The 144,179-nt window shown below is 34.1% G+C and overlaps 1 protein-coding gene across 1 annotated transcript; it reads right to left on the bottom strand.

Moving 5' to 3' along the window:
• Positions 1-26,431: 26,431 nt before the first annotated feature.
• Positions 26,432-127,445, bottom strand: gli2b (GLI family zinc finger 2b). Its single transcript, XM_058791927.1, is given in 15 exon segments — positions 26,432-27,259; positions 27,262-29,328; positions 30,026-30,350; positions 31,933-32,214; positions 33,939-34,103; positions 35,163-35,312; positions 37,868-38,002; positions 41,819-41,929; positions 44,070-44,256; positions 45,445-45,646; positions 51,582-51,758; positions 55,313-55,509; positions 69,304-69,409; positions 108,089-108,214; positions 127,132-127,445. Coding segments are annotated over 14 exon segments (4,323 nt in total). The 5' UTR covers positions 108,204-108,214; positions 127,132-127,445; the 3' UTR covers positions 26,432-27,155.
• Between the last annotated feature and the right edge of the window lie 16,734 nt (positions 127,446-144,179).

Genomic DNA, 144,179 nt, shown 5'->3' with positions numbered 1-144,179 from the left:
CAAGTTAACAATTAAAAACATTATAAATGCATCTGAAATATTTACTGAAGCATTGATGTTTCAGTGTGTATTTGCGCATTGGTTTGGTCCTCCACTAGGGGGCGTGTTACGCTGATAATTCATGTGCTCTCATGTGTTTATGACTCAGACTTGTTGCATTTTTGCAATATTTCTTACATGCGCTAATATTGTTCCACTGTAAGTAGGTTTACCATAGTAAACTGGGACAGGGCCGCATATTACAGACTCACTTGGGGACAAAACACGTTTTTATATCTCAAGTTCATTTGACTGATTTGTGATATAATTCAACATGATAAATTGCAAAGTTTTATCAATTTAAACTCAACTTTAGTTGATTTGAATGCAAGATAATGTTGGATGTGTATGAAAATGCATATATTTTCTATCAGTATAGTTTTGGCAATGTTTAGTATCTTTTTCAAAATGTATTTTAAAAATATTAATATATTTTTTAAAAAACATTTAAAAATATGTTTTCCACTCCATATATTTGAATCCAAGAAAATACATTCACATTTGAAGAACACGTTATTTGCTGTCTATAACATGTGATCATAAAACACATCTGAATAAAAACAAACTTTACGATGTTTAAAAGCATACATTATTACCTTATATAAAAAATAAGCAATATTAAATTATTATAAATTTAGTTTTTTTCTCTAGTAGGCTATTCCATTCACATTTGCATTAGCCTAAATGTAGGATATAAGTTTGCAAATGTGTTTTTTTGCCCCGTAATACATTGTGAAATATATTTGGTGAACAAAGTTTTTTTTTTTTTAATTAAAAAAAAATATTTTATTGAACTTCACCATTTACAACACACATTTAAAATATATATTGGGCAAATAAATAAATAAATGTATATGCAATATACTGAATTATGGATTGTTTATGTGCATTTTGCAACAACTTCAAGTGCAGGTCATGCAAACAATTTCGAGAACTATTAGTATTAAAATGATATAATCGATGCTTATATGCATAAAAAGTGAACATAACATTTCAGTGTAATGCAGAAGACGCGTGTGATTGTTGGTAAAGGATGGCTTCCTCTGAGCCGCTGGATTTATGACGGTGTCCGGGCTCCAGGCCCTCGGCCCCTCTGATCTGCTTTAGCTCCAGTGACCTTTGACCCCCGGGGCCGTCGGGGACACACGCTCCTCCCTGATTGGCTGAGAGCTGGTTTTGGAGCGCTCGCCGTCAATCGCTCTCTGTGTTTAACCGCGACTGGGCTTCAGCCAGAGCTCACATCTGTTTGAAATTGCCACCTCTGCTAATTACGTGCGATTGCTTTTGTTTGTTATTGTTTGTTTTGTGATCCATAAACAGGGTTTAATGGTCAGAGCCTGTTCGGGATCACCGGGGGGCTGCTGCTGCTCGCTTTCATGTCTCACAGTAAATCATCTGTGTTTTGTAATATGAAAAAACAGAAATAAACCATGCTCAGATCAGCATGCATTAACTCCTTCAGTGCAGACGCAAAACACATTTCATCATTAAGTGTCATTAAGATACTATTATGAATATTTTGAATCAGTTTTTATTTACCGCTTTTATTTTCTGCTTTCATTTTAATTTTAGTTATAGAAATTTTGTTGTTGTTTTTGGTCATTTTTATTTTTTATATATTATTTTTGTGTTATATCTAATCTCTCTCTCTCTCTCTGTCACTGTATATGTCTATGTCATTTTTATGAATTTGTATTAGTGTTAATTTCAGTTTTAGTTATTTTAGTGCATCAAGTTAAACTAAATTAAATGTTGCTTTGGCAACTAGCAGGAATAAAAAAGTATTTTTATTTAATTAAATATTTTCAGTTAACATTTAAAAAAAAAATTCCAAGTAAGTAAAATGTTCTTTTTTTAAAAAGTTATTTTAGTTTCAGTTTTACTTAACTGTAATAACCAATGTCAATGTCTTTTAACTTAATAAAGAAATAAAATGAATACATATTTCAATAATAAATGTAAAATCAAAACCAAATCTACGAATAATTATCCAGCTCTTTATATAAATTTGGACATACATCTGGACATTAACATCATATTTTCTGTAAAGCTGCTTTAAAATAATGTGTATTTTGAAAAGCACTATAGAAATAAATTTGGCCCCCTTTGCTTTACGACATACTTCATTCTTTTAACAGACTATAACCCTGGCCGATTCCTCTCAAGATAAAGTGTTTGTACTGTATGTTTCAGTGTCTTTAAGAAGGTTTCTTTCGTTTTCTAGTCAAACAGAAGAGCAGAAGTGCAACAGCAGAGCTCTCACATGCATCAATTCCTCTGGTAGATCACACTTTAAAGAGGAGCAGCCCCATTAGCCTCTTCTCTCTTTTCCCTTCCCTCTTTTTTTCTCCTCTCGTTCCTCGTTCTTGTCCAGCTGGCGGCTCACCAGGGCTTCTCCTTCCCCGGCGAGACCCTTCAAACACTTCGTTAAAAAAGGACAACTGAGGCAAATGTTTCAGCGTGAGTCCTTGGCTGAATAGTAAACTCAGTTCTGCTCGCGGACAGAAGAAAACGAGGCGCTCGTGAGATTCTGGACGCTGGATCTGTGTAGAACTGCATCTGAACTTTACACCCAGAAGAAGTGATCGTGTTGAATCATCTGCAACAGCGCTTCCTGCAGTTACTGTGCACACTACATACTGTACACTACTAGTATGCAGTTTTAAGCTCTTTTAGAGTGATTGTAGAAACGTCCAGCTTCAGCTGGTGCTTCATGTGTCTTTTTTTGATCAAGTAAAGGTCAGAATAACTGCAGTCATGTCTCCAGATGAACACTTACTGGACTGAAGCAGCTCAGCTTTACTTGATTCTCCATCAATCATTTTTTAGTAAAATCAGTGCGTCTCAAATCTGATCATCAGGATCTTTCCAGAAGCTTTACTTTCACTGTTCCTCAGCGGAGGAATGATCTTCATCTCACATCTTCTGAGGAGCGTTTATTTCTTCATCTCTCCATCAGCATTGCATTATATGTTTGGATCATTTACATCTCATCTTACTGAGACATGTTAGGACAAAATATTCTTAAAGTAATGTCTATGGAACTTTGATATTTGATATACATTTGAGAAAACGTTCTTTGTACAACATTCTCGGAACGTGCTCATGATATTATTTGTACTTGATGAAAGTTCTCATAATGTTGAGAGAAAATGTTCTTAGAATATTAAACAAACATTCTAATAATATTGGGTAAAATTAAAATTAGTAGAATGGTGTAAGAAACGTCTTAGGAACCTTTAAAACACATTCTAATTACGATAAGACATTTTAATGTTCTTAGAATATTAAAAATAAATGTTCAAATAATGTTATATTTTGGCCGAACAAAGTTGGTAGAACATTGTAAGAAACATTTTATTTAACCTTTAAATAGCCAAGAAAAACACGTTTTACAAACAATGTTCCAACAACGTTTTATAACTTAAATTTGTTACCTGGAAACTGATATTTATATCATTTTATGTAAGTATCTGCTACACTGTTATAAACATCTCATTGATTTACATTAGAAACATCAGAATTTCATAACTTGTTTTCTATATAAATATCAGCATTTGCACCAAATTGCATATTTTTGCTCAGTTTGAGTCTCTGAATCAAACTGAGCTGCTTTTTTCCTCTATATATTCTCACTATATCAGACTATATGAGCCATAAAAGCCTGGTGGATCAAATATGATACTAAAAAAAAATAAAAAATAAGGAAACACATATGCAAACTTTTGAAAAACATATTTTCTCTAAAGGTTCAAAGAACTGTTCCATTCCAAAAACTTTTTGATTTTTATCTATTATTTCATTTGTCAGGCTTTACAGGGTTAAATTATATTCCCAAGCTTTTTGACATCCAGAATGCAACGTATTCCCAAGTGAAAAAAAGGAGCAGGGCTTTATTGCATAAATGAATTGATTTGATGTTAAAAATTGTCTCGTGCATAACATGCACTGATGAGATCAGGAACATACATTAGGAACGTAAATAGAGTGATGTTGATTTCATGTTGACTATAAGGTCATTTGATAATTCTGAACATGTCTGTTTGCGCATTAAAGCAAAACTCTGCAGGCCGGTCGATCTTAAAATCCTGGGTGTGTTCTGTGTTTTCTCTTTCATCTGGCTCTGAGGAGTGAACGCTGCTCCTGTCACTGAATTTCTCTTGTTTAGGTTTCTGTTTCCGCTCTTTTTGCATGCTCCCTCGAAGTGACGTGTCGATTCTGGCACAGCGTGCGAGATGAATTTCGAGACGTTTGCATGTGTGCAACTGCATTTTGCAGATAGAGCCGCTTCGGTTATCTGAGTGGGATCCTATGAGGAAGAGGAAGGTGTTAGAGGTCAAGGGCAGCAGCTGTGAAGGTGGAACGGTTTCTCCCGCATCCTCGTGCAGTCGGCTGTCAGGAAGCCCCCAAAACGCTGACATTAATGCAAATTATAGTTTGATAATTTAATAACTCGGCCGGCTTGATCTGTCCATTTTATTGTAATTATCATCAGCCAGGGGGTTGCGTTCCATCATGGTAAAATAAACATCATCTATCATCCTTGCTGATGATTAGCCCGTGACAGGCTGGTTTGCATAAATCAGGCCTGATGCCGTCTGCAGGAGTCCGGCTCTATTTTTCACAGGCCCAGATTAGATGGCGTCCGCTGGGCTCGGTATAAGGTCATTGGCGTGGCAGTAATCAGAGCTGGATCACCAGTGTGTTACTGCCATACATCCAACTAGTTAGTTAATGGAGTCTAAAGCACAGCATCTGCTGGTTGACTGCAGGCTGGATGTGTTTCAATGCTGCAGGATGACGGTGAATATCTGTTTGAAGCTTTGGAAAATAACTTTCTTTTTCTTTCTTTCTTGCTTTCTTGCTTGATAGAAGATATTTTGAAACGAAGAGTTCACCCAAAAATGTCAGGCCATCCAAGATGTGGATGAGTTTGTTTCTTCATCAGGTTTGTAGAAATGTGTCGCTGCATCAGTGTCTCAGCAATGGATGCTCTGCAGTGAATGGGTGCCGTCAGAATGAGAGTCCAAACAGCTGATAAAAACATCACAACCACTCCAATCCATCAGTTAACATCTGGAGAAGACAAAAGCTGAAACTAATCCATCAAGACATTTTTAACTTTAAACCATTGCTTCCAGCTAAAATAAGTCCATAATCGATAAGAACGCTTCCTTCAATGAAAAAGTGCATCTCCTGTTGTCTCTTACATCAAAATCCAGCCACATATTGGTTTACAGCTGTTTTGGCTTGTAAGCGGTGCTTGATCTGCAGATTTCTCTCCTGATTCAGACCAGAACACTTTTCACTGGAGGAAGCTTATTATGGATTATGGACTCATATTTTAGTTAAAAACATTTCAGTGATGGATTTGTTTCTTACAAACACACAGCTTTTGTCTTCTCCAGATGTTAACTGATGGATTGGAGTGGTTGTGATGTTTTTATCAGCTGTTTGGACTCTCATTCTGACGGCACCCATTCACTGCAGAGCATCCATTGCTGAGACACTGATGCAGCGACACATTTCTACAAACCTGATGAAGAAACAAACTCATCTACATCTCGGAGGACCTGAGGGTGAGCACATTTTCAGCAAATTTTCAGTTTGGGGTGAACTATTCCTTTTAGTTAAGTTCCAGAAAATTATTGTAGGTCAAGAAGAACAGACCTAAATTTAAAGGAGTGATGTCATACATGTTTTTATTCATTTTTCTCCCCCATGCAGTGCACTCATAATGTTAGTAAAGTGTTTCTGTGTGTCAAAAATGAGTTTAGTTTTAATGGCAATTTTTCATCTGTGATTTAAAAATGCATGTGAAATTAAAATCAAAATTAGTTTTGCATCGTCAGTTAATATTTTATAAAACAATAAGCGCTAAATATGCTGCAAATCTCACTCATACTTCTTTAAATTCACTGTGCAATTTGTCCTAAAATATATCTGTTGTTTTTCACAAAACAAAGAAAATCTTATGGTTTGAAGCAACGTGAATGTGAGTAAATCATTACAGAATTTGCATATTTGCATGAACTATTAAGGCAAGATGTTAACTAGATTAACCAGTTAATAAATCATGGTACATTAAGATAATTGTTTTGTATTACAAATTTTCTGAAATGTTATGTTTGAAAATGCAGATAAGGCATTGGATGATGCCAAGTTCAAAATATGTGTTTTATTTTGTTAGAGTTAAAGGTTTTTACTGAGGGGATTTTGGTTTTCTCCTTTTATCACTCCATAAGTCAGAAAATACTGTCAACAGCCAGAAAGAAGTACATTTTGATCATATTTTTAGGAATAAAATGTTAATAAACAAACAAACCCCTCAGTAGAAACCTTCAGGTTATAGATGGGAATAAAACTGTAAATGTTGGTGTATGCAAGTGCTGCTGAATTGGAGAAACAAACTCATTTTGAGAAAACGCCTTTTAAAGATATGTATTGTAATTTAAATCTATAGACGTAAGTAGATAAAGTGCAATAATAAAATCATGTGAATTATAAATGAACAAACCCCTCAGTAAAAACCTTCAGAATATACATAGGAATAAAACTGTAAAGTCTGGTGTATGTAAGTGCTGCTAAAGTGGAGAAAAAACGTTTGAAGATATGTATTGCAACTGAAATCTACAGACACAAAGAGATAAAGTGCAATAAAATAAACACTTAAATGTATATATTTTTTAATATTTTCTGTCCACTAATGTGAAAGAATTTATGTTATTGAAGCAAAATAGGCCAAAATCATAAAACCTGATTAGTTCATTGAAAAAATAATAAATGAATACAATACAATGAAATCTTGGAAAGGCACTCTTGCTAACTTTGAGGAAACCATTACAATACATTATGTACGTGTTGGTTTTATTCTAAATGGTTTAATTATTTGTCTTGATGTATGGTTCATAGTAGAAAGCGACATATTTCATGCAGTCAAACATGTTCATTGAATGACAGAGACAGCATGCGTGTTTGAACTCTTGCATGAGGGAAGAGCTCTGAACCTGAAGCCTTTCTCTCTGTTACCACAACAGAAGACGCTCGCACCGCCAGTCTTTGTGAAGATGTAAGCTGCATTATTTATGTTCAAACCGCCGTTACGTTGCTGACCCGTGTGGCATTGAGATGAAAGCGCGGTGGCCGCTGTGTTTTGGGTTTGGTGGGGTGAGTTTTAGCTCTGGAGGCCTCCGGCTGTTTGGGTAAGAGGGTTTGTCCTGGGACCGATGTTTTTTCCTTTAGTTGAACTCATTTTCATCAAGCTCTTTTAGTGCAAACACTTTTATTTCTTTATAATATTTCTAATATGAAAGCTCTCACAGCTTTACATCTTTTATGGCATATTAATACTTTCAGAATGACAGTGCCTAGTATTTTTAAATAAATATTATGAAGTGTGTACACTGTGTGAAGTATGTGAATGCAGTATACAAACAGAATACACTTTGTATGATATTGTATCAACATTACTTTCCTTTTCCAGTGCACTGTAAAGAATAATTTTTCAAAGTTGTAAATACAACAAAAATTACTGGAGTACGTTTGCATACAAGAAAATACTGTTTCAGTCTTTCTGCTTCAAAATTTCGTGCTTAATTGAATGTGTTATTTGCCTTTTTTTGTGATTATTTGGAAAATGTACTAGCAATTTCTGCACCAATTTTTCAATGTAAATATGTAATATAAATTATTTTATAATATGTTTTTGTACTGAATTTATATATTATTTTAAAATGAATATTGTTAATATAAATATAAATATACATATTATTAATTATAATGTATTATTTCTGTAATATTTTTAAAAATCTCTCTTGACATTATACATTAAAAATCACTGCATACTGTTTACTGTTATTGCATACTGTCACTTTTAATTATTTACTTAAATATAGCAGGAAGCAGTGTTATTTAGTATTATTACAGTTATTACAGCTTTTTTACTAACATTTTGAATGTTTTATTCTTATATTTTCCTTTTTCTTTTAAAATTAAGTAAAATGTTTAGTAATTTGTAAAATGTTTTTGTTATTTTTATAAATGTCTGTATAGTTTTTATACATTTTTATTTTAGTTTTAGTTATTTTAGTACTTCATTTTAAACAAAAACTTTAGAAATGTTTCCTTGACAACTAGCTGAAATGAGTTAATTTTTTTAATGTTTTATTTTATTTCTGTTAATTTTTATTTTATTTCCAATTACAATTTTTTAATGGTTTTAGTTTTATTAAAATTTAGTTTTATTTTAAAGTTTTATTTTATTATTATAATAATTTAATAATAATAAATATTTTTAACTTTAAATATAGTAAGCAGCAGTCTTATTTTAGCATCATATGGTTATTGTAGTTTTTATTAATATTTTGAATTCACTTTTTATATTTTCACTTTAATTTTAATTACATTTTTAAGCAAATGTTTATGTAGTTTTAATTAATTGTATTTCATTATATTTTATTTCAGTTTTAGTTATTTAGGTACATCAAGTTAAAGTAAACAAAAATGGGAAATGTTTGGTAACTTGCTGAAATAAAATAAGTTTAAGTGTATTTATATTTTATTTTATTTTATTTCAGTTAACAAATATTTTATTTCAAGTGAGAATTGTTTTTTAATTTTTTTTTTTTAGTGGTTTTAGTTTTAGTTAATGATAGGCAATATAAAGTAGTGTGTGGTATGCATCAGTTTGACATTTTTACTTTTTGTTTTAATTCTAGTTAAAGTATTAGTAATTTTGTTATTTGTAATTATATTATTATTATTATTTTAATCTGCATATCCTGTGTTTAACAGTAGTGTGCAGTATGCAGTGTGCTCCTCTCCTGCTGCAGGTTCATTGAAGCGTCTTTGGGCTTATCAGCACCGCTCATGATGTCCAGCTCAAGGTCTGGACTTGATCTCTGACCTCTTCGTGTCTTTTTCTTTGCGTTGATGCTGACCTGCATGCCAAGGGGATGCTGGGAATGTTTTCCCACCTATAATGTGTGTGTTCAACACCTCGGGTGCTAAAAGCCGCCGGCGTTTCGTGAAGTGAAAATCTGCTCTAAATTTAACTGGAGGACACGCTCTCATTTCCCTCCTTCATAGACAGATGGAGGGAGAGATGAAGAGACAGAGGGATGATAGACGAGAGTTTGTCCGTCCAACATGAAGAAATAGTCCAGGCCAATAAAATTGATCAAAAATAAATAATAATTCATAATTAAATAAACAAAAAATAGATAGATGGATATTTATATGTATATATAAGTACACACGCATACATGTATATTTCTTAAATATATAAATATAAATATATATTACATATATTTCTTAAATATATACATATATATATATACATCGTACACACACATATATTATGTAATCATCAACTTTTATTTTGGTTGTGATTAATCGTGACTAATCGATCTGACAGCACTACAATGAAAAATATATATTAATAAATAAGTAAAATGAATAAGTAATTTCAATAATGAATACAAATTTAAGAATACAATATTTACTATATATATATATATATATATACAGTAGTCAACATTTGAAGTGGATCAAAAAAGTTCATCAAAGTTGTCCTAAAACAAGAACAAGTATTGTTTTGGTTTTAGGACGACTTTGATGAAAGGTTTTGATCCACTTCAAATGTTGACTATATACTGTATATATATATATATATATATGGGTAGTTGACAAATAGCCAGTAAAAAATGCTTTTTTTTTTAAAAGACCATTTTTGAAGAAGAAATGCATAAATTTATGTAGTGTGAAGTCTGATCTTTGAGAAAATATAAAGGGTCACTAATTTCGTCAATTCTTTCATTGTTTTCTTTAAACGTTTTTACTGAACAGTACCATAAATTTGTCTTATGGTGTGACATAGCAAAAATTAAGAAAAAAAAACTCTTAATAATATACAAATAGCATGAGAGAGATTTATCTTCATTGTTAGACACTTCTTTTAATATAGTGCTATTTATTTAAAATGAAATTATAATTAACATCATTTTTTCCATTTCAAGGCAAACTTTGACAACAAGATCAACTTTGCTGTCATTTGTTCAAAACTGCTAAAAATCACACCATTTTAAGTTGAGTGATATTTGTATCTCCCCTACTGCAATACTCAACTGTTTTTTAAAGATATTTTGAGATAAAAACAAATCTGTGGTTCTTTTATGTGTGTCACACCATATGACATCACGTCACACTAAAGGACAGAAATGGTTTTATTATTCATTAAGATGTGAATAATTTTTTTTTATAGCATATGGCTACTCTTTTTAAGGCATCATTTTGGTTCTATTTACTTTCTTCATCGTTCTCTTAGGATCTCCTCCCTTCTGCGTGGATCCCCGGCTTTCCTGTAGCTCAAATAGTAGAGCATGGCGCTAGCAACGCCAAGATCATGGGTTCGATTCCCAGGGAAAGCAAGAGCTGATCAAATGTAAAAACTGTAACTTGAATGCAATGTAAGTCGCTTTGGATAAAAGCGTCTGCTAAATGCATAAATGTAAATGTAAATCCCTGTTAATATTCTGTCTATATTTCCATGTCCTCTCTCTTCCACTAATTTCTCTCCCTTAATTCTCTCTGTTTCAAAAACAAAGTCACATTTTATAATTATTTTCGTGACACTTTATAACAGTACAAGCTTTCTGTAAAAACATCAGAAAATAGTTTAATTAATGTAATTATTGCATTTAATAATTAATTTAATAAATAAAAAAATAAATAAAAATGAGTTAAACAAATCTTATTTAATTATTTAAAATGCTTTTTAAAGACACTTTGTCCTGTGGTGTGACGTCTTTGTCCTGTGGTGTTACAGTACAGGCGTCACACCGGAGGACGCTTCAGCCTTTTTCTGTCAATTAATGACCTTGCTATTCTGAGCTAACCTGTCATTAGCGGTAAGCAAGACACATCTGCATCATTTTCCATGATTATGTAGTTTAACATACAGTTTTTAATTAAAAAATATAATTTAGGGTTGTCACACCAAAGGATAACAAAGCGTAACACTTTTGTAGTGGTTCCAAAAAAGTTAAATATTTGAACAATTCTGAGACATATTTTGACCATGTGCTCGTGTCACGGGCTTCACAGGGGGCTTCAGTAACACGAGCATGAATGGGGTACTACAACTAATTAAAGTTTTCTCTGGAATTGTTGATTTAAAACTATATGGTGTCACACCAGAGGACATGGTTTTCAGAGACAAAATGTATGAAGTTACTACACTTTCAGAAATATACGGATGAAAAAAATGATTGCTATTTACTAAAATAGACACTTGTACGATTATGCCGGGTGTATTTATTAACATTTTTATGCTTTTCTTTTTCATTTATAAAAATTTTAATTTATTGAACCATGCTTGAGACAGTCGCACCATAGGACAATTTTGACATTTGACTCAAAAATGTAAAAAGTAGAATAACACTGCAGCTTTTTTAACAACAGTTCCATGTAGGATGAAGAAATGTTTAACAATTTACAGCATTTTAAATAACGACAATATTAATTATATTCATTTTTATCTTGTGGGACAGTGAAAATGCCATGTCACGTCAACAACCCATATATATATATATATATATATACACACACAATATGTAAATAAGAATATATATTTACATTTACATTTATTCATTTTGCAGACGCTTTTATCCAAAGCGACTTACAGTTTTATTTATATATATATATATGCCTTAAAAAATAATATATTTATATGTATTTAAACCCCAGAGTTTGTTTTGTTCGGCTGTGCTGAAATAGTAAAATTAAGGCATAAATGAAGAAAAGCATTGGAAAGTGAATATCTCCACTTGTTTGATGAGGATTTCATGGCATGATTAGGATGATCTATTACTGAAACACGCCTCGATGTCCAACAGTGCAACCAAAACATCCGTCTCTTCAGATCAAAATGGATAATGCGTATCACAAGAGCTCTTTATCACAATTGTCCCTAAAAGTCCCCAAAACAGATGGTATGTTATTTCAAAAACAGATGCTATTTTGCATAGAAACATGGCATGAATATTTATGTGTAATTATTTCATGACACTGACAGACCTGGAGTCCAGGAATCGTCTCGCGGGCCGCGGTGAAAATCACTGGCAGAATAAGAAATATAGTTTTAGGGGCAGAAAAACTGTCCCACTTATGGATGAGGAGAACTGACTCCTTTGTCCTGTTTAAAATCTAATTGAATTAGATATATACATAAGAAATGATCCTTGTTCATTTTTGTTTTGTGCCATACTTTTTAATTTGGTTTTGTGCTGTTTATTTTTATAAACATTTGAAACATTTTATAAATGTTTTTATTAACATTTATAAACTATTGAAGTAGTTATTTATTTATTTATTTTTATTTTTTTAAGTATAATCGATATTGTAGTTTTTGTTTATTGAATTAGTTTTTATTTTTATATTTTCTGTTTTTATTTTAATTTTAGTTAAACTTCTAATAATTTTGTTGTGTGCATTTTTATTGTTTTTTTTAAATGTAATATAGTTTTTACTCATTTTTATTTTAGTTTAAGTTACTTTAGTGCCTCATGTTGAACTAAATGAAAATGAGAAATATTTCATTGCAACTAGCTGAATTAAAGGTTATGATAATAAATAAATAAATAAATAAATAAACAAAATAAGTTTGTTTATGTTTTGTTTTATTTCAGTTAATGTTTATTTTAATTTTAATTTTAATTTTAATTTTAATTTTAATTTTAATTTTAATTTTAATTTTAATTTTAATTTTAATTTTAATTTTAATTTTAATTTTAATTTTAATTTTAAGTAACACAAATAGCTTTAGGTTTTATGGTTTTAGTTTTAGTTAACTGTAATAAGCCTTTTCCTTTTTGATATTTTTCAGTATTTAATTAAATTTATTTATAATACATTTTAATAAATAATACATTATTTATAGAGTGATTTTCAAGGTACTCAAAAACGTTTTACAAGAAATAAAAATATCAAAAGCAATATTTTTGTAGGCCAACACAGAGGTTAGCATCAAAAATATGTTCTAAGAATTTTATTTTTTTTTGCCAACGATTCCTTTAAGTTATGAAAATGTTATTTCTGTATGTTCAGGTTTTATGTTACATTTTTTTTTTTCTTTTGAACCGTTTGAAACTAAAAAGTATTAATGTTTTAAAAAAAGCAAATGATGCAATAATGGTTTTGTGCTATTTTTTTTTTTTTTTTCTGAAGGACACATATGATGTTTGACCTTTTAAAAAATATTTATAATTAAGATTATTTTTTATTTTTTAATTTATATATTTAGTCGTCAGTGAATATTTTTACAGAAGCGCTGTCTTTTGACTCATTGTTTTGGTGTTCATGCAGGTCTACATGCATCTGAAGGACTTTCTTTGCACCTCTGTTCTGTGATTGATCTGGTCTTGCGTCCGGCTCCAGAGCGGATCTCAGTCCGGGCCGCTGCATGAGGGCTGTCAGCGCCGCGGGGTTGAGACAGGGTTATGGCGGCCAGATGGAGCTTGTTTGTGGTAAATCTAGACCAGCCTATAACACTTGAGTTAGCATTCCTGCTAAAGCTGTGCCAGATGCACTGGCAAACATACACAAAATTACATTTATGATGCTCCTGAAGTCTCTAGACCTGTCAGGAAAGCTATACTTGAGTACTGTTGTGTTACTATCATTGATATAATATCAGCGTTTTTGTCAATATTTTGAATTAATTTTTATATTTTCTGTTTTCACTTTAATTTTAGTTAAAGTTTTAGTAATTTTATTGTGTGGTTTGGACATTTTTATCATTTATTATTATCATTTTAAAATATGACTACATACATTTTATGATTTTTTTTTTAATTAGTTTTTATTTTTATATTTTTTCTTCTCTTTTCAGTCTTAGTAATTTTGTTGTTTTTTTGTAATTTTTAATGTCTATATAGTTTATATGAATTTTTATTAATTAGTTTTAGTTATTTTAGCACTTCACTTAAATATTAAATAGTTAATACTAAATATTTCTAAAATCTTTTAAATATATTTATTCATTTGTCAGTAAATGTTTACTTACTAATGTTTACATTGTGCAATGCATTCTTAGATTTTTGGTAAAGGATACGTATGATGTCTTCCTTTATGTTTATTATTTAATGTAATTTTTTTAAACATTTTTATTATAATTATATATGTATATATGTATATGTATATATATATTTAATATAATTTTTACGTTTTTTTCAATATTTTGATTTTTTTTCAATATTATAATTTTTATATTTAATATTTTTATTTTTGTTAAATGTTTTTTAAAAATATATTTCTAAGTATATTTAGAACTTTATGGATACATGTGATGCCTTCCTTTACATTAATAAAAAAAAAAAAACATTTAAATTTTTGAAAATATTTTTGAAATATCTATTTAAAATATAGTTATTATATATATATATATGTATATATATATATATATATATATATATATATATATTTATGTATTTATTATTATTTGTTTTTCATATTTTTAAATATATTTCTAAACACATTTATAACTTTATGGATACATGTGATACCTTCCTTTACATTTTTGTATTTTTGAATTTTTAAAAAGTTTTTTTAAATACATTTTGTAAAATATTTGTAAAATATTTGTATTAATTATATATATATATATATATATATATATATATATATATTTTTTTTTAAACTGTTTTTACAATATATTTTTAGATATATTTATCTACTTGTTATCAAATATGTAGCTTTGTTCAGAGCATTCTGAGATTTTTGATGAAATAAACGTGATGCCTGACTGACTAAAAGAAGGTATTAGAAGGACACTTTGTCAGGCCTATGATACCTTAAAATGCTGTCTAGGTAGGGAGTTCACTAGGGTTTCATAATGAAAACACACACAGCTTCCTGGTGTTGGTGCTCGTCTCTGAAGTGGGTTAGACGATCTGCCGCAGGGTCCGTCCCCCCCGTCGCTGACCTCTGGGCACTACAGAATTATGCAGTTAGAAATATTAATATTCACCAGACCCGCCCTCCTGACCCCCGGCATCAGCCACACGCTCTGATTGGCTGCTGCTGTCGTATTATAATGAGGAGGGCAGAAGTCAGTGGGACAGAGCCATGAGATATTAATAAGTCTTAAAATCGGCCCCTGAGGGCCGCCGCTCCGCTCATAGCACCTTTAAATTTGCAGGATCTCCGTCATTCTTATGAGCCTTTGCCACGACTCTCTTTTGCCTCTTGCTCGTGTTTCTGACTCGACGGAGCTTCAGACGCACAGGAACCAGAAATCACTAATCAGCTCTTTAATATCTCAATTGCGTCTCCTACACTGGAAAAAATCTACTGCTGGAAACAATATTTTCATTTTCCAGTAATCATTATTACTGTAACAACTTTGAAAAAAAATGCTTTTTTGTTTTGCAACATAGAAATGTAGAGAACATACAACATTAATCACACATTAAAACATATATATATATATATATATATATTTTATTATTATTTTTATTATATATATATATATATATATATATATATATATATATTTTTTTTTTTTTAATACAATTTTAATATATTTACTGTAGTTATTTTTTGCTGAGCTTTGTGCAGTTAATTCTGGGATTTTTGGTGAATGATACATTTGATGCCTGACTTACTTAAATATTTTTAAACATATTCTTAAAATATCTTTTATTTTGTTTATTTCAACAATCTATTTTTAAATATATGTATTTACTTCTCAGTTAATATTTTTACTGAACTTTGTGCAATGTATTCTGGAATTTTTTGTGGAGGATTCATGCAATGCCTGACTTTAAAAACAAATGTATTTTTAAAATATTTTAAATATACATATTTTTTTTTTAATATTTAACAATATATTTTTACATATTTAAAAATATTTTTAAATTTTTTAAAATATTTAAAAAATATTTATTCACTTGTCAGTGAATATTTAAGCTGCTCCACATTCATTTTATAGCACTGTACTCTTAATGTATGACAACTAGTGACTCCTTTGAATCATTTTTATTTATTGAGGAATTTTAGTAAAATATTTGAGATTTAACTGATCTCTTTAATATTTCAGTTGTGTCCTGCACTGAAAAATACTCCAGTAACCTTCATTGAATTATTCATAATTGCACATTACAAACTAATATATAAATATATAAAATTTGTATTTATATATTTTATGTTATTTAAAAAAATGTTTATTCATTTGTAAGGGAATATTTTTACTGAGCTTTGTGTAATGCATTGTTGGATTTTTCTTTTCTTTCATTTTCACTTCTCAGTGAATATTTAAGCTGCTCCACATTCATTTTATAGCTCTATTCTCTTACTGGATGACAACTAGTGACCCATTTGACTCATTTTTACTTTTTATGTGAGGAATTTTAGTAAAATGTTTGCGATTTAACTGAAATGTCACGAGATGAACTATAAAAACCTCTCTAAAGACAGTCTGTGTGAAACTGAGTATTTCATCAGTTTCAGGACAAGGTTAGACATGAATCTTGTTTTGTCCGCCCGTCTGTCCTGGTGCTTCGCTGTCTGCTGTTTGACGTGTCTTTACTGGCCTTGTCAGGGTTTGAGTTTCAAGTTTCTGCTCATGACAGGAAGGAAGACGCTTCAGTAGAGATACAGTCAACATCACACTGCATGAGTCTGTTTGGAAAGACCAGGTAACATCTTCTATTACTGGAGGATATAATTACTCTATATATGCAGAATCTACACAATGATTATTATTTAAAAAAAATACAATAAGATGATCAGAAATACTGCAGTTTGTTTCTGTGATTCTTTGCACATTCTTGTGGTTTTCCAGCATCTTCCGCTCATTTGAACCCTTTCCAGCAGTGATTGTGTGACGCTGAGATCCATCATCAGACTGAAGACACATGAGGGACTATTACAACACTGGAAGAATCTTCACCTGCTTCCACTTCAAAACTTGCCTTCAGTTGTTACGTATAATCAAATTGGATGTACATTTCACCTTAAATTATGCTAAACTGACTTAAAAAAAAAAAATTGAATGTCTTGCAGGTAACTTAAAAATTTGTTAATCTGGTGCATTATAAAAAAAAAAAAAAATAAAAAGTCATTTTTTTAAACAGTGAAAAGATGCAAATATTAAGGGAAAATTATATATATAATATATATATATATATATATATATATATATATATATATATATATATACACACATATACATACATACATATATGTATATGTGTGTGGAGAATATGTAAATAAATAAATAAGATATTTTGCATAGTGATTAATGCTGAACTAACTAAATAAATAAAGCATATCCCTGCAATTCTCATTACTGTAATTCAACAACAACAACAAAAAAACATAAAATAATACATATAAATATAAAAAAATAAAAATAAAGAATATAATAAAAATAAGAAATTATTATTTCAGCTATTAAGATATTTTGCTTAGTGATTAATTCAAAAATAAACAAACAAATAAATAAAAATTAGCACATCCCTCAACAATTCTCATTACAGTAGTGCATAAATAAATAAATACAAATAAGAAATGACTATTCCTGCCTATTTTAGAACTATTAAGATATTCTGCATTGTGATTAATGCTGAATAAATAAATATGCACATTCCTCCACAATTCCCATTACTAAAAACACGCTTTAGTGTCTAATTGCTTTATTTTAAACCAGCTTTGAATGCGGCTCGTTCAGTCAGATTTTGTACATATAGCATCCGGAATATCGTAATAGTTTAATGTGCCACACGCAGAATGTGTTTTCATTTAATAGCAGGTGAAGAGACATGACTCTATAAGGTCCTAACAGTGTCATGATGCCACCGGGGCGGACGGAGCCGAACACCCAGCTCTCCGTGTGATAGATTAAAGACTCCGCAATAATAAAACACGGGGCTCGCCGTCTCCGTTCAGATCTCAACCGGAGTTTGATGAGGAACCTCAGAGGGGTTCAGCTGCTTTAAAGGCGTCTTTCCCTTTCATCAGCGGTCTTTCAGTCAAGACGTCACAGTTAATGCAGATCAGGAGCCACGGTTCTCCGGGGCTTTGCCCGCAGGCGTCTCTCTGAGACCGGGAGAGAGATCTGAGAGCAGGCCACCAGTTCACTCCGTCAGCGCTAAAGAAGCTGGAGAGTGCTTGAGGAGTCTCTCTCTCTCTCATTATTAATTAGCTCTCACAATAGCTCGTCAGGGTTCGAGTGCTGTCAGGCGTCCGCTCGTGATTAGACTCCAGAGACGTGCGAGACGAGAGCGTTTCTGAAGCCTGTTGAGCTCCACACCAGCAAATGCTGCTTTTACACGCATCTGCCTTGAGCATCTTGTTTCAGTGAGTGGAACAATTCAGTTTGTCTCGCTGCATGGGTGAATCTCATAAAGAACACGTGCAGCTCATATTTAAAAAATAAAATAAAACATAAAAAAATTATGATTGTTTCAGCCTATTTTAGAACTATTAGGATGTTTGCATGCACCGTAAAAAAAAAAGAAAAGTTGAGCCAACTTAAAATTTTAAGGGAACCAGCTTCAGCAGATTTTTTTTGTGGGAGATTCTCAAATTTTTGTTGTAGGAACTTAAAACGACAAGTTGAGAAAACTCAAAAATCTGCTGAAGCTGGTTGCCTTAAAATTTTAAGTTGGCTCAACTTTTTTTTTTTTTTACAGTGTAGGCAGCATTCCTCCTCCTCCAAACACGGCGAGTTGAGTTGATGCCAAAGAGCTGGATTTTGGTCTCATCTGACCACAACACTTTCACCCAGTTCTCCTCTGAATCATTGGCAAACTTCAGACGGGCTGGACATGTGTTTACGTGAGCAGGCGGAGCTTGCGGGTGCTGCAGGATTACCAATTGTTTTTTTAGTGACTATGTTCCCAGCTGCCTTGAGATGATTGACGAGATCCTCCCGTGTAGTTCTGGGCTGATTCCACACCGTTCTCATGATCATTGAAACTCCACGAGATGAGATCTTGCATGGAGCCCCAATCCGAGGGAGACTGACAGTTATTCTGTGTTTCTTCCATTTGTGAATAACTGTTGTTGGCGATGGTCTTGTAGCCCATTCCAGCCTTGTGTAGGTCTACAATCTTGTCCCTGACATCCTTGGACAGCTCTTTGGTCTCAGCCACGGTGGAGAGTTTGGAATCTGATTGATTGATTGCTTCTGTGGACAGGTGTCTTTTATACAGGTAACAAGCTGAGATTAGGAGCACTCGTTACCTGTATAAAAGACACCTGGAAGCCAGAAATCTTGCTGATTGATAGGGGATCAAATACTTATTTGACTCATTAAAATGCAAATCAATTTATAACTTTTTTGAAATGCGTTTTTCTGGATTCTTTTGTTGTTATTTTGTCTCTCACTGTTCACCTACCATTAAAATTATAGACTGATCGTTTCTTTGTCAGTGGGCAAACGTACAAAATCAGCAGGGGATCAAATAATTTTTTCCCCCACTGTACATATTGACTTTTGGGGTGTAATGTAATGTGGAAGGTTTTTCTGAGATTCAACAGTCAGACTGTAATTCATAACACAAGTGAAGTATGCAGTGTTATGATATACTTTATACTCTTGCATACGGTATGTTTCTGGACTTATAATGACTCAAAAATGAATTTAGATTTTCCTCAAACCCAAGCTGGAGTCCAGAGGAGAAATTTACATGTTATTATTATAGTAAAATGAATGACCTATCAAGGATTCCAGCACATGATCCATCAAAGAAGAATAAAACAGGCCGTATGAATGTCGTCTTACAGTAATAATGACGTAGACTGTAGAAGTGGGACAGAAGATTCACAAACCCTCAAAGTCCTGAATGTTAACTGGACCACAGGCTAAAAAACTCTGATTCTTGATCATAATAAATAAATAAATAAAATAAAATAAAATAAAAAACTAAAAATTTAACTTAAACTAATGAATAAATAAATAAATGATTGATTATTTCAGCCTATTTTAAAGCTATTAAAATATTTTGCATAATGGTTAATGAAAAAAAAAAAAATATATATATAATTTATATATTTAAGCACTTAAGTTCACACTGATCCAATCAAAGAGTTCTGAATCCTGTGAATTTGTAAATGAATTTACGAATTTAGGCATCACAAAATTACAATGTACAATATAAAAAAGGATAAATAATGTATAATAAATATCAACTGGTATGTCAATAAAATTTAATTAAATTATATTTTATACTTAATATATTCTAAATAATTTCTAATATGTAGAAAAAAAAGAAAGTTTAATCTCCAGAATTTTGTAGCCTCATAACGACATCAGCAGTAACCTGGACATGTCGTCAGATGAAAGGGGAATCTGATCCGTCTTTGAAGTTTTCTGAGTTTCAGAAGCCAGTTTGTGTGCGAGTGGTTACCGCAGACCCGTGTTTGATTTAATCCCACCGCTCACAATAGTGACTGCAAAGAAGGTTTTCATTTATAAAGTTCTACAAATATTACTGACTGGTGTTTTAGTGCATTTTCTGCAAATATGGAAAGTCTATAAAGAGTCTCAATTAAATATGTGCAGTGTCACATTGTCACATGACCAAAGCAGTTTAATTCCTGTATGACAAAGATTTTTGGTCCACATTATCTTTAAGGTGTCTAGTATTAATATATGAATTCATAATTATTCCGTTTGGTTGAGTGTGGTCACAGAATGAGTAAATATGTTGATGGCAACAATACCGGTGTGATAATACAGTGCATATTTAGGTATATACAGTACATACACATCCACATCATACACATAAAATGTTGCAATGACAAAGTTACAGTGAATACTGCACAAATGTTACAAATAAGTTACTGGTATATACTGGTAGCACTAATATAAAAAAAAATTTATGATATATATTACAATAAAGTAACAATTTTGAAATATGTTGATGGTTGTATTTTTTTGTCTTTTATCTAAGTAATGCTGTATAAGGGTTTTTATGCATAATAGTAACCATAGAATGTGATCAAACAGTTTAAAATAGCTGAGCTGAGATATATAGGCCTAACAATTTTGATAACTGCAGAAATTATGCACATACTGTATGTACATATGAATTTACATGAAATTATGTACATACTGACTTAAATACAGTATGTTAATTCAGTATAGTACACATTATCCCACCGGTCACAATTGTGACCAACCATAAAACACAATTTTTCACACACTAGCCCAAATTTCTTTGATTATTTTAAAGGGTTACTAATGACACATTATTTGGATATTTTCATGTCTGGGAAAATTTTGGGATTAAATGGGTTAAGTGCGGATGGGAAGGCCCAGTAAAAGCCACTAGAAGGCAAGCTTGCAACCTTTAACTAACAAAAAAGTAATGGCTAACGCAAACGGAAAGGAGACCAGAGGTCGTTTTTTTTAATGGATGTCAATGGAGGAGAGGCTTCACTATGCTGAATAAACAGCTTTTTAGAGGAAACAGCTCATCATTTAATGAATCGACAGCCTATCTGCTAATCTTCAACATGTTTTACACTAAACAATACCTTTGGATGGAACTATTTTTAGAGTTTACACCGAAATAAAAGTCTTATAAGAGAAGTCACTGACTTTTTGCGACACATGGGATTCAGTTTATGGCACTTCTCATTCATTCCTATGGGATCCGTAAACAGTGATTGAGTGTTGCGCACAACTCAATGACATCAAGGCTCTAATGTGATTGGTTATTAAGGCACACGTGATCCAAGTTAGCCGTTAAGCTTTGTCCAATAGTAAGTAACACAGACCCTCTCATCTCCCAATAATAAGACAATTGCCTTGTCCAAATACCCACACTTGTGGGCTCGACCACTTGAGAACGTGCACGACAGGAAGTAAGTGTGCAAGACTGTCCTAGGTCTTAAAAATGCCAACGTGCATGCCCTTAAAGCACACTAAATCCACACTATCTTGAATACCGCTCCGGAGCGGTATATATTCCATGCATAGTGTATCCCATCATGCATCATGTTCTGGAAATAAATCGTGAGATTTTTGCCGAGATCTTGCGAGAGGTCACGGAAACCTTTCCAATGTAAGTTATATAGTAATATAATAATTAGATATTATTACATATAATTTGGTAAAAAAACAAAGTGTTGCACGTTTTATTAGTGCACTGCAAAAAATGACTGTGATTTTAACAGTAAAAAACTGTGAAAATGCTACAGTAAAAACCTGTTAAATGGTTAATGGTAAGTTCCCCTAATATATATGGTGAAAAACAGTAATAGACATTTACGGTGAAATACCATTTTTAGAAGTGAAAAAGAATTTACGGGGAAAAACCGTAAATTAACGTTCCCAGAATTCCCTGCGTTGCATTTCAAATTTTGTTTGAATTTGAGTTTAATTTTTCTTTGAAATAACTATGTTTCTTAGTTTTTTCTTATCAGTTATGTTTATTAGGGTTGTATGTTACATCTAATGTTGTTAAATTAATGTTTATAGCATATTTCAGCTTAATGAGTCTCACCATGATGGTGTTTAGTGTTTGTGTGAATGACACTGTGCACCTTCTATATATGTTATTATTTAAAAGCTGCTTGTGATGGGCTTTGGTTCATCATGTGACTTTCTCGTCACTACCTGCATTTGGTGGTTATCCGTGTATTTCAAAGGTACAAAACAGATTTCAGTACTTCGATAGATTGGTATATTAACATTATATGAGTTAATGAAATTACGGTATTTACCTGTAAATTGAAGTTAAAATCTAAAATGTTGCTACTGTATTTTTTACGGTAGAATTCCAGCAACCACAGCTGCAGTTTTTTTACCGTACATTTTACAGAATTTTTTTTAACAGTGTAGGCTAAGTGTGTCCCATCAGGTATTGAAAAGTGACACACACTTGTGGTCTTCATCCTCACTTGGACACTTGGGCCAAATACAGGAAATACGTCATATAAGTAGTCAAGTTTTTCTGGTGACAACAGCAGCTGTATGTAACACGAACGAGTTTGAGAAGTGTTTTTTTAACAAATTAAATATTATGAAAATGCTTGAACTGCCGGTACTTTACAAAGCACAAACATTTTACAATTAACTTTTTGCATCAGCTCAGGGCATCAAATACAAGTTTGTTTAATTCTAAATGGTGGCAGTTATAATTCAGTTAGTTTTGCCGTTCTGTCTGTTTGGTGCTGGCTATGCATTATGACTCTTCATGTGAACTGTTTTTCACTATAATAATAATAATAATAATAATAATTGTGTATAATGTGCCCTGGGAAATACATATTAAACAAGACATGACTCGGATTCATGACTTTATTCCTATTGTATCAGATTACGTTGTTGAGTTGAGTTTAATATGCTTCAACTGGACTCAGAATTGTTTAATGTATTTTTGGAAAAATGTGCATATGGACATAAATGTTGACATTTTTAAGTAATTTATAATGATGTGGTGATTCGAGGGAAATGACTGAGTAAATTGAGATAATAAGCTCAAATGTACTAAAGACTATAGGCTATAAATAGGGATTTGCTGGAGCATTAACCCCTGGTTTCCCAGACGAGGCTTAGGCTAGTCCCAGACTAAAATGCATGCCTCAACTGAAAATATCTTGCTCTGACATGTCTTAAAATATGTCAGTATCATTGTTCTGTGTACACCTGTAATGTTTTCTTCTAAGGCATTTTTGTAAAAGTTGCGTAATTGAACTAAGGCCTAGTCCTGGCTTAAGCTAAGCCTCGTTTGTGAAACCGGGCATTATGTGTATTATCTCATGAGTCAGCGGTCTGAGTGGCTATATAAATTGCAAACAAGTAAAATGTTATTTCTTTGTAGATTATATAACAACAACAGACAGGTAAGAAGCATTATTTGAGAAAAGGGCATACTAATATAATAGGCGCAGAGCTGTAACAGAACTAACTTTACCCTGCGCTGACGTAATTTCCGATTTTTGTGGAAAAGGCTAATCTCTGGCCCAGTGCACTGACTAGCGGTAGTCTGCGTCTCGGCCTGCAGTGTGTTAATTAGCGTCTCTTTGTGCCCATGTCTTTAATTGATTGATCGGCCGGTGTGTGTGTGGAGTTCTCCGGTCTGCTCTCGCTGCTCACCCAATCCGTCACGCCGCTGCTCACGCGGACAGCAGCACTACATTACAGCATCGTTAGCTCAGCGATCTCCTGAGCCCCGCTCTCAACACACACCATTACCAAATCCCACAAGCCCGCGCTCTCCTTCTCCTATTATACCTGTCTGTCTTTCTCCGTGGCTCTCGTTGGACTCTGAGGGGAAGTTAATGGATGCTCTTTTCCTGTCCCATATAAAGTTTCAGGTGGCACTGTTTTGGATACTTTCAAGAGAAACGGTCAATATTTACGTTCACGTCATCTTCATACTTAATCAGGTCAGTCAGACGCCATTTTGAATTTAATGCTACGAGACTGACGGCCTTTACAACTTAACCTTACAGCTTTCAAAACTTTTTGTCCACTGAAAGATTTATTTTTCTGTCAGAAAGACATTTCGTCAGCTTAATGTTGTTAAACAGTACAATCCATCCCTCACGAAAATGAAAAAATAAATAGATTAAAACATGGTTACAGTTAAACTATGGTAAACACAAATGAAACATGCTTTTGCTACACTAACCATAGTTCAATCATGGTATTTGTAGTAAAACTGTGAATTGATTACTACACTCTTACTTTAATGCATGGTTCATTTTCGTAAGGAATCGAACACAAGGGATTGAGTGCATGTAGGCTATTCTTTCCCTCACAGCCTCGTTTTCATTCCTGTCAAAATTTAAATATGGTGCGACCCTCACTTAAGTTTAAGTTTGTTAAGTTGTATTGACAGTGTTTTTGGCTAGAAGCGTTTTCGAAATTAAAAAGTATGTGTACGCTAATGCATTGCACTTACAATGGACAGCTGTATGGCAGACGTTGGATTTGGATAAATAAAGACGTTTGTATATATATGCCTCATATTTCATAGCCTCATTACATTTCACTTTTATCCAGATGAGGAATAATGCCACAAAAACAGTTCATGCTTGGAGTTTAGTAACATGAGAAGTGCCACAAAGTTCTCAGAAAAGTACAAGCTAGTAAAGATGACATGGATTTCAGCTCTCGTCATGTAAAACCAATAAACCTGGTAACTTTAAGGTAGACGTAAGGATAAGATGTAAGTGATGTAACAACTCTTACATAGAGACAATCCATCTATGGGAATTACGTCAGAAATACAACCAAAAGTTCACCGATACAGAAAAACACTTCCACTGCTTTAAAATCCTCTGGTACTCTTGCCCCATAGACCTCCACTGTAACTGAGGGACAAGTCAAAAATTTTGTCACTGGCAATCAATAGTATCTCAGAAATGCCTGTGATAATCAAAAACCATGCAAATACGAAATGAGTAAAATTAGTATCATCTTTATAAACAAATTGCTCTAGATAGCATGCACACTTTAATTGTCTTATATCATTAAGGCAGATGCAGTTCTCTCAGAAGGTCACTAGGGTCGTGTCTTTACAATGCCTTTCAACCCACTGCACGTGCTCTGGCAATTTCCCTTTTGTCCGCTCTCAAACTTCAACGCTTTTTCCCTGATTTTTTCTTTCTTTTTCATCCTCAGGCTATTCCTCCTAAGGCTATTTTCCCTGCTCTTTCATTTCTCAGAGAGAATACGAAATTCCAGCTATCAGAAACGGGAGATCAAACGAGGCCTCGGCTGAATTCACTGTCAGAATAAAACCATTTGTTCCTGAGGCTTTTACTCCGAAGACCTCGTCCCTGGACCGTTTCTTTCTTCAAGTGTGTGTTTTATGAGGTTTAGGCAGCCACTCCTCTGGGTCAGTCTGCCACTGTTCATTTGAGAAAACATGGTGGTTTACTCCAGAACCTGCTCAGTATGCACAAGACGCACGTTCAGTTCTCTTAAAGTAGCCTGCTCTCAAACGAAATGAAAAGAAAAACTATTTCTAAAGTCATGTGACTGCCTGTTGCCTGACTTGTCTTCAAGTGACCGACATGTGACACACAAGCAAGAGAAATGTATTACCAGCACAGGATAAGAGCAGATTGCATTTACGTTCTACATCCATTAACACTCTAACACCATGACAAAAACAAGAAAGATCCAAAGACTCAATTCCTGTAGCTCAATCAGTGAAGCATGGTGCTAACAACAGCAAGGTTATGGGTTCGATTCCCAGGGAAAGCAAGAACTGATGTGTACACTGAATGCAATGCATCAAACCAAAGGCATTAAACTCTTGGTCAAATATTCTTCACAAACGCCTTGAGTGTAAAATGAAGCAAACAACACTGTAGTAGAAAAACAACAATATTGTATTTCATTAAAAATGTACAAAAGATATCTACATGATCCAGCCTTGTAAAAGGAATCTGTGTACAACAGGACAGTTTAAACGTGTTTCTGTATATTGAGTTCAACAGTCTGTGATAACCAGTTGTGCGGTTTGCTCAGAGTTTGGTTCAGACTTGAGGGTTGCAGTCTCTTTAGAGCGATGTTACGTTCCTGTGATTCCATTCAGGTGTTCAGTAAATCGAAACAAAATGAGGGATTTCTGATTCTGAACCACACTTTCAAGTGTCAAGTTTTACATGTCATAATATTTTATCTGCATATTCATTTGGAACCTCTCTCCTGTCTAGTACAAACAAGGATAGGAAGCATAATATTACATTTAATTTACAGAATATACAAAACCTCTTCATATCCTTTGAAGAGGACAGAAAAGATACAGTCCCATACTGCTAGAGTAATGTAATTCCTGCATATGCTTGTGCACAGCGAGGCACTTGTTCCTGTGTTCATGTCATCAATTCAGAAGTCGTATAAAAATACAGGACTGTCGCTTATCAAATTCTCTGTCTGTTCATATGTGCTGTACATACACTGGTCTAAGGCAAAGTATGGCTTCTTGAACAAAACAAAAAGATGCTACTAAAGTTTCAACTAATACTATACATAATACACTTTTAAAAAGCATGTAAAAATGTTTACGCAATATCATGTCCTTGTTCAAAGTCATACACCTTAAAAGCTGTCTCTTTAAATCTTGTGCTTGTACTTCCTGTTTTTCCTATGACATCATATTGAGGAACTTGCTCTCCTCTGCGAGCGCAGTCAGCATGGAGCTCATGTCTGCGATGGCCATATTGCCGATTCCCGCAGGGACCGGGGCAACGTCACTGAGTTCCTGGGCGTGGTGAGGCGGGAGGAATTCTGGGATAGGCTGCGGAGGAGGGTGGGGCTTAAAGTTCCGGACACGAGGCTGGAGTGGTCGCCGTCATCCAGCATGGCATCAAAGTCGATCTGCGGATGCTCGGCTCCATTTGAATCCACTGTGCTGGAGACCTGATTTGTTTCAGGGGAGCCCACGGAGGCCATGGCTGCGCTCTCTGCATCCGCCATTCCCAGACTGCTGGAATTGAACATGTGAATCTGCCCAGTGTAGAACATGCCGTTGGTATTTGTGCTGTTAACACCCACATCAGCCGATTTTTTGGGACTGGCCTCGGAGGTGTCATATGTGGGGCTAAAGTTGGATTGTGGGTAACCAAGTTGCTGTGCTGCAGTTGTCGTTGGCCCTGAGAGCTGCCGGCTGTAGGGTTTGGGTTCTGTGGGCGGCCTTGGCTGTAGCAGTCCGTGGTTTCCGTTCAGTGTGGGATTCTGGGCCGGAATGGCATAGCCTTGCTGGTTGATGTTCATCTGGGAATAATTTCCCTGATTATTTGGAAAAGTGGCATTGCTTTGACTAGCCACCGGCTGAGCTCGTACCCTGTTATTCTGGACGCTGCCAGGCTGTGCCGTCAGCGTTTTACCAGAAGGACTCAGCAAACCTACACTGATGTCATTCGAAGCAGAACCCTGATGGTAACCATGCAGAAAGTTAGCCTGCTCTGTGTTAGCCGGGTGTAGTGGTTGCCTCTGGTTGATCCTCTGGGAATTAAACTCGCTATTCCGTTGCACGTGACTCTGCTGGGCAGCGTGAGCGAGGTTGTGACTCATCAGCCCAACTTGTTGGTTGGAGTTGATATTCTGAAAGGGGGTGAGGTTTTGTTTTTGTTGGAGTGCGGTGAGGTTTCCCCGCCCTGATCCCTGCTTGGTTTGGCCGTGAGATGAATCCACTGTCCCCGAACTGACCTCATTCCACTGCACCGGCATCTGGCTCTTTTTGTCATTAGGGGAACCTGGAAACGTCTGCTGGGAGCTTGGAGCTGCAATTTGTCGCGTTACGGCATTCATGTTGCCTTCCACCAAGGCTAGTCGTCTCTGGTAATGGGACTGTTGTGGGGAGCCAAAGCTGTGGATGGTCTGTCCAGAGTGGTGGCGGTACGCTGTCCCTGCATGTTGGACAGAATCTCCATTTTGAGATGTAAGGTACTGAACGACATCATCAGGCAACATCACTGCATCATCAAGACCATTGTTTTGATTGTCCATGTCACTCACCATGGTTTCCATCGCAACATTCTCAGAAATGCTAGGAGGTCGGGGTGGATATGGGTGGCGGTTTACATTACCCTCGGACTGGCTGTTGGTTTGTGAAAAGTGTCGACTAGATGCAGGAGGGTGTAATGACTGATAGGGGTTCACATTGGACATGCTGTTGTAACGTTGCTGGAGGGAATGCTGCTCTGTGCCCACTCTTCTAACTGGGTCGCTTGCTCTTCGAGTGATGTTTCCCATCACCTCATGGGGCAAGACGCTACGGTGAGAATAGCTGGTGTCACTACACCTTCTGGGAACTGAAGGGGGATGGATAGGGAGCGTGGCCATTTCATGGGAATCCCCTAACAGGGCCATCCGAGTCCTTAGGCTCATGCAGTCCATATTAGGAAGAGGGGTGGGTGGAGCGCCTCCTGTGGCAGCAGCATACTTGGCTTTGAGTCTGTAGTGTTGGGCAGGAGTCAGACTGAGTAAACTGGGGAGTCCTCCATATTGGCTGGCCTCGCTGGACCTTCTAGACAAATCGGTGGAAATGGGGTCATAGGAGCCGGCCGAGCTGATGTTGTTAAGACGGCCTCCAGGTTGCGAGGTTTGGCTGGACCGGCGGCTGGAATAGCAAGGCGAGATTCCAGATGAACGACGGCTGAGGGTGTAAGCTGAGCTCACGGTGCTGGCTAGGCTGTCACGACGCTCCACCAGCTGACTCAGAACCGTAGTCTCTCCAGGACAAAGGTCGCCCAAGCGTGGGCTGGAGATGGAAAGCCCTGGATCACACAGACCGCCAGAACCTTCCAATAAAGAACCTGCAACAGAGAATAGCTGAATTTAGAGAAATAAAAACTGGATTTGGGGTAGGGTTTGTGTGTTTTGCTTTGTGTATGTGAGTGTGTATGTGTACAGGGATTGGCTCTTCATCAAGGAACGTGACTGGTGGATCTTGAGGCGGAAGACTTTAAAAGGGCGGCGCTACCAAAACATGGGGAGCGCACTTTGGCGTTTGCTGTTGTGGCGTGAAGAGCTCCGGATTCCGCCTCCGCCAACAGATCACCAACGGCTTAGTGGTTATTGTTTGTGGTTGTTTTAATTTGTGGTTTATTCTGTTTATACTAAGAAAATTATCTGGAGTGTAGGAGAGGTCTGCTATTTGTTTTTGATCTGGTTTTGCACTGTGTTTTTGTTTAGGGAGTTAGGGAAGATCATTTGTATTTTCTTTTCTTTGTACTTAGGTTATTTATATACCTTTATTTTATTTAGTTCTTTTTGTTTGTTATTTTGGCCTTGGGCCTCTCTGAAGCTAATGCTCCTTGTATTCTTTATATTGTTCTTTAATAAATTAATGTGTTGGATTTTTAAATTTATGTGTTGTTTTGGTGATCTGTTGGCTGTGGCCGGAATCCCGTTAACATCATCCGTTTGCGTCTCACCCTATTAATATGGGTCGTAACAATCAGTGGTGGAAAAGTATATCAAATCTATCTTCTTTTCAGTTTGTTTACTCACTGATATTGATGGGTGGAAGCTTTGTGCTGGGGGCAGGAGGAGTTGGGTTTGCCCAGGAGCACGAGTTCCTCACTGACTTCAGCCTTTCCTGCTTCAGGTGCGTGAGTCTGTAAGCAGGGCTAGCGTTCTTCCGAAGATGGAGGCCCAACATCCCTGTGGAGACGGTGGAATCCACAAGGGGCAAGTCGTCCAGGGCGCTCAGATCTCCCATGCTGCCCCCGCTGAGTCCTATCGGCTCTACTCCACCGTCATGGTGGGAGGCACTGCCAAGTGGTGACGGCTCGCTGCTACATGATGACTGACCACCAGGGCTGGACTGATACATCTGAGGGGGACAGATGGAAAGTTTGATTACCCAAGAAGCTCAATGGAGAGAATGACCTAAAAGCGACAGAATGCAAACACAGCAACATGCAAACATGACCCTTACAATCACTTTCCCAAGTGTAAATTGCAAATAATGAGCATACTGAGTCGAGGTTTGGGAAAACACCCTTCCTCTAGACACATCTCACGTCTTTTTCATCCCCCTCACGATCTTCTCAGAAAGCTAGGTTAAGTGCCTGACAAATCGTTATTTCCTATGGCAACCTCTTTGTGCATTATGCATGAGGCCTGGCATGAATACACAAAGGGGAATGCTCTCAACATAAATAAGGTACGCACGTCTTTGTAGTCACGTCATTTGACAGTGCATCCCTTGAATGAAGCAAATGTATTCTGTCCCCACGTGAACGGGGGAGCCGTTCTTGATCACAGCTTGATCACTGGCACTATTTGTTCAGGACACAAAAACAGTCCCACTGATATAATATTAATCCACTAATGGCTTTTATCCTTGAGTGCCGGGTGGGAGCGTTAGATCTCGGGACTGTGGGGGGATTGGGTTGGATTTTTGGGGTGGAAGCCCATGGGAAATTAAAAGCCCTCTGTGCGCCAACAGATCTCAGGCAATTACACAATGAAGGGGTCCAAATTTTTGATGGAGTGATGAATTCAACACCAAAATATCTTTGACAGAAAGAGGTGTCCTATCATACTGTATCCTGAATTTGATGTTACAGCTCTGAGCTTTTCATGATACAACCCCATGGAAAAAAAGAAAAAATTAAACATAAAAAAGAGAGAATTATGTACAAGACATACTGTAAATGGGCAGCTGACATACACAGAAACGTTGAAATTAAAAAATGTGCATAGAAATTCAGTTTAAATATGCTGGTAAACTGGAGACTATTTTAAAAATGGACTGGTCATGAATTTACATATTTCCCTTAAAAAATCAATTAGCGTCTTGTTGAGTGACTCAAAAAATCAAGTTCTAAATGGCCAATCTCTTGGGGATCAGGACACCAACAGGAATTTTCAAACTTGTTAGTTTGAAAAGAAGATGATACATTTGTAATGTATGTGCAGTTACTTTCATATTCATTTTCTTTACACAAATATATTTTGATGTTGGAAAAGAGTTCAAAATCCTGTCATTTGTCAACTGCCCAATAAAAATAACTGTGGAAACCGACCGATATTAAGACATTAAAACAAGATCCGCGCTCACCTCAGTAAAGTCTGTCCTTACGGAAAGTGTATGGGAGAGAAACAGGAAAGAGATAGCAGGAAGCACATGTAGAGAGAGCGGTTAAAGATGGACAGATCACTGCAGCATGCTTTGTTAGTATGCCTGGATTAGCATAACCTCTGATGGACAAAAACATTTTAATGTATATTTAATCAGCAATGAATAATATATTTGGGAGTACAGATTACAGGCATGCAAAACACGACTCTTGTTATTCAAATTACATACATTTTGTTATGCATCCATAAAGATCAAACACAATAGTTTTTTGGGCCATAAACATACTTGTGTAGAGTTTGTTTTGGGCCTCATTCACACCATATCTTACCATAGAGTTCTCTGTTTTTATGGACTTGACCTGCAGATAGTCCTCGACACCTCTAGTCGTGCTGTTGGCTTCGAGTTTTTCCTCCGCCGTTCGGACCGAAAGCTTGGTTCCCGCTTCGTTCTCTCCATTCTCCTTGGGCGGATGAGGTCGGGACGGCAGGTCGCCTCGTTGTTTCTTAGTGACGTGAGCTTCGGGGCCGTGGACGGTTTTGACGTGTTTCCGGAGCGAGCTGGGATCGGTGTAGCGCTTCGTGCAGCCCGGGATCTTACACACGTAGGGTTTCTGCGGAGATAAATATCACTCAGTTTCACACGACCCTCTAACAGTCAAATGTACGACTTTGAATTAGAGTTTTATCTCTTCCTGTTAAGTCAGATTATCTTCAAATGGAGCGGTAGATGAATGCACAATTAGAGGAATAAATTACGACGCGTGCGCTGACATACTGATTGTGCGAATGCTAAGCGTTGGTGATGCATGGCTGTTTACTAATAAAGTTGAGACGAAATGATCTTTCTCCCTCCTTAAGCTCGTGATGGATCAACCCAGAAGGGAAATGGCGCCAGGTTTCATTTTCTATGCGCGGTCTGCAGGTGGTCTGTTTCTCCGTTGGGGACGTGCTTGATTCTCACTAATGCATTGTGGGTTGCCGTACTCATTAGCTTCACAGCTCATTATTCACGCGCACACATTGCACACACGTTGCCGGTTAATGGGACAGCGTTGGGCGTCCAGGAGCAATCACTACACATGATGAGGGAATGCGTAAACAAATCTAATTCTGGCCTAAATTTGTTAGCGTATGCTGAAAATGGCACATTTACATAGCATTAGGCAGTTAGCAGATCCTTAATGCCACAGTGAAGTAGATTATCTGATCCTTCCTCTGAAGAACGACTATGGGGTGGCATGCACCCGAAACTCCCGCGTGGATGACGTTAACTGATCTAATGGAGTCGACCCACGTCTTTGCTCAGAGTTTATAGGAATATTTTGTCATAAGCTGCTCACCCTCATGTCGCTAGTTGATTGATAGCGCTTTGTGACGAACAAACTGAAATGTACGTTTTTTTTTCGAAGTAAAGCTCATCTACTCCCACTGTATGTAAAAGAGCAGGTTAAATGCCACATAATTTGTCAAGATGAAGTCTAGGTCACCCCGATATTAAAAAATAAATTATAAAGAAAATTAAGCCTATAGGACCATTAAGATTGTTTGCATTTTCACAGTATTTTCATGATTCACCTACCTAATTCTAATTACTATTTTTATTATTACCATGAAAATGTCATTCTCATTACTGTAATGCAGAAATATTTAGAATATTATTTATTAATGTACTTTACACAATATTTATACATCATGATAGCATCTGTTGTACTGCTGTTTTATTTTTTTCAATTAACAATTTATGCTTATTTAAATAAAAACATTTACAGTATTTTGATTGGCTGTAATACAGTAAATTACGAAAAAATCAGAAGTAATATATTTTTATTAGTAAAATAGTAGTTATTTATTATATTTATTATTAGTTAATTAATATTGTGTATATTATTAGTAAAATATTTATACTACTTATTACTTTATTAAATTACATATACATCATGGTAGCTTTTGTTGTACTGCTGTTTTATTTATTTTCACTTAACATGTTATACTGCGGTTGTATTTATTTATGTTTATTGAAATTAAGTATTTTGATTGGTTGTAATACAATAAATTATGCCAAACTCAAAAGTTAAAAAGAAAATAATGTGCAAAATATCTTAAAGGTCCAATTATATATAAATATTTTAATATATTTGAAGTTTTAGTATATTTGAAGGTTTAGTACCGTGTGTGTATATATATATATATATACACATAATTTTTTTACATTATGGTTTCAAATATGACCTGGATTTGTTCATATTTGAGTCATGTATGAATGACAAGAAAGTGAATGTTTGTGTGAACACTTTGATCGCAGAGTTGTGCCAGATGAAGGTGAGTGTGTGTTTACCTCATTGGAGTGTGTGCGGTTCTGGTGTTTGGCTCGGTCCGAGGCGTTGGAGAAGGCCTTGTTGCAGCCCTCGTGCTCACACACATAGGGTTTCTCTCCGGTGTGTGAGCGCAGGTGTGTTTTCAGATTCTCCAGACGTGAGTATGCCTTAGAGCAGCCCTCGAACTGAAACACACACACACGCACATTCATAAAGCTCATCTGACAGATGCTTTTATCCACTTGCTTTGCAATTTAAGTAATTTTTACTTAATTTTTTTTTAATATATATATTAGTTCATGCACCTTGGTGTTGCTAGTGCCATGATGTATTGTTTGGAATTCACACTGAATTATGCTTGATATAATACACTTTAACATGTTTAATATATATGTTAAACATATATGTTAATATATATGTATCTTGGCCATAGTTTGGGGACACAAACACAAGTTTTCTTAGCTGTTGCTTTTGGACATTTCTAAATAATAATAATAATAATAATAATAATAATAATAATAACAATAATAATAATAATTATTATTATTATTATTGATCATTTCTAAAGTATAAAAATCCAAGTTTTCTTAGCTGTAGTTTGAGGACATTGCATTTTAATTATTATTATTATTATTATTATTATTTTGGCTGTAGTATTGGGACATTTTAAGTCTGATCTATTTATTTATTTATTTTTAAATGCATTTTAAAGTATAAAAATCCAAGTTTTCTTAGCTGTAGTTTGAGGACATTGCATGTTTTGGGTTTTTGGCTGTAGTTTTGGGACATTATGCATTTATTTATGCATTTTGCAAACATTAAAAAAGTTTCATTATTGCTATTATTATTATTATCTGTTTATATATATATATATATATATATATATATATATATATATATATATTTATAACATTTTTAAGTATAAAAATGCAATTTTCCTTAGCTTGTAGTTTTGGGACATTTAAAGTTATTTAAAAAAAAAAATCCAAATATTTTTTATCCATTTTTAAAATATAACAATGTATTTAAAATATTTGCATTATTAATTTTTTATATTTTATTTTGTATACATTTTTTAAAGTATGTAAAAACGCATTCTTAGCTGTAGTTTGGGGACATTTATGCTTTTTTAAAGAATAAAAATGCAACTGTTATTTGATGGTTAGAGTTAATCTGTACTAGCTCTACGGTACGCCCTCATTCAGACAGCTAGTTAACTGAAGGTGTGTGTGCGACTGACTCACAGTGCACTTGTGTGGTTTCTCCCCGGTGTGTCTGCGCATATGAACCACCAGCATGTACTGCGCTTTAAAGGGCTTCTGCTCGCGCGAACACTCCTCCCAGCGGCACACGAACTCCTTCTTCTCCCCGTGGATGTGTTCGTTATTGATGTGCTGCGAACACACAAACACAACAGCTCACTTTCACTCTGTGTCTCGGACGTCTCGCCTCCCTTTGTAATGTCAGCGTTGTGTTTAAGGTCTAATTGGCCGTGCCGTTTTCACGTGTCGTGCAAAAAAACAGCACAATTGGTGTCGTTTGGACGCAAGACTTAGGAAAATAAAGCAATTTGAGCTTCTGAGGAGCCTATTTGCCTATTGGCCAGTTGAAGAGCAACGCCATCCATCACGAGCGTCTGCGTTCTCTGCGTCTGTCAGATAGGAATAAGAACTTCAGATCTGAGAGAGACACGAATTTGCAATTACTAACACACTCTCTGTGTACTTACGGCTTTTAAGGGATTCTTGGTAATGTACACAAACGCTGTGGGATTGTTTCTCTTCACTTTTCTTAATCATTTTTGAAGCCTCAGTGTCTTTGAATCAACTGGTGTTTTGGTGAACATTCAAGTCTAAATAAATCACTCAGAGAAGTAGCCTGAACTTTATTGAAATTATATGCGTATATATTAGTGCTGTCAAACGATTAATCGCATACAAAATAAAAGTTTTTGTTTGCATAATATGAGTGTGTGTTCTGTGTATATTTATTATGTATATATAAATACACACACATGCATGTATATATTTTGAAAATATTTACATGTATTTACATATCTATATTTATATAATTTATATTAGAAATAAATATGAAATAAATATATTTAATATATAAACAGAACATATTTTTCTGAAATATATACATGCATGTGTGTGTATTTATATATACATAATAAATAAATAAATATACGCAGCACAATGATACATATATTATGTAAACAAACACTTTTATTTTGGATGCGATTAATCACGATTAATCATTTGACAGCACTAGTATGTATAATATATATATATATATATACAGTATATACTTACATAAAACATAATGCACCCTGGAATCCATTGTCTCCTTTTTGTAGAAGATTAAATCTCAACTGAGTCACTAAAAATAATTGGTTAAAAAGTTTTTCTTATATATATAACATTCTATATATATATATATATATATATATAACACATTATATATATATATATATATATATATATATATATATATATATATATATATATAAATTAAATAAATTAAATGAATGAAAGATATACTTGTTTTTATGTATATATTATATACACAATATACATATATAATATACATAATTAAATACATAATTTAGAATTTGTGTGTGTGTGAGATATATATATATATATATATATATATATGATTTCTTTTAAGCTTGCTAATAAAGTTTGAATAGGGTCAAAAGAGTTTGTCTGGAGTGTGTTCACGACTGACTGCTTTCTGTGCGATGGTTTGATGTGCTTTCCTGATCTATCCCAGCATGCACTTGTCCTGTGGCGTTTCTGTGGCATTCCAGCCGATCAGTGAAGCAGAAAGAGAGACGGAGAGAAAGAGCCATTCGTCCCACTGAAACACACTGACTCACTCTCACTGTTCCTTCAGTCACTCAGTGAGATCTTCACTAGATCACACACTCATGATCGTCTGTTTACACAAGTGATACACACTGATAACGGCTTAAAGAGGAACACAGCGCCTGTGTGTGTGTGTGTGTGTGAGTGTGAGTGTGTGTGTGTGTGGATTGTTTCCAGCTCAGGAATGATTCTGAATATTGAATATACAGATAGTTAAAACAAATTAATCTAAGCAATTAAATTATTATAAATAAGATTAAGATTTTTAATTATAATTAATATGATATATTTTCAAATACTGGAGGTTAATGTGTACCTGATTTTCATTTCAAGCTAAAATGTGATGTTTGTTCAATGTTAGAAGTTGATGTAAATCCATATATATATATATTTTAAATATTATATATAGTTAATAAATAAATAAAATTAATTATAATTAAAAATCTTAATCTATTTATAATAATTTAATTGCTTAGATTTTTTTTTTTTAATTATCTGTATATATATATATATATATACTGTATGTAAATTGTTTCAGTGTTGACCAACTTTTATTGAACCAAATCTTGAACCAAGTCCTTCAAGAATTTCTATCATGTATTTATTTTCTTGGATTGTTAACCTGTGGTATTCTAAAACTGCTCAGTTCCACATGGACAGTTCAGATCATCTGCTGAGACAGATTTACGCTGTGGCCTTTGAGTCACAGGTCAAGAGGTCAGAGGTCAGTGACACCTTGTGCCACTCAGCTGCCTCGGTCAAAACTGAGTCTGTAAATTTAGGTAAAAGACGGGACACCTGTGGACCACATTGTACACAAAAACAGTAAACGCTTTGTCATAATGTCACGCCTAATCTGATTGGGCTATTCCTCACTATAAATGCAGGTGAGGCGGGCTAAGTGTCTAAGTGGACGGTTCATGGCTATAATAAGTCGCATACAAATTGGAATTGTTTAGAACTTAATAAATGTTGATTCTGCTGGTATTCAGTGTCAGCCGTCTGTCAGACTATCCCATAACCACACACACACGCACACATGCAAACACACACACACACACACACACACACACACTTACATGCACCAGCTGTTCCTGTGTGTCGTACTCTTTGCTGCAGCCCTCCCAGTGGCAGTTGGTCTCGTACACCACCTCAGCCTCCTGCTTGCAGTCGTCCAAGTCTTCCTTCAGGTCCACTGCGCCGCCCAGATGGTCCTGAGGGGGAACAGCAGCATTACAGCATAAACGCTCTTTAGCGGACTGCTTTGTTAGCAAGAGAAACTGGGTCTCATTTGGTATTAATTGCGTAAATTACTTGCAACTGGATTATTTCACAAGAGATCTTCTGATGAAAAATTTCTGCCTATTGTTAATGAATTTGAAGTATTCTAAATAAGTTAATGAATTTGCATAAAACACCATCTCCATATAAGGGTTTTTGAGTACAGCATTAACTGTCTTACTCTTTATATATAAAATAGAATATACAGTATTTAACATTCAGTGTCTATGTATAAAATTTCATCTTAACTAATTTATAATGACACCCAGACTATCTGATTTTTGCGTACACATGGTTTTAGTTTCCCTGTTTTTGTAAATTTATAATCATGTTTAGTAGAGAATTATTGGTGAATCATATGTTTGTGAAAACATTTGTGCACAGATTTCATGACCTAATGTTTTAGAAAATTTGAGTCGGACCGCATAATTTTTTCATAAGTTTACTCAATATTTAAGCCTAATTTAATCAAATAATTTTTTGTAGTAGAATAAAAAAAAAAACCCAAATGGAGCCAAAGCATCAAGCCAAACATATTGCCAACAACGGACAGACTAAAAACGCAACACACCCATCTGGCATTTGACATTAATTTAATGCCAGAAAGACGTTAACACCAGCAATGGACAGACATCTACCTCCAACGTAGGACAGATGTGGAATTTTGGTTGGAAACGAAAATTGGTTTGACATCAAAACCCAGCGTTGAAATTTGGTTGGAAATAAAAATTGGGTCAGCGTTAAAACCCAATGTAAGGCAAGGCAAGGCAAGTTTATTTATATAGCACATTTCATACACAGTGGTAATTCAAAATGTAGGTTGATGTCAACCTCAACTTTGGCATTACATCAACTTCTTACAATGAACACATAGAATTTCAGTTGGATAGGAAAATTGGGTTGATGTCAAAAGCTAGCGTTGGTTTTAAATTCAATCTCCAACATAGGACAGACGTTGAATTATGGTTGTAAAAACTGGGTTGATGTTAAAACCCAATATTGGCTTGATGTCCTCCTCCAACACTGAACAAACATTACATTTTGGTTAGAAATGAAAATCAGGTTGCAGTCAAAACTCAGTGTTGACGGTAAAATTTCCAACAATGAACACATTGAATTTTGGTTAGAAATGACAATTGGGTTGATGTCAAAACCCAGTGTACATTTGACGTCAACCTCCAACACTGAACAAACGTTGAAATTTGGTTGGAAACAAAAAGATTGACATCAAATCCCAGAGTTGGCTTGAAGTTTCTTCAAATTTTGGTTGGAAGTGAAATTAGATTGACGTCAAAACCCAGTGTTGGCCTGACGCCAGCTTCCAACATTGTACAGATGTTGAATTTTGGTTGTAAAAATCGTAGTGATGTTAAATCCCAACACTGGCTTGATGTCAACCTCCAACGTTGAACAAAGAGTAAACTTGAGTTCAAAATGAAAATCGGATTGCAGTCAAATGTCAGTGTTGACCTGACGTTAAGTCCAACATTGGACAGATGTTTAATTTTGTTTGGAAATGAAAATCACGTTGACGGTTTGCTTGACGTCAACCTACAACACTGAGCAAACATTGAATTTTGTTTGGAAACGAAAATTGAATTGACATCAAAACCCAAACATTGGACAGATGTTGAATTTTGATTGGAAATGAAAATCGCGTTGACAAAAAACCCCCCCAAAAAAGACTACTTTGGTTTTTTTGGTTACAAAATTGAACAGATGTTGAATTTTGGTTGGAAACGAAAATCAGGTTGATGTCAAAACCCAAACACTGGACAGATGTTGAATTTTGTTTGCAAACGAAAATCATATTGACATCAAATTTGACATAAAAAAACGTTGAATCTTGCTTAATACCATGACTTAAAACCAACAAAATATCAATGTCATCAGTCGTCACTTTTCTACATGAAAGTGACGTTATATATTCACCCTATTTTCAACCAAATATCAACACCTTGTGACATTAGTGGCTACTAGGTAGTGTGAAACGTGCCGTTGTGCTCAATATCGGCACTCCTTGAACGCTGATATATTATTTACTCGGCCAGAATCGTAGTACGAAGATGAAGCATTAATTGTGCGCTTGTAGGGACGCGTGTGTGGTGTTAAGAGCGATCGGACCGCTGCACTGCTGTGGGTAGCGATGCAACACACACGCGCGGCATGCTGACTGCAGCATGTTTATCTCTGCCCCGTGAGCTATCTTCATCAATTCTGTTGGCCCCAAGACGACGCCAGCCGCCTTATTCCCCATGCATCAAGCACCAACCTGCCTCACCGCCAAGAGCAGCCGCAGATTTGTCAAAAGATGAGCCGGCGCGAGAGAGAGAGAAAGAGAGGGGGGAAAAAAAACTCTCAGGTGACAATAACGGCCGGCCAATATTTCATTAAAATGAAGTGCTCTGGCACAGTTTACACGGCCGCGAGAGAAACGCAGCAAGCGAGCCAGAGCGTGTAAAGCTCTTATCAGCTGGAGTTTTTCTTGCGGTGCGTGTGAAGAAGGGGGTCAGGGGACGCCGGCGGCTCCCGGGGGCCTCCTGCCCCGTCATTGATCAGTACGGAGCGTTTCCGAGAGAAAAATCCACAGTTTTTTTTCAGAATAACAAGACGCATGGGCCTTTCGCCGCCTGTTGTTTCTTTAAGTTTTCCATCCTCTGTTCCATAATCAAGTGAGCTGCCTACCTAGACAGCATTTTAAGGGATCATAGATGATTACAAGTTAGATTCAATTGAAGCATCTCATGTGTATTTCACTAAGAAAGCTATCCCAGAATGCACGCCTACAACCTTAGACAAAATCTGATATGCATTCAAGAGATGCTGATTTTAAATGTATATTATTCAATAATGAAAATTATTGCCAATAAAAAATTGCTAAAAATAGTTCTAATAAATCTAATTAAAATGGAAATGAACATTAATAACATATATTAATTTATTTTTAAATACAACACACACACACAAACATTAATATTAAATATATTTGATCATTTTAAAATACACCACACACACACAAACATTAGTTTTAATATTTTTGTATTAATATAATATATATATAATTATTGTAACATTATATATTAATCTAATAAAATTATTTTATTTTAATATTTATTGTAATATATTAATTCAATACATTCCACTTTATATTACTATTAAAATGTAGTATAATTATAAGTATAAGTACATAATATAAGTATAATATATTGAATCTGCAGTGTATTATATTAATCTATAATCTAAAATTAATTAATGTATAATATTATTTTACTACTTTTAATTTTTTTTTAAATGCTATAATACACTGCACATACAAAAATAAATATAGATATAATTTAATTTAATTACATTAACTTATATTATATTAATATAATCCATTCTACTTTATATTAATATTAATGAATATTATGAATATTATTATAAAATAATTCATGAATTAATATAAATATATTGAAATGACATGAATTTATTTATTAATATTATATATTAATATAATACATTCTACCATATATACATATTAAAATATAATATAAAAGCTTCAGTAAAAATTATACTTTAAATTATAAATTAATTCATTAATTAATATAAATATACTGATATATTCATAAAACAAAATGTATTTTATATTGATATTAACATTTAATTTACTCAATATTTGTGTGTGGACCAGTTGATTTAGGATGTTGACTTCTATGATGTGGACAAGTCAGCTCACTAGGTTTTGTGACAGAGCCACAGTGTTTTCTTACCGGAGAGCAAGGCGACACAGGTCGCGGCCCGTCCAACTCTGTCTTGACCTTTGACCTCTTGTTGTTCAGGGGGTTTACCGTGCTGCTGACTGCAGAGTCTCCATTTGTGTTCTAAGGAACGAGGGAAGGAAAGAGAGAGCAGCAGTCAGTATGGAGACGCCACCGTCTGCAGTAAGCACATGTGATGTGAACGCAGCAGCGATTAGCTGCGACGCTCGCCGCGACCCAAAGTGCTGACAGAGTCAATGTGCGGTTTGAAAAGCTGTGAGGTTCTGCTTGCCTGAACGTAACAGCAGCGCAACCACAGAGAAACCTGCTTTTGATCAACACAGCTCTCGCCTGCTGTCAGACGCCAGCAACATGTGCTCTCATAATGAGTGTGCAGCTTCAACTGTCTGCTCTAATAATAATCAGGCTGATTTTATTTATTTTAAATGTATTTAATTTTCATTAAAATACATTATTAACTCTTTCCCCGCCAAACACAGAATTTTCCCGCTCACTGTTAAACGCTAGGGGACACTATCACGCATCTCCTGAATGAGTCTCTAATGTGCCGATCAAAAGCACAGGCAAGGAAGACGCAGAAACGATCGATCTCATATGTAAGCATATGCATATGGAAAATAAATGAAATATAAATGAAAACTGTCTAATGCTACCGAGTGAAATGTCTATCCAGAAAGTGTTAAAGGCCTGTGCAAGCTTTGGGATACTGATGGAAGCCATCTACAGCATCCTTGCTTTGATAATATTATTGAATATGATCTAGATGTAGTATCTGATAAAAATGCGATTTTCTCAGCTTTTTGCTCAAAAACCTACCTATATTCAAGTGTTGATACCCCCAACAAAAAAAAAAACCATGTTTGATGCTAGAACAAAACAGTTGTTTTATGTTTAAAAGTAGAGGGTCTGATCTTTATTTTGATGTATTGCATGTTCAGATAGTCATAGAACAAAATATTCTGGGGGCAATTAAATTTGAGTGAAAATCATCAAAAATGCTGGCGGTGTTAATGAATGAATAATAGATTAGTATTATTATAAATAAAACATTATCATAAAATATGCTAATTTATAGTAAAATATTTGTTTAATGTTATGAATTTATATATTTATGCATTATTTGAACAAACACCTTTAATAAATACATAATTTTATGTATAAAAGGTGCTCTACAAATATTTATAATAATATATTATTTTAATATAATATAATAATTTATTGTAAAATAATGATTATTATAAGTAATAATAATTGCATAGCATCTTTTATAGACAAATCATTTTATGTATAAACGTTGCTTATACTACTACTACTACTACTACTAATTGTTATTATCAGTACAATAAATATAATATTATAATAAATAACTATTTATCTATTTATTTTAAGATTATTATTACAACTAAAAATATAATATAATAGATAATATAGAATAATATAGATCCCCTCACAATGTAAAGCACTTTGAGTGCTTAGAAAAGTGCTATATAAATGAATTATTATTATTATTAGTAATAAAATATAATAATTTATATTAAAAAATATTATTACTACTACTACTATTTGTATATCACCTTTTATATATAAACTAATTTTATAAATAAAATAAAATAAAATATATAATTTGTAATATAAATATATAAACAATTATTATTATGTATTTGTATAGCACCTTTTATACATAAAATTAACATTAACAATAATAATAATATAAAATGCAATAATTTATTATAAAATATTTTTAAAATTATTATTACTACTATTACTAATTATTATTTATATGTTTCTTTACTTATGTATAAAAGGCGCTATACAAATATACTACTACACTGTAAAAAAAAAAGATTTTTGAGTTTGCTCAACTTATTTTTGTGGGAGATTCTCAAATATTTGTTGTATAAACTTAAAACGACAAGTTGAGAAAACTTAAAAATCTGCTGAAGCTGGTTGCCTTAAAATTTTAAGTTTGCTCAACTTTTTTTTTTACAGTGTACTACTACTACTACTAATAATAATAGTTTCACAATAAATAATTTAACCAATGATTATATTTTCATTATTATTATTATTATTATTACTATTATCATGTATTTGAATAGCAAATTAAAATTAAAATTAAAATAATTAAAAAAATAATTAAATAATAACATTAAACTAATATAAAATGAAACTATTAAAAAGTATTGTAAGAAACTGACGCGAGGCTGATGAGTGTGATTGTGTTGGTGAAGCGCTGCGGTACCTTGGTCTCGGGGTCGCTGGCGGCGGGCGTCTGCAGGGCGGAGAGGCTCAGCGGGTGTCTGCTGGAGAAGGTGGGTGACGGCTGGAGGAGCGGCGGCGTGTGTCCGAACGCACTGAGGCCTCTCTGCTGGGTCAAGAGCTGCTGATACGCCACCGGATTGATGGAGTGTGGGAACGGGAACGACGGACTGCAGCAAAAAAAAACAAAACACTAACATTCAATCCTGGCCTGTACCTGCAGTGTTGCCAGGGTTGCGGTTTTCTGGGCTAGTTTTATAATGTACCACCTAAAGTTTATCGATAGACTAATCTGTGATTTCAGCGTCTGCATCTCCCCATATGAGGACATGAACACAAAGTTCATCTTCAGAGCCTCCGAGAGTCACTTCAGGGCTTTTCACCATTTCGTTTGAAAAACTTGACAACAAACGTGAAGGAATTTTTAACAGAAACATATAAAATGTTCTTTTTTTAATTACTTGGCAAAAATAAAAAATGCAATGTTTTGTTATATTTGATTACATTTTATAACATTATTAAGTTTATGTTGTTGTATGTGGTATCATTGTAATTCTTGAGCCTCAGAACATAGCCTCACCTTTTCTGTGTTATCATATTTGATTCAGGAGATATGACACAAAATACATAATTTGGTTATGGCGGAAAGTAAAATGGTTGCCGTGGCTACCACAATGTGTTTTTGCGATGGCTCCATTTCTGAAAATGTTCAGGGCCACAAACAAGTGTACCAAGTTTCATGCTTTTATGAAAAAGTGAAAATTTCACCTCAAATTTTGCACATATCACCTTGACTATTAATTAAATTGTTAAAGTTTTATTAATGATTTCATTAGACACGATTTTTGATGATAAATCTGTATTAAATCATCAAATACAAAATAAATGAAATGGAAAAGAATTTAGGGAAAATCAAAATGGAATTCATGGGGGCCTAAATTAAAATTCAGCTTTATGAAAAAAAGTTTACGAGTTTATGAAAAATAACTAGTTATTGTGATAAATATCGATATCGTATGATATGAAATATTGTCATAATTTTTCTGGCCATATTGCCCAGCCCTAATTTTAAATTTTATCATGAAAAGTGCTGAAAAATAAAAGAGGAAAATAACAAATAAATAAAATACAGATTAAATAATTAAATATGCACACAGTACATATAAACAAGTCCCGCTAAAATTCAAAACATAGAATGAAAAAAAATCTAAATGTTTGTTTTAAAGTGCATTAATGGAATAAAGCTGCTGTCAACTGTGGTTGGGACCAAAAATTGGGCTATTTTTCATTCTTTTGGGGGCGGGATTTGAGTAAGCTTTGGGCTGAAAATGTTTCTGGGACCTGGCAACCCTGTGTACCTGATGCCTCCGACGGACAGGTGTCCATAGGAGCTGCTGGCGGCCGAGCTGGAGCGAGAGTTGTTGATGTAGGCCACCAGAGAGTTGGGAGAGGTGCGGATCATGGTCTGCAGGTCGATGCTGGCGTCTGAGAGCGGAGAGATGGACAGAGCTCGCTTCCGACTCAAGCGCGGCGTCAGACGAGGGCTGGGAAACCGTGACACTGTTGAGACATCAAATCAAAATTGATTTTACTCTCTTAATAAATCTTTATTGTGCAATTCATCAATGCAAATTATTCAATATATATATATATATATATATATTTATCCATCTGGATTTGAAATCCAGTTAATATCAATCGATCAATCAAAAATATTTAAAATATTACTTTAAATAGAATATGATGTTATAATATTATTTTTGAAACATTACATTTGATTTAAAATAAAATATCTTATTTTTTTTACAATGTATAAAAATAATACAAATATTTTAAATATTACTTTACAAAAAAAAAAAAAAAATTATTTAAAACATTTTTAAATTAATTTCCCTCCAGATTGGCAATATCTACTCTGAGCTATTTCAGGAACCGTGTGTGTGTGTGTGTGTGAGGCACAACTGCATGATCGATGCTCTCACACACCCTCTGCGACTCACGGCTCCGCAGGAAAGAGCCGGATCCCATCAATAATTGCTCAAGACTGTACGCAGATTACGAGACTTCATTGGGAAACTGGCGTCACTCCAATATTACACAGATAGTGAAGATCTCATAACAAATTTTATGAAAAAACAAAAGCAAAATGGCACCAGTTTTGGGATAGTGGGATAGTATCTGTTTCTTTCTGTATCTTTGCAAATCACTGTTTTGAGCAGAATTTTTCAATTATTTATTTATGTTTTTTTTTTGCAAACTGTGCAAGAAAATGCTCTTAAAGTTCATTAATACTTGGTAATTAAATGAAATGTTATATTTTAAATATTATTCTTGAAAATTATTTTAATAATATTATTTAATAATAGTGTATTTAAAATGGTATTTTTAATAAAATATTTTATTATTACATGAATAAAAAAACATTAAATAAAATATAATTTAAAATTATTTTAGTTCAAATATTAAGTAAAATATATTTATATTATAAATCAGTAAACAACAAATTATTACTTTAAATATTACTTAAAATAATAAAATAACATTTAAAAAAATATATTGTTTTAAATAAAATATTTAAATTTTAAAAGTGTCTCTACATTTACCTAAATAAAAATCAAGTCAAATTTCTAAAAAAAAACATCAAGTCAAAGCATATTGAAATTGAGTTTAAAGTGACTCGTTGCGTTACGGGATTAGTGAAAAAATAAACCGGTTAGGTGAACTGTCTTAATCGTCTCCATCGCAAACTCAGCATGACCTCATTTTGATTTGATTTGGGATAATTAATCCTTCGCAATAAATTACCGTAATTATCCAGATAACAATCAAACTATTGCAGACTTGACTTTGTTTAATGAGGGTAATTTACAGAACCGATTCTGGCTCGAAAAGGAATGTGTGTGAATAATAAGTGCGGTGTTTGCGTGTTTACGGCTCACGATCGTCTTAGTAACATCAACTGGGATTCAAAACACTTTCTGAGAGATACAGTTAGGCTATCATTAAATGTCTGCGGCTTTAAACCGGACGTCTGATTATTCAGGTAGCTAGCTTGCTAACTTGTGTAGAGTATGTTTCAGACTGATCTGTTTGCTATTTCAGTGGAGAATTACTGAGACAACTGCAGCAAACTCAACAGGTGCAAAGCATTACACCCGGTGTGTGTGTGTGTGATTAGAGGTCGTATCCAGAGACTCTGGCAACCGGACGTCCAAAATGATTTCATCACGTGCCGTGCCAACACAAGCAGGATTACACAAATCATTTCTTTGTGTGTGCATGGACCGGTTCCCCACAGACCACAGCGCTAATAAATAATCCCTCAGCTTTGTTGCCGTGAGGGTCATTACTCTTAGCATGAGCTAATGGTTTGCTGTCATGTTCAGGCATCGGTCGGAGCTCCTAACACATCTTTAGTGCTAAGAGCCGCCTCAGGACCCAAATCCAGAGAGAACAGACGCTAAAAATACAAAAGGCCAAGAAAACCAAACATAAAACTCATAACATCAATGTCTTACTGGAGTATTTTGGAGCTACTGATCTGTGACCGAATGTGGATTTGGACTCGTTCTGGTGGAATTTGCATTATCATAATGGCCAAACGTATCGGGAGCGCTCAGCGATGGCAGCGACATTTGTCTCTGTTACACCTTCACCTCAGTGGAAATGAATTTTTTAACGTGATTTTCCCCCCTTATAGAGGACAGATCCGCTTTCAGATACATATTACACACATCTGAGTATGTAGTAAGCCACAGAATTGCATTCTGATACCACGCACTGAGCATTCGCATTTAGCTAAATTCATACAAACAAATTTGAGTTTTTGGAGGTGACAATGTTCAAAATTCACAAAATTAGGCACACATGCACACCAGGACAATATCAGATTGCACACCAAATTTGAGCAATTTCCAACAATAGGTGGCGCTACAACAACAACAACAAAAAAAAACAATCAGAAAACTAACCGCGATCAAGTTTACCCCAACATTACCTCACCTCACCTCAGCAGAAATGAATTTATTATAGTGATCTCACCACCCCATAGAGGACAGATCTACTTTTAGAGACATACTACACACATTTGAGTATGTAGTAAGTCATATAACTGCGTTCCGATTCCATGCATCAAGCGTTCACATGTAGCTAAATTCATATGAACAAATACGGGTTTTTAGATGTGACAATGTCCAGACTTCATAAATTTGGCACACATGCACACCAGGACAGTCTGAGATTGCACACCAATTATAAGCAATTTCCACTAATAGGTGGCGCAACAACTTAAAAAAAAATCTCAAAAGTGTCAATGTGATCAATTTCATCCCAAAATGTACCACAAAAACAACTGTATCTGCAACATCCACAGAACCTTATGCTGAATTTTTCCAATTGTGATAATGGTCTAGCAATGGTCTTTGCTAATCTTTTTGGATCTAATGATTGCAGCTAATTGCAATATTTTTGATGGTTACACCAACTCTTGCTGCTCCATTGTTTATACAGTTAGTGTACCTTTGGGCTAATCGTGACTAAACGGCATATAACCTTGTAAAATGTGGTGTTTTTAAACTCCAAAGTTGCCTTTACAGCCTTCTAGCTGGCTTTGCTTGACTTATCATATCTCTCATTCTCTTTCTATCTGTCTTTGTAACTGACTCACGCTGTTTCCCGTCAAAGCGCGGGACACGCTCCACCGTCAGCGTCCAAACACATCTGTGTAAAAGCTGTCGGGAAGCATCAGCGGCTCCGGACGGGACGCAGATTAAAGCCAGACGGAGTTAGCACAGCTAAATGAGCTATTCATTCATGTTGCTTCAGTAAAGCCTGGGATCTGCGCACACACACGCCTGGACGTCATGCTAAAGAGCGAGAGCAGATCGAGAGTGTTTGTTTTTCAGCTCGGATTGTTTGAAGGAGACAAATGTTTGTTCTATAAAGAGCCAGAAACCTACTGTATATCACCATGTGTTTGTTTGAAATAACACCTCTGTCTCTCTGTGGAATATTAGTCACAGCGGCTCGTCATGGTATTTTCACTCTGACTGATTCACAGAACAGCAAATAACTGTGTTAAATATAGAAGAGACAGTTAAATGAACACAACATAATCCACCTGTTAATAATGTGATGCTTCAGTGACTCCGATTCAGATGCTCAGAAATTCCAAAAGCAATAAATCAATAATTATGAGAGCCTGACAAATGTTCTTCACAATACCTCTAACTTACCCGGCGTGAAGTGATGAGTTATCTGTCCATCAACACTGAACATGAAATTGGTGCATGACAAAACATAAAAACAGCCAATCTCATCATATTTGATGCTTAATGAGGAGCCAGATTTTGGGCCAATAAAATGTCAAAAGGGGCCGGAGCTATCCAGTGCAACACGCATAAATAGAAATAAAACAAACTACTAATTGCTCGGTCACTCATCACTTGGTTGGTTAAAGCAAAATACTCAATTTTTTAAATGAAATTTCATGACCAGCTTCAGCTTCACTATCTTGAACTTAACAGCTTGTTTTACTAAACGAGCATTTATGGATAATTTGGGCTGCTGCATTATTCTTCCCACAGGAATCTTATCTGTCCTAAACAGGGTAACTAAAAAAAAAAAAAAAAAAAAAAAAAGGTTTTGGGTTTTGAAATAAAATTTAACCAAAGAGTAAAAAACAAAAAACAAACTTATTTTATTTCAGCTAGTTGCCGTATAGTTACTAAAATAACTAAAACTGAAATAAAAATAAATAAAAACTATATAGATATATTTAAAAATCTAAAACAGATAAAAATGACTAAATGCAACAAATTGACAAAAAATAAAATGAAAACAGAAAATTTATAATAAAAACAAATTCTAAATATTAATAAAACTATAACAGTACTAGTACAATTTTTTAAACTCCATTTAAGCTTTAAAATGAAAGTGAATAAAAACTGCTGATATATTTTTAAAAATGACAAAAACAACAAAATTACCAAATCTTTAACTAAAATTAAAATGACAACAGAAAATATGAAAATAAAAACTAAATTAAAATATTAATAAAAACTATAACAGATCTAGTATTTTATTTACTAGAACTAGTGTTTAGTTCTATTTAAGCTTAAAACTAATATAACTAAAACTATTAACTATTAACATATACATAAAATAATAATTAAAATTACAAAATCTAAACAAAATTAAATTTGAACCGAAATTAAAATGAAAACAGAAAATATGAAAATAAAAACTAATTCAAAATAGTAATAAAAACTATAACAGTACTAGTTCTATTTTTAGTTCTATTTAAGCTTAAAAACTAAAATAACAAAAACTAAACCCGATATAAAAATGAATAAAAACTATATAGATACATAAAAAATTATGAAATGACAAAATTACTAAAACTTTAACTGAAATGAAAATGAGAACAGAAAATTTATAAATAGAAAAACATTCCCCTTTTAAGGCAATTTAGGAAGCGCTGGATGACAGAAAGCTTCCTTCGAGAGGAGAAATAACAGAAACGTCTGGCGTGTGAAGCGTCCTGCCAGTGTTTGGAGAGCGTCAACTGCAAGCGGATGCTGAACATGAGAGTTTATTTATTTTACTGTCTGCCGGTGTAAGAATGTTAGAGAAATGTGTGTTTAAAAAGCCCTTTGAAGTATTATCCTGGAAAGACGCTTTGGTTAAAAGTGTCTGCTAAATGAATAAATGGAAACGGAAATGGAAACAAACGTGGATTCTTTTAGCACAACAAATATTATGCATTTTTACAGTCATATACAGACAAAAACACACTGTTAAAAAAATCCGTAAACTTTATGGTAAAAAACCCGCAGCTGTGGTTGTCAGAATTTTACAGTAAAAAATACGGTAGCAACATTTGAGGTTTTAAGTTTTATTTACATTTATATTTAAATACCGTAATTTCATTTACTGATATAATGATAATATACCAACCTTTTACAGTACTGATATCTGCTTTGTACCTTTGTAATACATGATAACCACCAAAGCAGGTGGTGATGAGAAAGTCACATGATGAACCAAAGCTCATCACAAGCAACTTGAAGGTGCACAGTGTCATTGACACAAACACTAAACACCATCATGGTGACACATGAAACTGAGATAATGCAATAAATATTCATTTAACAACATAAGGTGTAACATACAACCCTAATGTACAAAACTGATAAGAAAAAACTAAAAAGAAACATACTTATTTCAACGAAAAAGCATCAAATTTGAAATGTTATGCACAGAATTCTGGGAATGTCAATTTACGGTTATTCACTGTAAATTTATACATTCTTTTTCACTTCCAAAATGGTATACTACCATAAAATTACATGCAATGTCCAATTCAGTTTTTCACCGTAAATAGTAGGGGAACTTACCGTTAACCATTTAACAAGTGTTTACTGTAGCATTTTTAGTCTTACCGTTAAATTCACTGTCATTTTTTACAGCATGTCTGTGTGTCTCTGGAACTCACCGTCCAACGGAGTGAAGTATTCGGGCAAATGAGCAGCGGCTCCGGCCCCCTGCATAAGCAGCTCTCCGTACGGGTTTCTGTGGCCCGTCATCAGATGGTAATAGTCCGCCGGGGTCGCGCCGGGAGGCGGAGGGGGCAAACCGAACAAACCTCGCTCCTTCAGATGCTCGTGAGCTACTGCCATGAGCACAGAGAGACAGAAGAGAGAGTTAAAGAGGCATGCATTCATGGAAACAGGACTAAATCTTCAGGTTAATCACAACTATGAGCTCATTAACATATGACCCGCCCACATTTGCATTATACACTTCCTCAGTTTTCAGAAACTGATGAAAAACTGTGTGAATTATTCCATGTATGCAGAGCAGTGTTATTTTAGTATTATTTATATAACATTATAGTATTATTTACTATAATACTATAATAATTCTTTTTTAGATATTTTGAGTCGGCTTTTATTTTTATATATTTTCAGTTTTTATTTTAGTGTTAGTTTAAGTTTAAATTTTATTACAGGATTTTGTAAAATTTATTAGCTTTTTAAATAATAAATATTAATATTAGTTAATTCATATTAATTAATATTAGCTTTAATATATTTTAAGTTTTAGTTTTAGTAATTTTAGTACTATATTTAGTTTTCAGCGTTATTATAGTTACCTAACTAAAACTGATTAACTGAAATTCTAACCATTAAAGTAAATAATTTATTATAAATATATACATTTAAATATATATAAATTAAATATATATATATATATATATATATATATTTCAACTAGTTATACGACAACATTTTAGTTGACCTTAATGTACTAAAATAACTACAATTAAAATAAATAACTATGTAAACATTATAGAAAAAACAACAAACAACAACAACAACAACAACAAAAATTACTAAAACTTTAAAATTAACATGAAAGCAGAAAATACATGAATAAAAACTAATTTAAAATATTTATAAAAACTAATACAATAAAAAAAATGAATGAATAAAAATAACAGTATCTCAATGACCAACATCTTTTAGTAATTTTGTTATGTGATTTTGTCATTTTTTGTCATTTATTATTATTTTTTATTTTTTATTTTAAACTGTAGTTTTACTCTTTAGTATTATTTAAGCCTAAAAAAATCTAGAAATGTTGCACTAACTGAAAAGAACTGAAAGTTCAAGTTTATATATTATTTCAGATTTATTTCAATTAACAAAAACAATTTTTAATAGTTTAGTTAAAAACACTGATGCAGGGTCAGCCAATCAGAACAGACATCATTTGCATATAATCATAAAGTCTTAAAGGTGCAGTAGAAAAATAGCCTTATATATAATATATGGTGGAAAATGATCATTAAAAAATAAAATATCAGTTTTGGTGCAAGAAACATTAACCAACATTATAAGTGAAGCTCCACAGACTCAGTCCAGGCGTGAGGTTAAGGGCCCTACAGTAAGAACATGTTGACATCTGCACCTACTAAACATCTTATAAAAGTGTCAGCAGCAATCAGAGACGCACTTTAACATGTTTAACGCTGAAGAACAGATTACAAGCGTTTAAGAAATACAGAAATACGCTCCATGGAAGCATGCAAGCGCAGTGAATGCTGGTCAATGCACTGCAAGTGTGTCATGTACTGTAACGCCTTTTGAAGATCACCCAGAATGCACTGGGCACTGAATCAAATGAACAACAAAACGGTCTCTTAATGAAAAGAAATTAATCCGCCTCTCCTTCACTACAGAAATAACTCCCTCTGCCAATGAACACAATCAGAAAGCGTCCTGGATTTTCTCCCAAAGCCTTTCATTTCTATATATTCTGACTTGAAAAACAAACACGCTGTTAAAGTACGAGCCAGCACTAACGGCGGGTCTGCGGCGGGCTGAAAGCGGGTCAGATGCGCCTGGAAAGCGTTCAAGGCCACGTCTAACCATCCGCACTCGCTCAGCCTCAAATAGCCCCATTTCTCTTTCTCGTGGCTCTTTTACGTCTTTATCGCTGTCGGGATCTCCTGTGCGCTGCTTATTTAAGTTTAAAGGTGCAAACACATTACGGCTGACAGACTGTGAAGCGTGATTTATATGTCACTCTCTCGGCCTGTAATTGTAATTCAGCTCTGAGGAGAGGCCTGTCGTCGCTTCGGGACAGAATCGGGAAATTCTGCCTCGTATTCATTTCCAGAACGTCCCTCGAAGGGCAAATCGCAGGACGGGAAAGTTTCACGTGTTTGACAATTCACGCCAATGCATTTGCAAGCGGCCAAACCCAAATATATACACACAAACTCAAACAAAACAGCGGCTTTCAAAATTATAATCATTAGAAGTGAAGTTTTGAAATGCTGAATTTGCAAACCCTCGGCTGAGGCTCAAATAACGCCGATCTGCTTCAGACCAACCAAAGGAAAGACTGGTTTGGGGTCAATAAGATTTTTTTTTATGTTTTTGAAAGATTTAATGTCTTTTATGCTCACAAAGGTTGCATTTATTTTACAAAAAATACTATACAAATTGTGAAATATTATTAGAATTTCAAATAACTGTTTTCTATGTGAATATGTGTTCAAATGTAATTTATTTCTGTGATCAAAGCTGAATTTTCAGCATCATTACTCCAGTCTTCAGTGTCACATGATCTTCAGAAATCATTCTAATATGCTGATTTGCTGCTCGAGAAACATTTCTGATTATTATCAATGTTGAAAATAGTTGTGCTGCACAATATTTTTGTAGAAACTGTGATATATTTTATTTTTCAGGATTCACAGAAAGTTTAAAAGAACAGCATTTATTTAAAATATAATTTTTTTGCAACATTATAAATGTCTTTACTGTCACTTTTAAACAATTTAATGCATCCTTGCTGAATACAAATATTAATTATTTTGAATTGTAGTGCATACTGCTTTGACTTCAGAAATAATTTGCAAATAAAGAAATATAAATGGTAAATTAAGAAAAAAGTATAAAAAAACTAACTCCATTGTAGTAATTTAAAATTGAGAAGAGTGATAATAAAAATAATAAACTGAATAAAGTTGAATAAAAGTCAGATATAATTTTCAAATAAAGAAATAAAAAAATAAATAAATGAAAAACATGTTAAACTAAAATAAAGAAAAAGCATAAAAAAACTAACTCCACTGTAGTTTTTTAAAATTAAGTAGAGTGATTAGTTAAAGTATAATAAAAATATTAACAATAAAATTAATAATAAAGTCAGAAATAATTTGAGAATGAAGAATTAAAAACTATTAAAAGGTTAAATTCCCTGTAGTCGTTTAAATTTGCTGTTAATGTATAAAAATACAATAATAAAAAATTGCAATAAAAATTAATGTTAATATTTTAGTACTTATTTTTGCTTTATTTGAATTTAAACACTTACAAATTTAAATTTGGATAAGATTGGATTTTTTTTAGAGGATCAGATTCTTCTCCTAACATTTTAAATTGTAATCACAATTTTTATCAAAAAAAAAATTGCAATTAAAAAAATTATTAGAAAAATTTAAATACATATTTATTATTTATTGGTATTTATTAATTATTATTATTTCTAAATAAAAATGTACAAAATACTAAATAAAACCAAAATAATAATAATGATTAAATATTATAATATAGTAATATTTCTCTGTAAAAAAACAACATCAAAATTGAGTATTTAAGAAAAATAATGAAGTGATGAAAAGCGAGTGCTGCGTGCTGGAGTTTGACTGACCATTGGCTGGACTCAGTCCTCGTGCCGCTGAGATCATGGACAGCGTGGGGCTGCTGTGCGCCGAGCGGAGGTAATGCTCCATGTGTGGAGAGACGTATGAGTGCGGCGGGAGGAAGCTGGACTCGCCGGCCGCTCCGGGAGACAGATGGATCAGAGAGATGTCAGAGATCACCGGACTGCCCGCTAAACCTGCAGGACTGGAGAGAAAAACTGATCATCAACAGCACAATCACCAGAGAATCTCAGTCAGAATGAACCGGAAATCAGCTTCGGAGATTTAAACAACTGTTCTGAGTGTTTCTCGCGCTTTCCTTCTAATGAAAGTCAAAACCGTCACAACTCTTCTCCTCTTTCAAAGAGGTGCAACGAGGTTGTGGTGCTGCATGATTCGAGAAAAAATTTTATTGCATTTTTTCAGATTGAAATTGTGATTACGATGGTAAATGTGATAAAAATGTATTATATAGCCATATTTCTATCACAATATTGTCAATTAAATTAAATTTTACACACAATAATGAATAAATTGAACATTTTAATACTTACTATTATTATAATTTTTTATTTTAAGTGGAACGCTTCAGACAAAATTCGATTTTTTGAAGGATCAGATTTGTTTCCTAAAATTTTAAATTGTAATCACAATTTTTATCAGAAAAAACAATAAAAAATTGAATCAGAAAAAAAAAAAAAAAAAAAAACGCAGTGAGATAATAATAATAATAATTATTACTAAATAAAAACTAAATAATAAATATTACTAAATATTATTATTAAATAATATTTGACTACAAAATAAAATAAAATATATATAAAAAAATTTGACTATTTAAGAAAAATAATATACTACTAGTAATTTTTGTTTATAATACAATTTTAAAATTACAATACAAATATTTATGGCTGTCTTCATTTCTTAATTTTAAAAAGTTAAACTGATGAACTTTTATTTTGACAAAAAACTTTACAAAGCTTCTCTTTTTTATAAATGCTTCTAAATACAATTTTGGAAAGATGACTGCTGCAAGCTCTGAAACGTGCAAAGCATGTGTTTATTTAATTAAACCGCTGGTTTTTGCGCTTTGATACCTGCACTAAGCCACATTGTGATTTTGGTTTTATTTGGACAGATGGTGCAGCTCCAGTTGGTTATATTAGCTGGAGAAGCATGAACCTCTGAGATCATTTCTATGCGTGTTCTGAACATTTCATCTCCTGTATTCACTCCGCAGATCTTTAATCAGGTTTGTTTGTTCCTGTCAAACACTTTCATACACGCTGATCACATTATTCAATGTTTGACACAGAGCGTCTCGTTTATGAGAGTTTGCCATAACTAATATTCCTGAGGTTTGGCGCTGGACTCGTCTGAGGTGTGATGGGAAAAACACCAAACTCTTGAACACAATCCAGACCGCTTTCGATCCGTGGACACACTTTCATTTGCTCTATTTTCCATCTCTCCTTCAAGGAAACTTCACGCTGGAGTTCAGGTTCATTTCACTTTAAGCTCTTGATGATTTCTGATGATTCCCAGACGGGACAATAAAGCGGTGGGACATTTGTTCTGATGAAAAGTCTCACTCGAATTTAACCACATGCCAAACGTTTGAGGACGATGACATTAAAAAAAAAAAAAACTATATATATATATATATATATATATATACGTGATCAAATTTACCGGCCAAACTCTTTTTGCAAAAACAGGCAGTTATAACTACTACAATGACTAAACATATTTACAATGTTTTTAATTTGTCCTTTACTTTACTTACAAGAAAAAAAACAAAAAAACAACAACAAACAGATTTATCTTTTTTTTTTTTTTTGTTTATGTTTAACCTATAAAATTAGACATTACATTGAAATCTAAAATCTATAAAAGGTTAACATTAGTGGCTTCTGTCAACTTTTTAAAAATAGCAGGGGAGCGCGGGGCACAAAGTAACGCGGGGCTAGTTTTAACACACGTGGTTTAAATATTTCCACACATGCTAGCATAACCAAATTTACAGTATTTACTAGTTACCATATCAACATTATATAGAGAAAAATTTTGGCTCGTTTATGTGGGCCGTCCCAAGCATGGTCGCAATGTGTTCATAGTCAAACTCAAAAATCAGATTATTTTTAATTCTTAAAAATCGCCATTATTTTATTTGAAATAAATAGTTATTTTATTTTATTGACAAAATATTTTAGTTTGTCTTGAATATTTTTTTCATGAGATCAGATAACATTTTAAGCTGTCATATCGTCATGTTACAATGTACCCCACCTACGGGGCATGTTGTCACATTTCACTTCCAAGTTTTGAGGGTAAATAAAGAAAAATGTATACACTGTATTTATGAAACAAAGACAACTAGACAAGTGTGAAGTTACCGTGGATCAAAAATTTGAGAAAGTCAAAAAGTGTTACTTTGTGCCCCGCTCTCCCCTAATCACACATTTTTCTGTCATTAATTATGATTAATCGCATATTTGTATTGTCATAATTTCACATTGAATCTCCAAATTAATGTAGAAACAATATAAAGACAGTATATTTTAAATATGTTCTAATGGTATCTTTTTAATAAGTAGCCAATTATTATTAATGAAGTATTGATACTAATACTGCTACTGGTGTCTCTATTAAATGCATTTTCCCTTAATTTTACCTATTAACTATAGCCATTCAACATTACAGTATAATTGAAAGCCATTATTTTTAACATTTAATAAGCTCTGAAATATTAAGTGATTTTAAAACAATCTTCACATAAATTGTATATGCATAAACTATACAGATTTATCTTTATTCAAGCTACAAAAGTTAACCAACGACTAGAACAGTCCGATGATTTCTCTTTTTCTTTTGTTCTCTGATTTACATCAATGACAGACTTCAGCAGGTTTCACTTTAAAAGCAGCGCTGTCTCTTTAAAACCTGATGCACATGACGCGGATCTGACACATATCTTCTCCAAACTCTTTACGCTCATTTGAGACTTTATAACTCATGTAAGACTACGTCCGAAATGAAGCAGCAAAATCATACTTATACTATACGTAATATAATGTATAATATAAAATAAATTGCAATAAAAATGACTGTTACACTTGAAAAAGTCACGGTTTTCGGGGTCTTTTTGACCCGCAAATGGCGTTTGCTAAATTTAAAAAAAAAATTATCTTTTTCCAAATGGCATGAGACTTTGTACGGTGGTCAACACTTTCTAGATCTACAAATAAAAAAATACAATTGGAATGATTTCTTGATTTTATGTTAGTGTGAAAAAAAAAGTTACACTTATGGTCTTTGGGGTCTCTAGAGATGAAACACAGATGATTGAAATAAATGATAAACTCTAAAGACTCCAACCTTTCTCTTTGTAACATCTTGTTGAGGTTTGATTCAAATCATAATGTAACATTATTGAAAAATTGATTTTTTTCAGTTCTAAAAATGCAAAACTTTGACAAAAATAATTTTTATTGTTATAATTGTTATTTCACAATATGTAGATATGAATCCAACTGAAAAAAACTTATAAAAAGATATCTTTCAGTTGGTCAAATAGCAAATAGTAAATAGTGGAGCTCTGCAGCCATCTAGTGGTAAAAATGATAATTTTTTTACTTTTGAAACTGCAATTTCCAAAATATGGGCAAAAATTTTACACTAAACCATGTCAAATGATCCATGTTATCCCCATGAATGAAAGTAAGAAATGTGGGTCTTTTATTAAGTGAAATTTACATAAAAAGCTGTTTTTTGTATAAAAACCTATATAAAAAATATTTTTTAATTTATTTATATAAATTTAAAAAAATATCATAAATCCTCCAAAAACTACACTCATGTGGAGTAAAAACATTAATAAACAGAGTAAAATTACATTGGTTTAAAAAAAACCCAATGATTTTGCTACAAAATTACATTTTGTTGCCTGGGGTCTCCAGAGACCCCAAAGACCATGAGTGCACAACCCAAAATGAAGACCGCACAAGGGTTAATAAAATTAATGTTACACATTTTGAAAATATTTTAATAGCTATTTTCATTTTTAACACTTGAAAATTTAAATTTGGACAAGATTAGATTTTGTTTTAGATGATCAGATTTTTCTCCTAAAATGTAAATTTTATGAAATATTTTAATAGCTATTTTTTTTATTTTTTATAATTAAAACACTTAAAAATTTAATTAAAAAAACTGAATATGCTTGAAACCTTGAAAAGTTGAAAAATTGCATTCAAGTTTTAAAGGATCAGATTTTTCTCCTAAGATTCCTTAGAACAGACGAACAAACACAAACGAATCAATTGTTGTCAGCTGATAAAGTCTCACCTTGTTCTCTGTGGTGTCTAGAAGAAACAACAGACATATTTCTGTTTCCAGTGCAACTACGATCATTAAACTTAATGCATTAAATTGCTCCACATGCAGCCAATATCTGATTAGCAAGTTATTGATATTTTTCCAGCCAATTTTAATGACATGGAAATCAAAACAGCAGCTAAATATGAGAAATAACGGTTTTAATGCTTTCTCTGTGATGCAACAGAACAAACAAAGCGGTTTGACTACATTAAAGTCTTCTTATTTAAAAACTCTGACCATAATCAAGCATCTGCATCTGCAAAACTGCAAACAGCGAGCATGTATGTATATCAGACACATGCATACTTAATACTGGCCTCTCTCACATGCACTGCATGTAAAATATCTGCGTTTCAAACAAAAGACACACAGCCCGGGCAGCGCTTAAATAAGTAATGTAATATTCAGATTTAACACGCTTAGCCTGTGGAGCGATTCTCATTTTCATTGCAAGAACAACAAAGACGGGTGCTGAAACATGGCCTGCTCTGCACCAGGGGATTGTAGGACCTCGCGAGCCTCTTTCACACCTCCACCCTCCTGCAGAGAGCCGGGGCTTCAGGCTCCCAGAATGCAGCGGGACAACGGCGCTGATGGACGATCGGAGCCAGAACCCAGAGTCCACAGTCCTGAGGCTCCAAACGCAGCCGGATCTGACGGACCACTCAGAGCTTCAACTCAAATCACTCATTCATTTTTGATTAGTAATATGCATTGCTAAGAACTTCATTTGGACAACTTTAAAGGCAATTTTCTCAATACTTAGATTTTTTTTTTTGCACCCTCAGATTCCAGATTTTCAAATAGTTGTATCTCAGCCAAATATTGTCCGATCCTAACAAAACCACACATCAATGGAAAGCTTATTTATAAATCTATCAATTTAAAAAAATTGACCCTTATGACTGGTTTTGTGGTCCAGGGTCTCATATGAGGAACGAGTGAATTGGGTCACAAATGTAAGTATTTAGACAGGAGCAAATAGGGCTTACATAGAAGCTGTCTGTCTGGAATGACATGAAGAAACTACTAATGACATTATTTTTGACAGCATCCTTATTTTACAGAATTTTTACACAAGTGCCTAAAACTTTTAACAGCACTGTAGCTTTGCTGGTAGCTTTCTTGAAGCGTCTGACTTAAAACCATTTTTTTTTAGCTGGTAAAAATACTAGTGTTCTAACAATTATATATATTATTTCTATGCATGTTCAAATTTAAAATATGTAAAATAGAAAATAGAGAATAAATAAATGTATTATAATCAAATATTTTCACAAAAATAAAAACATTAGACATTATTTCATTTTCTGTTTTGAAATATTGTTTAAATATGGTTTTAATGTAATGTTTTAAAATGATTTAATTTAGTTATTTTTTAAATTAATCAATTAATGTCGCACAAACACACACATACAATTTTGATTATAATGAACATATATGAATAATTACAATGAAAAATACAAAGCACATTTAGATTTTTAAATATTACTTTTAATTAATACATTTTAAATTCATAAAATCATTTACATTTTTTATTGTCTAATTTATTACCTTTTTATTATCTTAATAATACTTTATTTTAATCATTACAATAAAAAAATTATTAATCAAAACCTTTCACAAAAAAAAAACATGACGCATATCATTTAATTTCATCTGTTTTAATGTAATGTTTAAAATTATTTAATTTTGTTATTTTAAAATCATTTAATAAAATTTAAAACTGATAAATAATAATACAAATTTTATTATTTTAAATGTGCACTAAATAAGCAACAGGGAGTGATTTTGCACAGCACTGGACTGCCATCCTAATATTTATGGTGTGACACATTCGCATTTTTGGCTGTGATTTGATTAGCACCTTTGCATAAAGACTATAGCAAATACCTGTTATCTTCCTGCCATAACAGCGAGAAAGCATAATTACAGCACATAAATACACACTCATTCCCTCTATTAATCTGCCATAATATTGTCCTGAGTAATAAAAGCATCACATGAGTGTGTTTGAGTCCCGTCACGAGGCTATTGTTTGTGTGGAGCAGCAGATGGGCAGAGCACCTGTTTCCAGAGCGTGCCAGGCTGTCAGGTGCCCTCGTGCTGGCATTACTGAGCGCTTTAGGTGATGGAGACGCGCGTGTTTGCTTTAACACGCATTCACACGCGCCGCGGGACTCCAGAGCTTCACATACACATTCACTCTCCAACATCTCAAACGCTTCTCCACATTCACTGCTGACAGTCTGCTGCTTCTCAGTGTTTCTCCTGAGAAACAACGCACAGAAATCTCACGGGTGTCTCCTCTAGAGATCTCAGCAGTGTCTCAGAATGTGCTTCACGACACCAAAGTCTGCAAAGTCACGTGATGAAATGATCGGAGTTGCTCCGCATTCATTTTATAGCTCTATACTCTTACTGTGTGACTGTATATTGTCTGTTTTTGTGCTCATCATATACTACTAAAGTACATAAAAACAATAAAACATTTAAGTAACATTAAATATTTTAAAATCTTTCCCTTTTTTTAGCAAATGCAATATTTAATTAAAAAAAAATATATAAAATGTATTTAATTAATTAATTAATTAGTCATTGCTATCATTATATGTGATATGTGATAAATGTATGGTAATAAGAATAATATACATAAAACATTTAAATAATTTAAGTTATTATCAAAAAAAAAAAAACTGAAAATAAGCACTACACACACACACATATATATATATATATAGAGAGAGAGAGATAGATAGATAGATAGATAGATAGATAGATAGATAACATGCATATATATATATATATATATATGTATGCAGCGTGAAATATGGTATAAAAATGTGTCTAAATAAAAAGAATAATATACATAAACCATTTAAATAACTTCATAAATTAAATAAATAAATAAAAAAATACATGGCATTTAGAGAAAATCTGTGTGAATATAAATTAAATATAAAATATGTAAAATGTGCAAATTTAAAATGTCTGCATTTCAGCATATATAAGTGTAAGAACAGATAAACATTTATTTATAACAATTAACAACTGAATGTCTTAAATATTATTTCATAAAAAGAACCTTATTTTATAACACACACACACATACACTGTATATATATAAAAAAAGAATATATAAATTTCAGTGTATATGTCCACAAGTTTGTACAGTATGTAAGCATCTGAAAACTACTGTACACTGATGTACTAGTGGCTGTATCTGTGTGTGTTTGTGTTTGTGTGTGCGGTGCCAGTGATGAATTGCTCTATGACAGGAACTCGTCTCTACCTGGGGGCTGATACTCTGATTTAGATAAATCACATTTCTGCCATAGAGCCACAGCGCACACACACACACACACACACACACAGAGTCCTCAAACTCTCACAGAACAAACAATACTTCCTCACATACAAACACAAGCAGAGGACAGCGACCTACATACTAACACTGCTCCAGATGACTGATGCTTCACGTCACACCTCAACAGAGAAAACCTGACGCCCGATTTAACGCCCGACACCTAAACCAATCAAACACTGTTTATGATGTTTAGAGACGAGAAAATCAGAAATCAGACATAATTAGAGCTGAATGTCCAGGTGTGCTCAAGAATCTTACAATCTTACAACTTTGAATCTTCTGTCTCTCTCTCTCTCTCTCTCCCTATTAAAAAAACCCTAATATCTAAAACTATATTACTATAATATATATATTATATTATTAATATAAATTATAGTCCAACTTTAAGTCTACAAGCTTAGAGCTGATTAGCAAAAAAATAAAACAAAACCCAATATTCAAAAAAAAAAAAAAAAAGTTATTATTAATAATATTATATGGTAAATGTAATATATCAGTAATATGTATCATTATGTAATATATATCCTTACATTTACCATATTATTAATATAAAAATCATAGTCCAACTTTAATTTTATAAGCTTACAAGCTTTCAGTCAATTAACAACAATATTATACAAATATATTATTACTATTATTATTAATAACAATATTATATGGTAAATGTAATGTATCAATAATATATCATTATGTAATATATATATATCATTATATTTACCATATTATTAATATATAAATCATAGACCAACTTACAAACTTACAAGCTTTCAGTCAATTACAAAATATAACAATATTCTAAAAATATATAATTATTATTATTAACAATATTATATGGTAAATGTAATGTATCAAACATATATACTATGTAATATATATATATATATATATATATATATATATATATATATATATATATATATATATATATATATATATATCATTATATTTACCATATTTTTAATATATAAATCATAGACCAACTTACAAGCTTTCAGTCAATTGCAAAATATAACAATATTCTAAAAATATATTATTATTATTTATATAATTATATGGTAAATGTAACATGTAAAATGGTAAATATATATATATATATATATATATATATATATATATATATATATATATATATATATATATATATATATATATATATATATATATATATATATATATTAGTCCAACTTTATGTCTACAAGCTTTCAGTCGATTACACAGAAAATAGCTTTAACCCCATTAATAGCTTTTAACCCCTCGGTTTGTAAAAAGAAGAAAAAAAAGGTATAAACTGCATTTAAAACCATTTTCACAGTGCTGCACACTTTCCAGCTGAACTTCCATTGTAAGTACATTACTGCAAACATGTTTCGTGTTTGTTTTTACAAACTTAAGGACAAACCACAGTACACTAAACCACAGATGCAAAGTATTTTCTCAAACCAAAGACACGTTCTCCCGCAGCGTCGGAGCAGTGGAAGTGTCCTGACGTCTCGCCGGAAGCGTTCTGACACTCTCTTGGACGAGAAGCGACGCTGACAAGTGGGAGGTTCGTTGGGTAAAGCCTTTCCTCCGCCCGGGAGAATTCCCACGGTGCTCCTGTCCGCTACGCAGATGAATCGCACCGTCCGTTGTCATTTGAGCCAGCTCCAGAAAAAAAAAAAGCTACCTTTTCGCCCCCTCGCTTTGTCAAACGCAGGGAAAAAAATGAAGAACGAAAGCAAGATATCCATAGGGGAAGCTTCCTACGGCCGCTCAGCTGACAGCTCTGACAAAATAACCAGCACCCTCATTATTTTATATGCAAACAATGATAAAACGAACTGTATGGAGATGTCATGTTAGACAATCAGCTCGGAGACCCTTGACATGCCGCCCGGCGACTGTAACAAAGTGTCCCGGCTTGCCACGGGCGACACCGCGCTTAATTTGCTGCACAATGTCCCTGTAATTAGATGAATTTGGCTCAGGCAGAGGAAAAGACAGCCAGATCAAGGTCTTGATGAATTAGGGGTCCACTGTCAAGATCAAATCACATTAATCAAGGCGAGCGAGAGTTGAGACAGCTAGTCTCCCCCCAACGCGTCTCTATGCGTGATGAATAGGCTAGCTGCTAGCGGGCCGACCGAATGTATCACCATCAAAATCTGTGAATTTAAATGTAACAACGCTACTTCGAGAATTCTATCGATTTATTCTGGTCTTTTAAGATAAACCTTCCTTCGAGCCTCCAGACCCTGTTTCAAAAAGACAAGGAGGGAAAAAAAGCTCTGAGGTGTTGTATTTAAAGAAAAACAACAAAGTGTAACTTCAAAAACTAGCGCGGCCCACTTTATGATTTGTTTCTACAATACCACCGCCGCCGATCCTCTGGAAAATTCACGTGGGACGCGCGAAGCTCTGAAGGTCTGGAGGTTAACCTACATTACCGCCGCAGCTCGACACACCTGAACCGGAGGATGCTGGGAGAACCGAAGACCTTCGGGCTGGACGGCTAAGGAAGATCTTTGTTTGGAGAGCCACGACTAAACCTTTAGGAAAGAAAAACCTCTGGAATATCTCAACTGTTTCTATAGACAGCAATGAAATCAAATGCTCAAGTCGCCTCATTCTCAAATCTTTCTCCTATAGACTTTCAGAAGAGATCTCAGCAATGTGCTTGGCTTTTTCCATCAAAGTCTGCAATCAAAAGTCAAGAGATCTCAATATGAACTCAATTATTTCTAATTAAATTCTCAAATGTGCTCAGCGTTTTCTACCAAAATCTGCAATCAAATGTCAGAGATCTCAATATGAACTCAATTATTTCTAATTAAATTCTCAAATGTGCTCAGCGTTTTCTACCAAAATCTGCAATCAAATGTCAGAGATCTCAATATGAACTCAATTATTTCTAATTAAATTCTCAAATGTGCTCAGCATTTTCTACCAAAATCTGCAATCAAAAATCAAGAGATCTAAATATGAACTCAATTATTTCTACTTAAATTCTCAAATGTGCTCAGCGTTTTCTACCAAAATCTGCAAATGTCAGAGAACTCTATATGAATTCAATTATTTCTAATTAAATTCTCAAATGTGCTCAGCGTTTTCTACCAAAATCTGCGATCAAATGTCAGGGATCTCAATATGAACTAAATTATTTCTACTTAAATTCTCAAATGTGCTCGGCGTTTTCTACCAAAATCTGCAATCAAATGTCAGAGATCTCAATATGAACTCAGTTATTTCTAATTAAATTCTCAAATGTGCTCAGTGTTTTCTACCAAAATCTGCGATCAAATGTCAGGGATCTCAATATGAACTCAATTATTTCTAATTAAATTCTCAAATGTGCTCAGTGTTTTCTACCAAAATCTGCAATCAAATGTCGGAGAACTCAATATGAACTCAATTATTTCTAATTAAATTCTCAAATGTGCTCAGTGTTTTCTACCAAAATCTGCAATCAAATGTCAGAGAACTCAATATGAACTCAATTATTTCTAATTAAATTCTCAAATGTGCTCAGCATTTTCTACCAAAATCTGCAATCAAAAATCAAGAGATCTAAATATGAACTCAATTATTTCTACTTAAATTCTCAAATGTGCTCAGCGTTTTCTACCAAAATCTGTAATCAAATGTCAGAGATCTCAATATGAACTCAATTATTTCTAATTAAATTCTCAAATGTGCTCAGTGTTTTCTACCAAAATCTACAATCAAATGTCAGAGAACTCAATATGAACTCAATTATTTCTAATTAAATTCTCAAATGTGCTCAGTGTTTTCTACCAAAATCTGCAATCAAATGTCAGAGATCTAAATATGAACTCAATTATTTCTACTTAAATTCTCAAATGTGCTCAGCGTTTTCTACCAAAATCTGCAATCAAATGTCAGAGAATCTCAATATGAACTCAATTATTTCTAATTAAATTCTCAAATGTGCTCAGTGTTTTCTACCAAAATCTGCAATCAAATGTCAGAGATCTCAATATGAACTCAATTATTTCTAATTAAATTTTCAAATGTGCTCAGCATTTTCTACCAAAATCTGCAATCAGAAATCAAGTGATCTAAATATGAACTCAATTATTTCTAATTAAATTCTCAAATGTGCTCAGTGTTTTCTACCAAAATCTGCATCAAATGTCAGGAGAACTCAATATGAACTCAATTATTTCTAATTAAATTCTCAAATGTGCTCAGTGTTTTCTACCAAAATCTGCAATCAAATGTCAGAGAACTCAATATGAACTCAATTATGTCTAATTAAATTCTCAAATGTGCTCAGTGTTTTCTACCAAAATCTGCGATCAAATGTCAGAGATCTAAATATGAACTCAATTATTTCTAATTAAATTCTCAAATGTGCTCAGCGTTTTCTACCAAAATCTGCAATCAAATGTCAGAGAACTCAATATGAACTCAATTATTTCTAATTAAATTCTCAAATGTGCTCAGTGTTTTCTACCAAAATCTACAATCAAATGTCAGAGATCTCAATATGAACTCAATTATTTCTAATTAAATTCTCAAATGTGCTCAGTGTTTTCTACCAAAATCTGCAATCAAATGTCAAGAGATCTAAATATGAACTCAATTATTTCTACTTAAATTCTCAAATGTGCTCAGCGTTTTCTACCAAAATCTGCGATCAAATGTCAGGGATCTCAATATGAACTCAATTATTTCTAATTAAATTCTGAAATGTGCTCAGTGTTTTCTACCAAAATCTGCAATCAAATGTCAGAGATCTCAATATGAACTCAGTTATTTCTAATTAAATTTTCAAATGTGCTCAGCATTTTCTACCAAAATCTGCAATCAGAAATCAAGTGATCTAAATATGAACTCAATTATTTCTACTTAAATTCTCAAATGTGCTCAGCGTTTTCTACCAAAATCTGCAATCAAAAGTCAGAGATCTCAATATGAACTCAATCATTTCTCATTAAATTCTCAGAAGAACAAATAAAATAAACGGCTATGTACATGCTAATTTCATAGGTTTTTGCATGTAATTTGTCAATTAGGTCTCAATGGAGTGTCCGGATTCTCACGTTTCTACCCACTAATCTCACATGTGCCTCTTCTAGAGTTTCAGAAGAGATCTCAACAATGTCCTCAGATTTTTCAAGACACCAGAGTCTGCACTCAAATTCAGAGATCTCAACATGAACTCAAACATTTCTCATCAAATTCTCCAATATGCTCAGCATTTTCTACCAAAGTTTGTGTAAAAGTCAAAGATCTAAAAATGAGCTCAAACATTTATCATCAAATTTTCCAAAGATCAAATGATCTGAGCTTCTCTCTACAAGTTAATTTTATAGGATTGAGCACATAATTTCAATCAGTGGTTGTCTCTTTAAGGAATTTGTGGAGAGACACAATTGAAACTTTAACAAAACAAAACTATAAACACAATGAAGCGTCCTGATTCTCACATTTCTCCTTTGTCATCTCGTATCTCCACTAGTTTCAGAAGAGATCTCAGTCAGAGATCTCAATATGAGCTCAACATGATTCTCCCAAGGTTCTATCAACACGCTAATTTTATAGGATTGTGCATATAATTTATATCAATGGCTGTCTCATTGAGGAGAAACATCTGAGACAAAATTGACACTTAAAGCTAAAAACTTTTAAACAGTGTCCTGAGATATGAAAGAGCAAACTGTAATCAATAAAACTGCATAATCATAGCATACAGCTTTCCTTTAAGATAACTTTCTGAAGTACACACCAAACATTAAGACACGAGAGTCCCACACAAAAACATGGGAACTAAGTTGCACTGGAAAGAGTATCTGCTCAATGCCTTAAAGGTAATTCAAAGAATTAAACGAGACGAAGATGAGAGAAGAAAAGTTTATATTCTCTTCTCCAGATGTTTGATCCAGTGAACTGCACTAATCTCTTTCCTGGATTTGAGATTTACCCGGCCTTGAGTCTTGCATCTGGCACAGAAACAAGGCAAGAGTTTATATGTTTTCTACACGGTTAAACCAAGAACCGAATGACGTAGCTCAGTCTTCGTTTTAAATCTAGACGTCCATTTCAGTCGTATGCTTTTTATGAAACATCAAAAGCATGTGCCGGTCATTTCGGGATCACCTGATTACACCGCATTTGAATGTTGCATGTCTGCGTGCATTCTGACTGCAGGGATAAACAAAGCAGACGCTTTATTTGCGAGCGCAGAGATTATTTATATTCACAAATGCTGAGAACCAGAGCCAGAAACGGACAGGGCTGCAGGCTCACCCGTGCAATGCATGGAGCGCATGGGGTTCGTAGTGGTATCTCCCCTCGTGGTGACGCACGTCGATGGGGATCGGAGAATGGAAAGTCGGGAAGATGTGATGAGGGCCTGCAAGAGAGAAACAGAAGAGAGAGAGTTGAGAAAAAGCCAAGACTTTCAAAAAAGAAATTTCAAAGGCAACAGCGCTACAATAAAGTAACATGAATTTCAGAGCGCGCTGAGCAGTTTCGTGTAAAATATTGGCACTATCACACAAGAGTGGAGGAATAAATAAATAATCAAAGTATCCTAAGAAATTCTACATCCCCAACATAAAAGATATCCAACTGGGCTTTTGACAAAGACCTGCAGCTAGACACTCTTTGAACTCGTACAGATGATGGACGTTGTGAAGGAAAAAACCATCCGGGACGCAAACTGGGGTTGACAGCGCAGGGAGAGAATATTCCTCGGCCCAGCATCGTTGCCTCATGCTGGGCCGTGCTAACCGGAGCATCTCCCTACTGAACCGACACTGATCCGACCACGTCCCCGATGCTTTACTGGCACCGAAACGAGTCCAAAACGAAGGTGCCAGGGCGACGTGAAATCAGAGGAGGTCAGGCCTTTGAAATCAAACCTCGAACTAATGAGAGAGAGTCTTTTGACTAAAAGCTGTTGCCCGTTGCCTCAGCGTTTTACAGTCTGCCGTATATGTTGGCTGGCATTTCTTTTCATCATGGCTCCTTTGGCTGGATCATTTTATTTGAGCCCGAAGAGAATCAGAATCAGCACTTTGCTGTAATAAAGCCTCCGTTGGCTCGGGACGTCCCGTTAAAGGCCAGCAGAGCTTCATTAGCAGTTATGATAACGGGAAACCACATTTGACGGTTTCTTTGCCATATGCAAAGAGCTGTTTGCAGTGGTAAAGTCTTAACTAGCTTTTCCTTCTAATTAGTCTTTTGCTCCCGCAGCTCCTTCAATCTTTTCATGCCCTGCGAAAATAAACGGATAAAAAAGAAACGGGTCGAAATCAAAGCAGATTTAAAAGCTTTCCTGTTCTCTAGGTTTTCACATTTTCTATAAAAAAACAAAGAAAAAAAAACAAAGAAAGAGCTCTGTTGCTAACAGAGCTGGGTAGTAACTGATTACATGTAATTTGGATTACGTAATCAGATTACATTTTATAATGCTCATAATCAGATTACAGTTACTTTTTATGGATTACATATTATTCACACAATGCCATAATTTATTGATTCCTGCTTATTCTTCTTTTTTCAATGTTCCTTTCTAAAAATCCTACTGTGTGTCATCCCATTTAGCTTTGACTATATTCACAACATAGAATTGTCATGTAAATACATTTGCAAACCATGCTTCTGAATTTGGGTGGGAAAAAAAAAAACACCTTTTGAGCAATCAGACCATGCATGAAACAAATAATTATGCAAGTTACTAAACACTGCTGATGAATGGTTTAATGCATTTAATGATGTTGATATCAAAAAATGGAATTTATGTGACCACAAAACCAGTCATAATGGTCAATTTTTCGAAATTGAGATTTATATATGATCTGAAAGCTGAATAAATAAGCTTTCCATTGATGTATGGTTTGTTAGGATCGGATAATATTTGGCCGAGATACAACTATTTGAAAATCTGGAATCTGAGGGTGCAAAAAAATCGAAATATTGAGAAAATCTCCTTTAAAGTTGTCCAAATGAAGTTCTTAGCAATGCATATTACTAATCAAAAATTAAGTTTTAATATATTTACCGTAAGAAATTTGCAAAATATCTTCATTGGACATGATCTGTACTTAATCTCCTAATGATTTTTGGCATAAAAGAAAAATTGATCATTTTGACCCATACAATGTATTTTTAGCTATTGCTAAAAATATACTTGTGCTACTTATGACTGCTTTTGTGATCCAGGGTCACATATTTGCTTTTTTATATCAATATGGTACGATTAATGGTAAGTTTTAAACAAGTTAGATAAAAAAGGTAATCTAAAAGTAATCTAAAAAGTAGATTACATTATCTAAAAATGTAATCTGTAATCAGTAATGGACTACAGTGTGTAAGTAATCTACCGAGCTCTGGTTGCTAATGTGTTCTGACTGGTGTTTCTATATGCAAACTAATGCTAACAATGAGCACTAGTGCTAGTAATGCTTGACTTAGCAGGAATGAGAGGAGGGTAAGTGAATCAGCTGATCTCTGGACTGTATTAACATTCTTTAGGGCGGCAGCAGTGGGAGGGTGAGGGGTGACCCGGGGAGGTCAGGGGTCACGGGTCATTATCCACACCTGGGGTTCTCAGCAGCTCCTCAAGAGGATTCATTCACTCAACAGAAGCAGTGTGAGTCAGCAGTCTCTCACACTCTCGCTCTCTCTGCTTCTCTGTCAATTTGTTCATACCCTTCAGAATGGCAGACAAGAGCATCCCAAAGGACAGGAAATGACCTGCTGCTTTTCCTGTCTCTCTCTTTCACTCCACATTTACATAATGTAAAACTTAAAAGGATTGCGCACCAAAAATACAAAACTGAAGACATTTATTCAACTTGATGTTGTTACAAACCTTCAACAGAACACAAATGGAGACGTTTTGCAGAATGTTGTCGGAATTCAATAATGTCAAAATCCTCATTAAAAACGTATTTTTTCCCCCACTTTTATGATACTTTTATGGTGTTTTTAATCCGTTTTGGAGCTTAAAGGGATAGTTCACCTCAAAATGAACATTTTGTCATCATTTACTCACCCTTATGTTGTTCCAAACCTGTATGAATTTCTTTCATAAAAGATAAAAGATATTTTGAGGTATGTTGGTAACAAGACAGTTGATGGTAGCCATAGGTCAGAGGTCCCCAACCACCGGGTCGCGACCCACTACCGGGCCGTGGAAGAATTACTACTGGGTCACGAGAAAGTTCTGGGGAAAATGTGTATAGATATGACGCTCTGTTATTTCTAGTGCATAACTGATTGTTCTAATTATTCTGTATTTTCGTTGTATGCAATTGATATGGAGTAGCAATTTGACGATTTCATATTAAATGAGTAAATAATAGATTGCTCTGATCTGTCATATCAGGGCTATTAGGGCTTAAACGGATCGCAGTTGATCCGTGATATACGGACCAGGTCCAGACCCCACCGTTCGGCATGTGATTCCCGATTAATTTCCCAATTTACACGTTCAAGCTATTTAAAACCACAAGAAGAAGAAACAAAACAAAACTCAATTCGTTACTTGCGCGCTGTACTCGTTCACACCTGAAGCGCGCACAAGCATAGAGACATGTTTCAGACAGTGCGGCATACCGATTTGATTCAGTCAGCAAGATTTTTTTCATACCGCGGTGGAAAAATTATTGGAGACCCCTGCCATAGGGAAAAATACTGTGGAAGTCAATGGCTACCACCAACTGTTTGGCAACCAGCAACATTTTTCAAAATATCTTCTCTTGTGTTGAACAGAAGATGGAAACAAATTCCAAAAATTTTTTTTTTCTAAAGTCATTTATTCACCTTCACCAAGATTTTTCAGTCAAGGACAAAATCCTCATTAACAAAAAAACAAAAAACAAAAAATGTTTTCCCACTTTTATGGTGTTTTTACATTCTGCTAAACGTCTCATTTTGTGATCTACAGAAGAAAAAAGCAACATGAAGTTTTCATTTTCAGGTCATCTACCACTTTAAGTCGATCTTAAGATATGTTTGTTTGATTAAACTCAGCCTGTTTTGTCACAAATTTACACAAATTTACCAAAGGAGACACTGAAACGCTGAGATCCAAGTGCTTGTGCTTTAATTCAGTAAATCAGACGTGATTCTAAGCGATCCGTACTTGTACAGTTTGCGTATTCAGCATGTTTTTAGCACAATCAAATCAGCTGCGTGACTAGCCGGAGTCATGTGCTCCCTTTATAGTATTTGTCATGGAAAATGCCTCAGGTTGCCTTTAATTGATGAAAAACACCATAAAAACACACCTGACATGCACAACAGTAATGCCACACAGCTGTCGAAAGCACAACAGCAGTCTAAAACACGCAACTGGAGCACAAAGCTCCGGCCCGACCTTTATACTCTTAAAAATAAAGGTTCTTTATTGGTTCCACAAAGAACCTTTTCTATCCATGGAACAAAAGGTTCCCCTAGTGAAAAATAAATATGCAAAAATATACCTGAAATCCATTTATTTCCTGCAAAAGTTTACTACAAGTACATTTTCATATTTATGTACTTTTAGTGCAATTGTACTTTTAGTGTACTAAACTGGTAAACTTAAAGTCTGCTAAATTGGAACAACTAATTTTGTACTTAATGCACTTTAATTGTGCAGAAGTAGCGCTAAAGTACAATTAAAGATATACTTTGTGTATTTCATTTTCCTAAAGTGGAACTATTGCAAATATACTTTAAGTACATTTTGCATTTAAAGTCCGATATTATTCAAAGATCATACAATCCTCATCAAAAGTGACATTAAAACACATTTTAGACTTAATATTAAGAAAACTGCATTGTGCACAAGTAATATGCCAAGTAAAGTTTAATTATCATTTTTATATCAGTAAGTGTTGAGTTATCTGTCAGTAAATATGTTAATAGATTTGAACTATACTTAGTATGAAATAAATGCATTTTTAATATATTAGCTGAATAATATCAGACTTTTAAAGTGTACCTGAAGTAAACTTGCAAAAGTTCCACTTTAGCACAATAAAATATATTAAATATATATTTAATTGTACTTCTGCACAATTAAAGTGCATTAAGTACAAAATTAGTTGTTCCAATTTAGCAGACTTTAAGTTTACCAGTTTAGTGTAAAAGTACAATTGCAGGACATTTTATTAAGTGCATAAGTATAAACATTTATTTGTAGTATACTTAGCATGAAATAAATGTATTTCAATATTTATTTTTCACTCGGGGGAGAAACTCTGCTTGAGATGGCCTGTAAACGCTGCGAGGAGGCTGCATTCAGCGCCCGGCCGCAGTTAATGCGCCATTACTAATGCAGCGGGTGAATTATTGCAGGGGCCGATGGGAAGAGAGGTCGAGGACAAAGAGAAGGAGTGAAGTGGGTCATGACGGAACATGACGGAGCCGCTGCAGGAATTCTCCCGCGCTGAAGTCACGGACCACCGCATGAATCCTAATCACGCGGGTCCGGTTAAGGCCGACTTTGCGCTTTAATCACGACTTTGGAGGAGGAGGAGATGCAAAAATAAAACAGGGGAAATACACAAACTAGGGTAATTGGAAGCATGAAAAATACACAACTTAAACCCAAACGTTTGTGGCTCCGTAAACACTCCCGACCGAAATGAGACAGCGGCAAACGCAAACCGGCCTCGGTCCCTGTCATTAAAACGACACGTTACCCCGCAGCCTCATTCATCTGTGCCCGCCCTCAATTATCCACATTACCACTGTTATTTCCAGCCGTCGCATTTTTCATGTCAGCACAAACACCCACCCCGTTCGCGACCCGTTCTGTAGAGGCTCGGGGGCCGCTGACGTCCGGGCCCCCGTCACCGGAGGAGCGGGCAGGATTATTCGATCATGCTGACAGCTCCATTGTTCCTCCGCAACGGGAAGAACAAAAGAGGATCGCTCTGGAGAGTTCAAGAGGCGCGTTTACCAGCTTCTCTGAGCTCTATCCCCCAGGGCTGCGGCGCGGCTGCGGAGTTTCCGTGAAGCCCCTCGCATCTATTAGTCTTTAGGTGATAACATTTGTTTTCACATCTGGGCGAACGGCGCAGAGGGGTGCCGCACTTTTTCAGTGTCGGGCTGCGTGCTGCTCCAGAGCGGACGACTTTCTCATGCACTTCTTAACCTGGCTGCTTCTCACTGGGTTCGAACAAAAAAGCGATGGAGCTTCTAAACACACATACACTCACAAAAAAAAAAAACATACTGGATTCCTCAAAGAATCTTCTAGTGAATAGTTCTTAAAAGAACACGCTTTTGAACATAATATAAGATATTTGAGGAATGTTGGTAGCCATTGACTTCCATAGTAGGGAAAAATATATTATGGAAGTCAATGGCTACCAGCAACTGTTGCGTTACCAACATTCTTCAAAGTATCTTCTTTTGTGTTCAACAGAAGATGGAAACTCTTTTGAAACAACGTGAGGGTGAGTAAATGACAACAGAATTTTTATTTTTGGGTGAACTATTGTTCTTTATTGGCATTGTGGTTCCATCAAGAACCTTTAACTTCCTTTGAACCTTTCCATTCCACAAAAGGTTCTTTACAGTGAAAAAGGTTATTAAAATATTCTTCACACCAAAAAAAGTGGTTCCTTAAAGAACTGTATAATAGAAGGTTCTTTGGGGAACCAAAAATGGTTCTTCTACACCCTTAAGAATGAAGGTTCTTTACTGGAATTTATGGTTCTATCAAGAACCTTTAGCATTCCACAAAAAAGAAAAAAAAAACAATCGTTCACCCAAAAATAAAAAATCTGTTGTCATTTACTCACCCTCATGTTGTTTCAAACCTCTACGAGTTTCCATCTTCTGTTAAACACAAAAGAAGATACTTTGAAGAATGTTGGTAACGCAACAGTTGCTGGTAGCCATTGACTTCCATGGTATTTTCTTCCCTGCTATTGAAGTCAAAGGTTACCTCCTCAAAATATCCTCTTTAATGTTCAACAAAAGCAAGAAATTCATCTTCAGACTAAGAAAAAAATGGTTCTATTAAGAAATATTCACTAGAAGGTTCTTTGAGGAACCCAATATGTTTTTTTTTTTTGTTTTTTTTTTGTGAGTGTGTTCCCATATAATAAAACTTTACTTGGCGTACTACTTGTGCACTATGCACTTTTCTTAACATTGAGTCTAAAATGTGTTTTAATGTCACTTTTGATGAGGATTGTATGATCTTTGAATAATATCAGACTTTAAATGCAAAATATTTAAAGTGTACATGAAATATACTTATGGCTTCATCAAGAACCTTTAGCATCCATGAAAACTTTCCATTCCACAAAATGTTCTTTATAGAGAAAAAAACCCTCCATTTTCTCCCAAAGAACCTTCCAGTACACTGTTCTTAAAAGAACCACTTTTTCATAGTGTGAAGAAGAATTTCTCTCTGCTGTTGAACATAAAGAAGATATTTTGAGAAAGGTTGGTAACCAGACAGTTGATGGTAGTCATTGACTTCCATAGTATGGAAAAAAAAAAAAAAAATACTATGGAAGTCAATAGCTACCAGCAACTGTTGTGTTCCCAACATTCTTCAAAATATCTTCTTTTGTGTTCAACAAAAGATGGAAACTCATAGAGGTTTGGAACAACATTAACTATCGCTTTTTCTCTATAAGGAACCTTTTGTATAATAGAAAGGTTTCATGGATGCTAAAAGGTTGTTGATGGAACCATCAATGCAAATAAAGAGTATTTTAAGAGTGTAGAAGAACCACTTTTGGTTCCTCAAAGAACCTTCCAGTAAACAGTTCGATTTAAAACCACTTTTCTTAATCTGAAGAACATATTAATAACAGTTTTCCACTGTAAAGAACCTTTTGTGGAACGGAAAGGTTCAATGTAAGTTAAAGGTTCTTGATGCAATCATAAATTCCAATAAAGAACCATCAATGCCAATAAAGAGCCTGTATTTTTAAGAGTGTAGAAGAACCGGTTTCTCAAAGAACCTTACAAGTAAACAAAAGAACCACTTTTTCTTAGTATGAAGAACATTTTAATAATCCTTCTTCCACTTTTGTGGAATGGAAGGTTTCATGGATATTAAAGGTTCTTGACGGAACCATCAATGCCAATGAAGAACCTTTATTTTTAAAGTCTGCATGAAATCCTAATTTACAATATTTATTTTGTTAGCGCACATTGCTAGTTTTAAGGTGAACAATTAATCCAAGCAAGTTAATCCACTGAAAAAATAAAAAATAAATAGTTTGTCTTGGTATTCTTTAATCAAATTCTGATCATTTGCGAATGAGAGATGAGAGGAGGAGTGCAAAAATAAACCCCCGCTCTCTATTCAATATTCCGTTTCAGTTGGAAATACTGAAATAAAGTGGGCAGCAACTTCCGGTTCATGCAGAGTTTAAGAGTGTAGAAGAACCATTTTTGGTTCCCCAAAGAACCTTCCAGTTAACAGTTCTTAAAAGAACATTGTAATAATCCAAAGAACCATTTTCCACTTCTGTGGAATGGAAAGGTTCCATGGATGTTAAAGGTTCTTCAGAGTTCTTCAAAAGTATATGAACCACTGGAGGCTCTCGACCAGATAAACATGGTCCCCCTTAACTCTAAACGGCTCTTTCTGATGTCATTCGGCTTTGAATATTCGGGCCAAACAAACACAACCCCTCTCGTCTTTGTTGTACCCTAATCCAAGGATCTAAAGGGGTAAATGGTTTCATTTTACAGGAAGTACTCAGCAACAATAATGGCCCTTTGAGTGGCCGGGGTCTTTGCAGCGCAATTAAAAAGCTTTGGGCATTACTCACAGAATCAGGAGGGGAAATTAGACAGGAAATTCCTGTAGAATAAGCTGGCCTCGGGCCTAACCAAACATCGCCATGCCAACCACTACACACCAGCAGACCCAGTGCATTCTGGGATGTGATCTGCTAACACTGGGTATGGGTCAGGTGTGTGAACATTGAGTATTTCTGTATTCTGAATGAAATTTTGGTGATTTGTAAAATTTTTTATAATTGTTTGTAGGATGATATTTGTAGTATTTATAGGGGATATTTTGTAGAAAATTTGGATTGTAGTTTCTATGTGGGGAATTATATATTTATCTGTTAAATTTTTTTTGGGGGTTACTGTACATGGTATTATACTGATGTTTTTGTCACATAATTTGTTTTATATTTTCCTGCCCAGGGACAGCAGATGAAATTGAGCTTTGTAGCTAATTCTGGGGCAGTTTATTGTCCTGTCAAATAATGAATTAAAAAAAAATAAAAAAACAAGTCTGTGCAATCTATCTATCTGTTGTTCCATCCATCCTTTCCATTACTCCATTTATTTATCCATCATTCTATCTATCTATCCATCCATCCATCCATCCATCCATCCATCCATCCATCCATCTGTCATTCTATTAATCTGTTGTTCTATCCATCTATTGTTCTATTCATCTATCCATCCATCCATCTATACATCCATCCTTCCATCCTTTCCATTACTACATCCTTCCATCCATCCTTTGTTCTATCAATCTGTTGTTCTATACATCCACCTATCCATTGTTCTATCCATCCATCCATCCATCCATCGTTCCATCAATCCATCTGTCCATCATTCTACCCATCCATTGTTCTATCCATCTATCTATCTATCCATCCATCATTCTAACCATTCATCTATCCTTTCCATTACTCCATCCATCAATCCTTCATCAATCTGTCGTTCTACCCATCCATTGTTCTATCCATCCATCCATCCATCCATCCATCCATCCATCCATCCATCCATCCGTTGTTTCATCTATTGTGGCATCCATCCATCCATCCATCCATCTATCTATCTATCTATCTATCTATCTATCTATCTATCTATCTATCTATCTATCTATCTATCTATCTATCTATCTATCTATCTATCTATCTATCTATCTATCTATCTATCTATCCATTGTTCCATTCTATCAATCTGTTGTTCCATCCATCCATTGTTCTATTTGTCATTCTATCCATCCATCCATCCATCATTCTATCAATCTGTTGCTCTATCATCCATCCATACATCCATCCATCCATCTTCTTTGAGTATCAATTAATTTTGATTCCACTTCCTTACAACTGCAATTCTACATCCTGTTTGCTACCTCAGTTCAAATTCAGGAATTGAACTGGAATTCAAAAGTCACTCTCAGTTTGATTCTGAATGGCAATTAGGAATGTTTGGTTGTGTGCAATTAGTTGCATATGAAAATAAAACATAACAAGAGAGTTAACCCTTCTTAAGTAGCTTAAACCGGCCTAAGGTGGCTTACTGGTACAATCTGGTTCCACTGGTTAGGCTGGTCTGGTTTGATGGTTTAAGAGGGGTTTTGTGCACACGGCCAACTAAACCATCGGCAAAACAGCTTAGTCTGGTTTAAGCTGTTTTTTTTTCAACAGGAAACTTTAGGCCGAGGAAATGCATCACTTCAAAATATTACTTAAGTTTCTAGTAAGCAACAGCGTGCTGGAGGTAAACCAGAAGGACAAACAGAGTGTGAGATGCGTGTTGTTAGCATGCTGTTTGTGTAATCTAGGTACTTAAGACCACAAGAGTCTGTAAGACTGATTACAGCCCGTCGTGATCGGCCCGCCACCTCAAGCCCCTGATTTATCACCTCTGCTCGTAATAGTGCTGCTTAACACACAGGTTTGTCCAGATTAAGTAATTACCCTAAAGCCGAAGTTTATTATCTTTAAGACTGGTGCTATGATAAAAAGAGCCCTGTCGGAGAGACGGAGCGAGCAGAAGCGCTGATGGTGAATGAATAAGGGCGATAATTAAAATGCGATGCATTAAAGTGGCGTTTCTGCGGGCGCCGTCAGCATGCGTGGTTTCTTACATTCATATTAGCCCGGCGAAACCCCTCCAAGGGGGCGAGGGGGATAACAGCTGGCCCAGAGCTGCAGCTGAAGGCACGAATTACTCCTCGAGCACATGTGTAAATTAAACAAGGACGCGGCTCATTTAGAAGAAGAGCACAATCGCACCTGAAACCATCCATTGTGTTTTGCGGGGTCACGGGTAACTAGACTCTCAACCAGTGCTTTACTTCACTTAAAGTCAACACGAAAATGCATTCGAACAGCTTTTACTTGCATCATATAATAAGAAGTTTTATCATGTCGACTTTAAAGCAGGTTTGGTGTCATAAAACACCAACATTATTGCTGGTCCAAACTGATCTAATGATCAGTCAGCATCAAAAACAGTTTGAAGATGAATTGTCCTTTTAATATTTCTTAGATCCGTTAATAATTCATATGGCTTTAAATAAATAATAATAAAAATAAAAATTATGAATGAATGGGTTTCCTTGATATTATGGTTTAGGGCTGCACAATTCGGAAAAAAAAATAAATAAATAAAATATAAAAATAAATAAATAAAATATAAAAATAAATAAATATATATATTATATATATTTAAATATGACTTTAAAATAATAATAACATTATTATTATTATTATTAAATAAATTAAACAATGAAAACATATTACTATTGTTGTCAGGATTGGACCTGTTTTGTCATGTGTTTCAGTTCCTGTTTTGCCTTATTTGGTCTTGTTCCTGTCCTTGTTTAGTTTGATTATTACTTGATTCCCCGCACCTGTCTGTCCCTCGTTATCCTGTCTTTATAAGCCCCAGTCTGTTCAGTTTGTGTTTGTTGGGTCTAGTAGTTATGTTTCCTGCTGGTTTCTTGTGGATGTACCCTGTGTTCGACGGATTAAAGACTATTGATTATACTCCACGTGTTCCTCCCAGCACAGATTGTGACAATTGGGTATATGTCGAACGTCACCTAACCAAACCCGGAAAACAGGTCTCATCGCTTCCGCTTGTCGGAGAACGTATTAATAGCAGTATTAAAAAATGGCGATTATCAATGGACTTTTAAGGTAATCCGTTAAATCAGCTAGCTGTTTTTATTGTTGATGTTTTATTTGACTTTTATATATAAATGTTAACTTTTTATTTTTTTTTATATCAATCCACATATGTGATGGACATTGGTTATGATTATCTTTAGTGTCTACTTTGAAGGCATCTTGAGTAAAAAAGCTTCATATTTAACGGGCGCTTGCAAAACGCGTGAACCGGAAGCAACGAGACCTGGTTAGCAGAATACGGAAGTCTGTTGCGCATAACCTGTATTGTAATATTTTGTAATATATATAAATACTAATACAAATTATAATATTAAAACTTTAAGATTACAATCATTTTAAGCTAAAACTATAATGCCCCTCACCTCCCAAAAAAACTAAATTGCAAAAACAAATTAATTTAGTAAGTTGCCGTGGCAACATTTCTCATTTAAATTTAGTTTAACTTGATGTACTAAAATAAGTAAAACTGAAAAAAAAAAATTATGTAAAACTATACAGACATTTTAAAAAAGCTTATAAAAATGACAAACTCAAAATCAATAAAATAAAATGAAAACAAAATATAAAAAAAGAAATTCAAAACATTAATAAACTATATAATAGCATTTCAATTATTCTAAATGGTGTTGCATTCAAAAGCAATTTGTCATTTGCTAATTGGCTTTCTTTCATAAACCACTTTAAAGCCAACATGAAATGGCATTCACAACACCTTTTATTTTCATATAAAAAAGTGAAATGTTATTTGATGTGGAGTTTAGCGCAGGATGTTTGGCGTGCTGTAACAGCGAGGTCATCAGCATCCGTGTCCTTGTGTCTCTGATCGATGGATTTAGGAGCACAGAATAGCCTCTGTCACGTCCTGCTTCACGCGCTCTGACTCTTGAGGATCACAACTAAAATAGAGCACCTCTGAGGCCGGGACCATCAGCACTCAGAAGCGCCAGAGCGGACAGGACAGTGCGGGACGCTGCCCAGACGCCGGCCGTTATCTGCCATCACAGGAGGAGCGGACTGAAAATACATCTTAAGATGCTGCCTGTTTTTTGGAACAATCTAGATTGACCAACTTCAACTGGTTTGAGTAGCTAATAGCTGGTTTGTTGCTGGTTCAAGATGATCTAATGATCAGCTAGCATGCTACGAAACAGATGGATTCTCCAGTAACAACTTCGGTTAGTAATTCATACAGCTTTAAAAAAATATACAAAAACCCTCCAATGTTTAAGTTAACCTCATTATCAAAGAATGGGTTTCCTTGAAAATATGGTTTTAGGGCTGCACAATTTGGAAAAAAAACAAACAAACTTGAATTGCATTTTTTAATGAAAATTGTAAATAAATTAGCTGTGATTGATTGTACAGTTGAAAATTTTGGCCAAATATTTTGTAATTATATATCAACATGATTTAAAAACAATATTTTATTAATATTATTAACATTTTTATTATTAACAAAATATATAAAAATAAATGTTACTGTGTTGATATAGTTATATATTAGATATTTATTAACAAAGGATTACTGTAATATTTCCTAAAATAATAATGATGATGATGATGATAATAATAATATCATTTTTAAATGCTTATTATAACAAAATAAAATATGAACAATAAATATTACTATTTATTAATTATTGTATACTTATAAATATATTTATATAAATATGATATATTTATTAACAAATGTTGCTGCAATGTTTTCATATAATAATAATAATAATAATAAATTCATATATTTTATTATTAAAATGCAAATATAAAAATATTAATTATAATATATTTATTATAAATATTTTTAAAATTATTGTACATTTATTCAATATTACTGTAATATATTTAATTGTGATATATAATTTTGCAGTGCGACTTTTAAATTACACTACTAATATTTTTTTGGTTGTTTGAAACATGCAGTGCACATATTTATTCAAATCGCAGCTGTATCGCGATTTCAGCTTTATTTGAATGAACTGTGCAGCCCTAATATGCTTAATATCAACATTCAAATAAGCATTATAAAAATGAACACTATTATTAGCACTAATATTGTGCATTAGTTGGCTATTTCTTGCATAAAAACACTAAATAAATGAAAAGCTCTGAATTTTAATTTCCAGATCACATCTATCCAGTGGTAAGACACAATGCCACAAGTTTAGTAGTAATTTTTCTGTTCACACTAAAAGTGAAAATGGAGCACAACACAATCACAGCCAATCAAAGCCAAATGATGTTTAACGCAACTGTGATGAGCGGAATTTTGGTCCAATCAGAGATGACTGTGGGTGGAGCTACCCAGTAATGTAACAGAAATACAAACAAAAGCTACAAAACTTTATAGATGCTAATAATACAGGGACAAACTCCTTTGTCCTCAATCCGAGTGTTTATATTACGAAAAACCGTGACATCCTTTAACCGCAAGCAGACAAATAAGCTTTTTCTACAAGATGCATTCAATTCAAAACATCTGTCCTGCAGCATGTGGACAAATTCGAATGCATTTCAGGGGTTTATTTGATACAGCACATCTTCTCCATTCGTTCTCATGTCGCCCCACAATCTTACAGCAGAAGGTTTTCTCTGGCATGTGAGGAGCAGAATGAGAAACATCTGTCCCGCTCACATCGGCCTCTTAGCAGGGGATCGTGGGTAATCAGCACACTTTGCAGGAGGGCCCCACGTTTACTGTGCGCTTCGGAAAAAGAGTTTTTCAAAAGACTGTCCTGTTCCTCAGAAAGATTTTCTATCTGTCTTTTGTGCTTGCATTATGAAGCTGAGGGCTGTAAATCAATGTTTGCATGATGCTCAGAGGTTCAATGCTTGAGATTTGTTGTCAAATTCAGCTTCATAAACTCATTAACACGTGTTGCTTGCGCTCTAATCCGTCTCAGGAAAGTGTAAAGTGGTTGTTTTGAACTGCTCATAAAGATCTCAAACATCTGCTAACGTGCTTTAGATGCTCCAGTAAACGGCCTTTTGACCCTTCAGATTTTCTGCTCAAGCTCAATGTCTTTGTGAGGTTGTTCACGCAGCACAAATGAGCAGATTTCTGAATTGAGCGCACATGAACGGCAGTTTCCAAATGCACACAAAGGTGTAAATAATTTAGCCTGTTGATGAGAAACATCAACCTGTTGATTGTGATAAAGTTTGCCAGAAAACACAAGCCATGCTGAAAAAACACACAAATAAAGCAATTTACTCACAAAATGTGCTTCCTGGTCAACTTACATTGTTTTGAATGGTGCTACATGAATAAAACTGACAACTGACAATCCTTTTCTATTTGTAAGGCCCAAAATATGGCCAAATATTTTGTGATTATATATCAATATTGATATGATTTTTTTTTTTCAATTATGATTCTTATTTTTACTAATTAAAAATAAACAAAATAAAAATAATTTTGCAATAATTCCTAATATAATATATATTAGTTTTTGTTAAATAATAACATTTAATGATATATATATATATATATATATAAAACAAAATTTTGATTCATATTTGTACTAAATAAAAATAAACAAAATAAAAATATAACTGCTGTAATATTTCATAATATAACACAACATAATATAATACAATTTTACTTTTACAGTACAACTTTAAAATTAAATTATCATATTTGCTAAATGGCAAAAATGAAATAAAACAATAAAATAAATTAAATTAAAATATAAAATAAAATAAAATAATAAAATCGTGTTGTTTTCTAAATAGCTAAATGAGCTTCCTGATCAACTTGCATTGTTTTTAATAATGATATGTGTGTGATTCTATTATCAATATGACTTTAAAATAATAATAATCTGATTATGGTTTATGATAACTATTATTAAATAAAAATAAACAAAATAAAAGCTATTGTAATATTTCATAATATAATATAATATATATAATTTATTTTAAAGTACTTTACAATACTATTTTACAAAATATGAATGGCTATCTGGGAAACACACAGTGCATATATTTATTTAATTAAATCACAGCCATGTCACAATTTTACATTTATTTGAATTATTCCTGCAGCCCTAATATGCTTAATGTTCAAATACGCATTATCAATATAAACACAAATATTATCTTTTGCTAAATGGCAAAATGTGCTTCCTGGTCAACTTATGTTGTTTTTAATGGTGCTATATAAATATAACAACTGACAATCCCTATCTCTTAATTCTGTTACATTTGTGCCAAAAAAGTGAAAAAGAGAGCAAGAAATGTGATATTTTCAGAGCAAAATCAATTAAACGCACACTGAACTGCGGTGCAAACGTCACCTCTGGTTTGATCTTCAGGTGTGCAGATCAAAATGTTTTAGAAGATAATTAGATTAAAATGTCTCCCCAGAGAACCAAAGACAGAAAAATAAAAGGTATTAAGATCTCGGATGACTTTGTCGCTGTCTGTCTGGAGCATCGTGAGCGATACAGACGAGCCGTTAATTGAAGCTGTTTAATTGAGTAATTAACTCTGCTGACGGTTCGCATTGCTTAAGGCAGAACGTGTCGATTAATGAGAGACGAGACTGTTGACCCTGTTTCGTCGTGGCCTGGTTTGGGACATGCTGTAATTAGCTTTTACGCTCTCGTGTGTCGAGCTGAAGTGCGCAGCACTGAGGGTGTTAAAACTAAACTAACTAGTCTTTAGCAGCATAACTACTGGTTTATGGCACTGTTTAAGAGATTTTTGTTGGAGCTTTTTTGTGCTTCACGTGTCTTTTTGCTGTCAAATCTTGACTGATTTTGATCAAGTAAAGGTCAGAATAACTGCAGTCATGTTTCCAGATGAACACTTACTGGACCGAAGCAGCTCAGCTTTACTTGATTCTCCATCAATCATTTTTTAGTAAAATCAGTGCGTCTCAAATCTGATCATCAGGATCTTTCCAGAAGCTTTACTTTCACTGTTCCTCAGCGGAGGAATGATCTTCATCTCACATCTTCTGAGGAGCGCTTATTTCTTCATCTCTCAATCAGCATTGGATTGCATTGTATGTTTGGATCAATAAAATCTCATCTGACATATTATTGTAGATATAGAGTGACAACTGATATTTACATCATTTTATGTAAATAGTCTGCAATCTTCTGTCTCTTTATCATTTCAGGTTTGATGAAGTCAATATTATTTTATTTTACATTTCATTTGATCTGTATGATATGTTTTTACTTTATTTTGTTTTCTACTTAATTTTAATTTATTTTATATTTTAACTTATGTATTAAATATAAATTAAATGTATAAATAAATTAAATTCAATACATTTGTTTTATTTTATATTGCATTTATTTATTGTGCATTTTATTTACTTTTTATGCATTTATTTTATATTTTATTTATTGTTAGTTTATTTGTTTTTATTTACTTTTTATTTATTTATCATTTTATTTGAATAATGTAATTCATTTGCATAACGTGACTGCATTCAGGAAACAAAATGACCCTTTTATTAGCTTTCAAAATCATATATAAAGTATTTTTTTTCCCTTAGATATATACTGTTATAAAGATCTCATTGATTTACATCACAAGCATCAGAATTTCATCACTTTTTGTCCATATAAATATCAGCATCTGCACCAAATTGCATATTTTTGCTCAGTTTGGGCCTCTGAATAAAACTGAGCTGGTTTTCCCTCCATATTCTCGCTATATCAGACTATTTGAGCCATAAAAGCTTGATGGATCAAATATGATACTCAACAATAAACACATATGCAAACTTTTTTCGTCTATAGGTTCAATAAACTCTTCTGTTTATTAAAAAAACAAACAAAAAAAACAGACTATTATTTCATATCTCAGGCTTTGCGGGGTTAAAAGCGAATTAAACATGCAATAAAACTCAGCTGTAATCTGTGAGTGACTTTAATGTGAAGCCGAGAGAGTAAGAAACAACTGCGCTTCATAAAACCAACAGATTAAAAATAATCAAAGACAAAAGCGTGTTTTCCTGGTTTCATGTAATTCTAGCTGCTCACTGGGACTGTACTGATGAAGGGTCCTGTGATTACAGGGGTTTGGGGGCGTTACAGAGCGCCTGATTATGAAAAGAGAGCACAACAACAGGATCCATGAGGTGACCCCCCACATCTCATCCCGACAGGAGCGGCTCGGGACGGGGCGGCATATGGCGCGAGTGGGGCCTCATTGGATTTTCCTCTGGTTTCCCTCTACGGCAGGCGGAGGGTTTGTAATGGATCCACACTAATAACAGAGCATGAGACTGTCAGGGGTGACGCGACCGCATTCATTACAAACACTGTAATCACATTCGGTGAGACGGAGGGGCATCTCATTTCTCACAGCCCAGACTACATATGTGTGGACGGCTTTTAGAAGATTTCTAGGGAGATTGTTTGGTCGTGCTATATTTGAATTATTATTGATTCAGTAATCATTCATTATTCATGACTCTTTGAATCATACCAAGTTGAAGTAAAAAAAAAAAAGATTTAAAAAGTCTTCAAATGTACTCTTTTCTTGTAGACTAAACGATATAATGAGAGAACATCAAAACGGATAGGTATAGAACGAATGCCAAAACATAGACAGAACAGACAGATATACAGAACAGCCGAATGGACAGACGGACAGGAAGACAGAACAGAAAGACAGAACGAAAGAATCAATAGATAGATAGACAGAACGGACAGATAGAATGACAGAATGGACAGAGAACGACAGAATGGACAGATAGACAGAACAACTGAATAGACAGATAGACAGAATGACAGAATGAACAGATAGATAGAATGGACAGATAGACAGAATGGACAGATAGACAGAACGACAGAATGGACAGATAGATAGAATGGACAGAATGACAGAATGGACAGATAGACAGAATGATAGAATGGAGAGATAGACAGAATGGACAGAATGACAGAATGGACAGATAGACAGAATGGACAGATAGACATAATGACAGAATGACAGAATGGACAGATAGATAGAATGGACAGATAGACAGAACGACAGAATGGACAGATAGACAGACAGATAGAATGGACAGATAGACAGAACAACAGAATGGACAGATAGACAGAATTGACAGATAGATAGAATGGACAGATAGACAGAATGACATAATGGACTGATAGACAGAATGGACAGATAGACAGAACGACAGATAGATAGATAGAATGAACAGATAGACAGAACGACATAATGGACTGATAGATAGAATGGACAGATAGACAGAATTGACAGATAGATAGAATGGACAGATAGACAGAACGACATAATGGACTGATAGACAGAATGAACAGATAGACAGAATGACATAATGGACAGATAGACAGAACAACAGAATGGACAGATAGACAGAATGGACAGATAGATAGATAGAATGGACAAATAGACAGATAGACAGAACGACAGAATGGACAGATAGACAGAATGGACAGAACGACAGAATGGACAGATAGATAGATAGAATGGACAGATAGACAGAATGGACAGAACGACAGAATGGACAGACAGATAGATAGATAGAATGGACAGATAGACAGAACGACATAATGGACAGATAGACAGAATGACAGAATGGACAGATAGACAGAATGGACAGATAGACAGATAGACAGAAAAACGAATTCAGAAGAATGGACAGATGGACAGAATGGATAGACAGACAGAACGATAGCCAGAATGGCAAAAAGACAGACAGACAGACAGGGAGACAGACGGGTGTCACAGCTCCTCCTGGGCAGTGATTGCAGTCCGTCTTTCACTAGCCTCACCTCGCTAGCATCAAGATCAGCATCAAAACAACAGCAAACCACTGCGTGACATCATCCCATTGAGCCCTCATGGGCTCGTGCCACGGGACATCCTGGCACTTCACTGGAGAGCTGAGGGGCCACTCGAAGGAACCGGCCCGTCCGAGCACAAAGAGCTTCATTCAAGAGTGGATCTTTTGTCAGCCGAGAGGGTAAAGATTTACTGAAAGCAATCGGAGCCCCCCTTCAGCGCCGGCGTTTGTCCGAGCCGCTGACGTCCGAGAGGAGCTCGCTGAGTCTTTATGAGGCCCAGCGGAGCTCGAGATGCTTCCAACTCGTCTGCTTTGACCGCAGCTCTGGAACTGATGATTTGCATAACAGATCAACACCACACTGACCCCGAGTCATTCATATCGCTCCGCCGGTCTGATCTAAGCTTCGTTCGCTCTCGCACTCCACTCTATCTTTCATCACATCTGGTCCATAAACCCTTATAGCTTCTGTCTCGGATCTCTGTGGTAACACTAACCAAAGCGTTGGCTTAACTAATAGGCGCTCATTAGCGTTTCACTGTTTATGAGGGGAAAAAACCCATAATGAGTTTCATGTTGAATCAGAAACTGGTCTGGTTAATAGTTTCTCTGGGGTCAGTGAAGATGAGTGCGCAGGTCAGAATTTACCACAGCGTCTCAAATCTCTCATTAACAGGTTAGGTGTTAGTCAGAGATCACATGACAAGCTGTAAAGAAGAAAAAGTTCAATTAAAGACAATGAGCCACTAGATTTTTAAGTTTTCTGAAGAATATATTGATGCATATCAGTGCAAAACTAACCACCATGATTTTAGCATAGATGCACTGCAAAGAATTGAGAATAATTAGTATTTTGGGGGCAGCGGGGGAGGGGGGATCCCTCCAAAAAAGTACAGAAATAACCAAAACATTTTTGAGAAGTTGTTATACTTTTTGTAAGCAAAGTCAGCAAGTTTTAGTCCAATGCAATGACATTAAATATGACCTATTCCAGCACATACAGTGGGGCAAAAAAGTATTTAGTCAGCCACCAATTGTGCAAGTTCTCCCACTTAAAAAGATGGGAGAGGCCTGTAATTTTCATCATAGGTATACCTCATCTATGAGAGACAAAATGAGAAAAAAAAAATCCAGAAAATCACATTGTAGGATTTTTAAAGAATTTATTTGCAGATTATGGTGGAAAATAAGTATTTGGTCAATAACAAAATTTAATCTCAATACTTTGTTATATACCCTTTGTTGGCAATGACAGAGGTCAAACGTTTTCTGTAAGTCTTCACAAGGTTTTCACACACTGCTGCTGGTATTTTGGCCCATTCCTCCATGCAGATCTCCTCTAGAGCAGTAATGTTTTGGGGCTGTCGCTGGGCAACACGGACTTTCAACTTTTTGATGGGGTTGAGATCTGGAGACTGACTAGGCCACTCCAGGACCTTGAAATGCTTCTTACAAAGCCACTCCTTCGTTGCCCGGGCGGTGTGTTTGGGATCATTGTCATGCTGAAAGACCCAGCCACGTTTCATCTTCAATGCCCTTGCTGATGGAAGGAGGTTTTCACTCAAAATCTCACGATACATGGCCCCATTCATTCTTTCGTTTACGGATCAGTCGTCCTGGTCCCTTTGCAGAAAAACAGCCCCAAAGCATGATGTTTCCACCCCATGCTTCACAGTAGGTATGGTGTTCTTTGGATGCAACTCAGCATTCTTTGAGTTTTACCAAAAGTTATATTTTGGTTTCATCTGACCATATGACATTCTCCCAATCCTCTTCTGGATCATCCAAATGCTCTCTAGCAAACTTCAGACGGGCTGGACATGTACTGGCTTAAGCAGGGGACACGTCTGGCACTGCAGGATTTGAGGCCTTTGTTACTTTGGTCCCAGCTCTCTGCAGGTCATTCACTAGGTCCCCGTGTGGTTCTGGGATTTTTGCTCACAGTTCTTGTGATCATTTTGACCCCACGGGTGAGATCTTGCGTGGAGCCCCAGATCGAGGAGATTATCAGTGGTCTTGTATGTCTTCCATTTTCTAATAATTGCTCCCACAGTTGATTTCTTCACACCAAGCTGCTTACCTATTGCAGATTCAGTCTTCCCAGCCTGGTGCAGGTCTACAATTTTGTTTCTGGTGTCCTTTGACAGCTCTTTGGTCTTAGCCATGGTGGAGTTTGGAGTTGGACTGTTTGAGGTTGTGGACAGGTGTCTTTTATACTGATAACGAGTTAAAACAGATGCCATTAATACAGGTAACGAGTGGAGGACAGAGGAGCCTCTTAAAGAAGAAGTTACAGGTCTGTGAGAGCCAGAAATCTTGCTTGTTTGTAGGTGACCAAATACTTATTTTACCGAGGAATTTACCAATTAATTCTTTAAAATCCTACAATGTGATTTTCTGGATTTTTTTCTCATTTAGTCTCTCATAGTTGAGGTATACCTATGATGAAAATTACAGGCCTCTCTCATCTTTTTAAGTGGGAGAACTTGCACAATTAGTAGCTGACTAAATACTTTTTTGCCCCACTGTAAAACACAATGAACTCTGGTTGGTCACTTCATATGTCAATCCAACCGTTTTTGGTCAAAATAAATTGTGATGAGGATCAGATTAGCTTTTTTTCTTATAAAAACAGTGTTTTCCTGCATTGGCTGCTTCATTTTACCAGCACAGACTCCTTCATCTTTGATCTGTCCTTCATATCTGAGGATAAAAAGTCAACACAAAATTCAACACACAAACTGGTGTCACACACAAATCAAATCCAGTAGGACAGAATTGAAACGGGTCGGTCAGAGACAAAACCTTGAGCTCGTCGACATAACCGAGCTAATTAGAACGTTCAGAACAAATAACAAGCACTTTGTGGGTTTACCGGGAGCGTCTGGTTTATTTTTTATCCACATGTGCGCTGCGACTCCACATCTGGTTGACTTGTGGGTAACGTGTGGTTTCTGTAGATGCATTAATGTCACAGTATTTCAGACATTCACAGAATACCTCAACATCTCAACATTTCGCTTCTGAGCTGCTCTGCTTCCTTTCATATTTAAATCGTACAGCATTAACTGATGTTTAAACTAAAGTCAATGAAAAAAATTGCTTTCTTAAAGGTGCCATAGGTGATTGTCTTCAGAAACATTTTTTGTTATTCTGGTTGAAAGTCTCTTCACATCCTGATAGCAATCGTTAAGTTAAGTGGTCTAAATGTATTTATCTGTATATATTTATATATTCTGTGGAAGGCGTAGGACCAAGAAATGTTCGTCCAATCAAAACGCTCGGTCCGAGCGTTTTAATTGGCTTTCCTACCTGCCTGTCAACGTATGTATTTGCATTACTCTGCGCACCCGGTTTGCGCAGACAGGATCCGTCATCAGCGCGTTCACGCACGCTGTACAGACAGAGCCAGAATGGCAGACAAACATCAACAACGCAATCTTCCTTCCTGGTATTGTAGTACTTTTACTAACTGTGCTGTCAAATTTTCTCACCGGTGAATGACACATGGTGTAGCCCAGCGGTTCCCAATTCCAGTTCTCGCGCCCTCTGCTCTGCATATTTGCATGCATGTCTCGCTTAGTTAACACACCTGAACCAGGTAACCAGCTCGTTAGAAGAGAGCTCCGTGCATGAACTGTGTTCGGACTGACATGCTCCCTACACAGTGTTCATTGCTCTTAAAAACTTTTACATTTTAATTGTATGTGAATATATATATAGTTTTATAATCTAAGGAATTATATTTTTGGATATATATATATATATATATATATATATATATATATATATATATACAGTGGGGCAAAAAAGTATTTAGTCAGCCACCAATTGTGCAAGTTCTCCCACTTAAAAAGATGAGAGAGGCCTGTAATTTTCATCATAGGTATACCTCAACTATGAGAGACAAAATGAGAAAAAAAAATCCTGAAAATCACATTGTAGGATTTTTAAAGAATTAATTGGTAAATTCTTCGGTAAAATATGTATTTGGATTTCTGGCTCTCACAGACCTGTAACTTCTTCTTTAAGAGGCTCCTCTGTCCTCCACTCGTTACCTGTATTAATGGCATCTGTTTGAACTCGTTATCAGTATAAAAGACACCTGTCCACAACCTCAAACAGTCCAACTCCAAACTCCATCATGGCCGAGACCAAAGAGCTGTCAAACGACACCAGAAACAAAATTGTAGACCTGCACCAGGCTGGGAAGACTGAATCTGCAATAGGTAAGCAGCTTGGTGTGAAGAAATCAACTGTGGGAGCAATTATTAGAAAATGGAAGACATACAAGACCACTGATAATCTCCCTCGATCTGGGGCTCCACGCAAGATCTCACCCCGTGGGGTCAAAATGATCACAAGAACTGTGAGCAAAAATCCCAGAACCACACGGGGGACCTAGTGAATGACCTGCAGAGAGCTGGGACCAAAGTAACAAAGGCCTCAAATCCTGCAGTGCCAGACGTGTCCCCCTGCTTAAGCCAGTACATGTCCAGCCCGTCTGAAGTTTGCTAGAGAGCATTTGGATGATCCAGAGGAGGACTGGGAGAATGTCATATGGTCAGATGAAACCAAAATATAACTTTTTGGTAAAAACTCAAAGAATGCTGAGTTGCATCCAAAGAACACCATACCTACTGTGAAGCATGGTGGTGGAAACATCACGCTTTGGGGCTGTTTTTCTGCAAAAGGACCAGGACGACTGATCCGTGTAAACGAAAGAATGAATGGGGCCATGTATCGTGAGATTTTGAGTGAAAACCTCCTTCCATCAGCAAGGGCATTGAAGATGAAACGTGGCTGGGTCTTTCAGCATGACAATGATCCCAAACACACCGCCCGGGCAACGAAGGAGTGGCTTCGTAAGAAGCATTTCAAGGTCCTGGAGTGGCCTAGTCAGTCTCCAGATCTCAACCCCATCAAAAAGTTGAAAGTCCGTGTTGCCCAGCGACAGCCCCAAAACATTACTGCTCTAGAGGAGATCTGCATGGAGGAATGGGCCAAAATACCAGCAGCAGTGTGTGAAAACCTTGTGAAGACTTACAGAAAACGTTTGACCTCTGTCATTGCCAACAAAGGGTATATAACAAAGTATTGAGATGAAATTTTGTTATTGACCAAATACTTATTTTCCACCATAATCTGCAAATAAATTCTTTAAAAATCCTACAATGTGATTTTCTGGATTTTTTTTTTCTCATTTTGTGCTAAAACTTGCACAATTGATATATTTTGTTTATGGATATCTAACAAAATATAATATGTGACCCTGGACCACAAAACCAGTCATAAGGATAAATTTTTTAAAATTGATATTTATACATCATCTGGCTGAATAAATAATCTTTCCATTGATGTATGGTTTGTTAGGATAGGATAACATTTGGCTGAGATACAACTATTTGAAAATCAGGAATCTGAGGGTGCAAAAAAATCAAAATATTGAGAAAAATGCCTTTAAAGTCCTCAGCAATGCATATTACTAATCAAAAATTAAGTTTTGATATATTTACAGTAGGAAACTTACAAAATATCTCCATGAAACATGATCTTTACTTAATATCCTAATGATTTTTGGCATAAAAGAAAAATCAATAATTTTGACCCATACAATGTATTTTTGGCTATTGCTACAAATATACCCCAGCGACTTAAGACTGGTTTTGTGGTCCAGGTTCACATATATAAAAACTTTTACATTTTTAATTGTTAAATATTCTATAATAAAATATATAAATATGCATACATACATATATATATATATATATATATATATATATATATACTGTATATAGCTATATATGTATGTATCATATAACAGCAATATTATATAATAAAATAATTTTTTTATTTTTAAATTGTGTGTGAATATGTAGTTTTATAATTTTTAGAATAAAAAAGTAAAACTATATATAAAACATTTTTAAAATATTCATCAACTTGATTCATCAGTGGATGTTGCTCTAAAGAAAAAAAAGTTTATGCAATCATAATGTGCATCATTTCTGACGTGCAATGTGCTTTGTGAATATTTCATTCACTTTGGATTTGTGTCGCTTACTCACAGCACATGAAGGATCTATGAAAACAGTTCGTGTGCTGGAGCCACATTCAGCAGGCGTCTCTTTACGTAATATCTGAAGATGTCATTGTGTTAATTATCTTCAGTCGTTTCTACAGGCGTCAGCAGCTCAGAAACATGCCGTCCAGACATGCAGCGACCGCAAAACCCATCCAGGCCTCGTCTGCTGGCAGGAACGCAGCTTTACTCTCCAGGATTGCTGTGTTTCCTTAAGGACAGATTACAGCGCCGAATCCTGGCAGCGCTTCTGAAGCCGCCCGGGGGCCACACAGAAGAACGAGGGCCACGGGTGGGAATGTTAACCCGAGGAAACCCCGAACCGAGCCGCCACGAGACATCAATCAGACGCGACAGACTAATAACCCAAAGACAGCGGGCAGGTAAACCACAGCAGCACAGACACGAACAGCTCATGAGACTTCAACAAGATCTGCATTTAAGCATCAACCGTCTTTCAGATGTTTCTCCTAAAATCAGGAGAAATAAGACATGAATGAGTCGATAGTCATCGCACAGAAATAAATGAATGTGGAGAGCAGATCAAATCATTTGTAGAGAAATGATCGAGTTCATATTGAGATCTTTGATTGTAGACTCGGGATCTTGGGAAATCTGAGCACAGTTTGAGATGTTGTTGAGGTTTCTTCTGAAACTCTAGAGACGACAAATGTGAGATTTCGATGGCGTTCTACTTCAGTTCACAACAAAACACCACGCAAACAAATTTAACAGTGCAACTCTCTCTTAGAAATAGATGTGATTTTTGTTGCTGTTTTTATAGAACACAACATAATAATAAACAATATATACTTAATATAATTAAATTTTATGTACACTTTAACTTTTTAATTATAAAACTAGATTTTTTAAAATTTAATTAAATTTTTATATATTATATTAAATTATATATAACTATATTAAATATATAAACATAATATAAAAATATAATATAACATTATAATTATATAATATAGTATAATGTTATATTATATTATATTATATAATATAATATAACATTTTAAGTGCTTTAAGATTTTCAGTTAAAAATTATATATTCTAAAAATGTAAAAAGCATAGAAAATAAAATGTAAAACTTTCTATAAAACTGAATTAAAATATATACTATATAATATAATATAATATAATATAAAAATAAATAATAAAAATTAATAAGTTTTTATACTTAAGTTGTTTTTTTTTTACATATATTTTGTTATATTACAATATATTTTATTATATTGTATTCTATTAAATTATTTCACTTTTATATATACTATACTATACTATACTATACTATAATATAATATAATATAATATATCAAATTCAATTATAAAAACTTTTAAAAATGAATATCTACTTTTATAATAAAATATGTAAAATGTTATATACATATATTACATTTCTTTTAGTCTTTTATATAAAATTTAATATCATATTTTTAAATATGGTATAAGGAGCATATAAAAAGGTTTAAGGGTCAGTGTGACAGGATTTGTGTTTCCGGACGGGTCGATGCGTCTCATTGAGCTTCCGTCTGTCACCTCTTACACACACAAACACACGCTGCTTCTCTCTGTTCATCCACAGATGTTTATTATGGATGTTTGGTTCTGGAGCCGGACAGAAGTTTGGCTGAGATGAAACTCTTTTACAGGAAGAACATGACTCACTTTAACAGTCATGAAGCACAAGAAACGCAGTCTGAACCGAGCCGCCACGAGACATCAATCAGACGCGACAGACTAATAACCCAAAGACAGCGGGCAGGTAAACCACAGCAGCACAGACACGAACAGCTCATGAGACTTCAACAAGATCTGCATTTAAGCATCAACCGTCTTTCAGATGTTTCTCCTAAAATCAGGAGAAATAAGACATGAATGAGTCGATAGTCATCGCACAGAAATAAATGAATGTGGAGAGCAGATCAAATCATTTGTAGAGAAATGATCGAGTTCATATTGAGATCTTTGATTGTAGACTCGGGATCTTGGGAAATCTGAGCACAGTTTGAGATGTTGTTGAGGTTTCTTCTGAAACTCTAGAGACGACAAATGTGAGATTTCGATGGCGTTCTACTTCAGTTCACAACAAAACACCACGCAAACAAATTTAACAGTGCAACTCTCTTAGAAATAGATGTGATTTTTGTTGCTGTTTTATAGAACACAACATAATAATAAACAATATATACTTAATATAATTAAATTTTATGTACACTTTAACTTTTTAATTATAAAACTAGATTTTTTAAAATTTAATTAAATTTTTATATATTATATTAAATTATATATAACTATATTAAATATATAAACATAATATAAAAATATAATATAACATTATAATTATATAATATAGTATAATGTTATATTATATTATATTATATAAATATAATATAACATTTTAAGTGCTTTAAGATTTTCAGTTAAAAATTATATATTCTAAAAATGTAAAAAGCATAGAAAATAAAATGTAAAACTTTCTATAAAACTGAATTAAAATATATACTATATAATATAATATAATATAATATAAAAATAAATAATAAAAATTAATAAGTTTTTATACTTAAGTTGTTTTTTTTACATATATTTTGTTATATTACAATATATTTTATTATATTGTATTCTATTAAATTATTTCACTTTTATATATACTATACTATACTATACTATACTATAATATAATATAATATAATATATCAAATTCAATTATAAAAAACTTTTAAAAAATGAATATCTACTTTTATAATAAAATATGTAAAATGTTATATACATATATTACATTTCTTTTAGTCTTTTATATAAAATTTAATATCATATTTTTTAAATATGGTATAAGGAGCATATAAAAAAGGTTTAAGGGTCAGTGTGACAGGATTTGTGTTTCCGGACGGGTCGATGCGTCTCATTGAGCTTCCGTCTGTCACCTCTTACACACACAAACACACGCTGCTTCTCTCTGTTCATCCACAGATGTTTATTATGGATGTTTGGTTCTGGAGCCGGACAGAAGTTTGGCTGAGATGAAACTCTTTTACAGGAAGAACATGACTCACTTTAACAGTCATGAAGCACAAGAAACGCAGTCTGAACTCCAACAAATCTGGTGCACATTGAAGGCTCTTTCCTTTCCTCACAGGAGTCCTTACAAAAACGGACCATGACAACCAATAGTTTACACATACTTCGTTTTAATGTAAATGAAAACGAAGCTCTGCAGGACAGAAGTTGAGTGCATTTTTTTTTTTTATGGTTATTTTGATATCATTGCGATACTATTATAGTTTTTGAATTAGATTTTATTTTTATATTTTCTGATTTCATGTTAATTTTAGTTAAAGTTTTAGTAACTTTGCTTGTTTTTTTATTTGTATTATTTATTTTTCTTGCAGTTTTAAAATATGTCTGTAAAGTTTTTATTAATTTTTATTTCAATTTTAGTTTTAGTTATTTTATTACATCAGATTAAACTAAGTTAAAATGAGAAATGTTGCTTTGGAAAATAGATTAAATAAAATAAATTTAAGCTGTTTTATTTTGTTTTATCAACAAAAACAACAACAAAAACATTTTTAATGGTTTTAGTTAACTATAATAACCCTGATTTTGAATTAGTTGTTAGTTTAACAGTTTTCATTTTAATTTTAGTAAAGTTTTAGTAGTTTTTTTTTTATCAAGATGAACTAAAGGAAAATGAGAAATGTTGCTTTGGCAGCTAAATGAAATAATAATAATAATTAAAAAAAAAACATTTAATATCTTTTTTAATATTTTATTTTATTTAAAGTCTATTTATTTTATTTTATTTTATTTATGGTTCGAACTATAATAATTCTGGTCTACTCAGTACATTTTATCATGTTACTCTCCTACATCATGTGACACAGCAGACTGGAGTAATAATGTTGAAAATTCAGCATTGCATCACAGGAATAAATTATAGTTTAAAATATATTAAAATAAAAAACAGCTATTTTAAACTGTAATAATATTTCGAAATTTTTCTGTATTATTGATCAAATTAATGCAACCTTGTTGAGCATAAGAGACGTCTCTCAAAAACATCTGAAAAATCATGCAGACCCCAAACTTTTGAATGAGAGTGTAAATAGGAGATTAATGCAAAACATTTAAATTAAAAAAGAGGGGAAGAGAGAAATCACCTGGTGGTTTTTCTCTAGAAAATAAAAACAGGCGTTCGGGTTAAAAGTTGCATTATTTGGGGTTACACAGAAACAGCCTCTAAACAGCAACACAGCCAAATTCCCACAGAGCGGCTTCTGTTGGGAATACAGCAGATGAAGGATTGGAGCTTTGCACCTTTAGGGATGGAAGCCTGTGCTCCGTGAAAACCCCGTCAAATCCCAGAGGTCGCGCGGCGCATTTACAGTTGGGAACACAAAGCAGAGGCGGCGGGAGTTCGCTCAAATCCCCTCCAGCGCTCATATATCTCTCCAACACTTGTAAACGGGCAGGAATGGGGCGTGTTGTTTTCGGGCAACTCTCGTCTGGGCGAGATTTATGCCTCACGATCGCTCGCCTTTGATGCCCGAATCAAGCGTTCCAATGCAACAAATAATATCTGATGCACTTAATTGCAGTGTTTCATTGAGCACAGCTGGTTTTCGCTCACATGATTCTTTATTCTTGGCCGTATCGCGTTATTATAACGCGGCCAAACCCTGTGAGCTCATAATAACATCACGCCATCGCTAAACAACATGTGTTTGTGTGTGAAAACTCAATCCCTCTGGCTTTTTAATTATTTCAGTGGATAAAAATGTGGCACGGTCTCTCTTCAGAAACGCCTGATATATAATGCATAAAACCCTTGCGGTTTAAGTGCAGTGTTTGATATGAGGCTTGACTTTTTCCTCTTTTTCTTTCTTGTGATTTCTGGGCTGTTCGGAGTCTCTTTTAATGATTCAACCGCGGCGGGAGAAACAACCTCTTTCTTTTCTCACTAAAGAAAAAAAAAAAAAAAAAGAAGCCCTGAAGTTGATTTTTATCCGGCAATCAGCACGGCCCTCTATAAATAGACTGAGAAATGTGCGGCCGAGCGGCTTGGAGCGCGTATATCTAATCTTTCTCTCTTTCTGGGCCCCAAATGAAATCTCAGATTAAAGCGACGCGAATCGCACAAAGCCATCAAGCTAAATGTTTACAAAATGTATGTAACCTGCAGAGCCATTACTGCAGCGCAAAACTGCTTCCATGTGGGCAAAAATGGAAATAATTGGCGTCTTTGTTACAGCGGCGGCGCTCTCATTACATACACATGTGCTGTACATGAGACAGAGCTTTATTCTGGATTAACTCTGGTGTTCACCAATGTACACTTCCAAAACACATGCTAACACTGAGGTGCATATCACAAGTACCATGAAAATACTATGTTTTTATAAGTAAGAATGTAGAAAATGTGCACAGAAACATCAACAGGAGACAAAACATAATACAACTGTATTTAAAGAGAAGAGTTTGTCTCAAGATAGACAGATAGACGAATGAATGAAAGAAGAAAAATCAATAGATAGATAGATAGATAGATAGATAGATAGATAGAGACAGAACGAACAAACGATCGAAAGAGCAAATGAAAGAAAGAGCAAACGAAAGAAAGTGCAAACGAAAGAAAAAAAAAGATTGGAGAAACGACATAATGAACAAACAATAGAACAAACACGATAGAACGAACAAATTATAAAAAGAGCAAACAACAGAATAAGCAAATGATAGAATGAACAAATGACTGAACAGATGATAGAACGAACAAACAAAAGAAAGAGCAAACGATACAACGAGCAAATAATATATTGACAGACAGACAGCCAGATAGATAGATAGATAGATAGATAGATAGATAGATAGATAGATAGATAGATAGATAGATAGATAGATAGATAGATAGATAGATAGATAGATAGATAGATAGATAGATAGATAGATGTTTACCAAGCTGAAAGTACACTTCATTTCCCAGAATGCATCAGTTTTCTGAACATGATTCTGCATCTAAACTCCTAAGAACAAGTGATTATTCTCTAAAAGCTGTTTTGGACCTTCAGCTGCTCTGGGTTTCTGCGGTTTGTTTCTCTTTGACCTGCTGCACCACTGCATATAAACACAGTAAAACTGAGCACTGTTTTAAAGAGAGAGAGAGAGAGAGAGAGCCTCTGTAGGCCTGCAAAGCCGTCCTGTGAGAGACTCATTTAGAAGGAACGAGGGAAGGAAGAGAAGAAAGAAAACTCCTTCTCAGGAAGATTAGTGGACGTCCTTTTGCAGTCGGAGGTGTACGCAGAGCCGTTTCGGACACATTTTTCTCTGCCAGCAGCTGTGACCCCTGGGGCGAGGAGTTACCATGAGGCCGGCCGACCGCCTGCGTCAATTATTCACTGTCACCGCCGCCACTTCATCCCCTTGATAAAGAAAACTGTCCTTATCGGGAACCAGCCTCTCTTAAAAAAACTATTTACGCGCTCCGGCCCGCAACCATCCATCCCGTCCCTCGTTCTCTTACAGAACGCGCCGGGCTTGAATAATGCAGCATGCGACGTGGGATGCGTGAGGAGTAGATAAGGCATGTTTTTAAATGCTTATTAATCAAAAAGTGTCATTTTAACAAGACAAAACCTAATTTCCAGAGACGTCACGTATTGGCGTTTCACTTAAACACGCTCAAGCCGTCGTAAATCAATGGAGTTGGGTTTGCATGCCGCAAAATATGCGTTTAAGCATATGCATTTGCGCTTGACCCCGTATTGTCTGTGTGGCGGCTGTAAAGATGCTAAGCATCCTGCCCGCCGGTTCCCTCAGGACTGACCCGACTCAGCAGAAAACACGGTTGCAGCGGCGCTTAGCGCGGCCATCAATCACGCCGCAACACGACTAACTCACTTTCACCATGATGTATGTGGTGAGTCACCGATTCCAGTTAATCAAGTCATTACCCACAGGCCCGCGAGCAACCTCAGCTGCTCCGCTGCACAACCTCACGGTGCTGTAGAAATGCATTGATTTGTTTTTTTTTTTTTATCTATATATATATATATAGCATAATATTTTGCACCAAACTTTGCAATCTCACTTCTGCAGAAAGAATAATTGCACTATTGAATACATGAATAATACTGGATAAATCTGCAATTCAGATAAATACAAAACACTACAAAAGCTGCTCCTTATTGCCATTTATCAAGATGCATGCGTGCATGCTGCATTTGAATGCATTAACAAAAGGCAACATTTACAGGGAATCAGGGCCTGAAGCTAAACTGCCAATGGTGACTTGAGAAAATGTAAATAATTTGAGAAAATGTGGCCATAACATTTTCCCCAGCCATAAAACTGTACATTTTTTAATTAAACAAACAAACAAACAAACAAACAGACAGACAGACAGACAGAACAAATTGTGGAAACACATGTAACTAATTAATTATTAATTAAATAATAACAGTAATAATAAATAATACATTATTTACTATTATTTAATCAAATTAAACAAACAAACTAGAAATACCACTATAATATTACTGAAATACAAAATATTATTATTATTAACAACAACAAATAATAATAATAATAATAACAATAATAATAATACTTAATATATATTAATACTAATGCTAATATTATTTTTAGTAGTAGCATTTTTATAAATACTGTACATGCATTATTTAATAAAATAAATGTAAAACACCTAATTGCAATTTTTCTAATTAATTAATTATGAATCAAATTATTTAAAAACATCCATTAAGAAATATCACTATAATACTATTGAATAGTGAAGTATATAAAATAATACTAACAATTTATAATATATATATATATATATATATATATATATATATATATATATTATATATAATTTATATAAATATTATATTATATATAATTTATACTAAATATTTATATAGTAATTATTATTATTATTATTATTATTTATATAACAACAGTACAATTACTTTATTTAACGTTTAAACAATAGAGCTTTTAATTTGGCAGAAAACGTCAAGGAAACTTCTCTTTTGAAATGCTTCTCTTTTGTTGACAACAGATTTATAAACTCATTCTCATTAAAAACTTGGGAAAATGTCTGGAGCATATTGCATTCAAATGCACATTATAAGCAACTGAAACTCTTCATATACTCATATAATTGCAACGCTAAACCATAACGCATTCTCAGCCATTGCTCGAATTAATACAAAAAAATTACCAACCAACTGACCAATTTTTACTCACATTTGGCGCTTGGTAAGTGTTAATTTTAGGCCCTGCAGGGAATGCATGAACTGATATATCATGAAAGCAACGTGATAAAAGCATCTGCCAAATGCATCCATGTAAACACAACATGCAAAGTGCATTCGGACGCCACTGTCTGCCAAGGTCGCCGTGCACGAGTTTGCATCCCGACCACATTTATAACCCATCGAGAACCCTCACGGCGTCCAGTAAAACGTACCGCAGAGACACCTGCTCGCATTTTAATTGAATACATGCATTGTTTTCCCTTTTAAATCAGGTGACTCGCACTCGGGTTCATAATTCGCGCTCGCATTTCCATAGAGGTCTGTGAGAGCGGGCCCCAGGCCCCTAACATAAAACAAATGACCAGCTCTCGTGATAAATGGTTCTATTAGCAATCCAGATTGTTAAACTCAGATATAACGGAGCCGAGGGGAGCGGCGGCCCATTTATTTTCCCCTCCTCACACAAATAGCTTGCTTTTTTATGTGTAAATAACATATTAAAAGTCTGCATTAGCCGTGTTGTCTGATAGAGAGGAAAGCGTCGGGGATAAATAACGGCGGACAGGGGCGTAAAACACAGTGCTTTAATAGCGGCGTCTTCGCGGTGGGCTTGACTGAGGTGACAGCGGCTCCGCAGACTGTTGTAAACTCCACATTGACCGTAAAGCCGCCGAACGCACCCGTATATTAAAAGTGCCGACTCTGGGCTCCAGGGAATGTGATCCCGGGTTCAAGGACCTCATCTCTCGGGCCCCGCGCTGCATATTCACTTATCAGAGTCTGCGGGCCGGGATAATAAAGCGGATTTAAGCGATAAGTAATTGCTCTGTCGCCGAGCGCTAGCAAACAGCTGAGGCTCGTTCCGCCGGTAAACTGGCGCGCATTTATTTGGAGATCGGATAGGATTTCATGAGAAAATCGCCAAACTTTCCGGTGAGGTTGGCTGAGGAAGTCATTGCTGGTTAAGCTAGTTAAACTAGGGATAGCTAACCCGAAAATTAACATTTCACCATAATTTACTCACCTAAAGTCGTTACAAACATTTACTGTATGACTTTGTACAAACACACTGAAACATTTTTTCAAAATATCTTCTTTTGTGTTTAACAGAAGATAGAAGTATATATTTTTTTGTTTATGTTTTGAATTAGATTTTAAAAAATATATATTTTCTGCTTTCATGTGAATTTTGTTAAAGTTTTAGTAATTTTGTAGTCATTTTTATTAGTTTTTGTTAAATTTTTAATGTTTTGTTCCTCCGATATTTTCCTCTTTTTTTATCTTCCGGTTCTCTCTATCTATAGTCGATCTGCTAATATCTGTCCTGTACACTGTATCATTACAAGACACGCCCTCTTTACTGCTGATTGGCTGCAAGTGTGTTTTGGAACTTGGTCCGACACTGCGGTCCAAAGCGTTTTTCAAAAATTGCTTAGTGCACCTTTAAAAGTTTTTTTTTTTTTTTTATGTCTATATAGTTTTAATAAATTTTTGTAATTTTAAAAAAAATACATTGTCATTTTAAGTAATTTTATTCCTTCAATTTAAACTTATTTCAGTTATTTGCCAAGGCAACATTTCTATTTTTTCCAGTTTTAATAGTTTAATCTAATATTCATATTTATTTTATTTTATTTTTATATATTTATATTTCATTTCATTTTATATTTAATTTATATATTTTGATTTATTTTATTTTTATATTATTTTTTTGTTTTTACTTTTTATATCTTTATGCTATACTTTATTTCATTTATGAATACATTTATATAAAAGCTAATTCACAATATTAATGATTATTTTATTTTATTTTATTTTATTTTATTTTATTTAAATTAAGTTAGTCATACTGAAGAGCTCATTCACTTTTTTTTTTTTTTTTTTTCAAAAACTAAAAATAATTAAAAAATTAAAAATCTAAATCTGAAAAAACAAAACAAAAAAAAACATTTTGATTTAGTGAGGTCACTCCTGTCTCATATATTTCTCACATGTGCTTCCTCTGGAGTTTCAAAAATATATTTTTGGTATTTTTTTGAGTTGTTACACACAGCATAAAGAAAGCATATTTTCAGTAAAACACGAACACAGTCACATCTGAAGTGTTTTCGTTCACAAATACAGAGGAGCTTCTAACAGCACGCTGCTGCAGGCCTCATTAAAAGTGGTTTTAATTAGTTTCAGCTCTGATTCGAAGCCCTCAGCGGTTCTGATCTGGGGTTTGCTATGGTTTTCTGCTAAAAAACTGCTCAGGTCAAAACTACCTGTTAGTCCGTGTTCAATATTCATCCGCCTGGAGGCACTCAGAACAAACACTGTTCACACTGCAATCACAAACGTCCCCATTTCATGCCATTCTTTGATACACAATTAATGACCGTTTGAAATAATGGCAGGCCACCAAAGTCTTTCATGAATCAGAAAGCAGAATCACCATTTCAAAGGTCTCAGACGGGCCGCCGTCCACCGCTGCGACCGATGCCTTCACTAATTCATAACAGTTATACTCTGGAGGTAAGAACAAGCTCCTTCGGCCTCATTATAGACAACTTTTATCACGGGTCCACAGACATGTTTTAAACATGCTCGCTCTCGTCTGCTGTCACACTCTTTCCTCTCTGGATGGGGTTTGATGACCCCAAAGCACACACTGAGATACTGAAAGTTTGCATCCATCACAGACAAGTGTGAAAAGTGCATGAATATGGCGAGCATTCAGGACTATGGTATGTAATCAGAGTACTGTATGAATAGAGATCTCTGTAATAGTACTGCAATGAGATTAATAGAGAACATTTATATAAAGACCCTATGGCATAGCTTAACAAGCACAGTTTTCTTCATCAAGTTGAACTGCTTCCTATTGAAACAGGAAGTTGAGGCCAGTGTTCATTAATTCTTTGAATTAGCTTTTATTTTTATATACATATATTCAGTTTAAATTAAATAAAATATAATCGAAAAAATAAATACATAAATAAAATATAAAATAAAATAAGATAAGATATATAAATAATATATAAAATTAAATGAAATTATATATATAAAATAAAATAAAAATGTAAAAATATATAACAATCATGAAATATAATTTAATAAATATTTTAGGCAATTATAGCTATATATATATATATATATATATATATATGCTACAATATATAGTAATATTTAAAAAACTAATAAAATGACAAAAACAAACACTGTATAAAATTACTGAAAAAATATTTACTATTTTCATTATATATATTTTTTCAACATTGAATATTGAATGAAAATTTTAATTTATATAAAAATTTTACACATATACATACATACACACATACACACACACACACATACACACACACACACACACACACACACACACACACACATATATATATATATATATAAAATTAAAATTTTCATTTCAATATTGAATGAAAAAAAATATATATAATGAAAATAGTAAATATTTTGTAATAATTTTCTACAGTGTTTGTTTTTGTAATTTTATTATTTTTTTTATTTTATTTTTTATATTACTATATATTGTAGCATTAATTAACTTTTATCTCAGTTTTAGTCATTTTATTCCTTCAACTTAAACTTATTAATTTTACCTAGTTAAAAATTTTTTCTTGTGTTATTCATTTATAAGCTTTTTAAGCTAAAATGTAATTTATCAACAGCCAAATGTAGTCAATGAGGTCTCTTATTGTTTTTCTAACTGTTAAAGTTAAAGTTTTTCATGTAATAGTGATATTTTATTTTATTTCAGCTATATTTTAATTACTTTTTAAATTATTACTATTTTTAATAGTTTAAGTTTTAGTTAACAACAACAACACTGATCAATATTGAAGGGCTCATCCTTTTTTAAAAAACTATTAATATTTTAAAATAATTTTTAATTTTGTCTATCTACTAAAATTTAATCTTACAATAACCAAACGTAGAATTAATAAGGTCTTTTATATTGTTTATAGCTAGATCAAATCCATCACGCCTCGTGAGCAATGAAAGAGAAACCTCTGAGCAATAAAATCTCCGTCTGATCCCATCAATGCTGCTGCTTAGTTCGATCAAACAAAGTTAGGATCTCAAATTCACTTTCACTCCAGTCTCACCCATAATTTCCCCCGCAGTTCAAAACGAATCATATGAATCATGTACGAGTGAAAATCACACTCTATAAATTATGCCATTCGACTGTCTTGTTGCCACTGTGTGGCCTATTTTTCCGCTCCTTTCTTCAACAAACCATGGATTTTTCTTCCTTTACAATGGCAGGCTACCAAATTCCTTCATCAATCTCTAAAAAAAGCCCAAAATCCACCAGAGGTATTTCCATTTCAAAGGTGGACCTCGGCGCGTGTCGTCCGCCGCTGCCATTTTAACTAATTCATAACACTTATACTCCGGAGGAAGGAACAAGGTCTTTGGGCCTCATTATTCAGCCTTTTATCGCTCTCCTAAAGACATGTTTTAAACATGCTCGCGCTCTTTCTATCTGTCCGTCCATAGCTCCTGATTAATCTCAGAGCAAACAGAGTGCTAAAAGCCCTGGGCTCGTCCAATCGGCCGTGATTACGTGTCGTTGCACGAGGACGACTCGAGTGAGACACACCACTCGCTCGCTATTAATGAACGCGAGTTTAGGATTCACATCAGGCCCGACGGAGCCTCACCTTTGACTCTTGGGGGCTTTCGGCCCAGCTTATCAGGGACGGCCGGCACTGCGAGCGCCATATTTTATCTTTAAAATGCATATTTCATGGGCATATTCTCTTCCCCGGCTCACTGGAGTCTTTAAGCTCTCGGCTGGTGAGATAAATAACCCCAGAAAGACTCAAAACATTGTCTGCTTTACATTAAACCTCACGTGCAACTCTTAAATTTCATTTACACTGCATGCAATGCAATTGGTCATGTGATATGCAAGAACCAATGAGGTCGGATGCACCAGATTTGAATATATGCATGCATGAATGGGATTTGAGACTGAAATGCAAAGTAATAGGAAGTGAAAGCGAGTTGTTTCGGGTATGAGCGGACAGGTTCTTACCTCTGGCCAGTGATGATGGGGAAGGTTTTTTGGGTAGCTCGCTGAAACTGTTTCCATCCAGAGCGGACGTCTTAATGTCCTTCTTCTCTACGGCGCTGGGAACGCTGGCCTCCATTCTGATGTTTTCTACGAGAGAGAGACAGAGATGTCATCTAAAATATCCATGCAGATGTATTAATAATTAAAGCAAAGAAATAAAATAAAAAAATAAAACATTACATAAAATTAAATGAACTAAAACATAAAATGAAATATAAAAAAGTAAATTTAAAATAAAAATAAATAAATAAATATAAATTAAAAAATAAAAACAAAATAATCAATAAAATAAAATAATATAAAATAATAAAATTAAGTAAAATTAAATATTAAAAAGAAATAAATATAAACTATAAAAACAAAATTAAAAAAATATATGAAATCAATTTTGAAAAAAAAAAAATATATATATATATATATATATATATACAGTTACCTGCACTCACTCACATCATTAACACATCCCTTCACACTGGTGTTTTTCCCTCAGCATTTAGACAGGCTCGTATAACCCCACTACTTAAGAAACACCAACCTTAACCCATCTCTTCTAGAGAACTACAGACCGGTTTTCCTTCTTCCTTTCATTGCAAAAACACTTGAACGAGCTGTGTTCAATCAAGTCTCTGCCTTTCTCACACAGAACAACCTCCTCGACAGCAACCAGTCTGGTTTCAGAAGTGGACATTCAAACTTGCCCTCAGTTGTTGAAGCCCTAAGACTGGCAAGAGCGGATTCCAAATCTTCAATTCTTATCTTGCTGGATCTGTCCGCTGCTTTTGACAGGGTTAACCACCAGATCCTCCTGTCAACCCTATTGGCAAAGGGCATCTCAGGAACCGCACTCGAGTGGTTTGAGTCTTACCTCTCAGATAGGTCTTTCAAGGTCTCTTGGAGAGGTGAGGTGTCCAAGTCGCAACATCTAACTACTGGGGTGCCTCAAGGCTCAGTTCTTGGACCACTTCTCTTCTCTGTCTACATGGCATCACTAGGTTCTGTCATTCAGAAACATGGCTTTTCATATCACTGCTATGATGATGACACTCAGCTCTACCTCTCATTCCATCCTGATGATCTGACGATAGCTGCTCACACGTTGCTGGATGAAGGACCATCACCTTCAACTCAACCTAGCTAAGACAGAACTGCTTGTGATTCCATCAAACCCATTGTTTCATCACATTTTCAACATCCAGTTAGGCACATCAACCATAACTCCTTCAAAAACAGCCAGAAACCTTGGAGTTATGATTGATGATCAGTTGACTTTCTCAGACCACATTGCTAAAACTGCCCGGTCCTGCAGATTTGCTTTATTCAACATCAAGAAGATCAGGCCCTTTCTTTCAGAACATGCTTCACAACTCTTTGTTCAAGCTCTTGTTCTGTCCAGGCTGGACTATTGCAATGCTCTCTTGGCAGGTCTTCCAGCCAGTTCTATCAAACCTTTACAATTAATCCAGAAGGCAGCAAGATCAATTTTTAATGAGCCGAAAATAACACACATCACAGCTCTTTTTATCAATATGCACTGGCTACCAATAGGTGCTCGTGTAAAATTCAAGGCATTAATGTTGGCTCTGCACTCCTTTACCTAAATTCATTACTTCAGACTTATGTGCCTCTAGAAGCTTGCATTCTGCAAGTGAACAGCGCATTATTGTGCCATCCCATCACAAAATCACTTTCACAGACTTTTAAATTAAATGTTCCCTCCTGGTGGAATGACCTGCCCAACTCAATCCGAGCAGCTGAGTCCCATCTTCAAAAATAGACTAAAAACACATCTCTTCCATCTTTATTTGACCCTCCAACTCCAGGACTCTCTATTCTATTTCTATTATTTAAAAAAGAAAAAGAAAAAACTTGCCCCTTTTAGACTTGCTCTCTATTCATTCACTAACTGCTTGTTTTCTTTAAAAAAAAACTAAAACTAGCTCTATTCTTTTCTATTTGTCTATTAATCTATTTGTATTTATTATACAATTAACAAAAAGCAAAAAAAGGCCTCTAACACTAGCTTGCTCTATTCTTTTTCTATTCTGTCTCTTTTCTTTTTATTTATTATATAATTTAAAAAACTGTGTACTGCGTTAGGCTAACAGACTTGTCATAACACTTACATATTGCTCTTTTGTTGATTTTGATGGCTTCCATTGTCCTCACTTGTAAGTTGCTTTGGATAAAAGTGTCTGCTAAATGACTAAATGCAATATATATATATATATATATATATATATATATATATATTACTTTACGTTACATCAAATATCAAATATAAAACAATATAAATGATATAACATTATATAACATAAACATAAAATATTGAAAATTATAACAGCTAGGTGGTTGCCAGGGCGTTGCTATGCGTTTGCTAAGGTGTTCTGATTGGTTGCTTACTGTCCAACCTGAAATCTGATATTCTGATCTCTTTATAAAAATAATCTTTATAATGTACACAATGTAGATGTACACATACACTGAACTTTAATACTTAGTGTTGATTTAAACTAACCACTAACACTAACTACGATCAATACTAACAGTGCTTGACCACAAATAAATTACTTCTAATAAACAAACCTGCGAGCAATCGACCTAAAGTTTATGAAATCCTGCTTATGAAAGAGCAGAAGCAGATTTGTTTAGTCACTCGACCGTCTCGTTTCTCGCGGTTTTTAAGGCAAGGTAAGCCGATTAGCGGAGGAACACACGAGTGAGCCTGAATGGCATCTGTTTCCGCTTTCCTTCGCCAACAGCGATGCTCCATACGGCCGCGGGCACAAGTCAACATCAAGTCAAAAATGACTTCTTTAACTCATGGTCTTATCATGAACAGTTCATCAGTGCATTGCGTTGACTTAAAAACATTTTGGCGTTCATTTCCCGCTGACGTCATCGTTCCCTCATAGTTTTTAAGGCTACAAATTTTACAGGCCCAAATCAGGGTGTAACGCTGGCGTCAGGATGATGAAGACGCTCCATAAATCCAACAAGTTTTTTATCTGACCCAACATTCACCTTTACATTCATCCTGCACTGAAATCACAGCATCAGTCTTTACAAGCGGAGGATCTGGCCTCTGAATATTCCTCGTGCTGGCAGTCAGCTTAAACTCATGCTGTGGCCAAAATCTTACATCACTTTATGACCTTATTTTACATCCTTGTAACGGTACATACTAGCAGTCAAAAGTCAGAAATAATGACCTTTTAATGTTTTTGAAAGAATAATTAAGCAGATATTTCAGCATATTAGAATGATTTCTGAAGGATCATGTGACACTGAAGACTGGAGTAATGATGCTGAAAATTCAGCACTGCATCACAGAAATAAATTACATTTTCACAGATATTCACATAGAGAACAGATATTTTGAATTGTAATAATATTTCACAATATTTCTGGCTTTTATTGTATTTCTTGATCAAATAATGCAGCCTTGGTGAGCATAAAGGTGTTCTTTCAAAAACATAAAAAAATAAATATTACAAATTTGACAGTAATGCATATATCATGTTATAGCTATTTGTTTTCTGTAAATTGAACAAAAAAGGTTTATTTGGTTCATTTTGATTTCATATTTATGAATAATTCAATTATTAAATTAACTTCGGTTTGTTTATTTACCCTAAGCTTGATAATTAATTATTTAATAAAACCTTTAAATGAAAAAAGATGGAATGATTATATAAAATAATTATAATTATATTTACTATTTTAAATAAAAATAAATTATTCAATTACTATAAGTTGAATAATTAAATTAATTAAAGTAAATAAGTAATTATTCTTAGGTTGTATTTATGAATAATAATTCAATTATTCAATTAACTTTGGCTTATTTATTAAACCTAATTTTGATAAACCAGCAATGATAAACCAATGTTTCATTTGATAAATTCTCCTTTATTGAAAAATGATTATATTATGTAATTATATTAATTATAAATACCACCAATGACTAAATTGTTATTAATTGAATATTAAACTAATTAAATGAAATGTGACTAATTATTCATATTTTATATTTAAAATAATTCAATTACTCGGTTTACTTATTAAACCTTTTTATAAACCAGCCATTTAAACACTTAAGAAAGATTTGAATTTAATTTGATATTTTTTTGTTTTATTATTATTTGGAACTTGATGCAATGCAAAATATCAGATGATTCAAATCAATTGAATCAATCAGTCAAACAGCTTCACATAAAAAAAAAAACACTAAATTCAAAATGAATCAGATAACATTATAATAGAATCAGAATCATGAATTCAGTAAAATAGCTGACAACTTTATTTCACAGTGCCAATTAAACACTCTTTAAAAACAAATAAGACTTATTTGTGTTGCACTGTGTATTTTCACACTATTCAATGTTCTTTCACATTAATATGTAAATATTTATCTAAGTCACATGGTATAACCAATTGAATTGCTCAGCTCCAGTGCACACTCACAGATGTGATCTATCTGGTGTACAGTGCTGTATGTCTTTGTCCTTGCGGTTTGACTGAACTCAGTGAAAGACGAACACCTCTGTGAACGTGAAGAGCGTCAGAGATCTCGAGAGATCCGGTGCGTGTGATGGGATAACATGGGTGTCAAAGACCAAATGCACAGATGGCCATGAAAGCTACCGCCAACATCACAAGACTCGTATTATTTACAGTCCTCCATCAAACACTGCATTAACAACGAAAGCAGACAACCAGTTTTACTTGACCTTTTGACCTCCAAAAATCAACATCATGGTATAACAGCATTGAGAATAAGAATACATAATCACAGAATAATTACTACAAATACTATATTATTTAACAATATTTAATTATTATTAAATACAATGATTTTTATATTTATTTTATTGAGAATAAGAACAAATAAAAACAGAATAATAGCTATTTTAATTCATTCGTTAATTTATTTAATACATTAAACGTAATTATTCTTATTATAATATATCAATGATTTAACATTTTCATAGTACATCATTTTTAATATATACTATGAATAATTTTATAAATAAATACAAAATAAAAAGTGAAAAATAAAATAAAACCGGTCAGAAGATAAAAATAATAACTACAAGTTATATATATATATATTTGTTTTTTACTATTTTAATTCAATTGTTTAATTTATTTAATACATTAAACATAGTTATTATTAATATTATATATCAATTATTTAACATATTTTCATAATACTTCATTTTTAATATATACTATGAATAATTTTATAAATAAATACAAAATAAAAAGTGAAAAATAAAATAAAATCAGTCAGAAAGACACATGGCTGATAAAAGCAATACTAAAATAATAACTACAATTTATATTTATTTTTAATTGTTTAATTCATTTAATACATAAAAAAATATATATATATTATAATATATCAGTGATACAACATTTTCATAATACTTCATTTTTAATATATATTATGAATAATTTTATAAATAAATACAAAATAAATAGCGAAAAATAAAATAAAACCGGTCAGAAAGACACATGGCTGATAAAAGCGATACTAAAATATTATTTCAATGTACTATGAGAGAGAAATATGATAGAAAACTTTAACTACCGGGTTAAAACAGCATGACTCAGGCCATTTTTACTGTAAATATGGTGACTGATTCCTGGAAAATACGTGAAATCCTACAGGTGAATATATAACAAGTATTAAAGCGTTTCAGATTTGGCTGCACATTTTGAAATACACATGAGAAAGCAAAGATGTTCATTAAATAAAGATGTTTCTTAAAGTACAACAAATGAGAGATGGAAAATGATTCAGAACAGGTGAAAGTTTGCCAAATCTCTTAAGACCAGAAACTGGGTTCTACGTTCACAATAGGCCACAAAAGCACTTTTCTGTATAAAAATGAATTTAATTTTGCATAAATGCTCCAAGAACTAAAAAAACACATCCAGAAAGTTGAGAAAAAATGCATCGGTTTGGTGTGGTGTTTATGAGACTGAACAGGTGTGAGCGGCGTGTCATTCACGACCAGCGAGAGCTCATTACCAGTGGAGCAAACGAGCTCCCGCCTCATTAATTACAGCCACTGAAATAACAGTTCTGACCTGAGATCAGTCTGATGTCTTTGTTAAAAGCTTTTGTTTAGGAGATTATAAGTGAGAAAGTCTGTGATCCAGTGATTATCGCTTTAAACGCTGCTGGGAATTTACCACAAACCAATGATTTCACAGTTCACTAACCTAAACTAAAAAAAAAAATTTATCTGATTCAACAATTCATAAAATCTCAATAGTCACAGTTATATATGCACATTCACATATATAAATGGATGGATGGATACCACACTGTATTGAATAATGATTATTATTATTACTATATAAATCGTATAAAATAATTATAAAATAATAATTATTTAATATATGAAAATATAAATTATTAATATGTCTAATATTTGAAGATTAATCAACAAATAGGATTTAAATTATTAAAGTATTTTAATTTCTTGAAATATTAAATAATTATTAATATCTTAAAATTACTAATGTAAAAAATTACTAATATTAAATTTTATTGACATTTATTTATTTATTATATATGATAATTAAAAACAAACAAACGATTTTACAAACAAATATTGAGATACATTAAGTATGGTCCAGGCATTTCACTCAGAATAAATATTACTAAAAACATTATTTAGATTCTTAAATCATTACTTACTTAAAATGATGATTACTCAAAATATATTATATAAATCAGATTAAATAATTATTTAATATGAATGATGTAATGATTATATATAATTATCCTATTAGAAAAATTAAACATTTTGAAAAACAAAATAATTAAATTAGAAAACATCAAAAAAATTAAAAATTAAGATATTTATATTTATTATTAATTATTTAATAATAAATTATAATTAAATATTAAGAATGAATATAATAAATAAATAAATAAATGATATACATGTAGGCAGACACACACACACAGAGACACACACACACATATATACTGTATATGAAAAAAGGATAAATAAAAAAGTAGAAAATTATTTCACGTGTCATAAGAAAAAACAAACGAATAACTAGATAAATATTGAGATTAAGTATCATCCATCCTTTGAACTCAGCTCTAAACAATCAAACTACTTTTCAAACAAAATAAAACCATTAAGAAATGGTAATTAGGTATTGTAACGCCAGTGATCAATCGTCATTTCCATTTGTAATGAGCCTCTGCTGCCCAGCAGGATCTCTACTGGTGTCTTCAGATACACAAACAGTCCTTTAACAGCCATCAGAGCCTCAATACAGGCTTCAGCCAAAGATAATCAACACTTCCCCCTCGAGACTCACTGAGCTCAGATCAACCACGTGTTTGCTTCAGCCGCTGACTCTTCAGCCCAACTTCACATCCATTATTTGATGACTTCTGCTTCTCTGAAAGAGGTCAGTGTGTCGAGTGTGTTTCAGATGAAGCGGTTTCTCATTCACAGGTGGGCAGCTGTTCAGTAAAGCCCCCTAGTGAGGGCACATGTGTCGCAGGTCATTTCCTGTGTGAACACGCACCGTAAATCCAGAGGAAATCCAGCTGTTTGCTATCAAACCCTTGCCTGTCCTCCAGCCTCATGTTCTCAGAGTGAAACTGCGCTCAGATTGCGTCTGGATTACCGTAATTATGAAACGACAGCTTACAGCAGCGTTTAAAACGCCAAAAAGGATCCGTATGTCGCTTTGCTGCTCGTGACAGGAAAATCCTTTATTTTTACGTGAATTTAACTCTATATTCTCAAGCGAAAACACACAGGGCTATAATAAAGCCTACCGAACAGAAATGCAGAGGAGAAAACTGTTGCTGACAGCTGCCATGTTGGCTCTTAAATGACCTCACAATGCTGTAAAAATCATTGTGATTTTAACAGTAAAAGACTGTAAAAATACTCAGATTACCATAGATATGGTCTGTATGTGATTTTTTTTAGTTGAATGTGTACATCTGAAATGCTAATTTGTGCAGTGATATAAAAGACTATAAATAGCATATTTTAACAACAGTAAACGACCAAATTCCACATGTGATCGCAAAAGGAAGTTATTACAAACACTTGATGGTGGTTTGACGTGAGTTCTGAGTAAAAGTGCACTATTAATCTCATAAATTGTCTTATGAAGCATGATGCTAATATTAGCTCTAATGCAGCTGCAGAACAGGTCCAAATCTTCTTCATAATGCATTTTGTCATAATACTTCACGTAAGGTCGCAAGAAATGTTTTGTTGTATTTATTTAGAAAGACTTTTGATAATAGTTGGGTAAATGTATACTGGGATTGAAGCCATGTGGCTTGGTAAACGTTTTATTGCCAGTTTAAAGGCTGAAAATGGCTGAATAAAAACAAAAGAATAATGATAAATGAATAATAAGGATTATGTCTCATACCTGGCGGAAGAGTGAAAGGTTCTGTTTCCTTAAACTAGTTTGTCATGCATTTCTTTATTTCAACACATTTACAGGTAAATCCTAGTATTTTAAATTTGCGATTAATCATGATTAATCACAGTCCACGACTGTGATTAACGCGGTTACATTTTTTAATTGATTGACAGCACTAATATATATATATATGTGTGTGTGTGTGTGTGTGTGTGTATAGTTTTTTTTTTTTTTTACAAAAACTACCAAAATGACAAAAATTGATAAAACTTTAAACAAAATTAAAATGAAAAAATAAAAAATAAAAAAATAAATAAAATTCCTGTTTTAAAATATTAATGAAAAACTATAATAGCATCTTAAAATAATATTGCAACATTGGTATGAGCTTGATTTGGAATCGCAGTGCAATGCATGTAGGAGCTTTAGGAAAGATTTGAGTTGTTTTGCATGGCATGAAAACACTTAAAGAAGTACAAAAACTTTTTATTCATCTTGAGCACAAGATGAAGATACATTCGTCCCTACATAATTAGTGGAGATGTCTCTTAAAAAACAACACAGACGAGCACATCAAACATGTTCAGTGTGCAACTTCAGTCTGAGAAACTACAAGAGAGAGGAAAAACAGCATCTCATTCCTAAAAGTGAATCCGTCAGGACGCGTGGGGTTTGAAGGAGAGAGACGTCCAGAGAAACGAATGTTTCCATGCTGCAGGTGCGGAGAGTTTCAGGAGAGCCGTTTGGCTTCTCACACTGATTTACTCACCGAACCCCTGCTGAATAATTACAGCACAGCCGTCCCAAAAACAAATGACTCTGACAGACCCTGAAAGGTCACAGAGCCAAATCCCACATCCCTCGCTCGCGTTCAGCCGCCGCAATCCTTCAGACGCTGGGCTGAAGTGTGTTTCCTTACAAGCACAAACGCACAGAGCTGAACTCCACGCTTCATCACAGACACGGAAAGATCTTAAACTCATCAGTTCAGAAGGAAGATTCCTACAAGAAAACATATTTCATGGCTCAGGAGAATTTAAGGAGTTTGCAATTGTCAAGAATCAACTTATAAAACACATACATGGGTCAAAAGGAAACCAATAACAAGAGTGCACAGCAGACTAGATCATTTCCAATGAGAAGTTAATTTTGAGATTTCAGATTTTCTGATTGTAGACTTTGTTTTCTTGGCAAATTTGAGCACAGTTTGAGACATTTTGAGATCTCTTGTAAAACTCGATCCCAACCTTATTTGAAGAAGTACTGCTTTATTAACGTAAAAACAAATAAATATAATACCATGTATAATTACATAAATATATAAAATATGCAATACCTAAATAAATATATAAATATATATTCATATATAAATAAATATATAAAATATGCAATACATAATTAAATGTTTTTAAATTATTAAAATATATTATGTTATTATTTAATTTAAATATTTATTTTTAATATATAATTAAATATATAACAGTGTGTGTGTGTATGTATGTATGTATATGTATATATATATATATATATATATATAATAATCAATTGATTAAAATGTGCATGTACACTCTCAGAAATAAAGGTACAAAAGCTGTCACTGGGGCGGTACCTTTTCAAAAGGTACATGTTTGTACCTAAAGGGTCCATTTTGGTACCTTAAAGGTACATATTAATACTTAAAGTGTACATATTTGAACCTAATAGGTAAAAGTGTACCTTTTGAAAAGGTACCACCCCAGTGACAGCTTTTGTACCTTTATTTCTGAGAGTGTACAATATTTAAATATATGTGTGTGTGACCCTGGACCACAAAACCAGTCATAAGGGTCAGTTTTTCGAAACTGAGATTTATGCATCATCTGAAAGCTGAATAAATAAGCTTCCCATTGATGTATGGCTTGTTAGGATCGGACAATATTTGGCCGAGATACAACTATTTGAAAATCTGGAATCTGAGGGTGCAAAAAAATCTAAATATTGAGAAAATCACCTTTAAAGTTGTTCAAATGAAGTTCTTAGCAATGCATATTACTAATCAAAAATTAAGTTATATTTACGGTAGGAAATTTACAAAATATCTTCATGGAACATGATCTTTACTTAATATCCTAATGATTTTTGGCATAAAAGAAAAATCAATCATTTTGACCCATACAATGTATTGTTGGCTATTGCTACAAATATACCTGTGCTGTTTATGACTGCTTTTGTGATCCAGGGTCACATATACATATAGATTTCAACTTTTTAAACCTTTCTTTCCACAGTGACTCACTCCTAGCCCAGCGTTTGAAAAAAATCATTCTGGAGGTTTCAATATGAAAAACAGAAGAGTTGATTTTTAAATGAATCACAAGACACGTTAGAGCCGCCGATTCGGTGTCGTTTCGACAGACTATTGCATTCCTCGCTGATTTAATGAGCTTGAGTCCATCAGGATAATAATTCTAGCAAATTCCAGGGAATGTGACTTGTAAGAAAGTGAAGCTAAGTCATAGACAGCCGACACGAGGAGATATTGCTGGAGTTACAAACAAGATGTTAGCAGACAGCAGTGAGTCATGCGAGTCTGGATGGGACGAGGTTTCATATGGAAGGCTGACAGGGCCAGAAGTCTTTAAGCAGAACGCGTGGAATTTGACCGTGTCAACACACACACACATTGTTTGAAGCAACTACATGCCATATTCTTATATGAAAACACTCTTTCTGAAAAATTTCAATTGCTTTTATATAGCATTGGTTTGGTTTCTTCTTTAAATAAAACAGTAAAAATATGTGCAGTATTACAATGTTATACTAAAACCAAAAAAAAAAAAAAAAAACTTGATCATGAGGGATAATACATCCAAAATTTGTTCATTAGGGATAATGCATCAGTACTTCGTGTGTGATGTCAATCTTATGTCATGATTTGTCATGTCCCTTTTAGTTGTTCAGTTCAACATTCTTTCTCAAGTAAGAGGAAAATTCTTAATTTAGATTGTCATATTAATTTACTCTAGCACAGTAGATATCCATAAAAGTGACACAATAAATAAAGGAAAGGATTAATATGTAGGTAGATCTAGAGGAAAATCTGCTTTAAAAAGTAATGCATGTTTGAACATGATCGGAATGTGCATGCTTTGGCTAACACGTTCAAATTTGTCATCTTAACATAATAAAACTGTATCTTTACACGTACTAAAGAAACGCAGTGAAAACTGACACCTTGCCGTGGCCAGAATGTGAGTGTCTACACATACAAAATTAACGTGTTCAAAATCGCAAAGTTAATGCGGACGATCAGCGTGTGTTGACACGGTCAGATTTAAAGGGGTCATCAGATGCCTATTTTCCACAAGTTGATATGATTCTTTAGGGTCTTAATGAAAAGTCTATAACATACTTTGGTTAAAATTTCTCAATGGTAGTGTAAAAAACACCTTTTTAACCTGTCAAAATCATCTCTGTGTTCAGCAAGCCGTTTTAGTGCATGTTGCTTTAAATGCTAATGAGCTCTGCTCACTCCGCCCCTCTCTTCCGTGGGATGACGAGCAGACTGTGAAACTCAGCCGCGAAACTGGCTAACTAGCAAGGTGATTTGCAAAGATTCATAAAAAAACACTTATACTCACTTCTTCTTTAGGTGAGGATGGATCATGAATGATTCGCGCGGACAAACGCATTTAGGCAGATCGGGATTGGCACATTCCCTTCAAAAATCAAAGTAACGTTAATCCTCTGCGTCTTCAGCAGCTCAGATGTCAGGAGTAAATGATGGCTGCTGTGTTCATTATTACATCCAACAACAAAACACCTCAATCGCTTAATCGGATCAGCTCTCGGCTCACTCAGGGCGGGTCTAAGTTAAGACGGACTTGTCAATCAGCTATCGTGGGAGGGGCTTGTGCAGAACTACATCATTCTGACAGGAACCTCAGAGCAGCCTGATTTGAGAAAGAGATCATTTTTATTGGGGATTTTAAAAAAGTACTGGGTGGATTTTTATTATTATAGGGTGGTTGTGTACACACACTGCCAACACACATTTCTGTTTAAACAACATGTAAAAGTGAATTTTGCATCCAATGACCCCTTTAACGTGTTCCGTTTAAAGACTTTTGACCTCGACCACCTTCCATAGTCTCAGAGCTAAAGCTGTTTCAGTGAGTTTAGGTGATAGTGGAGACCCGCGGCTCAGATCACCCCCCGCTGCTAAGTGCAATATCCTGTGGACGATCTCCATCAGCGCAGGCGATGCCGAACAGATGTTGCGATTGCAGCCCCCGCCAAAGTTCAGGGCAGGAGGATTCCTCCCGTCTCCCCGAATCAGCCGTCAAAGCCATAACATCTCGCATGTGCCACCGCCGCACGACCCGCGGCGGGAAGAGCCTCAGCACTGGACATCAAGGGGGTTTTTAACAGCATGCTTTGATCCGCCGGCCAAATGGTGTTTTTAAGAGACACTAGTGCTTTGACACCAGGACTGTAATGTAAACTTCCTCTCTGTTGTTATTGAGCGGCGAGGAGCCTCTTCTACTGTCCGCCCGGGGGTTTCAAACACTTACACGGGTGGTTATGTCAGCTTTTAGTGTTGAGACAGCGGTGGCTTTCTGTAAAGAAAGCTGACAGGAGTTTACACACAACCTAAAAAGCTCATTTAAATGTGAAGAATGAATATATTCTAAAATTAAACAGTAATATATATAAACAACTATTATATATATATATATATATATATAGAGAGAGAGAGAGAGAGAGAGATAATTTTATATATTTATAACTATATAATTTCTATATTATAAATGACAGCTGTTTTTGTTCATATATTGTAAATTATTATAATTAAAATATTGTGAAAATAGAAATATAATATATATATATATATATATATATATATTATATTATATTAAATATTATTATAATGTATATATGATATAATATAATTATATTAAGTATTATAACATCTAATTCATATATACACACACATGTACTAAATAAAATTATACATTTTTATATTTTATAAATATATTATAAAATATTTTATTAAGTAAAGATTTTTAAATATTAATACACAATTACATTTAAATATAAACACACATTTTATACATTTTTATACATTTACATTTTATAAATTATAAAAAATTTGTGCATGTATTAAAACATAAATATTGCAATTATTAAAAATATATTTTGAAAATATTATTAATATAATAATATATTATATTATTGAATATTCATGTTTAATATAATTTATTTTAATATATATTATAAAATAATGTTAAATACAAACTGCTTTCATCTTGTTTCATCACGTATGTTGCTATCCTACAAGACAGAAATGAGATTTCCTAAAACAATTACTGGAGATTCAACTGAATGGAGAGCAAATGCTGAAGACCACAAAAAATAAAATAAAATAAAATTATATATCTATATATATATATATATATATACATATATATATATATATACAGTATATATACCCTGATCTCAACAATGTGTCAAACTGTGCTGAGATTTTCAAAGACCAAAGTCTGCAATGAAAAGTCAACATGACCAAAAACAATCTTTTATGCAAACTACTGACTTACTTGGGTCTATTTTTAGAGAAACTTCTGACAGAAAGTAGATATCTAAATACAATTCTAAAAAGTCTCTAAAAATGTTCATGTGGATACAGACCTGATCAAGAAGAAAAACCAGCAAACTCAAGCAGGTCTTGACCCCTAACCCTGTAATTGCAAAGGCCTAACAAAGTGTCATCGCACGGACCTAACGGTGAGCAAACGTGCTCCAGTGCAAAGACAAATAAATCACAGAGCCCTGTCTGTTTTACAATAACTGAATCTCAATAATGTAAACATCTGCGCTGCGTGTCCGGAGCTGTTGAACATGTCTGAACCGGTGCTAGGCCACGAGCCAAACCCTTGAGAAACCGCCGGGGATTTTCTGCTATCAGGCATTTGTCTGAAACATGTACGATTCTATCAGCGATGATGATCCGTGCGCATAAACCCATGGCTCTCTGCTGTCAGAAGTTCTTTAGATATTAAAGGAGTATCATCCGGTTACCGCATCCCTTCAGGAATTCATTAAGTCCCGAATCAAAGCCAGCCGAGAGGAGCTACGGATCCCCATCACGATTCATAGCGAGTCGAGCATCTCCTGCCCCAGCGGCCCGCCGATCTTTGATTTCAAAGCGTCTCGTGGCGAGTGATGGCGATGCTCTGATTTCATTCTGTGTAATTAGATGGTGCTTGATGCGTGATTGTCTCTGCTTGATGAAGGCACGGATGCGGGATCTTTTTCCCAGGAGCTCTGAGCGGAGTCGTTGAATTAGTCCACTCTAATGCAGTTCTTCAGTGCAGCGGGAGGTTTGCAACACACCAAAAACTGAACATCAAGCCAAAGCTCGGATGCTTAGAGCTCATTCTGTAAAATTTCCACTGATGATAATTATGTATTGTGTATGAATTATGTGGTATGTCATTTTTAAATTATTTATGATTTTTGCACATACATAATATATATTTTTTAAGTAAAAAAATAAGTATTAATTACATTTAAAATTAAGTATTTATTTTAATAATCTAGCTATGCATATATAATACATAAAATTAATGAATTAATTAAATAAATAGCCAATATGCCAGTATATTATGTTAGGGTTAGGATTATATATTAATTATATATACATAGCTAGAATAACATATATATATATATATATATATATATATATGCTATTCTAGCTATGCATATATAATTCATATATAATTTTAGCGGTTTAAAGTAAATAATATCCAAGATAATATAAGTGTATTAAAAAAAAAAATATATATATATATATATATATATAATCAATTGTTTATATGTGTGTGTGTGTGTGTATTTATTATAGTTATGGTTTAGAATATTTATGTATTTTTTTAATTCAAATAAATATATACATAAAGAAATATGAGGTTAACCTGATCAAGAAAATAACATTTAGTTGGCCTACCATTGAAATCATGATTATGATGATTATGATAAAATTGTGAAATTGTCAACTATGTTACCTGTCAACTCATACAGTTTGTCCGTAACATAGTTAACAATCTCACCAGCAGGGAAAACATATTTTCTTTGTAATATAATATTGGTGTTTAATGATTAAGCTTGATTAAGTTGCACTGAATACAATATACTGCACCGATAGTTGTTTTATTGAGAAAGCATGCAAGCAATCAAATACTAGAAAACGGACTATACTATACTAACCCACAAGCCCACCGGCACAGAGCGCAAAAACCACAGAGGAAGCTCAGCATGACATGAACAACATCCACAGCGATCCCAGAGCCCCGTGGCACAGACGCGGCCAATCAAAGCCAGCGACGCAGTTCACATGAGGATCCACACTGACACTTCAAAGAGCGGAGAAACTTCACAACTCAACCAAACCAGCCTCAGCTCCTCAAGCTGACCATTCAACATCATCACTGAGATGAAATATCGCATGATATCGTGCAGCGGCTCTCAACCCAGAAATACATGTCAGGTCTGTTCCGATAAAGTCACAGAGAGGAGAATAACAACTCAATGCTAAATGCACAGCAAAATACGATCGTCAAATCATGAATAGCTACAGTAGCAAAATGAATACTATACATAATATTAAGTAATTTAGTAATATTTGTATATTTAGAAATTGTTTTAAGAAATATTTATATACACATATAAACACATTATACATTAATTAAATGTTGTTTTTTTTGCTATTCTAAATAGGCATACATACATTTATAAATATTTACACACGTACACTTTTTGGGGGGTTTCAAGTAAATAATAACAACTATTTAATAAAATATGAAATGTATATACTGGTAACTTGTTTATATATAACTTGTCCTATTGTAGCTATGCATATATGATTATATATGCATTTAAACCCCAAAATATACAATTTTGGGTTTAAATTAAATGATATCCAGCATATTGTTGAGTAATCAACTACAAAACACATTTAATTACTTATTTATATATAAAACAGGCTAACCCATGAATTTATTATACATTTATAAAACAATTTTTAAATATATATATATATATATATATATATATATTTTTTTTTTTTTAATCTATTTTCTGACACCAAAAGATGTGTGTTCAATCAAACTCAACAATATTTTCATCTGACACACAGAAAAAAGTCAAATCAGACTGATGTTGATCATGGACAGGTTGCGTGATGGCCTCATCCTCAAAAACCACAAATAAAACCACACAAGATCAAAGAAAATACGACCCAGATGGCATTAAATACAGGTTAAATGTTTCACTACTGTCTCAGGTTTTCCTGTATAGTGGAGCAAAGCCACAAATAATTATGTTGCTTGAGAGTTTTGCAAGTAATTAGGAGACCGCAGTGATCTATCACGAAAACATTAATGCCACTGATTGGTTACGCTGGTATATAGGGCGGCACCTTACGATCTGATTGGTTAAAGCTGGGATGCCCATTTGCACAGGACACATTATAGACAGACACACTGCATCTGAAGGAATGGACAAAATCACACTCTTAAAAGTTCACAATTTTAAGATTGCACTAATAGCGCAATGCAATCAACAAGAGATAATTACACAGAGTGATTAAAACAAGCAGAAATGTTATTTTGCTGACGGTCAAGCAGGTTCAGCAATAAGAAGATAATAAAACTCCAGCAGTATCTTTTGTCCGGTATAAAACAACACACGTTTTCAGGGGTCAGCGGCTCTATTCACGTGCCACAATGGAGGGACTTCAGAGGAGCTCGACTTCCCCGGGATTTCTTGACCTATTGACAGCGGACTGACCTTATATACTCCTGTGAGAAAGACTATTGTGCTCCGGAGTCAAGCAAGACAAACAAGAGGGGGAAAAAAAGAGTTCCCTGCGGTCTCAAAGAGTCTTAAGTCAATCCTGAGCAAAGCCCTTCAGAATGGGACATTAATGGTCATCAAACTCCAATCACTTTGAACCGGGTGTCACTTATGAGGTCTAAAAGCATCCTATTCCAAAAGGAAGCGTTTTTTCTAAAACATGCATGAAAAAGCATAGAGAAAAATTAAAATGCCTCACACAGGAAAGTGGCCTTTTTTTTTAAAACCAATTCTTAACTACCCTAAATCATTATGCTATATTTGGAAATTGTCCTGAAATTCCTCTACAAATAGCCTGGAACTATGTGCACGGCTCCAGACATCTGGCACGTTTTAGTCGCACGGAATAAAAACAGCTTTAAGCGATTCTTCCACGGTTTGTTCACCTGGAACCGACTGAGCTTTATTTGGCGTTAATTGGTGGCGATGTGTTGAGCGCTGAATGCCGACTCTCTCTCTCGCTCTTGTCTTAACTTCTGAATCGTCTCGGCGGGGAGTTTTACTCAGTTTCCATTCAGGCCTCTGGTATTTTCAGCTCCTCTGCTTTCGCACCGTTCGCTTCATTAAATTCTTCTGCGGTGAGAAAGGGCTTGACGGACACTGAGAGAGCGGGACGTGTGAAAAAGGCTCCGGGGGAGATGAAAGAGGCCCCTGCGGCCCCAGGGCCCCGGTGACCGTCAGCTCGGCCGGACCTGAATAATCCTGAATGGGCCCGCCGTTCTTTCACATCCTTTATTCTGACTGCTAGAACTCTTCATTGCGCACAATGGCAAATGCACTAAAACTGTTTTCTCATGCTAATGGATGTGAACTCACTCCCACCAAATGCTTTTTGCTTTTTCCTACAGGATTTAAATGGGCCAATTAGAGCTTTTTTTTGGAGCCTGTTATGGCTCCTCATCTTCTATATCTCAGTGAATTTTTTTAACACACAACAAGCGCCGTAACGGCCGAGAGACATCACAGAAATCGATTGTATTTCAGGAGGAAAAAGCAAACAGTAAACAGAGAAAGAGAAAGAAAGTCTGAAGAGCAAACATCAGGTCTTTGGACTCTCAACAGCTCTCTGAACTTCTGTTTGCATTCATTAGCCTCTATTACACTGTTTACTTTAGCTAGTGTCAATAAAAAACGAGCATGACTATTTTAATGCCAATCAAAATAAAACATTTCAACCAAGAAAATACACTTTTGGTGCAATGCACATATTTTCCCTCCAGAAAGTTAAACTTTAAAACTTTAGAAGGAAATTAAATTGCACATGCACTAAAGAAGACTGGACATTAATGAGTAATCTAGCGCATGCAGAACACGCCTGGATGAGTAGATGTGTTTAGGACTGGTGCCTGGCACCTTCTGATCACATCTTCCCCCATATGGATCAAATTGCAGCAGAATGTTTGGGATTCCAGTGTCAGGAGTCAAACAAGAGTCGAAAAGCAACTCTGTTCGATTCTACAGCTCGTATTTGTAATGCAATTTAACTCCTAAAATTAACTCTTAAAGTAAGAGTTCTGTGTGCCGGGGGAAAATAAAAATAAAATGCAAAAGAGCCCATGGGATTTTCTTTCTATACGAGTCCATAAACAATAATATTAAAGCAACAATAAAACTATTTTAAAAGCGTTAACAGCGCTTAAACACGCATGTGCATTTATAACGTGTTCATATGAATCGCTTACCAGCTCTGAAGAGTGAATCAAACCTCCAAACTCGAGCAAACACGATCAAACTCTTTCTTCAACTTTCTGGCTCCAGAAAACAGAAGCGCGTCCCGCGAACATCCATCAAAACACGAGCGAAGATCTGCGCGGAAAGCGGCGGCTCTGCGGCGAGAACCGGTCGGAAAGTTCAGCGGACGCTCGCGGATTCTTCGTCTAACTTTTACGGTCCATCACTGAGAGCGAACGAAGGAAGTTTTCGTCTGCGCAATCATCGGAGAAGTTTGGGAAATAAAAACAACAGAAGAGTTTGTGAGCGCGACTGTTTGCGGTGAGACCCCCGGTGATCTGTTTTCAATGCTCTCTCTCTCTCTCTCTCTCTCTTTCACTCTCTCTCTCATGGGTCGGGCTTCACACAGAATGATCGCACTGACAAAAGTTACATCAAGTTTTTTTTACAAGGTCATCCTGGAAAAGTCAAATACTGCATGAAAAGTTTTGCTATGAACTTTCTAAGCACGCAATAAAACAATATATATTATTAAAACGTAACTAAAAAAATAGTAAAGGTGTAGTTAATTTATAATTTTTAATTATTCATTTATTTTATATTTTATATAGGCTAATAGCGCTGAAAAGCAGGAAAACAGACCATCAATATCGATGCATTTCGTCCCAGATCTCACCCGCTTAAATCAGCCTCATTCATCACTTTTAGCTGACTGTGGGTCTCTATTTCGAATAGAAAATGGAAATGGGGTCAAAACTAATTCGTGTGAAGTTTACAGCAGATAAAACAACAATTAATTACGCTTAATTAACTCACTTAGACGTGAGCTGCTGGACTAAAATAGATTATGCTTAAATCACCATTAAAACCGGGCACACTTCAGTATACTGTAATTACACCTACCTTTAATATACAGGCTCTAGTGCATATTAGCATGATGATCCACATTTCAAGGTGTGCAATTTTCATGCAAAGAGGAAAATTAGACATTTATTTGGCTAAAAACTGTTTTCTTTATAATTTTTAATCAATGCATGAAATAATTTTAACATGCTATGCAAGAAAAAAAGACAAATCTGAACTTAAACAGTGTGATTAGAAATATGCATTATATTAAACTAAGAAAACACTTATTGAAGTCCCCAAATGTGTTTTAAAACAGCACTGGATGTCTGTTAAAATGTATTATATTAATGATAAAACATGCTTTTAAATACAAGCTGGTGCTTAGATGGCAGCAGTATTTAAAGATTCATTTTAAATATGCACAAATCTGCCAGAATCCCATGTTATGGTGCTGTAAGTGTCCTTTAAGCAAGTAATCCTAATTGCATTTGTGGTGAACATGAGACAAGACGGTGTGTAATATAGAGGCGAGAAGACGTTGCATGCCGTACAGCTCTAATAATGACATCAGCGCTCCGGCTCGCCATATGAGCTCATGTTTAGTGCACTAGCTAGTGATCATGCAACTCTACACTCTCAGGGAAAAAAAGGTACAAATCTGTCACTGGGGCAGTATACTGTATCCTGTCAAAATATGTACACTTCAGGTACTAATATGCACGATTTAATGTACTAATATTTTTCATTTAGGGGTAAATAAGGTACAAAGATGTACCTCTTAGCTTTTTTTGCTTTAGGGTAGCTTCCTGAAAGATTTTATTTAATTTTTTTATTTTTTGAAACACTAGTTTAATGCATTTGGATCAAATCTTGTAAGAATAATTTATGCATTAAGAGAGACCGGGGCTAGTTGTCACACAGGAAAGTGTTTCCAGTCAAAGGTCGAAATGATTAAATCTAATGATTATTTTCTCTAGCACTGGTTTTGTTTGTTGGTTTCAAACACCCAATTCACATCTGCCTTGAATTATAATAATGTTTTATTTTGTAATGATTCAATGCATGAAACTAAAATTCCAATGCCATCATATTTCAATTATATAGATTTAAACTGAAACGTTAAACTGTGTCCTGAAGACAAGAGTATTTTCTATATATTTTAGGTTAACACAAGCTATAATTCTAATTATTTTACATTTACAACTTGTTTTACGGATTATTTCAGCTGGAAATCCTGTCAAAGGCTGCTTAATAGTAGATTTTAAATGTGACAACATGCCCCATAAAATCAGTAAATGTTAAAAGGCCACTGTCACCATTTTTTCCTAAGCAATAACTGTGAAATGTTCAATGGCTTTTTGTCGTCAAAACTTTAAGATTTGACTTTTAAGACATTGACTTTTAAATAAACACACACACACACACATATATATATATGTGTGTGTGTGTGTGTGTGTGTGTGTGTATATTTAACAGTGGAAAAAAGGTGTGACAACTAGCCCCGGTCTCCTCTACAGCTCATTTTTCTACTCTGAATATAACAGTAATTTGTTATTTTCTTTTCTCTTTGTTCTGAGTCATCAGTTCCTTAATAAGGTGCCTAATAACCACCAAACACAGACCAATTATTTTTCTGATGATATATTTTATGAGTTTTAAATCAAATTGATATCGTTCATCCACCCACCGCTCGTTTTTTGTGATTTTTTTTACTGACCTTTTTTCTCAAAATACGTCTGACACCACAGAAAATCCCTCAACATCCAGGAGATCCTTCCAATGAGCGTCCTGTCAGAATGAGATCTCACGTGAACATTAGATGGACCTCCTGAAGGGGTCATTACTGTCATGAACAAGATCCGAGTTATGCGATAGCGCCATCTAGTGCTTGATGTTAGCAAGAGCGATGATTCAGACGACTGATTTAAACTCTGTAAAAGGTTTATAAAACCATACTGAATTTAATAAATGCATCAAATTGAACAGAAATACTTATCCAAACCTTTGCATGACAGGAAACTGCTTTCAGACCGGCTTCGCACATCTGTTGGAAATTAAAGTGAGCTTTAGAGAAAAAAAAATCATGCTTGATTAATGAATAAATACAGAGCTTATTTTAGTTAGAAATTGATTCATTTTCATCAAAAGGGTAATTTATACTTTATTTTAGCATTATTTATTACCTACTACTATTGTGGCTATTCATATTTTCAATTAACTTTTATTTTATATTTTCAGTTATTTTAATTTTAGTATAACCTTTTGTAGTTTTATGTGCTTTTGACAGTTTTTTAATAGTTTTTGTTCTTTTTAGATATTACTACTTAGGTTTAATTAATTTTTATAAAAATAAATAAATAATATAATTTTTCCAGTTAGCAATTTATTGCTTCAACTTAAATTTATTTCAGTAATTTGGCAAGGCAACATTTGTAAGTATCTTTTTTTTCCATCTAGTATTTTTATTTTATTCTATTATACACACACACACACACACACACACACACACACACACACACACACACAGATAGATAGATAGATAGATAGATAGATAGATAGATAGATAGATAGATAGATAGATAGATAGATAGATAGATATACTGTACACACACACACACACACACACACGTTTACTTAGCTATCTAAATGGGGACATTCCATAGGCGTAATGGTTCTTATGGAGGTTTTTGGAGATTTTGTCAGGTTTAGCTCACTATTGGGTACAAATTTGTCCCCAAAATATGGTTAAGTAGGTACACACACACACACACACACACATATACAGGTTATACATATAGGTTTATTTCAACTGAAAAATAAGATTTTTAATAGATTTAGTTTATTTATAATTTATAATAACCCTCTTAACATGAACTAAGAACAATATTTCTATAGCATTTTAAGTCTTTTATGCTCATTAAAGCTGCAACAATTTGATAAAAAATACAACAACAACAACAGCAAAAATACATTATTAAAACACTTGATAAAAATACAACAACAAAAATATATATTATGAAAATATTACTATAGAAAATCAGGATATTATAATGATTTCTGAAGGATCATGTGACACTGAAGACTGGAGTAATGATGCTGAAAATACAGCTTTGATCACAGAAATAAATTACATTTTTACATATATTCAGAAAGAAATCAGTTATTTAAATTGTAATAATATTTGACAATATTACTGTTTTTTTTTTTTTTTAAATCAAATAAATGCAGCCAAAAATCTGAATTATTCCAAACTTTTGACACAAATAATAATCAAAAATGTTACGCACAGGATTGTGGGATATCACGGGCAGCATGTGAAACATCTGTGAAACGCTGGATTCTGGACGTGCCTGATGTCTTTCTCTGTATATAAAAGGAACATTTTCCATCTTTTTCGGAGTGTTTCACAGTAACTTTATCTTGGGCCCACATGCTGGATGACATTTGACCTTTAATATCCGCAGTTTTCCCGAGCGGCTTCCCGTTCCAGCGGTGTATTAAATCAGATATGCTGCGCTCATAATGAACGCCTCGTCCCAGCGCTGACCCCCGTGACCCCTGGGCTTCATATCTAATTGATTTAGATTCGGCCGTCATGATGGTGCTCTAATGGATGGCGTGTTCGTTCGGACGCTCCGGGGTGGGATTCGCCGTGACCTCACAGCGCAGGCACGAGATGAAGGTGGAAACGCGTCGGGATGGATGTGCAGATCGCAGCTTTAATCCGTGTAAAGGCACTTCATTAGTGTGGAAGCGTTACAGCCAGATGACATGGGTCTCAAACATGCAGCGGATTGATTTCCAGGAACACAGACAGGGTGGGATCGTCCCGGATCGCTGGAACAGAAAACAGCACCTGCAATAAAAAAATAACAATTAAACACTTTAAATTAAGGCATCATTGTTAGAAAACTACATTGCAGTGTTATTTTAGCATTATTTATAATTTTTCTCAATATTTTGAGTCAGCCTTTATTTATTCAGTTTTGATTGTAATTTTATTCAATTTTTTGTTATGTGTTTTTATGATTTTTGCTAGATTGTGTTCTTTTTAAACGTTACTATTTAGGTTACATTTGTTTATTTTACATACATTTATCACATCTGTTTGATTATACGTCATTAACTAACTGCATGAATTTTACTGTACATTTCTGCCATATGGACATCAGCTTGACACAGTCACCACTGATAAGCTATTACTAAATATAATGTAGAAACTTTAAAACAGAAACTTACATTTTCTGTAAAGCTGCTTTGCAAAGACTTGTATCATGAAAAGCGCTATACAAATAAACTTTAATTGAATTGAATTATTTTAGTTTATTTTTTATTTAATTTCTGTTATTTGCCATGGCAATATGTATTTTTTTATTTTTTTTATTTTACATATTATATATATATATAAGTTGAAGTCATACATATAAGTTGTACTTGAAGCACTAAAACTGCGAATTGGAAATTTTCCCTAGCAATCATTTTGATCAAACAATTAAATATATGTGTATGTAACCACTGTTGTTGGAATTTCGGCCGCATCTCAAATAGGTCACGCCATTGATATTACCTGAGAAATTAAAGAAATATGCTAGAAAAACACATTTAATGCATGTGTAGAGTATAAGAACATATCAGAGTTCAGCTGAATGATAAAGTTTAGCCTCTTTAACTTTATGTTGTTCAGTTTTGTGTTGATCTTCTCCCATTTGCTCTTTTTACATTGACTATCACCCTATATAGACTAATACAATCAGATACAACAACAATTTATCAAATATTTATGACAATATATACTGCTAAACTGGAGTGGTCTGAGAGACTGGATGCTTTCCACTGATTTCCTGGTGAACTGTCAGCAACTGAACTCAGCTCAAACTATTTCAAATATAGTGAATTGTGCTACAAACTCGATCATAAAACACAATGTTTCATCGAACATGTATTTTGAACTACAGCTCATCATATTAATGGAGTGTTTCACTAGTTAGCAATAAAACCGGTCACCTCACCTGAATATGTTCATAGATTTGTGTTGGATGCTATATTTGGTATGGAAATTTTATTTGTAAACATCATACTTTTTTGCTCATTTCAGTTAATGTCATAAAACTAGCAAGGTAAGCCAGTAGTAGCACTAACAGTGTCGTGTAAATATGACTGGAAAGGCGAAAAGTGGATGAACAGACAAACCGAATCAATTGAGTGAGTCATTTACGCTGGAACCTCTACAGTTGATTCAAACTCATGACTTCGATCATTCAAGCGATTCACTAGCAAAAACCAGATCAAAAAAGCCATTCATTTTTGAATTTCGACATTGCTTGTAATTATTTTAAAAAGCCTGTATAGTGATGGGTGAAACGACTTTTTGAAACTCCGAATCAGTTAAATCACGATTCACTGTTTCGAAACACTACAATCGAAAGACGCATATTGCAAATCATTTGATTCAGATCGGGACTTCGGAGCAGATTCACGAATCATTTCACACATTGAATGATTCGTCCTCTGCGCTCCTAAATCCTGATCTGAAATGATGGTTCACGAATCATTATTCAGATCAGGACTATGGAGCACAGATCGCAAATCATTTGATTCAGAATGCTTCTTCGGAATGAGTTTACGAATCATTTCGCGAATTTCCCTGCATTACATTCGGAAGGGCTCATCCCTATGCCCTAATCCCTTCGAAACTCTCACTCCGGAGCGTAAATCCTTTGAAGGGATTAGGGCATAGGGATGAGCCCTTCTGAATCGAGTGCAGGGTGAGACACCAAACAACTTCCCTGTGCAAAGGATCATGGGGGCCTGAAGTGTCCATCAGTTGTACACTTCGAAATCCTTCATTACGAAGGGCCCTTTGAAGTGGCCAGTTTTGAGTACTTCAGTTTGGAACGATCCTTCAATATGGCGGCCATGATAGTTTTCACTCCGAAGTGCCCTTCAGAGGGCGATATATCCCGTTTGGATCGCACCGTGGAATAATTTGCAATCCCCGCTCCGAAGTCCCGATCCGGAAATAATGGTTTGCAAATCATTTGATTCAAATCGGGTCTTCTGAGCGCATATCGCAAATGATTATTATTTTTTTATTAAACAGTACAAAACATTAAACCATTAAGGCATTAAAGTTACAAAAAAAATAAATAAATAAAAATAAATTAATTTAAAAAAAAAAATATATATATATATAGTTGCAAGCAGCAATTATGGAGGCAAGCACTACAGAAGCAAGCATGAGACCAACTGCAGAAATGAGTAATTGAGGCCATTTTAAGATGATTGTAGTCCAAATGGCTGAAAAATCATATAAAACTACTAGTAATATGATTGAATGACTTATCACTTTTGACCAACAGGTTGCACCGTTGTTAAATCACATATGGTGTGTTCTGTGTGAGGTGACAATGGCACACATAAAGTTTGGTGTCAATATGTCAAAGCCTTGCAGAAATACAGCCTCAGAGTCAGTTTGGCATCATGCCTCATCTTTGTAGCAGCGCTATATAAAAACGGTTTTGTCTATAAACACGAAAACCTTAACTTGTTGCCAGCATGTTCTGAAAATGATCCGAGTCAAATTTGGTGAAAATCGGACCAACGGTTAAGGAGGAGTTCGAAAAAGTAGGTTTTCAACATAAATCAAAACGGCGGACAGGAGGTTCGGCTGACTATGGTAAAATTAATATCTATGTTGTCAGCATGACCCAAGGATTGTTTTGAGACCAGTTTGATCACAATAGGCTAATGTAATGAAAAGCATTTTTGGAAATTTCATTATTAATGGTTAATGACTGATTTAACACTTTTGACCAATAGGTGGTGCTGTTACCAAATTGATGTAGCATACTCAGTGTGAGGTGACAATGGGACATACAACGTTTGGTGACAATATGTCAAAGCTTTGCAGAGATATAGCTTCAGATGCAGTTTGCACCTTTCCAGCAAATTCGTTGATGCGTTAAACGAAAACCGTTTCGTATATCAACACGAAATCCATTACTTTTGCCAGCATGGTCTGAAGATGATCCGAGTCAAATTAGGTGAAAATCGGACCAACGGTCTAGGAGGAGTTCGAAAAAGTAGGTTTTCAACATGAATCAAAATGGCGGACAGGAAGTTTAATTGATATCGATGTTCTCGGCATGACCCAAAGAATATATTGAGACTAGTTTCATTAGAATAGCCCAATTTATTCAAACGTTATTAGCATTTTTGTAAATTTCTATATAACTTTTGACCACAAGGTGGCGCTTCCCCCAAACTTTTTGAGTACCATCAGGGCATGGTGCTGATAGCATATTCAAAATGGCCGACGCCCAAAATGGCTGACATGGGAAAATTGCACCGAATCTAAAGAGACCAGTTTTGTGATTTTTGGCCAAACCATTCAGAAGTTATAAGCAAAAATATGCATTTTTCATATCTTCTGACCACTAGGTGGCACAGCGCCGAAACACTGCAGGTAGCCTCAGGTCATGCTTGTTATAACACACACCAAGTTTGGTCTAAATACACCAAACCGTTGTGGAGATATTGCCTGACATCCATTTTTGCGTGCTTTTCGTAGAATTCGTTCGCGTGTTATTTGAGAACGGTTTGACGAATCAACTTGAATTCCATAACTTTTTGCCAGCATGGTCTGAAGATGATCTGAGCCAGTTTTGGTGAAAATCATACAAACCGTCAAGGACGAATTTGAAAAAGTAGGTTTTACGAACAATTAAAAATAGAGAAAAAACTAAACCTTACGATTTTGGAATTTTGGTATCCATTCGACTCGGCATGAGCCAAGGAATCAGAGGAAAAATGAAAAGGAATCAGAGAATTTCCCTTCTGTGCCTTACGGTTCAAAAGTTTGCACAAGTGGTGGCGCTAGAGAGTTTGAGTTAGAGACTCCAAACTTGCTGTAGTTAATGTTGATACTGTCCTCTATCAGTGTGCCAAATTTCACAACCTTCCTGCAAGCGGTTCTATGGGCTGCCATTGATTCAAGAGCGGAAGAATAATAATAAGAAGAAATCTAACGGATACAATAGTTGCCATCCCACCTTCGGTGCTCGGCCCCTAAAAAGAACGAACACAAAAACACAAAACCTTAAGAAAATTAACCATGGTTTTCACTGCTTTAGGATGAAAAGAACTTTGAAACAAAACATCTTTAAAGCAGAAAGAAAAGTCAGTTACAAAATGAGATTGGATGAGCATAAATCTGACCAGAATGTCTGTGTGGTTCATTGCCAAACAAGTGAATGAATCATCCTCAGAAGAGACCAAAACAACTATTCACTTCAGTGTCTGACTTATTATAATTACGTCCATAAGCTTTTCGTGAAATTTGGAGTAACTCATTAATCTGTTGTCTGATCTCTTCATATTTAAGGAGAGATATAGTTTCCAAAGTCAGACATTGCTTGTTATAATGTTCAAGGGTGTAGAATTTAGTAGAGACGCTCTGACATGATCTTACCGATATCAGACACAACTAAATTATGCCTAGCAATAATTTTGATCAAAAATTAAATGTCTATTGTCTGCCGTTACATCCCCACCAATACCAGAAGCAAACCTACGCCCTTGACATTAGATGATATTAACACAACGGAAGAATTTTTATTTTTTATAAATAAATAATATATTTTTAATTTCCAATTTTATTATTAACTAAAATATCTAAAATGGGGAAAATATGCAGACATATATATTTAAAAAAAAAAAAAAAAAAAAAACTAAAACTTTAACTAAAATGATCAAAAAACAAAAACAAACAAGTTTAAAATATTAATATAATACTATATTAATGATTCTAAAACACCCCAAAAATAAAATAAAAATAAAAATAAAAATAAAACAAATAAACATTGGTGAGCTCTGCACCTGGTGTCAATTTAATAAAATAAAAAATTAAAATTATGATGAAATCATACTTTTTCAGGTTCGTTCCTACAGTGTTCAAATCTTCCCCAAACTGATGTCCACAGATTTTTCATACAATAAACCACGCAAACACAAAGCTGACATTGATGGACAGCAACAATGCAATGATATTGTATATTATAACTTATGATCTTAAATGCAACTCCCTCAAAAATAAAATCAGTTTTGCTCTCATCTGAATCTCTGAATCATGTTTACGTCAAAGTATCTAATGCTTGGCCCCATAACTGCTGCACAACTACATGTTTTATTCAATTCTTTACTGCACTAATTTGATAAATGCTCATCTCTTGTGTTTTACATTAGAAATCCAACCCTGATTCAAAAAGTAGTGCGATCATGTACCAAAAATACCCATAAAGTGTGACCTTGAACCCTAAAAACATCCCTGAAGATGAACTGAACAGAATCATTTACATTTCTACCCAATAAAGAACTAGTTTCCAGGTCGGTTTCTCTCCTATGAATCTATAGTCTGTCCAGATCTTGTGCTGTTTGTTCCTCCTGTATTTGTCAGCACAGACAGCTCTGCTCCTATGGGTCCCAGCGGATGAATGAGACATTAAGGACATGCTGGGACAGAAGTAAATGTGCCTTCATCAGTTCAGCTGCCACTGTCGGCTCGGCGTATCCCAGAATGCCTTCTGACTCCAGCGGGAGCCTCATCAGGAGGCGCTGATCGACGGGTCTGCTGCCCTGAAACACTGAGGAGACAAAGATTTTCACCAATAACTTTACCAAGCCAAACTTTTCTCTTTACAAACATCACTTTTACTCAATCAGCTGGTATTTTGGTGATTTTTAGTGGATTTATGAAGTCAGTTCTACTCAAGATCTCACAAGTGTTACTCATCAATAACTAAACCATTTTTAAAAAATATTGTTACTTGAAACAAAGTAAGCATTAAATAAAATATAAACAAATGCAAAACTGTAAACTATTATTTTATTTCAGCTAATCACCAATGTAACATTTATCATTTCTTATAGTTCAACTTTACTACTGAAGTACCAAAATAACTAAAACTAAAATGAATAAATAAAAATGAACAAAATCTATGTAAGTCATATTTAAAGTTAATATTTAGAGAACTCGAGAAACTCAAAATGCACAATAAAATTGCTGAAACTTTAAAAAATAAAGTAAAGGGATACAAATTAAAATACAATTCAATATATTAACAAAAATACGTAAAGCAAAATAAACGTTAACTAAAATAAAAAAAAATTAAATGTAAACTTATTTTATTTAGCTAGTTGCCAAGGCAACTTTTAACTTAAGTACTACAATAACTCAAAATAAATAAACTACAAGTAATAAATAAAAAAATAAAAAAATCTATACAGACTTATAAAAATGACAAAAGCATAAAAACTTTAAGTAAAAAAAGAAAAAAATATATATAATTCAATATATTTAAAACAATTCATAACTAGAAGCATTGTTGTTGTATCATTAAAATGAAAACAGATAATACAAAAATAAAAACACATTTTAAATATATATATATATATAAAACTATAATAGTATCTCAATGATACTAAAAACAACACTGTTTACAACTTAAAAATAAATAAAATTAAAATAAAATACTAAAATAAAATAATTGTATTTTTAAAATAAAAATAATTAGTTTTACTGTGTATATCAACGATACTAAAATACATTTTCAACACGATCCACTAACCTCAAACAAACACAAAACTGTCTTAATGTTCAACAATACAGCTAATGTTTTAGCCATTCAAACCATACAAAAATCTTTTTAAAATATATATATATTTTGATTGTAAAATAGGTTTGTGCATGTTTATTTGGAACAATTGAGACTTCATTTTTAAATGTGACTCAAGAGTCGAGATACTTGTGGGGTCACTGTATGTGTGGTCAAGCAAATGCAGGTTTAATACTAACTCATGAGAATGTGAGAGGATCATTTTCTCGCTCGCAGCTTCATGAAGTCAGTGTTTAATGAGACGCTTCTCTTGGCAGCGCGTCTGAGTCGCCGTTAGCATGAGTGTCAGGTGAATAGCGCCGCGGTTTCATTGGGTTTTGGATGGTTTTCTCATCCGTTCCCCCACAGAGAGCCACCTTCAGTGAAAGCCAACTATCACTGGGGCAGAACCCGCAGAACGCCATCAGGGGCTGATTGACAAGCGACTGTGCATGAAAAACGTCTTCTCCTTCCAAAAATATTTGCTTGAGAGATAGCATTTTTGTAAATAATTCATCAGTGCATTTTTTTTGGCCCCTTTTTCTCTTGTTAATGCATAAATAAATAATCATTTTAACAGTTTCCACTTCCACTAGTGTCATCAGGTAAGTTTTAGCTTATAAATTATAAAATATTATTATTACTTTATTCTAATAAAAAATAAAAATACAATTATAAACCGCACACAATTTATTATTATAATATAATAATTTTATAATAAATAATACATTTAATTTTATAAATATTTTTACTTTGAATTTGATCATTTTTCTTTAAAATGTGCGTACTCCACCTTTGAATTAAAATTCTGATGTAAGATTTTGTTTATAAATTATATATATTATTGATAATTGTTGTTTTTTTGTTGATAATTTTACAATACAATGCGCTTAGTCCACCTTTGAATTTAAAGTTTTACTTTATTAAAGTTGAGTAAAGTTTTAGTTTGTAAAAATATTATTAATAATAATATTTACTACATTTTATAATTGTATTTTTATTTTGTATTATCTTATAAATCATTAAATAATTATTTATAAGATGCATTTCTGAATTACAATTTCAGTAAGTAAATAAAGTACATTTTAATGTATAAATTAATTTAAAAACATTACTACTACTACAATGAATAAAAAAATGTAAATAAAATATTTTATATTTTTGTTTATTATTATTATTATTATCGATTATTTTCCTTTAAAATTATTATTTTTTTTTTTTATTACTATGCATAAAACTTTACCTCTGAAACAAAAAAAATGAGTTTTTGCTTAAAACATGAATAAATGTCTGCCATAGGGTCAGAAAAATCAACTTATTTAGACTTATTTAAAACTCATTTAAAACTCAATTTGTCAGAAAACCAAACTTATTATCTCATGTCATTTTACTTCTCAAGTACACTGAAAAACATTATACTAAACATGTGGTTGCAAAAAATTTATCTTAGCTACATTTAAGTACATTTCAACCAAATTTGTTTATTTAAATGTAGCTAAAATACATTGATTGCAACCACTTACCTTAAAAAAATGTAGTAAATTCAATGAATCATTTTTTTTCAGTGCGAATGCATCTTGATTTAAGAACATTTAGATATTTCTACTGAAACAGAAGACAATAATGCTGAGGAAAAGCACAGTTTTTGCAGTTTGAGGAGAAACGTCCACCGAGGGGCAGCAGAGCGGCTGAACGGAGGGCGGTTTTGGGCGTTTGTTCAGAATGACAGGGCTCCTCAGATGAATGAGGGATTAGAGATCACTGATAAAGACAAGCTGGGCTTTTGGGCGGCTCTGGGTGGAAGCGGCACAGTCGGGGCTGCCGTAGATCTTCCGCTCAGCTCATTGTTGGAGCTCACAGGCCGAGAGAAGCGTCCACGGGAGGGAGTTTGACCCCTGTGACTGCACTCAAGAGCAGCATTGTTCCCACAAATCCCCACAAACCCGCCTCCGAGACGCACAGATACTACAGCTTCAGCAGCACAGTCTGGACCAGCCGTGTTTGCATGTGGGGACACAGGTTTACTTACAAACATAACGTCTCCCATTGGGATTTCTGCAACATTTTGCTGTGCTTCAGGTAGAGATGCTGCAGTCCTGTAGGGGGAGACAAAACAACACAGCTCCTGCGATGCAGCAGATCATGCAACTGTGCAGCTGATGAAAGATGGCAAGTGCTGCAATGAGTTATAACAACCTGAAAAAATCTGTTGAGATAACTTAAACTTGGGTTAACTTTAGTTATGTTGGATATTTAAGTACAAACACTTGCTTTTCTTAAGTTGAAACAACACATTACTTATTTTAATGTTAAATTTTAAGTGATAACTAGTCACAGCAACTTTTTTTTTTCTTTTTTTTTTTTACAAAAAAAATAGATTTAAAATAGAAACTAGTTTACTGCATATTGTGCATTATGTACTGTAAGAGAATGATATTTCAACATTAGCAAAATGTAGCAACTTTTCAAATTCCAAAAAGGTTGCTTTGAAACTGTCCACACTGTAAAAAGTGATAAGTTGACTTAACTTAAAAAAATTGAGGAAACCCGTTGCCTTAACATTTTTAAGTAAATGATAATTTAAAAAAAAAGTGAATTGTCAAGTTTACTCATCTTTTTTTATTTTTTATTATTATTTACTTAATAATGTTAAGGCAACGGGTTTCCTCAATTTTTTTAAGTTAAGTCAACTTATCACTTTTTACAGTGCAAAAGTTAATTAATCATTGTATTATTACAGCACCAAGTTGAACTAATTCTCAAAATGAGAATAGCAACTTGCTGAAATATCTTTTTTATTTTTTTATTTTATTTTTTTATTTCAGTTAACGTATATTTTATTTTAAGTAGGAATTTTGTTTTATGGTTTTAGTTTTTATTAACTAAACAGCATGATTAATTTGCTGAACAACATGACTAAACACACATTAAAAGTAGATTAATGAATAAAATGAATGAAAAAAGAAATGATTAAGAATGCAAATGACCCCAATCTGATAACTTGAATTTTTTATAGTTAAAAAATTGAAAATAAATTAATAAATGTCCCAAAACTAAAAAAAAAAGCATTTTTACACTTAAAAAAGTAACCAAAAACTAATAATCATGATAATAATGCAAATGTCCCCAAACAGCTGAGAAAACTAACATTTTTATGTTAAAAATGTATGCAAAATAAATTAACATCTAAGCACAGCTAAGACAACACGTGTTTTATTCTTTCACTATTAGACTTTTGAATTTGAAAAGCATTTCACTAATGTTTAAACAGCATTCTACATAGTAATAGTAACAGAAGTGTATCAGTTTGCCGTTTCAAACTCTGTGGCGGTTTATACCTCGACTGACCTCTGAAATCTCACCTCTGCATTTCTGTCAAACATTTGTCAGCTCATTCTGGCCTCCAGCGGCACAAAAACAGCCTCTAAAGGCCTTCCTGTCCGTTTTACTGGCTGTGTGGAACAAATAAGGGGCGTAAAACTGGCCTGGTTTTAATAGGCACTTCAAACAGTTCAAACACAGAGGTCATGTGAGAATCTCAGGACGAGCCGCACAGACACATAATACAGCGTATTTATAAATCTAAAGTGTATATTTGTTTACGAAAAATGTAATAACTGAATTAAATGGAGAGCTAGATTTGAGCTATTTTAAAATAGATAAAGGTGAACCATGGACTGTGTTTGGAATGGACTGCATACTGCCCACCATTTAAATATTATGTAAATAATACGCTGTATACAATTTCAGACAGTGGTATTATCACCTGACCTCATTAAAGTCCAGTGTGACCACATGATTTGAGTACAGAAACACATGAGTCTTTAGTTTAGTGAGAGTCTGTTGGTGTTGATGAACACTAGGTGGCGCTAGAGACGCAGATCTTATAAAAAGAGTTTGATGCTGAGACAGACTTTGAACTTGAATGTCCAGAGATCAAAATGGGCCAAATCAAGTCTTTATAAAAAAACTCAGATGCCAAGAAATACTTCTCGTGCATGCTACTAAGATCAAAAACTTGATGTAAAAAGCACGATTATGAGATATTGAAAACAAAAATCCAAGACTTTTGTGAGCGTCTGTGGATTTGGGGATCTAAATGTAACAGAGTAAAAGAATTAGGGAAGGAAAAATGAAGTTGAACCTCTCAGGTTATGAGAGTTGAAAAAGTAAAGTGTTTTTGTTCTCATTTGGTGTTTTTACCAAGTTCTTCGGAGAGAGAGAGAGAGAGAGAGTCGCCTCTAAAGCCAAGTTTCAATCACCTGAGACATGAATGCAAGTGCTGATCCAAGTGCTGTTTTATTATTATTATATTATTCTGCATGAATTGCATGAGGATGTCATATAAGAGAGGTTCTGTCAAGTTTAGATATTCAGATTCAGTTATTTTGTTTGATCTGGTTAAGTTAAACACATACACACACACGGCATTATTGTGGTCCTCAGGAGAGTGTGCTGTTCAAGACCCCTACCACTAAACAAATTGGCGAGTGACCTCTTGCTCCGGTGTATTTACCCATGACAGGTGTATGAATCACAGCCGTCCCACCCTGAGCATTACAGACCCGCTCCATCACACCGAGAGCGAGACATGCAGCTAAACTTAATGATCCTCATAATCAACAAAGCGCTCAACACTGCAATTCAAAACAACAACAACAAAAATACACAATATGTGAAATACATGTACAGCAGGGTTATTATAGTTAACTAACACACACACACACAAAATCAGTTACTTAAACTGAACTTTAACTGAAATATATATATTAGCTAGTTAAGTAAAAAATAATAAAAATTAGACATATTAAAAAATAATAATAATCTAATACAAATGACAAAAATACTAAAATGAACTAAAGAGCAGAAAAATTCCAGTATAAATCAACAAAACTTTCACCCTAAATAAAATTAATCAGTGCAACTAAATAAAAATGTAATAATAAAATGGTTCAAAATTAATATTAAACAAAATGATACAAACTACCTAACTATATGTAATGTTACACTGAGGTTGTGTAAATGTTAGTTACATTCTTGAAATAACATTTGTGAAAAGTTATGTTTTCTCAATGTAAGGAGAAAATATTCTTGATGTTACATTTCATCATTCTTCAAAAATGGTTATTATCATTAATTTATCTATTTATAGTTTAGTTGTATTTTATTATCTGATAAGTATGAATAAATTAATTAATAAATCATCCTTGAAAATGATGGCACCTCTTTTTTTTTTTCTTAATAGTTTCCACAACAATTCAGATCCAAGATAAAGCTTCATTTTTAAATGTTTGTTAAATATTTGTTTTATTATTACCATTTTCATTTTAGCATTATTAATTTATTATTACATTTTTTATTAGTAGTTTAGTTGTATTACATTCTTTCAAATGATAGATCATTTTTTTCTTAATTGTTCCCATAATAATTTATGCGAGATACAAATGTATTTTATGGTGTATAAACACTGATCAGCAGACTGTTACAAAGAAACCTTTGTAAATTTTAAACGTTGTTACATTTCACGTTTAAATAACATTCTACTTGCATGAACATTCTAA

The sequence above is a fragment of the Onychostoma macrolepis genome, chromosome 11, assembly GCF_012432095.1.
Source record: "Onychostoma macrolepis isolate SWU-2019 chromosome 11, ASM1243209v1, whole genome shotgun sequence".
Taxonomy (NCBI): domain Eukaryota; kingdom Metazoa; phylum Chordata; class Actinopteri; order Cypriniformes; family Cyprinidae; genus Onychostoma; species Onychostoma macrolepis.
Note: the sequence above shows the minus strand (reverse complement) of the source record. Positions and strands in the feature narration are given on the sequence as shown.